Genomic DNA, 144,179 nt, shown 5'->3' with positions numbered 1-144,179 from the left:
TATTCATGGTGGTTGGATGAGTTCACTGGAGGCAGACCCTATGTGGACTTACAGTGAATATGTAGGTGGGGTTCTATTCATAAGTGAGGCATCAACAATGTCAGGATCTGAAGTCATCTTTCTGGAATATGGTGAGTCCAATCTTCTTTTATGCTCTTTCCTATCAGTCTTCAGTGGAACAAGGAATATATTCTACAGCTTGTGTTTTGGAACACAACGTGTTGACCCAACAACTGCTGCTTGTATCCAAGGGTGCAGAGCTTGGAATTGGCCAACATACAGCAGAAGCTTCACAATCAGAGCCTAAACATATGACTAAAATTCATCCCTCATCCTAAGTGATAGTGGGAGGAACCTGGAGCACCGTTGTTTGGTTCATTCATTCAAAAATATTCATTGGTAGACAGATAAATACTAGGCACTGTGGAATTAAAGTTTTGAATTCTCTTGTTAATAAAACGAAAGAAGGAAAGAAGGTAGCAAGGATGGAAAGAAGGGGAGCTGGAGAGAAACAGATGGGAAGGAGCATGGGGGGAGGGCACGGGAGGGAAAGAAGGCAGGAGAATAATTTTTGTGGTTTTCACATTTGATAGGGAGGAAACAGTGGAGACAATGAATAAGGAAGTAGGCACCAGAAAGTAACACCAGGAGCAGGCTTATGTGGCAGGTTAGCATTTCAGCTTGCATGGGCATAATATGTACAAGCTGAGAAGCCTACAACCCATCTTTGGGTTTTTACAGTTGTAGAACAGCAATAATGATGTCCGTTTTCAGATGCTTTGAATTCCAAGTGTGAAAAATGATCCCTGTTCTGAATGCAAAGCTATTCTCATTCTAGCATGCAAATTCTCCTCCTTGTCACACTTCAAATGCTGTATGCCTTGGAAGGATGACGCCTGGGCTCCAACCAGGAGACTCAAAGTTCTAATCAGTCCCTGCCACCAGATGTGTAACCTAAGGCAAGTCACTTAATGATCTAGAACCCATTCTCCTAATCTAGAAAATGAGTTGGACCAGGTGATCTTTAAGCTCAACACTTATCTGCTCTCCCATATAACTAAAAGATATATCTCTTCAGTCAGTCTTACCAATATAAATCTCACTCACGATTAGAAAAATGTCCTTGTTATGGTTTATAACTTGAACTAATTTCTGTCACTTTAATGCGATGATCTTAGTTTTGTCCCATTGGTTAGATTATAGCTTGCCACTCCTCACTTCTTGCATGTGTATCTAATGCAAGATGTTTTAAGATCTTCTTCAATGCTTTTCTCATCATGTGCAGAAATTCTATCTTATGAGCTTTTTTCTTTACTTCAAAGTATTGTCTCTGCAGCTGTTCAAGTTGTGCAGTCCCAGCATATTCATATTATGTAAGTGGTTAACATTTGTTGAATGCTTACTATAGTCCAGGCACAAAAGGTCTCATGAGATCATCATAGTAATTCTGAGGGATAGACTATTTGCGTCTTTATCATGCAAGAGAAAAAACAGGTGCACTGAGAAGCTTAGAGATTCCCTGCTTAAACGACTAGTGAAAGCCAACTTGGTTTTGTCTAACTCTTCAGTCCAAACAGGACTTTATCCCCCACTGGTTTAACTCAACAACAACAACAAAAAAGAAGCAATGAAGGAGGGGGAGAAGGTATGAAAGGAAGGCTGGAAGAAGGGAAAAAAAAATCCATAGGAAAAAAAAAACACATTTTTTTTCAGACTAAATGGAAAATGGATAATACTACAATTTACCTGCTTTATTGAAAAGTAGAATTCCAATAAAAAAAAACACTTCTTAATTTTTAACCATTACAATGTTATATTTGGGTCTGCTTAAGCAACAGCAGAATGGAAGCAGCTTTCCAATCTTTTATTCTAAAATCAGACTGTAAGCCCTATGGCAAGGTGAGCTGCATGTGGTCCAAGGTCAAGGACCATCTAAGGCTAACCCAAAGCCTCAAGCCTTAATAGACATAAAAACAAATTTGCAAAGTCCACAACAATAAATAGTGACCCTGAGCATCCGAATAACTTATTCTATTTTCAGGTAAGGTCAGGTCAGGAAGCTCAAATTAGGACAACTAAGAGTCAATAATATTCTTGGCTAGAAAGCCAGTCATTCATCAACAGATTGCATGCCTATGACGTTCTCTGGCTTACCTAAATTCATGACCATTTTTGGGAAAGGTATGATGCCTCACTAAAGCTGCGGCTTTTCTGAGAAAGGCCTGATGCCCACACCAGGAGCTACAGGCAGTTACTGATCTCTGGAGGTGACACTTGTTTCGTAGGGACAGGCCCGTCACACAGAACAGCTGCTATCATATCCGTGGACAATCTGTAGCCTTCTAGGGCATGGACTGAATGCTTCACCGAGGCCATTTCCAAGTCATTGTGACTTCAGGTGTTGTTTCAGGCTAATATCCGAAGTACAAAAATAACTTTATGTAACCACACCGAAGTAGAAAATAACCGTCTTGTACTTGTAAATTCTTTTTGTAGTGATGGTTTCCAGCCCATCCCCCCTCTTTTAACCTATGGACTCAATCTCAACATTCTTATTTCCCACAAACCATTCATGCAGTGACAAAGGAATAGAGCTGCTTTCCATTTTTTAAAGATCTGTTTGCCAGAAATAAGAGGGAAATATTTTCGTTAGCTATGAGGTGTTGTTCTTGTTTTCCCTTGAAATAACCTCTATTGAGCAGGCTAGTCGTCTGATTGCAGTGCCAGCATCCTATATGGTCACTGATTTAAGTCCCAGCTGTTCCACTTTGGTTCCAGCTCCCTGCTAATGGTCTGGGAAAGCAGTAGAGGATGGCCCAAAGCTTGGGATCCTGCACCCATATGGGAAACCCACGTGGAAGGCTGTTGTGGCCACTTGGGATCCCTCTCTGTCTCTGCTTTCGTTTTTCCTCCTTTCTAAAAAAAATAAATCTCTTTAAAAAACACCTCTCTTTAAGCCATTTTAGCCATTTTAAGTATACAGTGCAACAACATTTATGTCCAATAGATCTCTGTAATGACTACTCCACTTTATCTAAGAGTTTGACTGATTTATATATTTCATGTCAATGGAAATGGACTATTTCTTTTCTTTTTTGTTGTTGTTGAATTGATCTATTTTACTTACTATGTCTCTAAGCCTCAGCCATTTTATAACGATTTTTTTCAAGACAGAATAATATTCCACTAATGTGTATGCTTTTATTTTTCCATTCATTGGTTGATGGACACTGAGTTGCTCCAACCTCTCAATTATGAATAACAAGATCCTATTTTCAACTGTCTTGGCTACACACCCAGAAGGGGGACTTCTAGATTATGAAGTAATTCTATTTTTCATGTTTTCGAGAAATCTCCAGACTGTTCTCCATATTGCTGTGCCTTTTATATTCCCACCATTCATGCACTATTTTATAATGAGCTGAATAATAACTAAGCAAATGATACTAGGTAATTTCATTAAATATTCTATCGAATCAATCATCAAACACTATTATCTTTCTGGCACTGATTTATTCTTTGTCCATTGGTGTAAACCACTCTTGTTAGATGCAAAAACGAATCAGTATACAGATGTGCTTTAGTGCAGCAATTCAACACCTTCAGTGCAATACAGTCAACGTAAACAGTTACTTCTGTTCGCCAAAACACATGTATAAGAACATTCGTAGCATCTCTACCGACAACAGGACAAAGCTGGAAACTACCAAAGCCCATCCATGGCACAACAAATGAATAATTAGTGGTATATTTACATGGTAAAATAATGAGCACAGAGGGAAAAAGTGAACTTCTGCTGTACAGCTTGTTGAGTAAATGGAGCCAGTTAAGAAAGAACCCAGGGGATGTGATACCATTGGTAGGAAGTTTGAAAACAGGATTAGCTCTGGAGACAGAGGCCTGTATGACGTCTGTCAGTGGGGCATGGACTAGAACTGTGTTTTAGTGAGATGCAAAATGGGTTGTTCGGGAGATTGTGACGACATCGCCTCTTGGTTTGCACAATAGTTACACGACACACGCATTGATGAAATTCATTAAGTTGTGCAGTTCACTGACATCGGTACATTTCCCTCTGTATTTGTTGTAACTGAAAATCAATCAAAGAAAAAAGATTGCTCTTCACAAGAGCACACATTTCCCTGGATCAAACACTTCTTTTTTGTTTTAGTTTTTAAAGAGAAATAAATTCTCCCACATCAACTAACAAGTGAGTTTGGGGGATGCTAGGGAGAAAATAATACCCGAACATTGTATTGAAGTAAACTTCAAAACAGAGCAGAGAGATGGAGGGGAGAAAGGAAGCAAGTTTAACCCAAGGCACGCGCTGGCAGTAAATTAGAAGAGTAAGCTGATTTGGAGGGTTATTCAGAGTCATGTAATTCACTGTGGTATCCTAAGCATTTGGATGTGTTCATTTTTAAAGCTAAAATTCATCACTCAGTTGTCATTTCCAACAATTACAGAAGGTCCCCACGAGCTGGGCTGAGCTTTGTTTATATGCAGTTGTTGCCTTGCATTGTTAGGCATAAAGTTACATTTGTTTCTGTTCATGCCTCTTGCCACAAAGCAATCCAGTGATGTAAACAGGGGGTGGAAAATCAAGCCATCACTGAAAAAGATTAGCGTTCTGCATAGCTCAGCTCTAAATAGAGTCCCATCAACTCTTCAATATTACAGGAGGCTCTGCCTCATGAAGTCATCCTAATTTATAGCCAGGACTCTCAGTAATAACACGGCCATGTCTAGATTTTGCGATATAAAAGTAACCCATATAATAAATTCTATTTTAATTAGCCTGTGTTTTCCATTGTAAGAGGCCTTGGCTAATAGCATCTATCCTGGCATAGTTAATTAGGTGGCACTAGATCCCTCCAGGATTAGAAATTACATGCAATTAAAGACAGACCCACCTTTTGTGTACTGAGCTGCACAAAGCAGTTATTTCCTACCAACACCCAGTCCAACCACATCATCTATCACCGGAACAATCAGAGCCTCCCACCCAGGATCCCTGATCCTATCTTTGCCTTTACTCCCTTCTCTACGCAATAATGAGGATGGTGTCTTTAAATCCTAAACTACATCATAATCCTTCTTTTCTGAGCCCTATGGCATCTTTCAGTCTCACTCTAAATGAAATCAAGTCTTTATGACAAGGCCTTACCTTCCTGGGCTTCGTTAGCTTCTGTCCATGCCAGCGAGCTGGCCCCGGGGTGAGCCCAACACCCTCATAGATTGCATTGCTTGCTCTCTTACTGCATTCTCACCGCAAGTGTCACTTTTTTTCATAACTTCCTTGCTCTCTGCAAACACTCTTCCAGTTTCTAATTTCTTCACCTTGTCTTACTTTTCTTCATACCATTCAATTAAAACTTTGTTTTTAAAATACGCATGGATTGGTTTACTGTCCCTTTCTCACATCTGGAATATGAGCTCCCCCTAGTGGAGAGTAAGGATTTTGTTTTGTTAAATGGCACATTTGCAGAGCCTAATATAGTGCCTGGTATATGGTGGGTCTTCAATAAACACTTACTGATTAATTAATGAATGACTGAACATGTGATTAAATGATTAAATTAATAATACAATATATGTGCATTTTTAGTTTGGAAATTAGAAAATCATTTCTTTTATGATTATTCATTTATTTACTGAAAAGACAGAGATCTTCCATCTGCTGGTTTACCTTATTGCACTATAATGGCTGCAGTGGCACAGCTGTACCAGGCTGAAGCCAGGAGCCTATGACTCCATCTGCATACCCACGTGGGCAGAAGTAGTACAAAACTTGGGCCATCTTTTCTTCTTCTTCCGGTCCTAGAGGCTTTGGCAGCCGCGGGTTATGGTGTAGACATGGCCAACTCCAAGAACCATATCACACACAACCAGTCCCGAAAGTGGCACAGAAATGACTTCAAGAAGCCCTGATCACAAAGATATGAATCTCTTAAAGGGGAGGACCCCAAGTTCCTGAGAAACACGCACTTTGCCAAGCAGCACAACAAGAAGAGCCTGAAAAAGATGCAGGCCAACAACCCTAAGGTCATGAGTGCACAGGCCGAGGCCATCAAGGCCATGGTCACAACCAAGGAAGTAAGGCCCACCATCCCCAAGGGAGTCAGCCGCAAGCTCCATCAACTCACCTACATTGCCCACTCCAAGCTTGGGAAGCATACTCGTGCCCGCATGGCCAACGGTGTCAGGCTGACCCAGGCAAAGGCCAAGACTGAGCCTCAGAACAAGGGAAAGGTCAAGGTGAAGCCAAGTCCCAGACCAAGCCAAAGCCCCAGCCCAAGCCAAAGCCCCAGCCCAGGCTGCACCTGCAGCACCTGCTCCAGCTCAGCCTTCTCCCAAAGATTCCCAGCCCCCACAAAGGCTCAGTAGTGACAGCCTCTGCCGGCTACTGCAGGGACAAAAGGACTGATGTGACCCCTGGGCTGCTGTCCTCCTGTGTCGTTTGTACAAATAAACCTGAGACGGGAGAAAAAAACCACTTGGGCCATCTTTTGTTACTTTCTAAGTGCATTGCCTGGCAGCTGGATTAGAAACGAAGAATCTGAGACTCAAACTGATGCTCATATGAGATGCCAGCCGTGCAGGCAAGGGCTTATCCCACTGTGCCACAATACTGGCCTCTAGAAAATCATTTCTAAGCTACTTATTGCCTGAGTTATTATGACACCATTATTCTTTTACTAAAGGCATATTCAAATAGATTCATATTCTTATTTTAAGGTATTGACAAATTCAAACAAACTTCAACTTCTGTTCTGGTGACATGACAAATAGGACATACAGTCATAAGCTGCTCATTAGGTCATACTTTTTCTGTCTCTCACTCCAATGTTTTTTGGTGAAGTCTCTCACTCTAATTTTTTTTTTGTTTCTCACTCCAGCACCAAATATAGCTTTTCCAAGGCAAAATTACAGCCAAATTATTGAAAGTGAAAGAAAAGGAGAGAATCTTAAAAATGGTAGAAGTATCAAGTTACATAGAAAGGAAAACCAGTTAGACTAACAGCAGTTTTCTCAGCAGAAGCCTTCTAGACCAGAAGGGAGTGGTAGGATGATATTTTCAAAAAATTTCCAACCAAGAATATTATATCCAGTGAAGCAAAAACATAGGAGTAAAGGAGAGAAAAAAATATTCCTCATTTAACAAGAACTGAGAGAATTAATTATTGACAAATTGCATTACACAAAATTCTGAAGGAAATCCTACATTAGAAATAAACATCTTGAAAACACATTAACAAATTTGCAACAGAGCAAGTACAATTAGTAACCAGTCAGTTAACAGGTGTTAGCACTAATTTATCAATACTATCCTTGAAAGTGAGTGGATTAATTTCCAGAGCTGGAAGGTTTAGGTTGGCTGCATGGACAAAATCCAAGACACATTTATCTGTGGCTAAAGAAAGTCACTTCACAAATAGATACACATAGCCTGAAAGTGGAGGACCAAGAAGAGACAACATCTGGCAAATGGAAACCAAAACCAGGCAGGAGGGAACTCATTTATCAGACAAAATAGACTTTAAATAAAAAGTTACCAGAAGAGACAAAGGAATTGCATACTGATAAAAAGATCAATTTAACCAGAAGAGGTATCATACTTTATATACACTCAACACAAGCCCACCCAGATAAGTTCAGCAAATGCCATTACAACTAATGAGAGAAATAGACTCCCATACAATAGTAAGAGGGTGCTTCCACATCCTATTGCCATCACGACCAGATCACTCAGACAGAAAATCAATACGGCTACACCAGAGATGGACCACATCATGAGCAAATGGATTTTACAGATGTTCAAATGGACATTTCACCCATCAGCTACAGTATACACATTGGTCTCATCAGCATGTGAAACATTTTAGGATAGATCATATATTAGAACAAAAATGAAGCCCAAGTAAATTTAAAAATATTGATATCATACCACATATCCTCTCAGATCACAAAGAAATACTACCAGGAATCAACAATAGAAGCAACAGCACATTTACAAATACATGGAAATTAAACAACATGTTAGTGAACAAACTGGGATGGACATGATTGCAATGTCCCCCAGCATGGGTGGACTGGGTATGGGGTGTGCCAGACTGTACTAGATTCCAGCACCTTCTAGTACTTGCAAGAGCGATGGTGATGCAAGACAGTGTGGACTAGGTCTCAGCACCCACTGAACCACACAAGAGCTGGGTCTGGAGGGTGGGCCAGGCAGGGCAAGGCTGTAGTACCCAATGGTAAGAGCTCAAACAGGTGTGAGCTGGTTGGGCAAGGCCGCTGTTCCTTCCAGGACAAGGGATGGGCCAAATGAGGCTGGGCAGGGACTCACTCATATGCATGAGATCTGCCACAGGGAGATAACCTGATAGAGGATCTTGGAGAACTTCTCTGTTAGGATTCAGTCCCTGCAGGTGAGTGCAAGAATCAAGACTGAAAATAGCCCAGGCCACGACAGGTTACAATACTTGCTGGCATACATGTGGGTCAGGTCTTGTGGGACTGGGGCAGACCAGGTTGGGCCAGTTCATAGCACCCACTGGCAGATATGAGAACCAGGATGGGGTACAGGACAAGCCAGCTTGGGCTGTAACACCAGCCAGTTCACAGTACGGTTGGGACTGGGGGCAGCCCAGGCTGGGCTAAGCTGTAGCATCCATTATTAGCATGAGTGGGACTGGGGGCAGACTGGGCCAGGCCATGCTATAGTACCCACCAGCAAATGCTAAGTGGGACAGGCCTTGCCACACTGGGCCACAGTACCTACCAGGGAACATGAAACCAGAGGGTGGGGCAATCCCACTAGTGGGGAAGAGAGGACTCCATGCACTCACACTCTGACTCATGCACTCACACTCAGACCACTGCTCCTGCTGGTAAGTCAGAGAACTGGGACTGGGGGCAAACCAGGCTAGGCAGGGTTACAACCCCCATTGACCTGCATGTAAGCTGATTAAGGGGAAGGGCCAGGCTAGGCTAAGCAACTATATCTACTGGCACATGCTTGAGCCAGAGTAAGTACAGGTTGGTTGGGCTTTGCCACAGCATCAACTGGCAAGTGCTGAGAATGGGGACAAGTCCTGACAAGCTAGAGTGCAGAACAACCTACAAAGTATGAGATCTGGGACTGGGAATGGGTCTACTAGTGTAACTGTGGGCACCTCTCTGATGGGTCTGCATCTCCCACCAGTAAGCATGAGAATCAGGGCTGGGGCGAGACTGGCTAGACAGGCGGTAGCATCTGCCAGCCAACAGTAATGGGCTGGGCCCAGCGTGGCAATCTAGCAGCTAAAGTCCTTGCCTTGCATGTACTGAGATCTCATATGGGAGCAAGTTCTAGTCCTGATATTTCACTTCCCATTCTGCTCCCTGCTTGTGGCCTGGGAAAGCAGTAGAGGATGGCCTTGGGACCCTGCACCCCCATGGAAGACCCAGAAGAAGCTCCTGGCTTCAGATCAGCTTAATTCCAGTTCTTGTGGCCACTTGGTGAGTGAACCAGTGGATGGAAGATCTTTCTCTCTGTCTTTCCTTCTCTTTGTAAATCTGCTTTTCCAATAAAAATAAATAAATCTTAAAAAACGTGTAGGTTGAACTAGATTGCAACAGCCATCAATGTGCACAAAAGCTGAATGGGATACGGAACAGATTGAACCAGTATGCTGCATGCTCCACTCAGTGTTTGTATACACAGCAACCAGGGCTGGGGCAGGCCTGGTGGGAGCTACTGGGGGTCACTCCAGCTGGGCTCAAGTTTCCACTGGTGTACATGAGGGCTGAGTGTATGGTGTGCAGGGTTGGGCTGAGCCACAGCATCCATTCATTTGTGTAAGAGATGGGGCTGAAGATAGAACTGACGCAGCAACTGCAACACCAGTGTGTGTGTAGGCCGATGTGGGTGACAGACGGAGTAGGACCCTGTACTGGCTAGCACACACAGGAGTCAGGTCTGGGGTCACCTCAGATAAGGTGTCTTTGGGGACCCTTATCCAACTGAACCACTGGACTTAGAACTCCAACCATGGGGAGAACTGCAGGATCTGTGGTCTGAGTGTGAGTGCATGAGTCAGAAACAGGCTACCTCAGTTGCTTAATATGGTGCAGCAGACAGCATGCCCAGATGCACATGGGGGATATGGTAGCCCATTGGAGCCTGCAGAGAACATCTGGTACCATAGCAGAGGATGGAGGGCAGAACAAATTGGACAATTTTCCCAGCCAAGCACTGACAGCAAGTATCTGGGTGAATGGAGACTCTAACGTGGACTATGTCAGCTAATAGACCTTGGCAGATTTCTTTTTCCTTGGAGCAACAAAACCAACGTTAAGACTGGAACAGAACCCTTGGAGTACTCTCCACATTGGACTCTGGGATGACATCTGGTGGCTGTCCTCCATCCCTGGGTACTGATGCAGTTAGTATGCTGCTGCTGGGTGCAGCTTCTTCCAATTCTGTTTCCCCCAGATACAAAAAAAAAAAAAAAAATCAAAATTGGAAAGAATGGTGTCACCGTCTTTTCCCTTCCTCGACCCTTCCTACCCTAAACAAAGGTCCAACTCAACTAAGCAAACATCATTAAAAATAAAATTTAAAAATTAAAAAGAAAAAAAGCAGTAACAACCTCTACTGGCAAAGGTACAAAATTCAAAAAAAAAAGTAAGACTCATACACCGTTGGTTGAATATAAATTGATACAGCTTTCACGTAAATATTAGGAAGTTTATCAAATAATTAAATTACCAGTGGAGCAATTGCACCTTCATGTTTATAACAGCATCATTTACAATAGCCTAGACAAACCGCCTAAGTGACTATCAGTGGGTAAATGGATAAAGAATAAAATGGAATACTATTTGACAATAAAAAGAAGGAAATCCTGCCATTGGCAAAAGCATGTTAAGTAAAATCAGACACACAGAAAAAAAGTACTATGATCTTACTTAAATGTCAAAGAAGAGAGTACAATGGTATTTTCCAGGCGCTAGGCATGGGAAAAACAGAAAGATATTGATCAAAGAACATCAACTTTGATGATCAGATGAGTAAGTTCTGGGGTTTAGAGTACTGTGGAGGGTCAGCATCGTGGGGCAGAGGGTTATACCCACATCCAGTATCAGAGGGCCAGTCTGACTCCTGGCAACTCTGTTTCTGAGCTAGCTTCCTGCAAGAGCATCCCAGCAGGCAGCAGGTGATGGGCTGAGGGTTCCAGTTACCACTTGGGAGATTAAGATGACATTCCAGCTCCTAATGCTGTTCTGGTCCTTCCTTGGCCATTGCAAGCACATCATAGGTAAGCCAGCAGATGGAATATCTCTCTCCCTGACACTCTGTTTTTCAAGCTGATAAAAATAATTTTTTGAAATACTTTGCTAATAAATACAAACCTGAAATATTCACATCATGTACATAAATATGCACAAAATCCTAATTTTGGTAACCATTTGATTAATTTTATTATGATAATCATTACACAATGAATGCCTGAATCAAACCCTCACACTGTATGCCTTACACAATATAATTTTTATTCATCAATTATGCCTTAATGGAGCTATGGTTAGAAAGGAAATTTTATGGTTTCAAAATCTAAATTAAAATTCTGATTAACCTTCCATAAGGAGTTGTGATGTATGTGGCTCTTTTTCCATATGCCATTGCCAAAATAACATTTCTCCGATAATCAGGCTCTGCCTGACTGTTATAGTTCAACTGATGTATGTATTCCCTCTCTCATTGTACAAATATCTACTGAATGTCTGCTGTGCCAAGTTCTGTGCTAGATGCTGGATGGAGACTGCTAAGTGTCCTTGCCATTGGTGGAGCACGGAATATGGAAAGCACTGACTCACAAGCCATCACTGTTTGAACCAGGCGGCAGGTGCTAGGCACAGGCGTGGGGGGGTCACTCCTCTTGCAGCTTCCTGAAGGAAGTCACACTGAATGGAAGCTGCAACTCTGAGTGAGACTGAGCCTGCCTCCCCAAGAGGTAGGCACACACACTCCATACGGAAGAAATAGAATCTATGGGGAAGAGAACCCAGCTCCCTGTGTCAAGCAAAAGCCAGCCAGTGTGGCTGAGACAAGCCAAGTGCAGAGCAGCATGCTGTGAGATGGAGTTCCTGAGAGCAGCGTGTCCAGGAGGGAATACAGATTTAATCCAAGATCGTGGAAAGCCATTGAAAGCTTTCGAGCCGAGCACTTATGGGTATAGAACGATGCTATGTTCTTGAGTAAGGTCTCTGGATACATTGGAGGAGAAAGGTTAGAAGAAGGTTAGCAAAAAGAAAAATAAAGACTATAATTTTAAAAATAAAGAAGTTATTACAGTGAGCCCAGGGAAACAACATTGCATAGACCTTAGAGTCTATTTTAGATCTCCATTCTGTTTTATTGATTTGGGTTTTAATTCCCACATCAGCTTTACACAGGTTGGTAACACTTTGGCTTGTGGTACAGCAAATTTTCTTTACCTCCCAAGTCAAAATTTCCCAAGTATTTCTGCATGTTTTTTCTCCCGTTTAATCTTAGTCAAGTCCCAGTGGGATTCTGATTGGGATTATATGAACTTGACAAATTCATTTAGGAAGAATTAGCATCTCTTTCATCTTAAGCCTTCTCATCACCCCAAAACAAAGTATGTCACTGTATTAATTCCCATCCTTTCTATTCTTTAGTGAAATTATTGCTGCATTAGCTTTCTGTGTACTGTTTCGGTACATTTGAAGCTTATTACTTGATAATTTTTCTTATTGTTGCTGTTGTATTTGGGACCTTTCTTTTACTATTTCCTAATATAACTGAGGTCATAGTTACTCATATTTTCAATGGAATTGAGATAAGGCATTGAGGAGAGTTGAGACAACCATATAACTTTTCCATGAGTCCCTGAATCTCACACCTTAACTCTACCTTTTGAGTTAAAAATCAAGAATTTACAGTTTTTATTATCTGGTTGATTCATGACTGTGTCTGTTAAAATAAAGGAGCCCTGCTTCTGTTGACCTATCTTGGCAGTCTGCAGTGGTAAATTTGTCCAGAAAAAAAAATCGTTTAATGCTTCAAAATGTCGCCCCACTACATTATTTATAGATGGATAGATAAATGAACACTTCTTTATATTAAAGCAGAAATATTAGAAAGTACTTCTTACATTTGTTACCCTGAGCACTACACACTCTCCCGGAGTGATGCCAGACAAACTCTTAGAATTCACTGCAATGTAAGCCCCCTCACCTCCCTCACCCCACAAATGTGACCTGGAATCCTCTAGGATAAATACAAATCATTTTATTTTGTTCTCAGTACTTTGTATTTTCCAAATATATGCCCATGATCCATTTTTGAATTTTACAATCTGAACTAAAAAATCACAAACACAAACGGATTTCAACCAAAGCACAGAAAAAGGGGAGAAGTGCTCAGAAGTGCTTCAAAGGAAGGCATGCATCTGAAAACTGAAATCTGATCATAAGGTCCCGCTAATTCCCAATGCAGTGAGGGACAGACGTAAGGGAAAGAAAGGATGAAAGGGAGAGAAACACAAACAAAGCTCTCAGTGTGGCTCCATGCAGAACTCTTGGAGGATTCTTTGTTGTTCCTGTTCTTCAAAATGTGAACTATTTTTTTCCAAACGGGAAACACAGCCCTCGACAGGCCAGGAGGAGGGACTATGTCGAGTGAGTTGATCGCAGGCTCAAATAACCAGAGTGCAGAAGAGACCTGTCAGTGTCACATCAAAGCCGTGAAGGTAAGAGCTGCAAGATCACAGATGGAGGAAGGAATGTCAAGGGCTGCAGACAGACACGCAGCCTGAACTTCAAAGAGGGAAACGGTACGTGGGATGAAAATGATAGACACATGAGCATGATATTCATTCTGGAAAAAAAATATCGTTTGGATTATGAAAGAATAGTCTTAATCCTTTAAGAGTACTAGCATTTCAGCTTCTAAATCCCTGAAAGAAATAACTCAGGATATCTCTCTTCCCTTTAAGTTGGCATCAGGTGGTATCTGCCTGTGAGTCTTTAAGGAATGATGCCACTACGCTTCAGTGAGCATGTCACAAAGCAATAAGGAAGAGGCTGGGATCCTAAGCCTTCCAGCTCGCAGAAACACACAGGCAGCAGCCAACGCTTCTTCCCCATGCTAGCATTATAATGATGAAGAAGGCATTGTCTTGTCTTTCCAAAACTTTCCAGAGGATGGAAAGATGGTCACTGCTGTTGTAGCTATGATGATACTCAGGGACTTGCGTATCTGAAATAAAACAAACATCTTGACTTTCAAGGCTGTTGGACAAAGGCTTGCAAGAACTTTCTTTGAAGAGGTTGTCCTGAAGGGTAAAGTGGTGTCCTCCTCCAGATGCAAGCCAGTGCCCAACAGCCTTCCTCCTGGGGCAGACTAGGTCCTCCTGAGTGTCAGATTGGGTTGAGCATCCTCTGAGTCCACCTCTTCTGAAGATCACAGTTTCTTATGGTCAGACAGGACCAGGGGAACCCACTGAGGCAACAGGAGGAACTCAGACATATTTTAGTGCAAAAATAAGATCAGAATTTTAACAACCAGAAGACAGAAAACAGCAAATAGAACTTGAATTCCTTCTCCTCAAATGTATACCAAGCAAATTCGTAAGATAAGAGAAGGACTAGATATTGGACAGAAGAATATGAGGAAAAACTGGGCAACAGGCCCTCAAAATTCTCATGCTTAAAAAATAACTGTGTGTGAATACAAATAATAGCACCATCACACTACATTTGCATCCAAGCCATCTCAACCTAAGAGCACTTCAAAGTAATGGGACCATATCATAAAAATGTTTGCTCTCATGTTTCATTGGGAAATACTAATATAATGACCAAGATTATGGACATGAGGCCAGAAGACTCAGAGTCAGCTGTGTCACCCTGGTGAAAGGTTTTTTTCAGCCTGTAGAACAGGAAGAACTATGTCGTAAGATTTTTTTTAAAAGATTTATTTATTTAATGTTATATTGGGACTCTTAATTGACTGGGATGATATTCTACCAGCTCTAACTTTGGACCAGAAATGGTCTCCCCAAGAATCTGTTCAACCCATCTGGACAATAAGTAGCTGGACTCTATGTTTGGTATATGTTTGCAAGGAAAGAATCTTGATTGAATTTGAACTGTAATACTGCACCAAGGTGGAGGAATCCACCAGGGGGGAGGGGCGTGGGGAGGGGTGGGGGGATTCCCAGAGCCTATGAAAATGTCACATAATGCATAATAATTAATAAAAAAGTAAAAAAAAAGATTTATTTATTACAGTCAGATATACAGAGAGGAGGAGAGACAGAGAGCAAGATCTTCCATCCGATGATTCACTCCCGAAGTGAGCCGCAACGGCAGGTGCTGCGCCGATCTGAAGCCAGGAACCAGGAACCTCTTCCGGGTCTCCCACGCGGGTGCAGGGTCCCAAAGCACTGGGCCGTACTTGACTGCTTTCCCAGGCCACAAGCAGGGAGCTGGATGGGAAGTGGAGCTGCCAGGACTAGAACCGGCGCCCATATGGGATCCCGGGGCGTTCAAGGCGAGGACTTTAGCCACTAGGTCACGCCGCCGGGCCCCTATGTCATAAGTTTTGAGGTAAGGTCTCTGTAAGATGACATATCCATATAAAGCCCTGAGCAGACTGCTCAGTAAGCAAGAGTCATTATTGTGTCTTCAATAGAAATTACAATCCTAAAATTTCATCTAGTGGTTTAATATTCTTCATCAGCTTTGAACTATTAAAAGTCCTTATAGATGGTTTAGTTGTTCTTGTTTTATTTAAATAGCCCTCCCTCTACTTGCATACATGGACTGTTAAGGGACTCTGTTCTATTGTATTCAGGGCTGCTTAATATCTTCAGAATATCCTTTCTATATTTTGGGAAACCTTTACATTGTAAGACTCTCATCCCCAAGTGGAAGGTTATGTGTAAATGTTTCAGCCAGATGTGATACAGGCAGTAGGTACATGGATTGTACCCATCAGATGCAGTCATGCCAAATTTCAGTTCATAAAGAAACAGCTGGGGGCATTGGTTCTTCAATAAATAGCAAGCAAGAAGGTAGTGGTGTTTGGTTTTGAAACAAAAAATAGCATAAGCTCAGGTGTAGAGGCCTAGCTGTCACCATTTTGAGCTGCACACAGATGGGGACCACGCTATAGGGTAGCATAGACCTCATAGCAGTTTCTTCTGGAGCACCGGAGGTAGAACCTGTTCCTGGCTCTCTCTGGCTTTCTTAGTGGTTTTTCCCAATAGATCTAGCAAATCCATGACATGCTCAGATTGAGCAGACTGGAATCTTGCATATAATATTGACTCATCGACAATTTCATTGATCCAGTGAGTCACACATTGTCCTTGCCTTCTGAGCATTAGCCATGTATCATCACGGAATATGCTAATGAGGACCTACTGATTGACTTGTCAATATAGTGGGTATAGGACTTAAGACCTGTTTGTACTCTCTGAGTAGTGAGTTTTCATTTGTTCTTGCCTCATCCTTGAATGGGCCACACATTTCTACCATATGGGTGATTTTTACCAAGCAAGGATGGAAAACCTTGTTTCTGCCAAGGACCATTGGGATACTTTAATGTTATTTACAGGCCATACAAAATTATGAGCTTAAAAATTAGCCTGCTGTAGTTTCATTGAATTTCAAGTCCTGTTGTGGTTGTCTGTCAGGGCCTGGCCAAATGATTTTGCAGATCTTACATGACCCCTCAGGCCTGAAAATCCCCACCCTTGTGACATGGAGAAAGTAAGATACCATGAGACTACACATCTCCCTTTTCTGAAGCAATACATGGACTTGAAGACATCTTTTGCCTATTTCTTTTCAGAATTATTTTCTTATAAAAGAGTGATTACATCTAAAAGGAAACAAATGAAAACACATGCTTACCTACATTTACAAATTCCTACATGATAATTAAAGAATAGTTTTAAAAGAAAGAAAAACCAATAAATTAGCCATGTTGTCTACATACATAGGCTGAAAAACTAGTTTACTATTTTGACTGAATTATCTGAACTCACTGTCATATCATCTCAATTCAGTGTTGCTACAAAGCATTATATTTGAAAGGACTTCAAGCTGATGGAACTTTAGAGTCTGTGTATCACTTAAAAGTAATCTAATGACTCAATAGTTCTTCCCACATTCACAAACGCAAAACCTAAAAGAGAAGTTCTCATCGAGCCTGGTGTGGTGGCTCAGCAGCTAAATCCTCGTCTTGCAAGTGCCAGGATCCTATATAGGTGCCAGTTTGTGTCCTGGCTGCTCTACTTCCCATCCAACTTCCTGATTGTGGCCTGGGAAAGCAGTAGAGGATGGCCCAAAGCCTTGGGACCCTGCACCCGTGTGAAAGACCATGAAGAGGTTCCTGATTCCTGGCTTTGGATAAGCTCGGCTCAGCTCTGGCTGTTGAGGCTACTTGGGGAATGAACCAGCAGATGGAAAATCTTCCTCTTGTCTCTCCTTCTTTCTGTAAATCTGCCTTTCCAATAAAAATAAATAATTCTTTTTCTTTTTTTTATTTTTTTTTAAAGATTTTATTTTTATTACAAAGTCAGATATACAGAGAGGAGGAGAGACAGAGAGGAAGATCTTCCATCCGATGATTCACTCCCCAAGTGAGCCGCAACGGGCCGGTGCGCGCCGATCCGAAGCCAGGAACCAGGAACCTCTTCCAGGTCTTCCACGCGAGTGCAGGGTCCCAATGTATTGGGCCGTCCTCGACTGCTTTCCCAGGCCAAAAGCAGGGAGCTGAATGGGAAGTGGAGCTGCCAGGATTAGAACCGGCGCCCATATGGGATCCCGGGGCGTTCAAGGCAAGGACTTTAGCCACTAGGCCACGCCGCCGGGCCCCAAAATAAATAATTCTTAAAAAAAGAATTTCTCATCGAACATATCATTCACATATTATATTATTTTATTTATTTGAAAAATACAGTGACAGAGGGACACAGAAAAAGAGATCTTCCATCTGCTAATTCATTTCCCAAATGCCCACAATACTTAGAGGGCCAAGATAAAGCCGAAAACCCAAGAATTCTATCTGGGAGTCCCATGTGGGTGGCAGGAACACAAGTTCTTAGGCCGTCACCTGCTGTATCCCACAAGTATCAGCAGAAAGATGGACCAGAAGAGAAATCTGAATCAACCCCAGGCACTTCAATATAGGATGCAGGGTCCCAAGTGGCAGCTTAACTCGCTGGTTCATAACTTCCACCCTACCACTTGTATATTTTAAATTTTCTCTATACTTGCTCACACCCCCAAAGTATACAGGTTCTATGGACACCATTCAATAGGAGATTATAGCACTTTGGGAGTGAACTAAGATAATGTACACTTAGTTCTTTAATGAAAATGAATTATCTTCATTTAAAAAATACACAGTACATAATTCATTTATGAGAAACCAAAACTTTGCCTGTTAGGCAATCATTTATATCCATGTTCCCTTTCTGCCTGTGGAAAGGGCAATTTGCAAAACTCAATAGTGCCCCATTGTGGCTATGGGACAACTGACATTTAATCAGAGCTTTGCTATTTTAATTCCTGTTTCATTTTCTACTCTTAGAATACATTCCCTTACTAAAAGAAATTCTCTCTAGTTTTTAAATAGTAACTAATATTTTTTATTTGACAAAAGCAAAGATCCAGTACCATCCGTGAATGAATGTGTTATAGATAAATTTATATTTCTTGGAAACAAAATGCTTTTTGTATGCCCTAACTTGTATGCCTTAACGACTATTCCAAAGGGTGAAGAGAAAATAAAAGCTACTTCTCTCATGTATTGCTATATTTTGCCAAATGTGATATTCCAAGGGTAAGGACATTTACATAACAAAAAGGAACGTTAGAAACATAATAGAAAAATCTATAAAGGGAAAGGGCAAAAATAAACATAAAATATAATGGCATCCTATTCCTAAGCTTCAGCACATTGTTAAATCAATCATATTTTCAGAGAGTTGTGTCTAATTAATTTGTACTTTTTTTGTAATCTTCCTATAATGAAATGTGTATTCTGAGAAGCGAAGTCTCAGAATTTCACGGGGAGGATGTGCCTGGCCCTTCAAACCTACTGACCAATATAATCTCCCCTACATCTGGTTGCTATATGGTTATGATGAATATTTTATTATGCAGTTAGTAGAAACTTTCCTTGTTTAGCTCCCCTCTCCCCCAACATTCCAGTCCTTGATGACGTTTGGGGTCTTTCCTGGGTCTTTCTCAGGCCAACAACTCCAGGACCTGAAATATTTTTTCACAAGACTTTTCTGCTTCCTACTGTCTCTCACCGACAACTGGAGAACCATAATGATTGACACCACCTCTAAGTTTGAACCAAAATGTCAAACGAGAATTATAGGAAAGAATACAATCAAGAATACCTATCCAAATGACTTGCTAAACAAATCTCCATAAAAAGTTCATTTTCCATTAAAATGGGAAAAGCTCACCATCAAAAACAATAACCCAAAACCCACAAAACAACAACAGCAAAAAACAAGTTAGCAGAATCCTAGAGCAAAAAGTTTCAAAAGTAACGATGGTCTAACAGTGTTGCCAACTGCAAATCATCCGGTACTATAGAAATCTCAAAATGCCAAAATAAGGAAAACAGCAAGGAAATCCAACATGCAAAATGGTAACCACAAAGACCATTTCCTGATCAGAGGAATAATTTCAATGGGTTATGATCCAGCAAACTAAGAGCGCCTGTTTAGTCCCACTCAGTAACAATCCTCACTGACATACATTGCTCACAGGATGTCCAGGCTGCCAGAAACCAGAAAAATCACTGAAAGATTCAAGTGATAAGAATGAAGCTGGATCTTCTTTTGAGGGTTTTGGAAGCTGATGAATCTTACAGAAAAACAAATCAAAAACCTATGAAGTTAAAGAAACTGACCTTGAACTATGGGTTCCATTTCCATGAGGTCCTGTTGAACTTGGGTAATGAAACGGGGGTGCTAAACCTACATGATTTATATAGAGTTCCCTGATTATAAATTCCCTCTTCCCATCCCCACTCATGCCCAGAGGCAAACCCAAGACATCAAGATTTCTAGGTCCATTCTGCAGCTGGAATTGTCCTTATCCACTCTCCTCCAGAGGCTGTAGCCCTTCTACAAGGTGTCTGGCTGTATGCTGGGAGTCCCTTGCCTTTACTAGACCCTAGATCGTTCATCCTTATGCTGTAAAAACCACAATGCCTTGATTACTAAAACCAAGGCTACCCAACTTCAGCCCCAGGCCACCTGCTGTGCCAACTCACCTCTCATTTCCCTCTTTTTTTCCTGTTTCACCCTACCCTGGGGACTGCTTCAACTTTCTACAGATCATATTAACAGGTATGCTTAGACATCAGTTTTGCACTTAATCAATCCTACATTACTATTCCGAAGTACTCAAAGCAAGCTACTTTATAAAGGAAAACATTTTACCGTGGACCATGGTTCTGAAGGCACAAGATCCCCACAGCTAGTGGTGGCCTTCTGGTTGCAAGGGTTCAGAGGTAACATAGAGTGCCATTTGACAAGAGACAGGGAGTACACACATCTGTGTGTGTGTGTGTGTGTGTGTGTGTGTGTGTGTGTGATGAGTCTATGTATGTCACACGTTAGTGTGTGTCACAGGTCTCTGTGTGTCATGTGTCTGTGTATCACACATTTCTGTGTGTCATGCGTGTAACACATCTGTGTCACACATCTGGGTGTGTCATACACCTGGGTGTTATGTGTCTGTGTATGTGTTCGGTCTCTGTCCCTCTGTTACAGAACCACAAGGACTCAATAATGAGTGCTCCATCCCCAATGACCTAATTTAATCCTACTAACTTTGAAAAGGCCCCAACTCTAAGCATCACAGTTGGGTTAACTTTCCATGTTCTTAACACTAATTATTGGGATCAATTTCAATACATAAAGACTATATCTAAGCTATAATATTTTAAATATGAACATGTTTGTTGTAAGCATGCGTAATAATGGTTTTTCATAACTACAGAAAAAGCACTTGGGTAAAATTTTTTGTGCTAAACTTTTGTAGAAAAAGTGTAATTATTTCCTTGAGCTACGTGTCTAGTATTGCATTGATGAATTAAAAGGTATGCATATTTCCAGTGTGTTCATTTCAGCCACTGATGACACTCATGGATGTATCTCTTAGGGTATTATTTCTTCCTATTTTAATATTGTTGATGGATGCAATTTTATTCTTTATTACATTTTAAGCATAATAGTGTATAAATCCATAGCATTCCACTCTTCTGAACAGGCACTTACTAGAGATCTGTAAATTAAACCAAAATTAGTCATATTATAGTGCAGGATTAATAGTCATGAAATTTCCCTTGAGTTTTATTCAAGTGTCAACTTGGTACGGAAAATGGCTTTTCAGTGAAGGTCTTACCACTATTGTTCTCAGCTTGCAGATACAGGAGAGGAAAGAAAGCTGGAGGATAACAAATGGGTATATGATATGAAGAGAGGCAGAAAAAAAAACATCTAATAAGAACACAAATAGATGCTTAGCCTGGGCCCGGTGCAGTAGCTTGGTGGCTGGAGTCCTCACCTTGCACATGCTGAGATCCCATATGGGTGCTGGCTCATGTCCTGGGAGCCCCACTTCCCTTCTAGCTACCTGCTTGTGACCTGGGAGGGCAATCAAGAATGGCCCAAAGCCTTATCTCAGAGCATGCCCCACATCCGGGACTCGGGGTGGGCGGGAAACCAGGTGGGGCTTCTCCCTCAATATCCCCCTTTACCTCAGATACAAGATGGAAACAATATGGACATAATAGTATTACCCACTTCCCTATCCCCCTGAACCTTTTTTTTTCCTTTTCTTTCTTTAACTGTAATTAACTATGTAAAGATTGTCAACAACAACACAATAAAATAGATTATAAAAAAAAAAAAAAGAATGGCCCAAAGCCTTGGGACCCTGCATTCACATAGGAGACCCAGAGGAGGCTCCTGCCTCCTGGTTTTGAATCGACTCAGCTCCAGCTGTTGCAGCCATTTGGGGAGTGAACCATTGGATGGAACATCGACTTTCCAATGGAGATGAAGAAATCTTTAAAAAAAATAGAATGATGCTTACATTTATTATTCATTAGGAAATTGAATAAAAAATCACAATGAGATAACACCTTACATCCATTAGGAAGGGCTAAAATTAAAAAAAAAAAAACTGGCCAAATCTAGTGTTGGTGAAGCTATAGAGAAATAAGAACTCTTACACATTGTTGACAGAAATGTAAAACTGTGCTGTCACCTTGAAAAACAGTTTGGCAGTTTCTCAAAATGCCAAGCATAGAGTTGCCATATGATCTAATAACTCTTGGGTATCTACCAAAGAGCAATGAAAACATATGTCTACACAAAAAACTTAAACACAAATGTCCACAGAATCAATATTCATGATAGTACCAAAGTGGAAACAAATGCCCGACCAACCAGTGACATGGTTCATCCACATCATGGTATATCCATAAACTCAGGCATTATGTTTCTGGAAAAGAAAGAAAATACTGGTCTATTCTGCAACATGAACGAACCTTGTAAACATTAGGCCTAGTGAAAGACTCTAATCATAAAAGCCTACACATTGTATGATTCCATTTGTATAAAATGCCCCAAACAGGCAAATCCATAGAGACAGAAAATGGGCTAGTGATTGCCAGTAGAGGCAAGGGGTAGGTAATGTTCAGGGAATGTTAACAAGCAGTGAGATTTCCTTAGGGACAACAAAAATGTTCTAAAATTAGAGCTTCGTGATGGTTTCATAATTCTGTGAATATACTAAACAAGCATGGTATGCTTTATACAACTTCATGAAATTTAAAACATAAACACAATGAAACGTCTTTTTAAATGAGGGAAAGGACCTAAACTCCAAGTGACTTTCCTTGCCATTTGTTGCTGTTGTTTTGTTTTGCTTTACTTTGTTTGGTTTGTTTTTTAGAGAGCGAGGGATCATCTCCTGCATGCTCTAGTTTACTGCCTAGACAGATGGCTGCAGAAATGGGAACTGGGCCAAACAAAGTCAGGCACCAGGAGCATCTTCCAGGTCTCCCATGTGACTGCAAGGGCCCAGGCACTTGAGCCATCTACCATCACCTTCCCAGACACATTGACAGTAAGCTGGATTGAAAGTTGGAGCAGGTAGGACTTAAACTAGTGCCCATATGGGATGCTGGCATGCAGGCAGTGGCTTTATCCCTGATCCCTTGTCTTTCTTCTAAGAATCTGTGTCCTATCAATTACCATTCCTGTGCATATATGATTCTCACTGATTCAAGAATAATTTGGCACTTTCTTCCAAATGAACAGAACTTACAAGTTCAGATCACCTTGGCTTCCCTCACTTCATTCTTAAAATCATTGTTTGCTTCTATATTTATCCATTCTTGGTCTTTACTTCTTGTTTTCTAATCATGCAGCTCCGTTGGAGTATTTGAGCTGCACAGGATTTTACAACCATGTACGTTAGACTTGTTGAGTGTCATAACTTCTTCATATCAGCTGCCTCCTTGCAAAAAAAGCAGGGGGAAGGAGGTTTTCATCCTTTTATGATGCATTTAGAAACCCTTGCTTATACTCAAGGTTTGACTTACCACAAACTTGTGTCTGTGTAATACAAAATTAAATGCAGAATGTTAACTACTGCATCCAGCTGTTACTGAGCCAATGAAGTGAGTATTGTATGGTCTTACAGAAAGAGCATCCTCTCTTTCACTTGTGCTCCTCCATGCCAACTCTGCAACTGGGAAATAGGAGTCATGAAGACATTTTTCAGAAAACCAGTTTTTAAAAAATGGAATTTCAAAAACAAACAGCAATCCTCCTGGCCCCAATGTTAGTTCCCACAGGACTATCCTTTTCTAACCTTGCTGAACCATGTAGCAATCCCATTGTGATTTATGAAACCTGCTTGTGGTTTTTACATATGGGCCCTTCTGCACAGATTGTCATAATATCAATGAGGCACATGCGCAGACCTGGGAGGCGGAGAGCAGAGTATAGCTTGGGCTGTGGTGGCCCAGGGAGCTCTGCCAAGGGCAAGCCACAAATCTCCTGCAGGCAGGACTGAACCTGATCCAGTTGCCCAAAGGGATGGGGAATAACAACTACCTGACTGGAGAGGTTGGGCAGCCTGAGGGAGCAAGCCCCCTTTCTTGTTCTTACCATCCTATTCTCAGAGATACTAAAAATGTGGCTGGCATTAGTTTACTTTTCTCCCCAGTAAACTCTCTCACAGCCCTGTCTTTTATTTTTTATGGCTTATGTGAATGCTTTGATATTTTTCTATTTCTTCTTCCCCTCAAGAACCCATTCTTAAACATGCAACATAATGACAAGAAATACACAGTTATTCAAGACAGCATACAAGCAGTTTACATTTTTCACTTCACTTTGCCCAAAGGGGAGTTATTTTTTTTCCTTTTAAGGTGTTTCCAACTACAAAATTAGGGGAGGAGAGAGGGCAGGCCACACATGAAGAATGTGCACTCTGGTTGACTTGAGTTCACTTTCAAGTTTAGAGCCAGGAAGCTGAAAACCAAAACAAATGGCAATGTATTTGGCTACATGTGGTAGGAAATGACCTTTGCTGTAATCATAAAATAATTTAACGTAAAAAAAACCCTTTAATGATAACTAACAATCTTTTCAATTAATGTTTTTTGTTTTAAACTGGGCTTCTATAGTAATTCCTCAAGAGAGATCCTACTTTGCTAAATAGGCATGGTTGGTGTTGTGGTAGAGGAAAGAGACCACAGACCGTATCCCTGGGCCCTGGGACCAGAGCCTGGTGGTTAAGGTTACAGAGCCTCACATGCAGAAGACTATTGGCAAATAGTTGAAGGGAAAACCATAGCAATCAATAGTATCACAAAGGAAGAACATCAAATGAGGAAGAAAGGGACCCAAGGATGAGCCTCAATGACATCAACAGATGGAGGAAAATCAGAAGAAGCAGTGTCCTAAAGGAAGTGGGAAAGAGGAGTCATCAGTGGGAAAGGACAGAAGCAGAGAGGGTGCCCCAGGGAGGCAAGGTGAGAGGGTTAGAAGAAGGAAAAAGCAGGCAAGCATGCCAAAGGAGCAGGAAGGCTGGGGCAGAGGAGGAGCCGTTGCACCTGTTCTTACACAGGTTACAGGTGATCTTGGCAGAAGCTGCTTCAGGGGTGTGGTGAGAACTGAAATGCACAAGCAGTGCAGGAGAGAATGGGAAGTAAATATTGCATTGATGGACTCTTCAGGACTCCTGAGTGCACATGCTTAGGGCGGCAGTGGGATGACAACGTCAAGTCATGGCAGAAAGGCCATTGGGATCTGATGTTTGAGATGGAAGAGTCTAGAATATATCTGTCCACTGATCAGAATGCTTCAGAAGAGAAAGAGAGGTTGATGTTGTTAGACAAAGATGATAAATTCCCAAAAGCAGAGTATCTGAGTCAACGAGCAGGTGGTAGAAGAGGAGCAGACATAATTTCTGAAATAGAAAAAAAAGGGTGAAGCAATAAATGCAGATGTCTCACAGATATTGCTGTGAAAAGAGAGTGTTCCTGCAGGGTTGATTCCCTTTTTTAAAGGAAATATGAACCTGGAATCACAGCTGAGAAAAGAGGGTGTGTGTGTGTGTGTGTGTGTGTGTGTGTACGCATACACGTATGCACATACAGAGGTTTGGAGGGAAACAAGTGATATTGATGACTTGAGGATAAAGAAGCAGGGCAAGAACTTTATGAAGGCTGGGAGCAAGCGCTAGAGGACAGGAGGACAGCGGCAACAGGCAGTGTGTAGGCTCTTGAGGCCTCTTGCCCTGACTTTAATGGAAAAGTCAGAACATTTCATGTTCTCAGGCTACCTTCAGCAGCTGCAGCGCACATGAGGACTTCGCCAGGTAGTGGGGCTTAGCCATTGTCAGATTACAGTGGGATGATTACAATGGAGCAAAAGTGAGTCAAGAAGATAAAGACGTGTGGTCATAGAAACCATTCCAAGAAAAGAGCAGAAAAGCAAAGATTTGGGACAGGATTGCAGGTTGGCTGGTAATACAAGCAAGCAAACAAACTGCTAAAAAAAAAAACAAAAGCCACTGAGATTGAAGTCTGTGATGATTTTTTTTACAATTGTGGAGTTGGGGCATAAAATCTTAGTATTTTTAAAAATTAGAGCAGGAGAGGACCAGCACAGTGGCTCAACAGGCTAATCCTCCACCTGCAAGTGCCGGCATCCTATATAAGCAGTGAAGTTTGCCTCAAGACCATGTGGGAGACTCCTGACTCCTGGTCTTCGACAGGCTCAGCTCCAGCCATTGTGGCCATTTGGGGAAATTAGAGCGGGTAAGATAAGAGAACAGGGAGGCAATCAGATAGTACGGTAGAAATTGACTTGTTGAAAATCTTGTAGCAAATGATAAAATTCAAAAATTGAGAATGGAGCTGTGAAATGTTCTTGATTTCCACTTGAAAACTTTTCACTTCCCTGCCCTTAGTTTACAGCCACTATTAGATTTAATTCCTTTCAGGTGTTTAGGTCTCAACTAAAATGACTGAATTACCACCATCTCCCCCCTCCCATTGCTTCTGCCACTCTCCACACATCACCTTCAGACAAGCAATCCCTCCTCTCACCATTATGGTATGGTATTGGTTTGTTTGTGTGCTTCTGATCCGAATCTCTTACTAAAAGTAAACAATATAGAAGGAAATATTGCTCTTCCAGGTTGCTGTGGTATCCTCAGCAGCAGATTCCTGGCTCCTCATAGATATTATGTAAATGACATGTGACTGAATAGAAGCAGGCATGACTTCAGGAGACAATGTGCCCCAGCTTCCAGCCTCCATGGCAGAATCAAGCTTAGAATATCATCTTGCCGAATGAGAGCCTCCCTTTCTGCTAGACGCAACTGCCTATGACATGGTGGAGTGTGGCTTGTTCCTTCTGGAGCTCACAGATTTAATCCCCATCATCAATTTTCAAGAGAGGAGAGATTTAACCTGACCATGTTTAAAGGTAAAGTTTTCGGGTCCTGAGCAGGAATAGAGGTCATCAAGCATGGTGAAGAGAGACCCAAAGACGGAGACACACAGGCACACTCCTTGCGCATACTGATGTCATTGCATTTCTGAGCTCTTTGTTCTGTTGATTTATTCACATATTCTTTTGTCCACATCATGCTGCCCGGACTCTTGTAACTTCAGTTAGTCTCAAGTCAATTTGTCAGTTCTCTCACTTTGCTCTTTTCTTTTGTTATTATACTGGCTATTCTGAGTTCTGAGACTGCATACACTCCACACACAGTCAGTTTGCCAACAGTCACAAACTAACTCACTGGAATTTTGATGGGATGAAAAATGGTTTGGGGCCTTTTTAAGGTGATAATTCTTTCATCAGTAGGAGTGCTAATACTATACATACTTCAAAGTCTAGTCAGTACTATTTGGCAGATTAGTGGAAAACAGAGATTGAATCCCAAACCCAGTTAGAGAAAGAAAGATTAACATATGAAACAACTAGAAAACAAAAAATAATGTAAATCTTAGTATTACCTAGGTGATAAAACTAGATAATAAATTACAAGCTCGGTGAAGAAAGGGCTTTAATCAACGTGTTTTTTATACAATTGCATCCAGTTTCAAGGCCATCACCAAAACTCTTGCCTTAAAAATCCTTAGCTTATGTTTGAGTCCATGGAGGATTACATTTTTTACTATTGAATGTCATTACCACATGTGCTAGAGGAATAGGACTCATGCACAGGCTCTATTTTCAGGCAATAACCGCCTAGATAATGCCCTTGGAATCTTACTGCTTGGATAGCACAAAAGAGTTGTTGTTGCTGTTGGTAATAGAAACTTTTTTTTCCCTTAAAACTAGTTGCTTTTATTTTCTACAGGTTTACCCGGGAACACACCGAGGAAAACTAAGAGTTGCCCTAGAGAGTGGGTTTGGAGGAATTCGTCAGTGCTTTTTTTCACCAGAATTTGGATTCTAAGAATACACTTAGTTATTTCAGGCAATTTTCCAAGAAGGAAAGGAGAAAGAAACATGAGCAGGAGAAAGTAAGTATTCGGATAATTATTTTTTTTCTATGAATCTTGATGCTTGAGGCTCCCACTTCACTTCAGTAAGAATCTGCTTTTGAACCTATTGGACAAAATAACGTCTAAAATCCCACATACCAACTGAGAGTTCTGAAAGGACATTCTGTTGCTATAATGTAAAGACAGCATGACTCCTACAAAACTGAAATCTTCTTTTAAATCTTCAAAAATGCCAAGTATACCCATGGTATTAACTTTAATATCAGAGCAAGATAAAGACACTAATTGATTTAGAAAGTCATCCACCTGCTTCTTGAAGAGAATCTTATTCTAGTGTCTTGGTTTTAGTAGGAGGCAAAAAAAAAACCCAAAACCTATTTGAATGAAAAAACCATTGGCCACACATCCAGTTAGCATAAGAATCACACAATCAAACCTCATTGAGCTTAGCTGAAGGTACTTTCTATGGACTATTTACTGAGATTCTTAAGGTATTCCTAACAGTAATAACGGTGAGTGGTCAGCAGTTATATATTGAATTTTTAGTAGGTATATTGAACAATCACAGGTAATAAAATATGTTTAAATTTTGCTTGACTAATTTTTATCCCAGAACAATCTGATATTTAGTAACCCTAGTTTTTACACACATACTGAGACAAAAATTTTCCAACTGTTTTTTATTTCATAACTGTGCCACTAGCTGAACCTGGCCATTGGTGTTGGGGCTTTTGTGAAATGCAGTGTGTTTGCACTTCTGTTCACCTGTAACCTACCTAGCAATCTCATCCTCTATTCACTGTGTATTTTCATTCTCACCAATCTGTTAATGAAGTGGTTATGTTCCACTTTCGTCATAATTAGGGTTCACTTAGTTCAAGTGCTTTGTAATTAATCTTTTATGCTAATTAGTCCTTTATACATTAATGCTTCGCCAAACACGGGAAAGCAAAACATTTTTAAATTAAACATCCTCCACCTGGGATGGGGTAACAGAACAATGCTCTGTTGAAAAACTGGCTCTCAGATTTGTGTTTGGAAAGCAGGAGACACCACCCACCTGAGCCAAACCTTGGACCCATTTTTCTTAACATAAAAAGATCCCTCATTAGCTATTTTAAGGCTAAAACATTAAAACAGATAGAAAAAGATTTTTTAATTTTTATCTCTATGTCTAGTTGAGATTTCTTTGTTAGAGTCTTAAGGTGGCTTGTGGAGCCAAAGCAAATGCTGGTACCTGCCCTGATACCCACAGGGAAGAGGCCCACTTGATTTTCTGTGGCTGGGTGTGCAGCTTCACTACCCTGCCTGTTTCCTAATTTCTAAAATACGGCTCTTCCTTGGGAGTCATTTGAGAGACAAAAAGGAATTTGTGTCATCAGAATGTCTTAGGACTGTTCCCCTGAGAGGTGAAGTGCTCAACGTATATGATGAACATTGTAGTTATCATCATCAATACTCGCCAAGACCACAGTCACAGCCTGGCAAAGCTACTCAAGCAACGTGGAGAACAACTTGGTTCCTATTCCTTGGGATTCTGTACCCTTTCCTCTCTGCCCTGTGCCAAGAACATTCTGGGTCCGGGGGCACCACCAAGTACCTGCAGGAAAGCTCCAGGGAGGACATCGGGCAGTGCTGAACCATGAAGGTATTCCATGACCACAGTGTACTGCTGGAGAAGCCCTTTCTACTGCCCCACCATGGGAGAGCGCCAGGCATGGCACTGCTGGGGTTGGTCCCCTGACTAGGGAGCCACTAGCCCAGGGCCGCAGCACTGGTTCTGCTGTGTCTTTGTGTTGTGCCTGCACACAACACCATGTGTTTCTGGCTTCCCCTGGAGGAGAGCACTATGGTTTGAATGCATCCTCTCAAAACCCGCACATTCCAAACCAACAACAGTGAGATGTGAGATTTTGAGAGGTGATGCCATGAAATATGACAGCAAAAAGGCTCTCAAATGCCAACATCTTGATCTTGAAATTCCCAGCCTCGAAGACTGAAATCAAAACTTTAAAATATATATAGATACTCATTCTGTGATATTCCCTGTCCTTCCCAATAATTCCCTGGAATTCCCTGGCAGAGGAATTATTGGGTCAGAGACTCCAACCTTTCTTTTATTTGTCTTGTGGTATAGCCTGCCAAATTGCTTTCTGAAAAGATTGCAGCAATTTCCACGACCTGCTATGAATAGCACATGAGAATTCTGGTCTCCAACATTATTAATATTGACTATCTTCTTTAGAAACAAATCTGTGTCAAACCAGCAGACTACAAAGAGCATTTCAATATCATTTGATTTCTGTGTTTCTAACTTTTTCATAAAGTATTCTGGAATTCTTTTCTCATCCATATTGTATTTGTGATGCTAATGTTCATTGTTTCTTTTTGACTGCTTCTAGACCTTTTATGCAGTTTTTAGTCACATCCCCTCTCAGAATTTGTCCTTTCAGACAAAAGTTACAGTCATTGTCATGCTGTTGGGGGCACAAGGGCCATCCTCCCACATCACCGTCATTCCAGCCACCTTGCCCCAGCTGCCGCTGTCACAAGACAAACTTTCCCAAGTGCTAGTCTGCAGTTTCTTCCTACATTACGCTGAAAACCTACCGACAAGCGTGTTGATCTGTGTGACCCAGACTTGATGGGCGTTCTTGGGATCCCTTGTACAAAGACACAGGCCCCTTTTGTATTATGTGAAAAGCACTCCAGCCCTTCATTTATGCATGTGACTGGGAATTTGATTTCCCTCTGGTTACGTACATTCTATCGCTTCCCACCAAAGTCTGGTGCCCATTTGCTTCCCAATCCCACAGATTCACAAACTAATGTTTATAACGTGCATGTCACAATAAATATTACAATAAACATGTTATAAAAAGTATCAGAATCTGATTGCTCAATGTCATAAACAAAACAAGGCACATAACCTTTATCATTAATAACAACTTTAATAGCAATTCATGAACTATATGGTATCCATGAATTTTATGTCATTGTAGCCACAATTGTCAAGAAAATTCTTATTGTCATTTTACAAATGAAGACACTGAATGTTCCAGTCAAATGTTTGAGATTAAAGAGTTAAAAAATGTGAAAACAGGTCTCCTGACCTACACCCAAAATTTTTTCTATTGAAACTTGTTTCCTATTTTGAATCCAATTTTCTACTCGTAACACCATTTTTTTTTTAAGATTTATTTTATTTTCACTACAAAGTCAGATATACTGAGAGGAGGAGAGATAGGAAGTGGAGCTGCCGGGATTAGAACCAGCAGCCATGTAACACCATTTTTTAAAAAAAGTTTTTATCAGGTTTGGGCCTTGGGTTTGGGGGCAAGTGCCGCTCCTCACAGTGTGACGGCTGTGGGGGGTGCCCCTGCTGGGTCAGACCCAATGCTGGGGGCTCACACCAGGGACACTGCCGCAGCGCAGTGAACGAGTCCTTGGCCTCACCCAGGACCCAAGAGAGCTATTTCCTCAGGGTAGGTGCGCCATGAGGGAACTTGGGAACTGGGTTGGGGTTCCTAGCTCTGCCCAACTGCTAGTGTCTTGCGGCTGGGTGAGTTTGGGAGGGGTTCGGGCCTTGGGTTTGGGGGCAAGCGCCGCTCCTCACAGTGTGGCAGCTGTGGGGGGTGCCCCTGCCGGGTCGGACCCAATGCTGGGGGCTCACGCCAGGGACACTGCTGCAGGGCAGTGAACGAGTCCTCGGCCTCACCCAGGGCGGCCAGCGCATCCTGTGGTGCCAGGCTTTGCCTGCTGGCCACCCAGTGGCCTGCTCTGGGGTTTTTTTAAGATATGTTCACTGCCTGGGGACACCCATGACTAAGTCCAATTTTAGTGTAGGTGAGTAGTGAATCTTGGGTGATTCCCAGTGACAGGGACATGGAAGGTTTAGGCATGCGTGGGGACTGAAACCTGGTGGTTTGGAGGGAAGTACCCAGGAGACAATTACGGTTAGTCAGACACACCAACCCAATTCGGAATACAGAAATGGCCTGTTTGCCTAGAACATCACTGATTGTCACACACCAGCCCACACCAATACTATGGATGGAGGCCTCTTTGGCAGTGATGGGTACCATTACCCAACTGTTTGGTGGAGTGGTGGAGCGGTCACATTTGGCAGGGTCAAGACTATATCCAGCATGCGAGAGAACTTGGTCTGGGGGTAGACTCTATGGGGTTGTGTGGGCCCAACCCTGTGGAAATACAAGTTCCCCTAGTTGGATACCCTAACAGGGTTGAGGTTCCCACCAAGGGGTGCGTGTGCTGGAATGGGGGCTGCGTTCTATCTAGGAAACAGTTGCAGTCACCCGAGGCACTAGTGTGGGCTGCACCAGGCCACTTCAGACCCCAACACCATCTGGTGTCATGGAGAACCAGGGTAGATGTGGGACTGACTAGGCTGGGTCTCAACCCCCTACTGAGCCATGTGTGAGCTGTATGTGGGTATGGACGAGCCATGGCTGGGCTGAAACATCCAACAACAAGAACCAGAATGGGGTGAAAGCCAGCCAGGAAAAGCCACTGTTCCTGCTAGGACAGGAGGTGAACTGAGTAGGGTCTGGTTGCGACAAAACCAGCACACATTATGGAATGCCAGGGTGAGGTTGCCTGTACTGGATTTGACTGCAGCACCCAACCAGCACACGTGAGATCTAGGAAGGGAGGGACAGAGCTGGCAGGGGGATTAAGGGGATGGTCCCCTCGCGTGGGCTGGGATGGGGACAGACCAGACTAAGCAAGGCTGCAACACCTGTGTGCTGAATGTGGACTAGATCAGGGAAAAGCTAGGCTGGGCTGCAAGCATAAATTAGAGTGGGTGAGGGATGTTTGGGCTTGCCCGCAGCATCAGCTGGCAGAAGCTGGCACTGGGGACTAATTCTGTCAAGTCAAATCACAGAACCACCTAAAGAGTGTATAAACCAGGACTGAGAGAGACCTGGGAGGGAAAAAGTGGGTTCCCCCTTCCCGGGTCACTAGTCCTGCAGGAGGGCATGAAAACTAGGACGGGGGCTGAGGTGGCTAGACAGAGAGGCACTCAACAACATCCGTGAGGGCTGGATGGTTGAGTTGGTTAGATGGAACTAAGCTTTAATACCCATTGACAGGTACAAGAGCCAAATGGGATGGGGGACAGACTGGTCTACTGCTACACATACTGGCAAACCAGGGTAGGGGGTGGGCCTGGTGGGGGTTATTGTGGGTCGCCCCGACTAGGCTGCAGCTCCCACTGGTTGATGTAAGGGCCGAGTATGTGCTGGGCAGAACCAGACTGGACTGCAACACCCATTGGTTCCAGTGCAATTCGGGACTGAAAACAGAACCAACCCAGCAATTGCAACCACCAGCTGATCGGGGTGATGGACTGTGCCAGGCCCTGTGCTTGCTAGAACATACAAGAATCTGGTCTGGGAATACCTCAAGGTTTCTTTGGAGATCTCCCCAATCGAACTGCTGGACTCAGAACTCTAACCAAGAAAAGACAGAAGACAGAACAGGTCAATCATTTATCTCAGCTATATGTTGGTGGCGAAATATGGGGCAAACGGAGACTTTATGATGGACCATATCAATCAGTGGACGACCTCATCGAGTGAAACTAGCAGCAATTCATAACTGGAGAACTATTAACACCACTTGAGCAAATATCTCAGAGCATGCCCCACATCCGGGACTTGGGATGGGCGGGAAACCGGGTGGGGCTTCTCCCTCAATATCCCCCTTTACCTCAGATACATGATGAAAACAATATGGAAATAATAGTCTTACCCACTTCCCTATACCCCCTGAACCTTTTTTTTTAACCGCAATTAACTATGTAAAGATTGCCAACAACAATATAATAAAATAAAAAAAAGAAGAAAAGAAAAAAAGTTTTTATCCTGAAGTAATTTTAGATTTGCAAGTTATAAAAATGTTAGTCCTCCCTTTTTGTATACTTCTCCTTCAGCTTCTCCAAATCGTAACATTTCACATAATTGCAGTCCAATTTCCAAAACAGAAAGCTTACACTGATACACCACCATTTTCTAATCTGTAGACTTTGCTTAGTCCCCAATTTTCCCATTAACATCCATTTTCTACTCCAGGATCAAATCTAAGACAGCACACAGCATTTAGTTGTGGTACCTCAGCCGGTTTCTTTAATCTGGGACTAGTGTGTGTGTGTTTGTTTTTATTGAGTATCACACAATTGGAAAGCATCAGCTGGGTCATTTGCAGACTATCCCTTTTTGGATTTTCTGATATTTCCTAACATCAAAGTTAATTATGCATTTCTGGCAAGAATGTCACAAAGGCGACACTGAGTCCTTCTCAGAGCATCTTCCTGGGTAGTCCAGGCCCTCGAACTGTAGTCGCTGGGTTCCAATGTCTTCACTCACAAAATGTCTGTCTGACCTATTTGACACCTATTTTCCCGGGAGATACTTTGAGACTGCATAAACAGCCTGTGCATTCTCAAGTTCGTACACACTGCTGTGTTGTTTGTTAAATAATGTTGTCTGCTTCATCGTTCTTCTCTTACTAGTTGGAGTTCTTCTGGAGGAAAGGGCTTTCACTTCTCTCCACTTATCTAATAGTTTGATAATTTAGTTACGTCAGTGGGTGCCCAAAATTATCATATTGTCTTCTTATTAGTGATATGGTTATTTACCTTGCATTTCACCACATGTGGCTGTAAAAGAGCCTCTTCAAATTGGCCCCTGCATCCCTGATATATGACTATCATTTTCTGAGCCTTTCCTTGTTTATTGGTCTCTAACATTCCATGCATATCTTGTACCTTGCCAATTTCAGACCTAGGATCAGCTATTTTCCAATGAGTTCTAGTTCTGTTAATTGAAAAAAAAATCAGAAAAAGGAATCTCATTCTTTTATGTGAACACTGGGAGTAGGCTTTGTCACTTCTGGGACTCTGCAGCAAACAGAGCTAGGATGGGGTGTGTGTGTGTGTGGGCATACACAAACCGCACACCACCCCAAACTCTAAATAGAGATAGGGTGCTCTATCTTTATTAATTTTTCTCCTTTAATATATTTTTTCTTGTTGAATTTTATTGGCTAATATTTCTAGTACCATGTCAAATAATTGTAGATATTAGTGATGTATATAGTGGATACCCTTTTTGAGATCCTGATCTTAACAGTAATGCTTGCAGAATCTCCCCATCGAGTACTAAAGCAGAGTATAGGACAAAGTTACACATAAACCCACACATACTTTACTAAAGTCTCCATTAATTTTTTTTTGAGTATGGTTTACCAGCAAACAGTCTACATTCAGACAACAAGGTACGCAAAGACCGACAAAGGCAAACAGACACTAACCAAATACGCCAGGCTTAAGTGTAAAAATCTTGGTCAGAAAGAACCATAGTCATCTAATTTTGTATTTTTAAGAAGTTTTTATTTTTCAACACTAATGACAAGATCAGGAGAATATAAAGGTGCCCAGGATTCTGATTAGGCTTCATAGAAGGTTGAAAATAACAAATAACTTTTAAAAAATTGTAGCTTTATATGCAGATTAAAATTTAAAGGGTGACACTAAAAGTTTGATAATGCAATCCTTAGACCCCCAAAACAAAGTGTGGTAAGGAAAGGACAGCAGAGCTAACTTCATGTATCTAACAGAAGAAAGAAGCACAAAGGTAATAAGTAAGAAATACACAAAAGGCACATAAATCAAGTCAACTGTATCAATAATTACGATCAATATATTCAAGTTAATAAGATGTACAGATGAATACATTGGAATTGTTTAAGTGCAAATTTTTGAAAATTGAACGTAATGTAAAAGATTATCAATGCAAACAGGGGTTCAGCATAAAGACCTAGTGTGGCTGAATGCATTTATTGGTCCCATGTTCTCATTGCTCTCCTAGCCATGGTCTTCCCATCACCTCTCCATGGACAGCCCTGTTCCCGGCCCTTTGACTTGGGTTTAGCCATGGAGCTTACTTTGGCCAATGGAGAGGGTGTGAAATGACAGTGTGCTAAATATAAAACTGAGCCTTCACATATTTCCTCTTGCCCTCTTACAACCTTGTCAATGCCATGACAGGAGCTTCCCCCAGACAGCTACGGCCCCAGCAGCACAGACCTCCCAACCCCCAATCAACATAGGGTGAACTGAACTTCCACAGCCAGCCCACAAGGCCCACGGTGAGGAGTGGAGCTGCACAGCTCACCCCAGCCTGGCTTGCATCAGCACAGCACAGCTGACCAGTGTGCTGTGAACCCATCTTTTATTTTACACTCCATGTGCTTACTCAGCATAATAAAGAGCTATAAGGCCCATAATCTCCTGCCCACCCTCTGAGCCCTTGTTTTGTAGAAGGTCACTCTGTAGTTCACTCATCTGCTAAATCAGCTGCCCTCTGTAATGCCAGGATCCACCGGAGAGCCTCCAGTTCCTGGTATCAACTTTTGGGTCTCCTAATCTCTTTTATGTTGCTGTAATCACAGTGATTTGTCCACATTTTTTTTCTAGTGGCCTAGAATATTGTGGGTGTTATCTAACACGTGATACTGTGCTTCCAGCTTATTTGTTTTGTAGAAGCATTTGGGAGCTTTCTTAATCTCTTTTGTTTGTAATAGGATGAGGAAAATGATTTACTCATCTTATTCTCGCTACTGGGTTTACCTTTAGCCACATCACCAATGACTCCTATCTAAGTTTGCCCTCTGATATATCCATAAGACTCCCTCCTTTGTAGTAGTAAAGGCTTTTTTTAAGTTGCTCAGTAGAATATCATTGGACCACCAGTATTTTCAACCATTTGTTAGTTGTCCATGCTTCATTAGGTTCCTAAAGGAGCCTATCTTTTGAAAGACACATTTTTTGGAGATGACTTCTTTGTTTCTGATACATTGTGATGATATGAATTTCACAAAGCCTAATAATGTTGAGAAATTTCCCATTCACATGGCATAAAACGTGCACTTGACAGTTGGGACTTGTACCATGGCTGAGCCTCTACCTACAGTTTCATCATCCCATTTAGGCAGCAATCCATGTCCCTGTGGCCCAGGAAAGCAGTGGAGACTTATTTAAGTCCTTAGACCACTGTCCTGACATGGGATACCTAGAAGAAGCTCCTGGCTTCAGATTGGCCCAGCTCTGGCCCTTGCAGCTGCAGCCATTTGTGGAGGGAACCAGCAGATGGAAGATCTCTGTCTTTTTCTCTCTGTAAATCTGCCTTTCAAATAAAAATTAATCTTTCTTTAAAAAAATATGTACTTAACAGTCATATTCAGCAGTGTCAGGATAACAAGCTTCTGCCAAAGTGCAGGGAGAAAGGACTCTCCAAACTTTGAGAGAGGAGTTCAAGGCACATCATATTTCCATGAAAAATTGATGAAGTCTCAGACATGATGTAGCCTCAGCCATTTCACCAAGCCCGTGAAATGAAAGACATAATTCTTGTTTCATACCTGCATCAGGAATCTCTGGAAAGGCCACCTCATGACTTAGACTCTCAAACCGCCAGCATACATTTTTAAAAGTCACATAAAAGAGATGAAGAATGCATTGATCTCTCTGCGTTCTATCTCCAGAGTGAAAAAATACAGAAGGGAGGCACTATTGTAAAGAGCCATCAAGTTCCCTATTTATGAGAACATAAAAAAAAATTTTAGTAGAGAATATTGTAAGAGACATTTGAGTTTTGTGCAGCACACTGTGCAAGACTAGGAGTCTAAATGCACGTAATGACAAATAGTTACTTAGGAAACAACTTTATAAGCAAAACAGAATCTCAAGCAATAATGGCAGGAAAAAACTAAACATCATAATTTTGTTCTCAACTATAAAGGACCTAGGTCAATTCATGCCAAGTAGCAAGCTCAAGGCCACTGACCAGAGAGGGTTTTTTTTGTTTTGTTTTAAGATTTATTTTATTTTCATCACAAAGTCAGATATACAGAGAGGAGGAGAGACAGAGAGGAAGATCTTCCATGCAATGATTCACTCCCCAAGTAGCCACAGCAGCTGGAACTGAGCCGATCTGGAGCCAGGAGCCAGGAGCTTCCTCTGGGTCACCCACACAATTGCAACATTCCAAGGCTTTGGGCCATCCTTGACTGCTTTTTTAAGGGTTCTTTTTCTCTCATTATTTTTATTGTAATCAAACTGTATAACTGGGTGAGTGTGCAACCTAATTAAAATGCCCATTTGTCAGGTAAGATGCCTGTGTCCCACACTTGGGTGCCAGGATAGAATTCCAAGTCCCAGCTCCTGGCTCTAGCATCCTGCAAATGCAGATCCTGGTTAGTAACAATGATAGTGCCAACAATCCTATTGCTATCACTCCACATTAGACCTGGATTCAAGTCCCAGTTCCAGAATTCAGCTTAGCCCAGTTCTGGCTATTTCAACTTTTTTTTTTTTTTTTTTTGTAATAAAAGAAGGTTTCTTTCCTTGTTTTTTTTTTCTTTCTTTTTTTTTTTTTTTTTTTTTTTTTGATTGTTATTTGAAAGGCAGATTTACTCCCCAAATGGCCGCAATGACGGAAGCTAAGCCGGTACCAAGAACTTCTTCCAAGTTTCCCCCATGGGTTCAGGGGCCTAAGGTCCTGGGCCATCCTACATTGCTTCCTCAGGTCATAGGCAGAAAGCTGGACTGGAAGCAGAGTTGCCAAGACACTTTCAGTGCCCATATAGGGCTATAGATACAGATGCAGATATTTTAAAAATAAAAACGTAACAATGCTTGCCATTTTGAGGTGTACAACTCAGAGGCATCAAATACATTTGTAATGCTGTGCAACCAACAGTACTTGAGATTCTCATCCCGATTTGCATTCTCTGAGCTTCTCTCCAATACTCTTCAGATCCTTTTCATTGCCTTTACATTTGATTTTGCCTTACACCCCATAAGGAAACAAATCAGTAATAGAGAAGAGCTTCCAAATTCTGCTATGACACTATTGCTCTGGAGCCACACAGTCTTGGGTTCAAGCCCCAAATCTTCCTCTTCTGGTTTGGTATACTTGGAAAAGTGACTTCCTCTCTCTGACCCTCAGACATTTTATTTTATTTTATTTTATTTATTTTATTTTATTTTATCTTACTTTACTTTATTTTATGGTAGAACATAGCTAATAGCAACCTCTTATAAGCACTAAATGCAAGGATGTATAGCAAGGACTTATTATCATTCATCCCCTAAAATGGTATTTGAAAGATAGCAACTGGGACCAAGCACCATGACTCAACTGATTAATCCTCCACCTCTAAGTGCCAGGTTCTTGTCTCAGCTGCCCCACTTCCCATCCAGCTCCCTGCTTGTAGCCTGGGAATGCAGCAGAAGACGGCCCAAAGCCTTGGGCCCCTGTACTCACGTGGAAGACCCTGAAAAAGCTCCTTCATCCTGCCTTCAGATGGGCTTAACTTCAGCTGTTGTGGCCATTTGGAGAGTGAACCAGCAAATGAAAGACAATTTTTTCCTATCTCCTCTCCATAAATCTGTCTTTCCAATAAAAATAAATAGATCTTTAAAAAAAAAAGTAAAAAGAAAAACCACAACTGGTATTATGTATGTTAACACTAATTCTTATTAAAGTTATTATTAATTTTTCTCTGGCAGCTCTTTATTTGAACCTGCCATAACTCAAAGATGGGGCAGCCTGATACCCCCACGGCCCCAGTGTCCTCAGCACCTGCGCCAGGAAGAATGAAGGAAAGAACAGGACTGACGATTTGTATAGAAAGAAGGGCAAGCAGGCAACAACACTAACATGAACGGAGCAGCAAGCCCAGGACCACAGGTGAGGCCAAGGAGGCTGCAGGAAGGGGAGGAGGCTCTCCAGTCGGGCTCACTCCCAGCAGGAGGAGGAATGACTCTGAGTTACTTTCAGGAAAAGATGCTCTGCCCACTGCCAGGTACCGGGAGTGCCCAGCACTCCTTCAGAGTCTGGGTTTTCTAATGGCGTGAATGGGGATGCCTATTTTGAGTTTGAACCCTTTGGATTTCATTGATGGCATTTGTACCTCAATAACAGAAAAGATCAGATTTTGCTAATGATGTGAGCTATCCACCAGCAGCTTTTTGAAATATGAGTCAGCTTCGGCTTCCCACGCTTGTGATCTTATGTCCTATTATTAGCTGCATATTCTTCAGTCATCTCATGAAACTAACCAAACTGCAGAAAGGACCAAAAGCAAAACAAAACAAAGAAATAACATGAGCACGCAGGAAAACTCTTTTCCATCCAAAAGTGAGAATTCAGCCGACTAAGCTTGGTGGCTTTGCAGTTTTCTTGAGGTATTTTGATCTAGCTGTTTACCAGTGACTGAGAAAGAAAGAAACCATTTAATTGTCCCTACTTTCGTAGTTTTTAGTGCATATTTTTTATTTTCCCTCTTATCAGTGCTCTTCTTTTACTTTTAAGAATCTCTTGTTGGAGAATTTGCTCACTGAAAATGTATGCTTTGAGTTGGAAAAGAATATTTAGAAATCCCTGCCCTAAAAAAAAAAACAGGCAAGTGGGAGTGGAAATTTGAAAGAGGACCGCCTAATTCAGCCCTGAAACCAGCGAGAGAGGCTCTGTGTGTGTGTGTGTAAAATGTGCTTTTCAAAGTGCAGAGAGGTTGATGGGAATGTTTGATTAGCGCCTCTGAAAAGAAAAGGTGCTTGGACCTCTTCCTGGTTCTTCTTTAGAATAATTTGGATGGGATTTGTGATGCAGAACAGCTTCAGGGGAAAAGGACATCCATTCTGTATGGTGGGAAATCACTGAAAAAAAAACATTGCTTTCTTCAAACAAGGTACGTCTGATAAATTACTGTGCTATGTAGAACATTTCTTTCCATCTATGACTATAAAAACATTAAAATGTGTGTGTCATTGGGGAAGCGACAAGATATGCCTTTCCCCTGGTTCTCAGCGTGTACAAATTTCAGTTTCAAGAGAATTGGAATGGGACCCTGGTAATTGACATTCTTGTAAGCAACTGGTAATTGATGTATTTATTAATTACAAATTGCCCTAAGATATTCCTGGTAGAGCAAGAAAATTGGCTTTTGTAAACCAGTTTCATTCTGGTTAGAATAACTTGCAAAATCTAACATTTTGTAGGAATTTAAAGCCATAAAGTCTCTGTATTATCTTGTGTGCTTTTTTTTTAAACAACTTTGGTTTCCCAACCAGAATATAGTAGTCATAGAGCAACTTTTCATTAAAAAAAAAAAACAACCAAAAAAAAGTGTCTAGCAGTGTGAAAAATGGCTGAACTTTTGGTGAAATTACTTAGCATGGGGACTGACTTCTTTTTATCAGCCTGTGGCAGTGGAATGTGGCTAATTGTGCAACCCCAGGTCTTGTTTACACTTAGCAGTGTTTTCTGAGACTTTGGCTACTGATAAGCCCAAGGAGAGGCTGGCATTCAGTCTATCTCCCTGGCTCAACACTGCAGGGGGAGGCAGGCTATGGAGTGAGTCCCTTAGAAGTATGATTTGTGTCAAACCAATACAAATGTGAAAAAAAAAAAAAAAAGCCGAGAGCTCAGGCTTCACCAGCTAGAATAGGGCAGAATAACTAGACAAGACAGTTTGTTCTGGAAAACCCACACAGCATCTTTGCTATCCCCAAATAAAAGTGTGGAATCCAACAGTTTCTTTGGGTTTATTGTAAAAAGAAAACCAAGCATACTTGGCTAGGAAGCTTGTTCAAAAAAAATGTGTGTGCTGAGAAAATAGCATTTGGCCATTACGTGGGGTTGTAACAAATTTGGAAGTTTTGGTGGTAAAGTTCTAAAGTTGTTTTTTCCTTCTGTCTCTTGAAAGATGAAAACACCCTGTGGCAAGGGTAGGATCAAATGCCGTTTGTAATCTTTTTCTCTGAGTGTGTGTGTGTAAGCTCTCATTTATTGAATTAAAATACCCGCTTTCATAAATAGGTTTAGACAAGGAATTACAAGCCTACAAGGACTGATCTTTAACTGCAGTATGCCGGCTTCCCAGACTACATTGAAGTGTATCAGACATGTCACCACTGAAAAGGGAATGCCTTAGGAGCTTCGGAAATACTTCACCATCAGTCCAGAAACAACATCTATGAATACCATTTAGAAAATCTAATGATCTTTTCCATCAAGTTACTGAATACAGGAAGGATAGTTTCTAAGGAAAATGTATCAGGGCAGAATGGTTTTAAACTAGCAAAATGAGGATGAAAAAAAAAAAGCTGGTACGGTTCCTGTCTGTGCTTGCACAGAATGTGTGAGATATGGGGGAGCCCAGTGTGCAGTGTGCTGAGCCAGAAACCCTAAACTGCAACACCTGCTCTGCTGCCCTCTGGCTGTGTGACCTTGGGAAAGGTGTGGGATATTGTCTGCTTTTGGTTACCCCCTTTGGAAAACAGAAGCAATGCCTGTGTATGCTCCCTTCCAGGGGGTCCAGAGACTCAAGGTTAATTCACACCTTCAAAAAGGCTTGAAAGGTGAAAACTTCTATAAAAACGTAACATTGTTCTCCACAGCTACTTGCAGAAAGATCATACTAGGAGTCCATCGTTGGCCCCCCAGGATGTTTGAGCTGCTTCTCTCCCTAGTCTCTCCGAGAGGTGTGAGCCGGGGGATCAGCTGCATAAATCTAACACTAGAAGGACATCGAAGCCCCTAGACAGTTATTGTATATCTTTGTACCCCCATGTAAGATGGGCAGAGGTTAAACAACAACCTAATCTCTAAGTCTCCCCCTGTCCCCTCCTGTCCTGATCCTAATCCTATAGTTCTATACGCCAGGACCTAGCCAATGGTCAATTACATTGCTAAGACTCTGGATTAAGAACACGAAAGTCTAAAAACTCTACTACAGACTAAGTATCTTTGAATACTTATGTTTATCTCACTAGAGACTTATCAGACACCAAAATGAAGTTAAACATCCATTAAGACATGCATAGAGATATATTAAAAGATATCCATAGTGTACTGGAGGACATGACAGTCCAAGTTGTGTGACCTCCTTCAGCTCTCTGGGAGTATTTCTGTGACCATCTGCGGAACATCAACTGAGTTGAAGGTCCATCATGTGAGGTTAAGGTCAAATAGCCCTCCAACAATATGGGTCTTATAGAAGTTGCTCTGCCACTTTGTACATGTATTCACTTTCGTAAGTTACAATTTTCTTATCGGTAAATGGGTCTACTCATAGAGTTATGGCAAAGACCTCTGTCCAGGCCTAGATCACCTCCAGAGTCCAAATGTTAGCCAACCTTTGCCTTATTTTGTGACCGGCATTGGGAAAGCAATTGCTTGAAATCATCTTCAAGCTCTTAGAATTAGTTTGTAGGATGCAGTAGGCAAATTGACTTAAAGTGTTACATGACAGTAAGGTAACTTGTAGAAATCATTTGTTATATTTTCATCAATAGCATCCAAGCTCATCTGTTTATCAGCAAACAATAGACAAGAGAGGCAGATTTGAGAAACTCCAAAGGGTCCCTTCTTGCTATCTTCAAATAGGTCTCCTGTGGGCTGTAGTTGAGCAGGATGAGTGAGAGAAACTGAGCAAGGACAGCAGTGCTCATAGGACTGGGCGATCAGAGAGTGACACAGAGCAGTCTCTATGCCTGCAGAAAAGCAGCCAAGACAGGGGCAGGAGCCCAGGACACTTCAGGTGAGGCATCAGAAGTGACTTTTAGAGGGTCACGGTTATTCAAATTCTAGTTTAAAAGAACACACATACACACCAATGAATCCTTCAGTCTGGGATCATCTAGGTCAGCTCCTGTTTGCATAACCAAAAGTGAAGGGCAGAAAGAGAGAGTCCCACATTCACTACCAAGCAAAGACTATTTCAGTTTTGTTTATTGCATTTCCCTATGGTTAGTTACCTCATGCATAAAACAAACAGTTGTGGAGCCTGGCTTCAGAATTTGCTTTTAATTGGCTAGGAGATTTCTGCTCAGTAGACAGTCAACCTTAAAGAAGCCTGAGAGATTTTCTTACGCCCAGGCTACCTGAGAAATACAAAGTGTAGACATGGGATGAAGCTCTGAGCTGGGTCACCTGTAAACACTATCCATCATGTGGCCACCTGCAAAAGGCAAATTCCCCACACAGAAGCTGCAACTGGGCTGCCATCAATCCATGGCCGCATTCCAGTGCTTATTACCCTGAGGGACAAAAACCAACTGATGTATGCAGATGGGGCAGGAGCACCAGGAAGGACAACCTCCCCTGACCCTCAGCCCCCTGGGAGGGGCATCTCCCCCAGAGGTTCTTTTCCCCTCTATGGGGTTCAGGGAGCAGCTTCTCCCGGTCACCGCCCCCCCTTAGACTCAGAGGACTCCTGGCAATCACCTTCCCTGGTGAGGGTCCCTGCACCAACAAAACACTAGTAAAAATGTTTCAAATTCCTTCACCGAGTTAGAGAGAGGCTAAAATGCTGTGCGAACATGTGGTAAAAATTCATAAAAACTGCCCTGCAGGCTATAATAAGAAGAGGCTCACTTTCTGCATTCTTTCTTCTCAAATTCAAAAAGAAAAAAAATTTATTCCTTCAGGGGGATCCTATGTATAGTTTCCAAGGGATCAGGTCCCTGGCATCTTAATGCTAAGTGAATTCCCTCCTCTGGGTCTCTTTGTGTCCCAGACACAGAAAACATGTTCTGGACATAAAGGCACAAGTCAACTTGCCCAGACTGGCTTTGCTTGTACAATACAATAAGCAACTCTGGGCTCCAGCAGGTGAAAGGAGTTATGGGAGACAGAGAGAATAGCATTCAGCAACAGCCACCACAAACATTTATTGGGCCACCCCCTGTGTGCCACCTACAATTCCACATGCTTGGGCACAATCGCTCATTCCTGTATATGCAATACCAGGTCAGACTTCAAAATGACTGTCAAAGTTTAATGTTTAATCTCCCACCTCCAAGCTGGCTTTCTGCAATGGGGAAGGGCACATGACTGAACCCTCCTTCTTTCTCTGTCTTGTTCCTTTGTCTCTCTTCTGCTTGACTGCTAACAGCAGTTTCCTCTTTGCCAGGGTGACGTGGGTACAAGGAAGCATGGTAGAAGGGACAGAGAGGCCTGGGAAGACTGGCACACTGTGACTGTGTTGGGCTCATTTCTCTCATTCCTACTGGGCACTTCCATGGGCCCTTCACCAAGAACGCTTCCCCCGTGATTCCCTGGATGCCATGGAATAAATCTTCCCTGCCTAAAGGCTTACAGTTCCTGCTGCCACCAGAACAAGTGGTCATCTATGTCCAGTCTGTTCAGCCTGACTCCGATCTGATGCCCGCTGGGGCAGAACACACACGTGTTAGCTTGCTTGACACAGACCTCTCTCCTCAGCTGTACACCACACAATCATGAATCAGACATTAGTCCTCTGTGTCCCCAAGCCCAAGGGATGCCACCTCCCAGTAACTTCATAAAGGGTTACCAGGCATCCAAGTTGGCTTCCAAGTGAAGCAATGGAGAACAAAAACTCCCAGACAGTTCGAAAGGAGGTAAAGGATGAGAGAAGAAGCTAGAGATCAACAACCAATGATTTCTTTCCAAAGAGTTGCTAACATTTTTCTTCCTCCTCCCGAAAAGCAGATGGGGAGTTGGTGGTCTCCCTACTTTAGGCAATAGCAAAAGTTCAAGGAGACCACATGGACAGAAGCTTGCACTGGCAGCCTTGAGGCTAAGACAAAGGATCATCCCATTTAATCAAGTCAATTGTAATCCACTCAATGTTTATTTAGATGGGCATGTTATGCCTGGTTAAACTTAAAAATATACCTGTTGCATCATTTTACTCTAAATAACATTTGTGAGGGAAAGAAAACTCTGTGCATTGAGACCCAGATATGACTCTAAAATGTCTTGACTTTAGAACCAAGACAGATTTGTTACTCAGTGTAGGTATTTTACAGTGGTTGTCTTAACTGTTGTCAACCAAGTACTTCCAAAAGTTTAGGATAGAAACATCAAGATAAAAAGAAAGATCCAACTGTCCAACAGAAGTTGGAGTGTGTGGTATGAGGTACTGGGTGTGGTTATATGTTTGAGATTGGGTAGAATTTTGATTCTGCAACACATTCATTCTACAACTTTGGACAGTTTACTCAAGATTTCTAATCCTCCATTTCACATTGAGAAATAGTATAGCTTACACGATAGGATTAGCATGGTGATTGGATAAGATGACATATGCAGTTCGTAGTATATAGTAAGCATTCAATAAGTGGTAGTTTTTTTTAACCTATTCATTTGAGAGAGAGAACAAAAGAGGGAGGGAGTGAAAGAGAACAAAGAGGCACAGTTTGACAGAGAAAGATACATTCCTCCCCAGAGGCACACGACGGCCATGACTGGGATCCAAGAGTCAGAACTCAATCCAGGTCTCCAACATAGGTGGCAGAAACCAAATCACTTGACCTGTCATTGCTGCCTTGCAGGATCTGCATTAGCTGGAAGAAGGAATTGGGAATGAGAGGTAGATATCTAACCCTAGCACTCCAATATGGGATCCAGGTATCCTAACTGCAGCCTTGTACTCCTGGACCCATGCCTGCCCTCGTGGTTCTTAGTGGAGTGGGCTCCACACTGCTAGACATTTCCAGTGAGCAGAGCAAAGGGGCCAGCACCATCTTGGGTAACGGGTCATTCTGTTACTGAGCCAAAATCATCAGGAGGGAACTGACAGAGTGCTGAGGGATCCTGCAGAGCTGCGGATGAGCCCAGGTGGGGCCCTCGAGGCCGGATGGCACTCTTGGGAACATTTGGTCTCCTGCTTCGAAATGACTGTTTCTGCTGGTGCCCGGCGATTTCCGGGATTGAATCACCCACAGCCCTCAATTCCAGCGCTGTGGTCACTGCCCTCCTCCACACCCTCCATGCTTCCCCCTCAAGCCTCTGGCTGCTGGGATTCAAGAATGTGCTCTGACCTATGCCTGCCTCTCAGCAGCTTGGGGACAGCTGAGAGGAACCTGTCATCTGAGAGGAACCCATTCTTTACTGGGAGACTGATGGGGAGGCGGAGAGCTTACAGACATGCCTTCTGCTTCCTTTTCATCTCCGCTGCAAAGTGGGGGCAGACTCAGAACTGAAGGCAGGGACCCAAGATCAGGGGCTGGGAATCCTTCAGGGATCCCCAGGTGAGTGAACGCAATGCTCAGCTCATGCATGTGCACAGCAGGCAACCTCCTTGTAACCACAAACCTCAAAGGCCGAAGGGGAGAGCGTTCAAGGAGTCAGGGCTGATTCACATTGGCCCACACCAAAGGCCAAGCAGCTTCAGATGAGAAACCTGCTTCTGAATTCCCCCAGGCTTTCTCAAAGCACATACAGTTTCCATAGGAACTTAAAGGAGCATCCCTAGCCCATCTCATCCTTTTCAAGGTTCTCCCCTTCCTCTAGATTTACGGCTATTTGTGCCCTTCCCTTAGCCAGAGTAAATAGCTCCTGGAGGGACTGCTCCTGCGCTGATTTGGGGGCATGCTGCAAACTAGTATTTTTTCCCACCGGCAATAGAAGACCTAAACTACCACTTCAGAAATGTAATTACTGTTTGCAGGCTCACAAGAAATCACTATTGGTGGAAGCCTTTGTGGATGTGGTAAGCATTACCATATGTCAGGTTCTTAATGAGGTACAAAATGATGGCTTGAAACACACGCACCAAAAAAGGCTTTCCCTTTCTGGTCTTCTGGCGTGTAGAACTGTGCCACATGGATCTGTGTACCTAATGGCATTGGCAGATACCAGCCATTGGACACACAGCTGAGCTCCTGAAAGTCTTTGAGTGGATACCTTTGCATTTGGATTTTTCTGATTATATGTAGTGATCAAAAATTATCCTAAAGGAATAAGCCCAAGAAGTTTGTATTCTGGTCATCAAAAAAAAAAAATCTATAGATATATGTACAGGACATTCTTAAGTTGTAATATGAGTAAGCCTAAGTACCCTGAGGAAAAATACTATTCTCATCAGTTTGTCAATGCTGGCACCACTGGCATGCCAAGCAGGCCAATTCCCTGTCGTGGGGCTAGTCTGAGCAAAGCTGCAGGTTTGGCAGTGGACCTGGCATCTAGCTTCTGCATGCTGGCACATCCACATCCCCCCTGCCCAAGCTGTGACAGTCCCAATGTCTCTAAATATCATCAAATGGCCTCTGGTTGTGAATTTCTGTCATCAACACGTGAGGCAGCTCCATGGTGACATCCCAGCAGCCTCAAGATCACCCATTGCCATTTGTCATCCCCATAGTATCCCAGATCTTCTTGGTAGCTGCCCAACCTCCCAGGATTCCATGCCACACCCCTCCCCAAAGTGTGGCTTCAGAGTGAGTCAGCCTCTCTAGGGACCCCTGATTTGATGCCACCAGAAGACAATCACATGTGTCCTTTTTATTTTAACTGTTTTCATTGTACTACTCATCATTTTAGAGGGGCAAAAAGGACCAAATTAAAACAACAAACATGGATAGAGCTTTAATCAAAGTTGAAGGAACAGGAAGTGTCTCAAGTTGGCTGGAGGGAAAAGACCCAGCAACATCTCTCTCATGCACAGGAGACTCGGGCTAGCTGGAGTTGCTTCACGCTGGAAATGGGACCTGGGAAGCAGCCAGGAATGAAGGCGTGGGCCACCCTACTTCATCTAGGGCCATGCACTTCATCTTTTTCCATGTCTTTCTGCCCTTGTCTTGTATATCTTATTCAGGCCCCCAAACAGCCTGTAGGTTGGTACTCCCAGTTTTCAAAACTCAGGAGTCCCAAGACTAAAATCCCAACAAGATCTCCACAGGCCTAGGCCACCTTTTCTTGTCAGATCAAAGGTTCTGGTCAGATGAAGTACTTTGCTTTCAGCAAGTATCCTCGCTGCATCTGACCACAGTGGCTGAGCTGTTCACTCCAGAGATCCTGGGAGAGTGAAGTTAGAGAGATGACCAGACTTTGAGAAGCAGAGAGCACTATGTAAATGAAGAGTGGAATTTTTGTTTTCTGTGAATAGTAGCTGATAATCATGGAAGAGTTTGCAATGTCTGTCCTGTAGAAATTTAGTGTAGCAGAGAGAACACAAGAGTAAGATGGATAAATGCCAGCTGTGTGACTTCACAGCTCTGTGTCATTTCACCACTCTGCAATGCTTACCTCGCCAAGGACCACTCAACTGGTGAGGTTGCTGCTGACACTGGTGCAAGCCTCTGTTGTTTTCTGTGTATGGATAAGCACTTCTGAGTTAGGTAGCAGTTAGGAATCATCTTGTGACTGTAAGCCAAATGAAAGGGCCATTTCTCATTGCACATAACAGATCACTAGAGGTGGACCCAGCCTCCAGGTATAAGACATCAAGGCAGCAACTCTATTTCTCTTTGACTCGCTTGACTATCCATCTTCTTCTGAAATAGTGTGTCCCCAACAGGCTGCCAGCAGACCTGAAACATTGACTCCCTCATCTGTTTCCAAAAGAGACAATCCCTTCCCTGAGATGCTCAGCATTCGCATCCTTCCTTTGTGTCTCTCTGCTGCAACTGAGAACACAACAAACCTGAAGAATTGGTAACAGTCTCCTGAATAGGGTACTGTGTTGGTGGGCCCAGACCTGAGGCCCTGCCTTATGTAATCACCAGCGAGGGCAATTGCTAACCAGCCTCACCTCAGAATTAGGATCCATCCCCGGAGTTGGAGTGGGGCCGCTTCCACTATGATCATGGCTGCACGTACTGCCTTTACCATCTCTGGGTTTTTCCAGGAAGAAACAAGGGTGAGAATGGAGACTGAGTGTAGGCTGTCAGCAATGCCCACTCCATGCAGGCAGCTCAGAGAACATCTTTAAGTGGCCTGTGCATTCCCAGGAGTCAATATATAAAAGCATAATTTCCCCTGCCCTTCTTACCTTTTTGGCTCACATTTTTTGTTGGCATTTCATTACAATAAAATAAGAAAAAAATAAGAATTTGAGAGAAAAGAAAAATCAGGAAAGAGAGAAAAAGTGGCTTTCCTTTATGGCTCTCTCTGCTTCAGACTCCTGGGGGATGATGAGTGACTTCAAGGAGACCAATGGTGTCATGGTGGCAGCCTAGCAGAATGTGATCTGTATGAAGTCACATGGACAGATCAAGACTCCCCATCCCCCACCTTGTGAAGGACCCAACCAGTGTCAATCTACTATTCAAATCTGCAGATCAACCCTTGAATACTGACAAGTGGCTAAGGCAGAGACAGAGACAGTTTCATTGCAGTGTGGCTGCTGCCCTTTGAGCCTGTCTGTCCTTATGGGATTTCTGGCATTTTAGAAACACAGCCCTAGCCTCCCATTGCTGCTAAATGCTTCCAGATGTCCACCTCATGGAGGGAATACAGTTGGGTGCTCCCCCATCCAGCATCACAGATCAAACACCAACAACATTAACTCAACCCTACACATACATCAGGGTGGAATTTTTCCAAGTGAGTGGCTCAAGGAAGCCCCCATGGGGCTTAATAAACATGATGAATTCAAAAATAATTCTGAAGTCATCCATGGCTCCCTATTGCCTGAAGGACCAATTGTACATTCTTTAGCCATGGTGGTCACAGCCAACACGACCACTGCTTTCCTCTCTAACAGCCCAATTCCTCTCCCAGTCCCTGAAGCTTCTCATCCCTGTGTCCTGTTCTTTCCTCTTCACTCACTGTTTTCCAACCTACTGGTTAAATTAATTCAAAGTCATTCTAGTCTCCAAGACCTGGGTGTATCTGCCCGGTCACTCTTTTTGATTTCATAAAAGTTGTAACAGCAGAGGCTCTCAATCCTGGCTACACAGTTGTATCTTCTGGAGAGTTCTGAAACAATATTGATACCAACTTAGACAAACTTAATCAGAATGTGAATGAGGCAAGTACACTTGTTTCTTGTGAAACAGAAATGATCGGAGGAGAAATGTAGGGCCTGTGGATTGGGAATGCCTGGTGCTAAGCCAGTGTTCCTAATTCCTGCAGGCCTCCAATATTTTACCTTTAAGTGAAGACAAGAAATAAACAAATTTGTCAGATTGTTGAGAAGGCTAGACGAGTTAGCATGTAACTAGTACTTAGTACAAATTCAAGAAACACTAATTACAGCGAATGGATATCAGTCCTCTATCTAAAAGATGCTGGTTGGACCTGCATTTTCTTCCTCTGCCTAGCACATAGTATATGCACAATGTATTTAAATGATCAATGGATGCAGGAAGGAAGATGAACTTTGACATAAGGAAGTTGAGGTAATAGAGGAAATGGCCCATGAACTGAAGCTTGAATGATGCACAACCTTGTGCTAGGCAGGTGGAAGATGGTAACATATTTAGGGGAAAACAGTAATATGAGCATGACCCAAGGATAGGACACGCAAAGGCCCAGGGATGTTGCTCCAGAGGAAAGGATCATGGGGGAGGATGAAACGCAGTGGTGTTAGAAGGTTGCTAAGTTATGTCGTCGTGCAAAGCATTGGTAATGATGCCTCACTGAGGAAGCTGGACTTCACTTGATAGAGAATGAGTGATTGTGGAGAATTCTGAGCAGGTGAATGCACAGGCAGACTGCACTGTGGGAAGTTAATCCTTTCCAAACAGAGGAAAGAAATGGCTTAGGAAGCTGTGACAGCTCCCTATTTGAAATTCACACTGTCTACATTTAGTCTTCCCATTGGTCACATCTTACAATAGTCTCTGACCTCCAAATGATTTATGCTCATCAAATCACCACTATATACATCAAAACAGAAGAGACAGTAGTGGTAATAGGGTTACTACCTAGGTGTCCCTGCTAAGCTGGAGAGGTTTTTTTTCATAGTCTTATGTTGATTCACACTTCATTCATTTCTGATTTATAAACATATGTGCACAGGATAAAAATATAAGTAGAACAAAATGGAAAGATTGCCTTGTGTCTCTGATGACCACTTACCTGATTCCCTCTCCCATATCAAATCAGGTATTGGCTTCCCAGCGAGTCTTCTCTAGGCATTAAGCATACATACTCTCTTCATCTTTTTTTAATTGAGATCTAATTGATATCTTTTCAACTGTACATATGGAAGCTCAGAGCCTGGTTCATTCCATATGGGCTCCCAATAGCCAGGGCTGGGTCAGGCTGAAGACGGGAGCCAGGAACTTAATCCATGTTTCCCACATGGTGTCAGGGACCCAACAACGTCAGCTGTCACCTGTTGCACTCTAGTCTGCATTAACAGGAAGCTAGAATCAGGCCCTGGACATTGGACTTAAACCCAGTCCCTCCCATATGGGACCTAAATGTCTTCATCTCACAAATTTTGAAATGATGAGTAATTTGGCCTCTGTTCTGTAAATTTCAGACATTCTGATAGACAGCCTAGGAATAGTGTTTTTTGGTTTTTTTGTTATTTTGTTTTTGTTTTTGTTTTTCTAATCCAAACAAGACACAATCTTCAGATCATCATATACACATCAGGGAATAAAAGACGGGCCGGAAAGACCAGGAGTCATGGAACCTGGACTTTACCCCAGGTATCTTTCTTGAATATAACTCTCATCCTACTCTAGACCTCAACATTCTCTATCTTTAAAATGGGAATTATGGGGCTAACATTGTGGTATAGAGGGTTAAGGTACCACCTGCACTACCAGAATCCCATATGGAGTCCTGACTGCTCCACTTCCAATCCAGCTCCCTGCTAATGCAATTGGGAAAGCAGTAGAAGATGGCCCAAACACTTGGGCTCCTCACACCCATGTAGGAGACCCAGATGAACTATTGAGCTCCTGGCTTTGGCCAGACCCTGGCCAGTATAGCCATCTGGGGGTGGGGGGGAGTGAACCAGTAGATAGAAGATATTGCCTCTTTCTGTCACTCTGCCTTTCAAATAAGAAAATCATTTTTTTTTAGCATGGGAATTATGATGCATGCCCCTGCTCCTGAAAAAGTTACTATGAAGAACCAGGTCATATTTACTCCTTTTCCTCAGTGAATATGTTGCTGCACTCATTATTAAAAGCCCTACTGCAGGATCTAGAAACTGAGCAGTGAACAAAATACAGAGACACCTCACACTCTAGGAACATACATGAAGCTACCCTATGTAAGTAACAATAAAGAACCCCATCAGTATGATGTGATGTCATTATTTATTTATCACCAATGTATTCCTTGCGAACTCTGGGCAACAAGCAAGCTGACTAAATTGCCCGTACTCCTGTACTTGCACTAGTGTGTATCTTTATTTCACAACCAGGCTTTATTGCCTCACCAGAATTGCATATTCAGCACTCTTAATGTTACATCTCACGGCACAGTCCATAGATCTGCGGATCGGAGTCACACTCTGCAGAAGTCCCTATTGTTTGGTTTTTGTTAGAACCCTGGTGAGCCCAGGACCTGCCTAGGCACCCTACCGCTCTGTGACTTTGAACTGGCTGCAGGGACTACTTAACCTTGCTGGTGGCAGGGCTCATGTCCAGCCTCCAGAATGCTGAGAGATTTGAATTTATTCATGCTCACATTTCCATTTTAAGTGTATGAGTAAGTGAACCAAGCAAAAACTGTCTTACCAGCCCACGACTGGACATACCACGATGTGGGAATATGAATGCCAGCTACAGGTCACACAGCAGTGGACATCAGGGGACAGGAAATAGAACAGTGGGAAACATCTGCCCAGAGGAGTGTTTTGTTACCACTGTTTAAAATTGTTAATGCAGAAGGATAATAAAAATCAGGCCATTTTAGGTCTTTGGATCCTCTATAGCATTCTTTTTTTGCTTGTGCCCAAATCAGATCCCCCCACCCCACACCTATTCTTATGTACATTCTAATCCTACTCACTGCCTCTACCATGGTAACTATATTTGAGCCTTTGTTTCTTTATCTGTTCAATAGAAATCATAGAGCTTCCCATGCTTACAAGACAATACAGAGCTTACAGTATTTGCTCAATGACTGGTAGCAAAGCAAACCTCTGAGGGGCTCTACACAGGATCCAGAGAAGAGGGGGAAACCCTGACAGGTGGCTCAACAGCATTTCCATAACATTTGCGCCTTCCAACCTCCCAGCTCTGCAGGATGGGGTCGCCTCACTTCCAAACCTCAGGCCCCGTTTCTACATGTACAGAGTGTTCCTTCGGGACTAAACTGCCTGCTATAACCTCTCTGCTTTTATTCCTGTGACAAACAAGTTCTTTGGTCCTCAGAAATGTCTAGCCTTTTGACAAATCTCCCACTACCAACACCTATTGGATTAGAATCACTGTAACAAGATTCCCAAGTGATTAAGATTTCTGAAATTCTGCTCCAGTTCGCTACCTCTCCAGTCTGACTACACTCCGGAACTTCCTGAGGAGTTTTAAAAACCGAATGCCCAGACCTGCAACCCACTGCCAAGAGTCACAGTTAGTTGGTCTGGGGTGCAGCCTAGGCACCCTGTGTTTTTAAACCTCTTGGTCTGAGAACCATGCCTTTCTTTTTTTTTTATCTTTTTAAATATATATATATATTCTTTATATAGTTATATATATATATATATAATCTTTATATAGTTGATGAGGGAACAAAGGGTCAAGGGTTATAGAAAAGTGGGTAAGACCGTTGTTTTCACATTTGCGTGTGTGTGTGTGTGTGTGTGTGTGTGTGTGTGTGTGTATCTGTAGTAAGGAGGGAGACAAAGGGAGAAGCCCCACCCAACCTCCCACCCCATCCCTGGGTCCCCAGCATGGGGCATGCTCTGAGGGCACTGCTCAAGTGGTTTCTATAGTTCCACAGTTCTGAATTGCTGCCAATCTGGTCATTCCAAGCATGATGAAATCTCTCCAGAATCCACAGGCTGACATAGTCCACCTTAGGGTCCTCTGTTGTGGTACCAGGTTCCTCCGCAGGCTCCGATGGACCGCCATTTCCTCCATGTGCACTTGAATATATTGTCTACTGTTCCGTCTGAGCCTCAGAGGAGACAGCTCCAACACAAGCACTCCATGGTCAGACCATAGAACCTGCTGTTTTCTCTTCATGAATGGGGTTCTGGGATTAGCAGTTCAGTTGGAGGGATCCTCAAGGAAACTTGGTCTGAGGTGATCCCAGACTTGATTCTTGTGTATGAACACTGGTACAGGGTCTGGCACAGTTTGTCGCCCCAATCAGCTTATGCCTATACTGGTGGCTGCAATTGCTGGAACCACGCCTTTCTAAGCTTCCCCAACCTTCTTCAACTTCCTCTTGTGCTTCCCTGGAGGGCAGATAAGGGGACAATCTGCTCCTCTACCCATGTATGTTTTCCTACTTCACTTAGACTCTAAGTCTTACAAGTGAGAACTCTTCTGTAACTTGGTTTTTATCGCCTCCTTCCTAACAAAACATAATCATAGACTGGAGTGTCATAAATATTTACTGAACAAGGAGATATTCCTTTGTAATGTAAAAATGCTCCCACAATACCATAAGTGGGGCTTTCATCATAATTTGAGGACCAGAGAGATATGGTCTCAAAACCATGGAGGCATTTCCTCCTTCACTCTAGGAGTGAATCTCATAAAACTTTGGAGGCTAGAAAGAATTGCAGAATGGTGGCTACTTGAGAGTAGATGCGCTGGGCATCAGTGAGCCTGGTCACGGCCATCTCCCCGAGCTGTGGTAGAAAGGCGTGGCACACTTACATCCCATTCAGCACTCAGGGCTGAAATATGAGTATGTGACTGCTTTCTTCTCTCCAGGGTGCAACTGGGAGCTTTATGGGACCCACTGTTCTCACGATGAAGGCATCTGTCATTGAAATGTTCCTTGGTAAGTACTTTTATGTGTGTATCTGGATACTCTGAACATTTTCCTAAGGTCCTAAAAATTCAGCCAAAGAACAGTTTTAAAACAAAACAGAGCATATTAATACCACAGTGCACCTTTTCATGATAAACTTAGTAGAAAGCAGTTTAAGTGAGATGTTAGATATAAGATCATATTCAGAATGCATGCATATATATTAATGAAAGAAATGCATGCCTTATGCATATGGATCTCTATATTATATATTACACAGAAGCATATTTGCATATACATCTTTGCAACCAGCGAATATTTTAAAGAGATCATATTTGCAGATTTTCAATGTAGGGATCTTCTTGTATTTTCTATTTCTTTTTTTTTTTTAAATCTATCCCTGATAAGGCTTTTCCTGTACACTTTTGTTTTTAATATGTTGTGTGCATTTGAAAGGCAGAATGATCAAGAGACAGAGAGAAACCGATCTTTCATTTGCTGGTTCACTCCCCAGTTGGCAGCAATAACCAGGGCTGTACCAGGCCAAAGACGGGAACCAGGAACTCAATCTGAGTCTGCAACACGGGTGGTAGGATCGGAGTCCTTTCCTGCTTTCCCAAGTGCATTAGCAGGGCCCTGTATCATTAGCAGAAAATCTGAGCCTCGAACCTGTGTTCCTAGGGAAAGTAGCAGCTTCACCACACTGCACCACAGCCCCAGCCCCTGTCTGCACAGTTAACAACCTATGGTTTTAAGAGTTGAAACCCTTCAAACCAATCTGTGATGACCAGAGAATGCAGTGTTGGAAAAGTCTTCCTAGGAGCCGCAGGCTCACTGTAAGAGAGAAAGTGCTTATAGCCTTTGGCCAAGCCCCAGGGTACTCTGAGAACCTGACTCCAGCGCAGGAGGCCCCTGAAGTCATGGAGAAAACAGTTCCCACAGAAGGGCATGAATCCTTTCAGAGTCAGCCATTAGTGTGCCAAGGTGCTATAACCAAACATCCACACCACCAAAACTCAGTTCTCTCTCAGGGTTGCAGACCAGAAGTACGAAGTCCAGGTGTTGCCTGGGAGCTGCCCAGAGCTGGCAGGAAACCATCTGCTTCCTGCCACCCACTCCTTCCCATGGTCTGCTGGGCTCTCTGGAGGTGACTGGGACGTAGATGTTTTGCTCTAACCTCTGCCTTCCCTGGCCTCCTCCCTGGGTGTGTGTATCCCCACGTCTACTCTTTCCATGATATCAGTCATACTGGATTAGGGGCCCTACCCTCCTCCAACATGACCTCATCCTTACAACCAATTACCCCTGCAGGGAGCCTATTTCCAAAGGAGCCATGGCTTTAACCTATGAACTTGCAGGTGGAGGGACATAATAGAAAAGTCCCTTGGTAGAGTGAGAATGTTCAAGTCTGTCCAGAGGGAGGTTCTAGGGCAGAACCCAGGACCAGAAAGGGAAAATGTCACACAGCGAGAAGACACGGGGGTGGGGGTTGGGGGGCGAGAGGGGAGGGTGAGTCGCAGCAGGACTGGAGGAGCACTGGACTGTGGGTCAGAACAGGCTGAGATTCTAATCCTGACATACCTTCCACTTGCTGGAAGGGCCTTCTGCAAGTCACGTGACTGAGCATGGCTCTGCCTAATCCATGAACCTGGCAGGTGATCCACCCTCACCCAGTTCTCTTCCCAGGGGCACTGTCCCTCGACCCTGTCAGGGGGTCATGAGAAGCTCTGAGGAGGGGAGCAGGGTACCTGGAGCCAGGAGTGCTCCCCGCACCATGACCTCTGTCCTCCACCCTCTTCCCGTCGCCAGTACTTGGCAGGCCTGGTTTGTTTTTAGCAAACAAGACAGGAGTGGCCGAAGAAGCACAGAACCCTGGGTGGCACCTTGCTCTCTTAACAGGCTACTTCCCTCCTCTGACCTTTAGGTTAGTACGTCTCTCAGGTAAAGATGGACGAAAAAAGCAAGGGGTGAAGAATAGGAAGTATTTAGTAAAACAAATAAATAAGTAAGCCCACTCCACATTCTGCCACATTCCCCAGCATCACAGAACCAGAAAGGAGAAGGTTTGTTTTGTCTCCTGTCCTTTGGCGAAATTCTCCCAGCTCCTCATTCAAATACCAAGAAATGAAAGTCAAAAGGGAGATTCCTACATGTTAGCATAACGAAAGCCATGCAGGACAAGCGCACAGCTAATCTGTTACTCAAGAGTGAACACTAAAAGCTTCCATGTAGCCCTAGAAATCCCAGCCAGAGAAATTAGGAAAGGAAAAGACAGAGGCCAGCAGTTAGTCTGGGGGTTAAAATGCCTGACTCCTGTATCAGAGGCCCCAGGTTCAAGTCCTAGCTCCGTCTCCTGATTCCAGGATGTGGCACACACATGTAATAAGATATTATTCTAGCTAGAAAAGAAGGAAATCATGCTATTTGCAACATGAATGAAACTGGATGGTGTATCATCTCATTTATACACAGAATCTAGAAAAAGTTGGCCAGCATTGCAGTACAGTAGGTTAAGCCCATGATAGTAGCATGCCATTTGAGAACATGAGTTTAAGTCTCAGACGCTCGGCTTCTGATCCCTGCATAATGCCAGGGTCTGGATGGTGAGGGGAGGGGCAGTGCTTGGTCAGTTCTAAGAGGATTATTCTCCAGGCATCTAATGCAGAGCAGAGTGGCTACGGGTCATAGTATTCTGTTATTGAGAGTTTGCTGAAGGTAGATCTGAACAGTTCTCACCACAGAAAGTCCGTGAGTGATGGTTGTGTCAATCCACTGCAAACAGTCGTTTCATAGTGTGTGTGTGAACATACAAACACGTACACACATACTGAACCTGGCAATGAACTTCTCTTTCCCTACATCATTGCCCATCTCCATGCCTTCAAACATACTGCTTCCTTTTCTGGAACGCCTTTTTTTTCCCTCACAAACCCTGCTGGCTCTCCAGGAGACTTCCCCCTGCAACCCTGGACCAAGCCATCCCTGTATTTTCTCGGTGCCCAATGTCTATTCTCATTACAGGCTCATCATGCTTGCCTCATCGTTGTCTTGCTCCCCTGGAGTGGTGAACTTATAAAGGGCAGGGACTGCGTCTCACGCACTCCTCTCTCCCCAGCTGAGCACGTTACCACAGGCACTTATTAACATTCTTAAATGAATAATCATATATATAGCTTTGCTGGATTTTTCAGGTACAAGGGCCATTTAGTAATCCCCAAAAACTCTAAATTAACATCACTGAGTGTTTAATTCAGCTATATCAGAGTTAGCTTGCATGTTTTAGATATGTGAAGCGTGTGATAGGGCAGAGGTCCATGCTGCTGCTTTCACTGAAGTACCATGTATAACCACTTACGGGGAGCCAGTGGAACAAATCTCACTGAAGTACCATGTATAACCACTTACGGGGAGCCAGTGGAACAAAGAGGCTAAGACTAGGGCCATTGTAGTGACTCAACAGGCTAATCCCCCACCTGCAGTGCCAGCATCTTTTTGAAGTCAGCTTTCAGGAAGGCATCTTGAATACTACCTGTGCCAGTATAGTGAGGGACTTTGATAAGATCACATGAGAAGTTTGTGGAATAGATTCAGGCATTTCCAAAAAAAAAAAAAATGTTCTAGACTCATAAAAAGTAGTTGAGAAGCACTTACTGATTAGACCATTGATTCGATGTTCATGTCTTTTCTTGAAAGTAGATGGATTCTGGTTGTAATTCACCACTGGATGGAAAACACGATCATAGATTAGTCATACCAAATATTTTATAAGGTGTTTCATTATGATAAATCTATATAATTTCAGTATGGCCAAGGTAAAAATAATTATCTTGCTTTTTCCACCTATAAAGAAATGTAACCGCAAAACATGTATGATATATAAAAAAATCATGTAAGCAGGGAAAATATAACAGAAACAGAAACATAAAATAAACAGAAATCATGATTCCACTGTGATCAACTTAACGGCAAATTTGTCCCACAATTTCTTTGTATACATTTTATTTCTTTAGAATAATTCCTAAGGTTACAGCTAAGCATTTCTCAGGTAATTAAAAAATCTTCTACACACCATTTGTAATAAATGTTTAGAATTTCACTATTATGGGGACATTTCCAATATTTCATTATTTCCAGATTGCCATTAGAAATGCTATCATCAGTATTTTTTTTACATGAATCTTCAGGATATTTTCCTGTGCGTATATATATATATATATTTTTTTTTTTGATGAAGGCTATAAATATTGCTAAGGTTCTCAAAACATGTTGTGAATAGTTTCCAACAATGGCTCCACCTGCTTAAACTGCACCTACAAGGCATTACCAGTCCCAAATCCCTGCCAGCATTAAGCATAATTGTGTGTTCCATTCTTTCTGTTAGGACACTGAGAAATCTTTGTTCCACATTAGCTTGCATTTTTACCACTAATGAACTAGAGCATTATTTCCAGGTAATTCATTTGCATTTTTCCTACCTGTAAATTATGAGTCTGATGATTTTAAGTTTAGTTTTAAAAATAATTGTATCTTAACTAATTGTCACATAGATAACGAAGAGAGAAAATGGAGAGAGTTTTTTTTTTCATTTGAAAAAAAATCTCAACACTCACTCTGTCCTGGAATTATAAGCACTGATGGAGAAAGAAGAGGCCTGATGTCATCCACAAACAGAACCCTGGATTTTAAATGACTGGGAAGCATCGCTTCAGAGTTGATAACCCCTGCTGGCCTTAAAACTGTGGATTCTAGACTAACATCATCAACATTTCTACATCCTCATGGCCTAGACCATGAGCTTCTGCAAGCAAAGAGACTGGTTTTTAGATCAGTCCCTGATTTGCACTTCATGGTGAACATCAGGTCATCCACCCCAGTGCTCTGCGATACTTGTTAGGAAACTAAACACTAGGCTTACTTTGTTTGCTTCTTACCAAGCAGTGTGTCATTTCTAGTGTCACCAGAGAGATCTTGCTGTTGAGCAGGGAAGCCTTGCTTCAGGACACAACACCTTTGCAGACCTTACTAAGCCACCTTCCCTTCCATGAGTGGTTTCTGGGGAGCTCTAATGGGCAAACACTCAAGCTAAGGGGACATACCATTGAAAAAGGTGGCCTTGTTAAACATGCCCATAAAACTGAATCCAAGGCTGCATACTTTCAGTCTGGCGCACTCTGGGCAACCAAACACAAGTGATGGGGTGGTCTTACCGAAATATTCATACTCCTAATGATAGGCCTTACAAACCACTGGCCATAGACACATAGATCCAAAAGGACAGTGTCTGGTTTTCCCCCAAGATTTGATCCCCAAATTAATTATTTCACTTATCACCATGCACTTATTTTTTTTTCAGTTTACTTGTTTGGTAATTATTTTTTTAAATATTCTAGGATTATGCTTATTTTTGCACATAAAAAGAAACTTTGTGATCCTTGTACCAAGTTAAATGACACAAAAACTACTATAAAAATTAGACCTGCAAGACACATACCCACTCAAACCCCAGAAGTAAACAACATCTAAAAAATGTCTGTCTTCGTTCTACGTGGCTAGACTTGTGGGTCTCACTTGGGTCTCTTTCATGTTCCTGTTCTTCCAGGACATACTATGTCAACTGCCCAGGCCTCAGCTAGGGCCAGGAGTCAAGAGTGAGAGAGACAGAGTGGCCACGTCACTGGCACAGCTCTCGACATTGGGGGCTGTGCTAACAAACTGCTGTAGACTGGGAGGCTTACAAAAATGTAGAGATTTGTTCTCACAGTTCCAGGATCTGGGAAGGCCAAGGTCAAAGGGCCTGTTCCTGGTTCACAGACAGGCAATTCTCTGTGTGTCCTTACACAATGGAAGACAGCTATCTGGGCTCAATTAATAAAACTACTAACTTCATTTGTGAGATCTCTGCCCTCATCACCTAGTCACCTGTCAAAAGCCCCACAACCTACACCTTCACCTTGGAGGTTGGGATTTTAACCTGTGAGTCTGGAAGGACACAGACATTCAGCTAGAGCAGTCAGATAAAGAAAAGTGTTCTTAAATACTTCATGGCTTTCCTACTTTTCCTGAACAGACAGGTGCCAATTCAAGAACTTTTAAGCCTATACTAAATTGAGCATTTATGTCCTCTTTTTAATGACTTACTTATTTGAAAGGCAAAATTGTGGAGAGAAAAATCTTCCATGTACTAGTTCATTCCCCAAATAGCTGCAGTGGCAGGGGCTGATACAGGACAAAGTCAGGAGCTAGAATTCCATCCAGGTTTCCCAGGTGGGTAAAGGGGCCAGGCACTTGGGATATCTTTTGCTATTTCCCAAGCACATTAGCAGGGAGCTGGATCAGAAGTAGAGCTCTTGACAATCCTCTTGACAATGCACTCATATGGGATGTGCAGATGGTGGGTTATGCTGCATGCTCCAACACTAGCCCCCAATCCTGTTTGATTGCCCTACATCCACATGCTCAGCGTTCAGAGTCCCAGCTCCTCCAGGAAAGCAGGTTTCTCAGGAAATACCTAAATTAAAGGTCAGATAAAGCAGTGCCACCTTTGAGTGAGTGAAATGGAAAAATGCCTGGAGAGGAAGAGAGAATAAAGGAGTTGCTAACTTTATTTTTACTAGATTAGTTTTTTACTTATTTATTTATTTGTTTGTTCCATGATATGGTTCTATAGGCTCTGGGATTTCCCTTCCCCTCCCCCTTCCCAGATCTCTGCCCCCCTTAGGTTCCCCCATGTCATTACAATAGTTTAGTCCTTCTCAATCAGTCATAAGTACATCATAGTGCTGTTTAAATGTATCCTGACATTGTAGGCATGGACATTAGCAAAGAGTCCAGCATCCTATTGTCAGGATACATTCAACAATTTCACTGGGAGTCCATATTTGATTTGGAAGTAGAGACGCACACTACATTGTATCTTCACATCTGTACATGACAGTCTCTACTACACAGTAAATACGCATTCCCTTAAATGAAAAGCCATAAAACAAAATCAACAACAGAGAGAAAAGTAGAAAATTTACAACTTGAAGTTAAATAACATGCTACTGAATGACAATGTGTCGCTGAAGAAATAGAAAAGAAAACCAAAGACCTTCCTGAAGCAAATGATGCTATTGCATGACCTATGAGTTGGTGAGGAAATGAATAAGAAAAACAAAGGAGTTTGGATGAATGAAAATAAAAACAGAAATATCAAACCCTCTGAGATGTAGAAAAAAACAGTGTTAAAAGGACTATTGATCTTGCATTTTGCATGAAAGTTGCATTAAATCAGAGAACATGTGATTTACAAAGAGCTTCAGAAACTCAACAACAGCAAAACAAACAACCCTGTGAAGAAATGGGTAAAGGAAACAAACAGATATTTTTCAAAACAACAGATTCAAATGGCTAATAGACATGAAAAAATGCTCAGGCTCCCTAGCTGTCAGAGAAATACAAATTAAAACCACATTGAGGTACCACCTAACTCCAGTGAGATTCAGAACTCCACTAACAACACCTGCTGGCGTGGATGTGCGGAGAAAGACACCCTCCTTCACTGCTGGTGGAAGTGCAGGCTAGTACAGCCACTATGAAAGTCAGTGAGGAAAGTGCTAACAGAACTGAAAATTGACCTGCCATACAACCCAGCTATCCCACATCCTAGAATATATCCAAAGGAAATGAAATCTAAGAAAGGGATCTATAATTCTGTATTTATAGCAGCACAATCTATAATAACAAAGACATGGAAACAACTCAGATGCCCATCCACAGAGGAGTGGATAAAGAAACTGTGGTATAGCTACTCCATGGAATATTACTCAGCTATTAAAAAGAATGAAATTCTACCATTTGCAACCAAATGGCCCCAACTAGAGACCATTATGTTCAGTGAAACAAGCCAATCCCAAAAGGAGTCGCTAACATATTGCAAGTAAAAAGTTGCTACAGGACACTTTCATTACTATATCAAAGTTTTTAAAAGTTGTACATATCAAACAAGAAATTCCATTTGGAAATTTACTTTAAAGAAATAACAGATATGTGCAAAATGAAGTTATTTTGCACAATCACCTGAGTTAACAGTATCCAGAGAATGCAATGCTTTATAGGCAGTTAAAACTATTATGAAAAAAACATTTAATGAAAAAGTGTTGGAATACACCCTTAAGTAAAAAGAAGGGAGAAAACATTGTGAACACTGTAAGAGTGGTCCAATATTTGTTTCAAAGGATCCATATGGGTGAGCCTCATGGAACAGGGTTCAAGCAACTGCCTGGGGTACTCACATCCCATATCAGGGTGTCTGGTACAAGCCGGAGATACCCTGTGTTTTCCAATCCAGCTTCCTGCTAAAGCACTTGCGAGGGAACAGACAATGATACAGGTACTTGAGCTCCTACATGGGAGACCCAAAGTTCCAGGTTCCTGGTCTCAGCTTGGGCCACACCTGACTACTGTGGTCATTTGGAGAATTAATCAGCAGATAAATTTTTTTCTCTTTGTCACACTTCCTTTCAAATAAACAATACATAAAAATCTCTTTTTAAGAAAGGATCCATGTGTCCTATACATATCTGGAAAAAATCTAGAAAATAATTTACACTTGCATTGTTTTTTTTTTCTGGTTTCATATTCTGTACATAGAACATGTATTACTTTTTAATAAGGGGAAAAGTAATCAGCATTACTTTTTAAAAAATTTTATTTATTTTACTTGGAAGAATTTATAGAGAGAGGGAGCAAGAAAGGGAGTATCTCCATCTGTTGGCCCGCTCCCCAAACTGCTGCAATAGCTAGAGTTGGGCTGTTCCCAAAGCAGAAGCCAGGAGCCTCCTCTGGGTCTCCCACATGGGTTCAGGAACCTAAAAACTTGGGCCATCCTCTGCTGCCCTCCCATGCCACCAGCAGGGAGCTGTATAAAAAATGAAACACCCTGGACATAAACCAGTGCCCATGTAGGATGCTGGCATTGCAGGTGGAGGTTTAGCCTGATATACTACCACACCATTTCCAATCACTATTGTTTAAAAAATTCAAGGTTTGATTTCATAATATGCACTTAAAGAGGAACTGATAGTATGACTTGAAATTCAAAGCATCAAGACTTCCCCACTCACTTCTTGATACGCCTCCTGAAAACAGCTCTGTCCAAATATTCTCCAGTGATATTTCCTGGGTCTGAGGACACGGCTCAACAACCTATACTTGGCCTTGTTGCATACAGACCAGAGTCGCTCAAAGAGACCACCAGAGGACACTTGGGTCACCCCTGTGATGGGGCTCCCCACTTCGTCCCTTCCTCTGTCTTTCCAACCAGTTTCTCATCTGAGGTCCAATCCATCCATGTGGTGTTGTCTCTCTCTCTTTCTCCTTCTCTCTCTTTCTCTCTCCCTCCCTGAAGTTCTCTGTTTGGAAAGTGATCATTTGCAAATCAACTATGGGATAGAGGAGAGGGCACAAAGAGGTATAGGATGCTGTTTCTGTCAGCACCAAAATTAGTGCCTTTCTCCAAACTGACCTTTCCTATCTTGGAAAATGGAGATTGTAGGGTAGATGCAGTGAAACCTCAAGACAGCATGGGGCCAACATTGTGACGCAGTAGGTGAAGTCCCCACCTGCAAGGCTTGTATCCCATATTGGAAACATTCTGGGTCCCAGCTGCTCTGCCTAATATCCAGCTTTCCTGTTAACTCCATGGGAAATCAGTAGAAAACCACCCAAGTACTTGGGGCCCTGCTACCACATGGGAGACCCAAGTGGAATTCCTAGCTTCTGGTTTCAGCTTGGGACCCTGTATCCATGTGGGTGACCCAGAAGAAGTTTCAGGCTCCTGGCTTCAGATTCTCTCAGACCTGGCCACTGTGGCCTTTTGGAGAGTTAACCAGCGGATAGAAGATCATCTTCTTTGTTTCTCATTCTCTCTGTAAATCTGCTCTAATAAAAATAAAATAAATTTTTAAAAAAGAAAGACCCTTTCAGCAGGGCTATTAATAGTATACAGACTCTATGTGTGACCTATCCAACCTTAATAAAAAGAGAAAATTTTTCCATTAATAACAATACTTCACATGCAATCAAAGCAGAAATAAGGGTCAGAGGAGAGAAAACATTTAGACAAAATAAACTGACTGGATTTTTTTTATTTCCTTCATGTAGTTTTATTGGTGACTGGAATACATTCAAATAAAGAAATTGCAAAGAAGATTAAAAGGCCCAAGTTCAGTAAGTACAGTTCTAATTCCTCATTGTTTATCAGGCTATATCTTCCACATGGAGAGTTATTATGCTTATTTTAGATAATACAGAAGGTGGGTTTTTGTTTTGTCTTATTTTGGTTTGTGTCTCCGTCTCAACTGTTTGCACTCTAGCGATGAGCCTTCCTCATCAATAACCGTATTCTGAGAAGTATTTGAGAAAGGAGTCCTCATCTCAGGGGAAGGATGTGTGGTTCCACAGCACCAGCAAAGCTCAAATGCTAAGACCAGACAACACTGTGTCCTTGCTGCCAGGCAGGAGTAGGCATATCCCTGCCTTTGAAATTTTGTCTCAATCCGCAAGCTTGCAGTTTTGGTCTTATCAATGTCCAGTTAACCTGTCTCACATTCCAGAATTCAGATCAGAAGGCAAACTTCACAGAGATGGTTAAGGGATTTCACACCCAACAGTAGAAAAACGAAAAATAAGTTTCATCCTTGGGTGATATATCAGTTAAGATGACATATATAACCCCAAAATCATAGCCAACACAGAACTTTCTTTTCCTCTACTACAAACATACGCAGTCAGGATTTTAGCGGATGATTCAGTCTTGACGAACTCAGACTGTGCCTGGTAATTCTGCCATTCTCCGTGTATCTCCCAACTCATTGCCAAAAACAGCTGCTGCGGCCCCGTCCATCACATTCACATTTCGGTCAGTAGGAAGGAATGAACAAGAACACACAGACCCAGAAAGTTGAATATATCACTTCTACTTAAATACTGCTTAACCAATAGAATAGGACAGTGGAAATGGCCTCATCTCACATATCCACATGCCTCCTGTTAAGTGCAAATTCTATCAGTGATGAAGAAGAATTGCAAAATAATAATACAGGACACAGATGGAAAATCTTACACCCAAATATTGTGAGCACACCGGGGTATCTGGATCTAAATTTGTAGACTTCACAGAGGTTAAGGTATGTTTATAAAAGATTGCAAAAGAAAGGACTGAGACACAACCAATGTCCTATGCCCTATGCCTGAAACTTTCTTTATAGCTGTCAAGTTTAGATGCCTTAAAATAAGCAACATTAATAATTTGAAATAAAAGAACTGGGTTTGCTTTCTATAACCACCCTTTTTTTCCCTCTGCTGCTTCAAACCTTCCGTGTGGGATTTCCTGTTGAAATGAGACCAAGAGGGCAGTCACCCACAGCCTCCTCGGCTGGAACATTCAAAAGGAATCGGTTGTTTATTTATTCCTGTCAGGAACAAGAGCCAAAAGACTCAGCCCTGAGGCAGATGTGTGTTCAAAACAGTGATTGGGTTAATATGGAGACAATGCACACCCAAGTACAAATTCCTTTGGGCTGTTTCCAGGATCTTCATGAACTCATGTACAAAATCATGAAAGGTCCCATGATTACCATGACAACAGTTCTCAGTGACTAGGGAAGGCTGTGCTAAATGACCCAAGGGCAACCCTCTCTGAGATCTCAGATGGATTGCATTTCTGATATGCTAAATTCTAGCCTTAGCCTCAAAGATCTCCCTAGTGATGCAGTGCATTCAAATCAATAAACACATGAGGTCTTTTCTGTAATTAGAAACTCTGGCACAATCATTAGCTAAGAGAGAGAGAGAGAGAAATATAAAGGCATTAGGTTATTCCCAAATGATGGCGCTATCTGATGCAGCTATCGGGTTCTCCACCTCAGGAGTGTTTCCAAATTATCATCTACACTTTGAAGAAAAAGTGATTGTCTTATTTTCCTATTCCATAGTATCAGTTCACTTTTAGGGCAAGTGGGCACATCATTCCTGTGACAGATTTTGTTGGATGCCAGCCAAGTGGTAGGCACTATGTTGGACATCCCTTTTGCCCTTACGAAGCTCATCAGCTAGGGCAGAGGCAATTCTGATGTTGGTGCACGTGTTAGGACCAGAGGAACTAGGGATATTCCAAGAGTGAGGAAAAGCATCTGTGCCTTTGCCAGGGTTTCCTGGAAGCAGTGACCCCACTGATATCTGAAAGCCAGCTAGGGACTGGTCAAAGATGTTGGGGGAAAAGTTACAGGCAGAATGGACATACACTCAAGACCTGAAGAGTAGAAAGAACCAGAAGGTAGCTCAGTATGGCTGAAACACAGTACAGAAAGTCAGTGTGTTGGGGAAAAGGAGAGAGTCGGCAAGCAGAAGATTGTGAAGGTGTTTATTACTGTGTTCGAGAATTCAGCCTTTAGCTTTGTGCAGGCTATTGTGGTTGCAGTTAGCAGAAATACAAAATCAGGACATAGGGTAACTTAAATAACCAAAGTCAGGGAGGAGAGTAGCTGAAACCCCCCCACCAAAATTGCTCCCTGTTGCTAAAGTGGTAGGATTCAACTGTGCCCACTTCAGGCTGACAGGGGTGTGCAGCTCTGATGAAAGAAGTGTTCTCAGAGTAAAATAACACGGTTAGGACTGTTTCCATTTCTCCAAGAAATGCAATAATTTTTTAACCCCAAAAAGGGAGCCCCCTTCGTGTCAACATATGGAGAAGACTTCCAGCACCATTTATTAGTGAGTAGGCACTGTAGGAGTAGCAGCCAGTTACAGCATTACAGGTATAGATAGCCTACCATTTCTGCACAGAACTCCACACAAATTTATGCAGTGAAGTGGAAAGCAGAACAATTGCAACTTGGGTTTTGCTGAGAGAGAAATCAGACAGACCTTGTGATTGTCTCCTGTGTACCTGGGACCCCTGAGCTCATTCTAAAAGCAACTGTTTTCAGGCCCAAGCTTCAGAAGGCTGCAGACTTCACACTGCAAAGTCAAAAGTTGGCTTTCTGGGCCCAGCACAATGGCTCACAATCCTTGCCTTACAAGTTCCAGGATCCCTTTTGGGTGCCAGCTTGTATCCCAGCTGCTCCACTACCCATCCAGCTCTCTGCTTGTAGTCTGGGAAGGCCGTGGAAAATGACCCAAAGCTATGGGACCCTGAACCTGCATGGGAGACTCAGAAGAAGCTCCTGTCTCCTGTCTTCAGATTGGCTCAACTCTGATCATTGCAGTCATTTGGGGAGTAAATCAAAGGATAGAAGATCTTTCTGGGGCACAGTGCTATAGCTTAATAGCTAAATCCTTACCTTGCATCTGCTGGGATCCCATATGGGTGCTGGTTTGTATCCCAGCTGCTCCACTTCCCATCCAACTCCCTGCTTGTGTCTGGGAAAGCAGGGCAAGATGGCCTAAAACCTTGGGACCCTGCACCCATGTGGAAGATCCAGAAGAAGCTCTCGGCACCTGGCTTCAGCTTGGCTCAGCTCCAGCCATTGTGGCCACTTGGGGAGTGAACCACCAGCTGGAAGATCCTTCTCTCTATATATCTGCCTTTCTAAATAAATAAGTAAATAAATAAATAAATAATCTTTTAAAAATCTTTCTGTCTCTCTTCTCCATAAATCTGATCTGCCTTGCCAATAAATAAACCAATTAATTAATCTCTCTTAAAAAAAAAAAAGGCAGCCTCTACCACTGGTGAGAATCACTCCCCAGGAGCTGATATGGAGCACTGGGCCACTCCTCTTCACTAAACGAAGAAAGCTCAATCTTGGGGACCTCAAAATCTCCCCTGCAGGAGGTAACTGAGGAGTTTTAAACAGATAGCAAAATTATGAAAGCAGGGCTCCAAAGAAATCTTTGCCTTTAGTATGTGAGTGGTCTGGTGAGTGGTTCTCCAAGTGTGGCTCCTGGGATGGCGCTACCAGCATCTTTGGGGACCTTGTTTCCCAGCCACCCCAAGCTGCCTGGGCCCAGCAAACTCTGTCCTAACAAGCTCTCGGGGTGATTCTGATGCTTCAAAGTGTAAGAACCAGTAGATGAGGGGAGGCTGCTGGGGACTGCAGGAGGGAGCGTCTTACTCAGATCCCGATCCCAGCCACCATGTGCTCATGGTGAGCTGGGCCCAGGCCCACCTGGATTCGGGGACTACTTCCTTTCGGATGAGTACACCGAGGTGGGGGGAGTCTCTGGGACTGGGTGGGTCCGGGGCCCACCCATCGCCCTCATTGGGCGGTGGACGGGATTGGGGTGGGGCGCAACCTTGGGCCTGCGGGTTTAAACTTCAGCAGCCAGGAGGCTGCTGGGGGCTGCAGGAGGGAGCGTCTTGCTCAGATCCCAATCCCAGCCACCATGTGCTCATGGTGAGCGCCTGGCAGGGGAGCTCTGGGGTATTGGTTGTCCAAATCGCTGCTTTGGTAGCTCCAGGCTGACTCCACTGTTTCTGGGATCTGAGTCAATCCTAAAGATTCCCAATGCCAGTAACTCTTCCTTTGAAGAACTTCTAATCACTTAACAATTCTGAGCTGTGAACACCTATCATGCAAAAGATAAGCTCAGGCTTGTCTAGCAGGATATTGTTTTGCCTGACATGATGACGGTTCAGGAGACTGGTCACATTAGGCAGGTCCATAATATCAACTAGCACTTTAGAACCTTATCCTGGGGTGGATTCTGTGCAGGATGTGTGGGCCACACCCTGTAGAAAGTTTAGCCCCACTAGTAAACCTAAAAGTTTGGGAGGTTATGGACTAAGCTAGGCGTGACCAAGGAGCCTGCCATCAATCACAGGTAAAGGGACCCACGACAGACTGGACTGGGCAAGGCAGCAGCACCCAAATGTGCATCCTGAATAGGGTGTGGGGTGGGCCGGGCTGCAACATTCACCAGCTCATACAAGGCCAAATGGAAGGCCAGAGTACACCGGGCACTGGCCTAAAACCCATTGGCATGTATGAGAACTGGGTGTGGGAGTGGATCAAGTGGAGGAACTTGGGAAACTCCCCTGGCGAGTCATAGCTCTCGCTGGTGAACACGTGGTCCAGATCTGGGGGTCGGACAAGCAGGGCACAGTAAATTGGTAATGGACAAGTACAAGAGCCAAATGGGATGGGGGACAGACTGGTCTACTGCTACACATACTGGCAAACCAGGGTAGGGGGTGGGCCTGGTGGGGGTTATTGTGGGTCGCCCCGACTAGGCTGCAGCTCCCACTGGTTGTTGTAAGGGCCGAGTATGTGCTGGGCAGAACCAGACTGGACTGCAACACCCATTGGTTCCAGTGCAACTCGGGACTGAAAACAGAACCAACCCAGCAATTGCAACCACCAGCTGATCGGGGTGATGGACTGTGCCAGGCCCTGTGCTTGCTAGAACATACAAGAATCTGGTCTGGGAATACCTCAAGGTTTCTTTGGAGATCTCCCCAATCGAACTGCTGGACTCAGAACTCTAACCAAGAAAAGACAGAAGACAGAACGGGTCAATCATTCATCTCAGCTATATGTTGGCAGCGAAATATGGGGCAAACGGAGACTTTATGATGGACCATATCAATCAGTGGACGACTTCATCAAGCAAAACTGGCAGCGATTCATAACTGGAGAACTATTAACACCACTTGAGCAAATATCTCAGAGCATGCCCCACATCCGGGACTTGGGATGGGCGGGAAACCGGGTGGGGCTTCTCCCTCAATATTCCCCTTTACCTCAGATACACGATGGAAACAATATGGACATAATAGTATTACCCACTTCCCTATACCCCCTGAACCTTTTTTTGTTAACCATAATTAACTATGTAAAGATTGTCAACAACTATACAATAAAATAAAATAAATTTTTAAAAAGATAAATAAATAAAAAAAAAAGAACCAGTAGATGAAAGACACAATCTGGCTCAGAGCTGCTTGCAGATGTAAAGGTTCTGCCTTTGCTCTGCCTGTGGTACCCCAAGGCCCTCTTCGGCATTGCTTAGCTCCATTGTGAATCCTTTGGGCTGAGAAAGTAATACTTAAGAGCATCTTCAAAATAATCCAGCATGGAGGCAGTTGTTTTTAATATTTATTCAATTTCTTTCATCTACTTGGGAAGCAAAGATACCAACAGAGAATATTGGTTTACTCCCCAAACACTCACAGCAGCCAGAGCTGGGCCAGGCCAAAACCAGGAATCCAGTACCCTAAGCAGGTCTTCCATGTGGGTTGCAGCAAGTTGGAAAGAAGCATAATAGTTGGGAAGTGAACTGGTATTCCAACGTGGGATGCAAGCAATTCAAGCAACAGCTTAATTCACCACACCACAATGCCTGCTCCAGAAAAAAAACTTGAGCGAAGTGGGTGGATCCTTACTGCTCTACTCCCCAAACCCATCCATGATAGTTCGTGCCAAGTTAATATTTTGCTTTCACATGTACTGCTGTGTTTTACTCAAAATGCAACTGGATAATTTATTCCACTATAATGCTGATATTATTTAGATCCAATGAAGCCTGTTCTGCCAATTTCCTGAAGTGGGGGGTGTATTTCCATAATTAGTGGCACCTCCCCCCATCCACACTTGAGCCTCTGGGGGGTTTATGTGGTACAGAAGAATCAGAGGTCCCCTGTGAGGCTCCACGTCCAAATGTGTGCCCTCTCTGAAAGGAGGGAAACCCTGCTCTGCCCTGGATGAGGAGGGGTCTTGGCACAGGTGGGGCAGCCCCACACCAAAGCAAACCACCCACCCCCTCCTGTCTTGGACAATCATCTTCACTTCATCACCCTTTGACTTGAAAGACCCACTTTCCTCAAAGGAGGAGGAGAATAAGCAGAAAAATAATAGATTCATCTACCATATGGTCCACAATGAAGAAACATGGCTGCATTTTTCTTGTTTGCTTACAGCTACAAATGGTGACCAGATGGTTCAAGTGAGTTGATCACATGCTTATCCTTAGGTAATCACACTACTTGGTTAACTTGATGGTTAACTTTGTGGCCATGTAGGTTACATGCTCATAGAATACTTGATCTTCAACTGAACTTCAGCTGAATCTCTCAGCCCACCCTATAATAAACATGCTTGATGTTTATTATACATCAACATCCACATAGTTGATGTTCACCAAAGAATCTAGAACAATCTTTGCCTAAAATATGCCCATAATAGAGGAAAACTCTGAAACTGTAAAATCTCATTGACAGTTTTTTTTTTAAATATTCATTTCATTCTTACTGGAAAGGCAGTTATGGAGAGGAGAGACAGAAAGATCTTCCATGTGTTGATTCACTCCCCCAAAATGCGGCAAAGGCCAGAGCTGAGCCAATCCGAAGCCAGGAGCTTCTTCCAGGTTTCCCACTTGGTTGCAGGGTTCCAAGGTTTTGGGCCGTCATCTACTGCTTCACAGGCCATAATCAGGAAGCTTAATGAGAAGTAGAGCAGTCAAGACACAAACAAATGCCCATATGGGGTCCCAGTACTTGCAGGTGGAGGATTAGCTTACTGAGCCACCATGTGGGCTCCTCATCAATAGCTTTTCTACACATGAAGAAATCCCAGAAAAGCTCCAGAAGCAATGGCCTTTGTCTAAAGTGGCTTCAAGCAAGACAGCATCAAACAGATAAAAGCCCTAATGGCTGGCTCCACACAATGTTGCTGGCTACCTGTCCCACAATGTCTCTGACTTCAGTAAGCATTGTATATTGTATGAGACAAAGTAAACAGGACAAAGGGCAACCTTTATACACCCAACCACTTCCCCCAACACACAAAATTAGATTTCTCCTGTACTCCATCGAGTATCAACCACATATTGTTTTATAGTTTGCTAAGACTGAAAGCACCATGAAGATGTAATTAGTGCTCATTGGGTAATTATTGGATAGCTGGACAAATGAACACCAGGAAAAACCACTATAAAATTAAGGAAAATGTGGTAAATGCTATATGAGAAAAAACAAGGAGTCTAACATAGATTAGCTGCACAAGAGGACATTCAAGACAATAGCATGAAAAGTAAGTTGAATTTTATAGGCAAAGGTAAGTGGGAAGGCTTCCAGGTGGCCCAAGTCCAGTATCTCAGGAAACAAGAGGAGGAGGCCAGAAGCAGTGGGTGGCATGGTTGGGGCTAAGTGTTGGACAGTAACAGGTCATGCAGCTGGAAACAGGTTAGAAGCCACCCAGTGATGCCAATCTGAGATGCTTTTTTTTCTTCTCACCATTTCTTGGAGGCTGAGGACTCCTGGGAGTTTTAATAGCAAATGTACATGATGAAGACAACAATCAGCAAAAATAAATGAGGAGACATTTTCCATAGGCAGTGAAGTCATATTCTGAAACATTTCCATTATATCAAAGTCTGTTGAAATAGACCTACCTTAGGGTGAAATGTACAACCTTGTAATTCCCATATTTCTCTCCAATAACTTAACCTTAATACCCTGTAACTCATGGAAAAAATTTTTGCAATCAACCTTGAAAGGATGGATAATTCCAGGATGCATTGCATCGGGCATGAGGAGGTCATAATTTTGGGAGTTGGTTAGTTAATGCACTCGACCCTGATGACAAGAAACATAGCTCAGTGGTTGTAGGATTTCCTCTAACGTGTGCACAGCTTCTTGAGTTAGCTCAGTGTGGCAACTTGTAAGTATTACCCAGTGTTTGCTCATTTCTCAAACACCTGGAACCAGAGCCACTGTGTTCACACAGACTGGTATGCACACCCTTTCTCAGATCATGGAAAAGGAAGCAGATTAACTTTCTAACTTTCCTTCTGAAGCATAGATAACAAAGAAGTCACATCGACTCTTGTGAATGGCAATTTGCAGAAATAACAGTGAGAAAAATACAGGAAAAATTGTATCAGAAGAGTACTCTTGCATGGGTTTGGGATAAACACACATGTACACACACACACACACACACCATCTGACAAGTATATTCCACACTCACCTACTATCGACTGTCAGCCATCACATTGGTTAGCTGTTCATCACTATAATAAAACACCTGAGACAGATGAATATTACTTATAAAGAAGAAAGAGAGGTTTATTTTAGCTCATGGTTCTAGGATTCAAAGTGCAAACAGTGTAACCCAGGCTTTAACAAATGTTCCCCTGAACTACATCACATCACGGCAAGAGTGCACATGTGTTGTTGTGTCTGTGTGGTCTCTTCCCCTTATAAAAGCCACCAGAATTCAATCATGGGGGCTCCACCCTAGTGACCTAATCTGATTGAATCACTTCCCAAAGGCTCCACCTTTAAACCCCCACAGTCTGATTACATTTCCACCCTCTTAGTAACATCACTTTAGGACTTTGGTTTGAACTCCCACATGAAATCAAGGAGACAAATCATATTTCAACTATAACTAATTCCAAAAAAAAAAAGTCCCATTAGATTAGAGACACAAACATTTAACTCATTCTCTTTCACTATACAACAGACAAGGAGGTGGAGCTGGCAACACTCAAGATTTATAGCCAAAAGGCTTGAATTCAAGTTGTGAGTCTGCCACTTAGTTGAGCTTGAGCAAACCAACTTCTCTGGAAAACGGGGCCAGATTATCTTTTAGAGTTTTAAGGAGCAAATGAAAGAACATGTATTAAGGACCTAGGTAAACCAAAATATGTTGAAGAGATACAAATTTCTGTGGCTGCCCAAAAGCTGTGTTGTCATCGAGTTGCAGAGTGAGTCACCTTCCAACATTCAATCACTACTACATACTACATCCCTGTTCTTCCGTGGTGGACTAAGGCATTCTGGTAAAACTTGCGAAAACATAGATCAGAAGGACCAATCTTTATACACTTTTTGAAGTGTTTCACGCTTGAGCTTGGAGTTACTTGTTGAGATCAGCTACTTTTACTAGACTTGTCTTTAGGAAACAGTTTCATTGCATATCCTTTGTTTTTCTCCAACTGTTGCTTGTACATATTCTTTCCAAATCTTTTATCAACCATAAAGGCAAATATTTATTTCAATGCCCTCCCCCACAAACCTACACATTTTCATGACAAGTTCTGGTTTAGGTTTATGTATGATACGGCATTGAATTCAGACACACAGAGATTCAAACCCAGCCTCCTCACTGGCCAACACAATGACTCCATAATCCAGCGTCATCCATCATCAGCCTGGCCCCCAGGGTTTCTCAGACATTAGATTAAACATGTACAAACCCCAAACCTACACCACTAAAATGTCCAAATGCCTCCCAGTGATTTTGAAGAATCTGACCTTTCCTTTCCCACAACTTTCTCTACACGTCACCCCATGTTGTCAAGGCCCTACTGTCCTGTCATGCCTTGTAATTCAGCTCCTTCACTGGCCCCTGTAAGCAATTCCCCTTATGCGACATTTTGTCATCTTTAGGACCCTTCACTATAGATCGTCAAGGATCAACAGACGGAGTCACCTCATGGCTTGTCAAGACATTCCTCCTGACTAGAATATCTGTAGTCCTGCAGGGTCCTGGTGAAAGCAATTGTTGCTGTATTAGTCTGATGGGACTTTGGATTCTAGATCCCTACTGATGTGATCCCTGTCAACATCACAGAGCTCATGATGTGCCTCCCTCCCCCTCAGTGCAACACTGGCCTCCTTTATGTTCTTCCAACGGCCAAGTCCATTTTCACCTCAAAGTTTTGCCCTCACTTTTCCTTTTGCCTAGGTCCTTCTTCTAAGCCTTTGCTTGCTAACATTGTACCATTATCCATGAAACAGTCATATGAAATTGAACAATAGTATTAGGACAAATCCTTTAAAGCCTTGTAGACCCTCTTAAGGAGCCTGGACTTTTTTCACTTAGAAGTGGTTACCTTATTTAAATAATTAAAAATTAAAAATATAGTTGCACTTAGAACCAGAAACCACGAAATTTCAGATCCATGAACATTTAAAATATGGAACGCTTCACGAATTTGCGTGTCATCCTTGCACAGGGGCCATGCTAATCATTTCTGTGTCATTCCAATTTTAGTATATGTGCTGCCGAAATGAGTACTGGACTTTTTTTATATTTCAAGAGCACTAGGAATTCAGTAAGTGGTACTAAGTAGAATAACAAAATCTGATACTGTTTGTCAAAGTATCATACTAGCTTCTCAATGGAGAAAGGACTGGAGCCAAAGAAAGACTAGGAGATATAAAGTGTAGAAGAAAAAAATTGAGACAGAAAGGTACCTGTTAATATACATTGAAATGTTTGTGACTTGGACCAAGAGAGATGTACAGGGAAATGAGATTTAGAAATAAAACCAGCAGGGGTTTCTAGTGGATTGGGTTAATCTACCCATTCATGGACCAGACATTCTAATAAATGGCAGTGAGCAAAACAGACAGGTATCCCTGGTCTCTTGAAGTTTATATTCTGATTGCTGAATGTGTATGGAACTGGGCCTTTAAATAGTAGTAAAAAATAGATGAAATTGCTTCCACCTATGAAAAATTATGTAAGCCAAGGGTACAGGACTACAAGCATTTAGAACATACCAGGGACTGCGCTGACAGGCCCAGAAGTTCTGCAGCAAGGGCCAGGAAAAAGCCTTAAGAATTTTTAAATTTTCTGTAAAGCCAACATAAGGTATTAATGGCTTTTAAACAAACCTTTAATGTGACCAGAGGCTAGTTAAGCAAAAGGGAAGTAAATGATTTGTAAAAAAAATCATTATAAACAAAAAGTTACCATGGCCTGTCCATTGAATGTCAGGATCGAGGACACATTTGTACTCAAATACATGGTCTTTTTTTATATTTTATTAAGTGATTTTTTTAGTATTACTCTCTTAAATTAAGATTTTCAGTGAATACCAAAGTCCAACAAAATCAAGTTAGTATTCAATTTCCCATTCATAAGTGCATTCATAAAAATCCTTCAATAAAAAATGCATGATAATTGTCCTTCAATAAGAGCCACATGGCAAACTTACAAAGGGGTCAATCTAACTGATAAAGAAATTTGTTTTCCAGAATCCAGGTGGCTTACCTGGGATTGCTGAATCCCAGAAGAATGGCAAAATGAGGATGACAGAGTTTTGATTTGGTCAGATGCATAATTGGCATATCATGTTACACACACACCTCCAACAACCCAACCAGGGGAACCAAGCCTCCTTTGAACATTTGCAGTTCTGCATCTAAGATTGCACCTCATGAATAGCAACTCATGAAAATAGTAACAGTACAGTTTTGTGTCATGAGATGAGACCTTTTGCCAGCGACCCTGGGACAGCCATTCAGCCGACACAGAAACTTTGCTGACCTGCACTGAGGGGACTCTTCCAGGGCCAGCATTAGGTGATTCTCTTTTCCCTGATAGTGGTTCCATGAACCTCCGTGGGCGGGGGGTGGGAACAGCAGAACCTGAGGCTGTGCTAGTGTGAGCTGACATGAAGTCAACCAAGAGAAGGTAGAGAAGCCCTGCAGAGTCCCACATCCCACACAGGAGCAGTGACGGCTCCAGGGCAGAAGCAGAACACAGTGCAGAACACAAACAGTTCATGCAAACACATCGGCTCCCCCAGCTCTCCAGGACTTCAAGTCAAGCTTTCCTTCACTGCCACAGTCACTGCTCTCTAAGGAATGGACAAGACGTTGGTCTTGTTTCCCCCAAAGACTCCTGGGATTACAGGTGGGCTCCCACCTGAGGTTCGCCATAGGGAGGCCTGCCTTCTCCTGTGTACCTGGGCGTGTGTCCACTGTCTCCTTTCACCACAAAGAATGATGCTTCTTGAGCTGCCTTAGCTTTGGCTGATCCTCCCGATGAGAGATGGAGATAGGAAGATGAGTCTAAACCACAAAAGACAAAAGGAAAACCTAAGCACTAAGCACTGAATATTCCAAAATGCTCAGGGGAAGTTCTTTGGGCTTTAAGTAGATGGAAGAAGATTTTTCAATGGTTTCAGGAAAACAGGCTACTTCAGCCATACCAGGGTGAATGCTGTGAAGAAGCCATGGTTTCCCTATATTTCAAAAAGAGCTGCCAGAGAGATGCAATAGACTTCATGCTGCCTGGATGTAGACACTGCATTTCCCAGTGCTTGGCGTAATTACTTTGCAAAATTTAATTAGTTCCCACTCTCCAGTTGAATTTTCTGTAAAAACCTAACAAATAGTTGACCTTTAGCCACACTTTCCAGTTGCTCCTTGTTTTCCCAAAGTGCATGAGCAATTGTGCCTGATTTCACACACACACACACACACACACACACACGGGACAAATTAATGACTTAATCCATCAATTGTGCCAACCCAGTAGGGTACAGATAAAATAGATCTTACTTAAGGTATTTTTCAGTCCTTTATTATTTTTTTTAGAAAGTCAATACTACAAAAAGAAAACAAACAAAAAACAAACACCCATTACAAAAAAGGGGAGGGGATTGGTGAGCAGGAAACAAATTAATACCATGTGATATTTTCTCTTGTCGTTTAAACCAACTATTCATTGGAAACCTCCTGCTTGTTCTTGTGTGCATCCTGAAGTTTATTCATGCAGTAATCTTCCAGAGATAGCCTTTCATTCAACTCCAAAGATTTTATTGGCCTTTCAGGAAATCCAAAATCTCAAAGTGCTAAAGTCACATCAAGATGTAATCCCAGCTCCTAGAGCCTGTCACCTCCCAGTTTGAAGCACTGAAACCCACAAAGACACCTCTCTTTACCTCTAAGGGAGGTGACACATTTGGCAATGGGGGAGGAACAGCAGAAGGCAGGCCAATTCAGCACATTCATTTACTCCCAGGCTCAAGCAATTAACTACCTTGAGAGCCAAAAATGAAGGCTTTAAAGAACTACTGAGACTAGAAACAGTGCACACAGCCTTGCCTAACAGAGTTCACAAGAATGAAAGACAAAGTAACAATAGCCTTGGGGACGAGGCAACCTTCGGGTGGGGAGAATGAAACCACAAAGCTGTTCTAAGCACAGTACTCCACTTCTTCACGTAGACCACAATTTGCCAAAAACCTGTGATCAGACTCAGCCCCACGGCTCCCAGGAGCAGGAGGAGCCCCACACCGGTCCAGCCCTGAGTGGCAAAGAGGGTCTGAAAGGGTGTTTAAGAGCCTGAGTCTTCAGTTTCCTCTGCCTGAGTGAAATACAGCTCTGTTCAGCCCAGATACTTCAGGGTTAAACAAAGAATGTGCTTTTTGGATACAGCTGGAAGCTATTAGCAACTTTGAGGCCATCTCAGTAACCGAGTTAGAGGGTGGGTGGCCTGGCAGGGCTCCTGGATCCAGGCGTGTAATCACAGACTCTTAGCACGGGATGGGGTTTTATTTCCACCTCCCTCCCCACGTAGAAATCCCCTCTCATGTACACTTCCACCAGCAGTCATTCACGGCTTCACAAGGCAGCCCATTCCTTCAAGGGCAACTGCAATTCCTAGAAAGTTCCTCTTGGCAAAATTCACCTCTATAGAAAGTTTAAACCTTTGAAGTTCTAGGTCAGCCCTCCAGGGTCATAGCACACAGCAGTCCTACTTAGAAATTCAGCCATCATTTGCCTCCAAAGTCTTACTTACCTCCTTATGGCCAAGTGACCCATTTCTGCCAACTCAAACTGATGGTCCCCAGACTCCTCTGGAGCCCCTGCTCGCGCTCGCGCTCGCTCTCTCTCTCTCTCTCTCTCTCTCTCTCTCTCTCTTTCTCTTTTTCTTCATGTATTTATGTGTTTTGATTACTCATCAGGACCAGAGCTGGACCAGGCAGAATCCCAGAGCCAGAAAATTGATTCAGGTCTCCAATGCAGGTAGTAGGAACCAAGTTAGTGCGCACTAATACGAGTGTGCATTAATAGGGAGCTGGAACCAGGAGCAAACCCAGAACTCAAACCCAAGCACTGCAACAGGGGACCCAGATATTCCAAGAGGCACCTCCTTGCTCATTCTTTGGACTGTTCACATTTCAGAGACCTTTCTGGAGAGTGGAGCCCAGCTCTGAACACACTACCAACTTGAAGGGCACCAGGAGAGTGTTGTCAAAGAGACCTCTTCACTCGGGAGTTTTTGAATGAAAATCTTGGAAGGGATGCTGCAGCACTACCCCACTTGGACACCGTCACCAGGGCACCTGCTCCACCTCATCCCAGGCAAAGCTCAGTTGCAGAAGAGCCATCCTGTGCAGTGCGGATGAAGCCCAGAGGGAGGGAGGCCAGTGAATGCACTGCCCCTGCCTGCGCAGCTTTCCGCCGGTGGTGGGGCAGGAGAGAAAAGTTCACTCCCCAGAGTGACCCCAGATCTGGACCTAGGGGATCCCCTCGGACCAAAAGATTTTTCACCCTATGTCCCTGTGTCTAAAGTCTCTCTGCTGTACCCCACATCCTGCCCAACCCAGCATACACACCCTCCTGCCTCCTGTTCCTGGTCTTGTCAATTCACTCCCTCCCACCAGCCCGGAGGCCAACCTCTCTACACCCACAGTCCTCTTGCTCGCCCTTTCTGGAACGCCTTTCCTTCCACCCACAAGTTGTCTGAGTTCTTTCTTTTTTCCCTGGACCAATTATAGAGCACCAGAACAGCCAGTCCTCTCCTGCTAGTCCCCGTGGCAGTTCATTTCCCAGAATTCACTTCTTCAATTAACTGACCGTCTGCAAAAGCACAGGAATTAGCCTTTTGTTTTTGCTCTCAGCAGGTTAAATGCCATGCCTGGCCTCTACTGTTCATTTGGTCTGAGGAATGTCCTCATTAGGGCTTGGCTTTCGTTAGGTGGGCAAGATGCGGGGTCAGCTCGAGCCCTGCCTTTTACAGATTAAGTAAATGGACAATCGAGTCATGACCTAATGGAGTCACTTCATATAGAAGCTGATACGGCAAGGTGTAATTTTGATCTTATCTTGTATTCCCAGCTGTGCCTCAGATCAACTGTGATGTCAAAGCTGGCAAGATAATCAATCCTGAGTTCATTGTGAAATGCCCTGCTGGCTGCCAAGACCCCAAATACCACGTTTATGGCACTGACATCTATGCATCCTACTCCAGCGTGTGTGGGGCAGCAGTGCACAGGTGGGTAGCTCTGAGCTGCTTAATAACTTGCAATCAAGGTGCTGGCAGGGAGCAGCCCATGCAGAGTCTCTGTTTAGCGAGCAAAACCATACAAATTTAACTAAGCAGGTTGCACTGTGTTGCACAACCCCACCCCAAAGGGGTGACCCAGAAGCTGTGCATGAGAAAAGATGAAAGACTTCTCATTACATTGTAATAGGGAGGGAAATATTACCCTTCTGTGTTCACCATGAGGAAACCAAAGTGATTAGTGATGCAAAGCTGAGCGAGGAAACAGTAGGGATGTGGCCAAGGAAGGCCGTGGAGTTTGCAGGAAGGACCATGTCTCAGAGCTATGATGATGGCCTGGAGACAAAGGAAAGATGAGAGGGAGGGGTGACAGGTGGCACCACCTGACCAGTGGCTGGTCTGGGATCCTGGAAAGAGCAGGAGCTGTGGTGTGCTTCGGATTTAGTCACTGCCTAAATGAGGAGAGGCAAAAGTAACCTTCACAGAATCGTAAGACTTATTTGGTCCATGTTTGTGGTAAAAACATCAAGAAATGCATATTTACTTAATAGTTTTGCTAATAAGGCTGCGGTGTATATGCAAAGCACTTGACTTCTATCACATGGTTATTACTTAATCCTCAAATCTATGCTCTATCTACTACTGTTATGCACATGTATTGTTTGAGATTATTTATTGGAAAGGCACGGTAACAGAGTAAGAGGGGAACACAAACAGGCAGATCTTCTATCTGTTGGTTTACTTTTTAAATGGCCGCAACAGCCAGATCTGGGTCAAGCTGAAGCCAGGAGCCAGAAACTCTTTCCTGGTCTCCCATTTAGACAGGAACTTGGGTCATCTTCCATTACTTTCCCAGACACATTAGCAGGAAACTGGATGAGAAATAGAACAGCTGAGATTTGAACCAAGAATCTGATATGGGATGCTAGATGTCACAAGTGGTGATTTAAGTTGTGCTACAATGCCAGCCCCATTGTGCTCATCTCAATAAAAACAGGATGAGTAGCCTCTGTATACCCTCCAACTCAAGTACAGCTGACTGGACCATCTGTCCTCCTAACTTCTGCCTTCCACGCTTCCTAGGAAGAACAGAGCTGTAACAGCGAATCTGACCTCACCAAAACCATGATCAAAATCATCAGTAGTCATGACAGGCATCTAGTACAGTGGTTAAGATGCTCCTTGGGATGTCTGCATCCCACTGGAGTGCGTGGCTGCAATCCCCAGCTCCCTCCCAACGCTAGATCCATGCTCATAGACACTGTGAGAGCAGCAAAGATGGTTCAAGTACTATTAGACCTGCCACCCACACAGGAGACTCAGGTTGAGTACTGTGCTTTGGCCTGACCCAGCCCTGGCTGTTGCAGGCATTTAAGCAATGAAACAACAGATGAAAGCTTTCTCTCTAACAAAATAGGGGGAAGATATTTTTAAGTGGCAGCTGATCCATTACATTCTGATTCTCTCCCTCTAGCACTGTCTCGATTGTTAAAGGCATCCCCATTTGCTAGAAGAGGAACTGAGGTGTAAGAAAGTAAATCACATTGCTAGTGAATTGCATGGCGAGGATTCAAATTCATGGCCCTCACTTCCAGCTTGGATTGTAGATGCCAGAGCTGGGAAAAGCTTTCTGATGGGTGACTGCACCTTTGGGTGAAGATGAGGAGGGCTCGGGCAGGGTAGGGGCTCTGGGAAGACAGCGGGATGGAGTGTAGGAAGTTGGTGTGAACAATCTAGTTGAGAGTGGAGGGGCAGAGAATAAGAGCTGCAGTATTTCAGTAAACAAGATTGGAGGCTTGAGCAACTGAGTGCCACTGTGGTTTCCTGAGCTAGTGACTAATAGAGTTAGAGGAACTATTTGGACAGAAGGGTCTCTTTCCGGGAGGAGGAAGATTAGAAGTCTTAAGGGAAAACAGATAGGAATTTTGGATGCTATCAGCCTGCTTTTCACAAAGCTTGTTTTCAGAAGACAGAATTTAAGAGAAGAACATGAGTTAAAAGTGCATTGGGGACCTACACTCGCTGTCCTGCCAGAATTCCCCACTGTCAGATCTGACAGACCAGAGAGAACATATTTTGGTTTAGAGCTTTGGATTAATTTGAATTAAAGGATTTAATATTCACATACAGTATCAAGCTCAGATATCTTATTACAAGCAATTTCCTCTATTCCTTCCAGCCAAAGGGATAACAAACATGTAAGAGGCATCCTGTTTGGGCTCAGTCCTATCCTAACCCTTGTATTTTCAAACGCTGGGAGAGGAGAGAGGTTGCTCTGAGTTGGAGCAATGAAGAGGCCGTCTTACCGTGGAGCATGTCTCCTGCTGACCACTGCCCTCTGAGCCCTGGCCATTCAGCACTATCCAATCTCCCAGGCCCTGTTTACCCCAGTCCCAAGGTGCTGGGGCCAGGGAGGGGATAGACACCCAGGCCCTGCTCAGCGCCACTCAAGGCATCTGGAGAAGGCCAAGAAAGTGGTTCTGGTTTTCCACTTTCAGAGAGTACGTGTATTTGCGAATGGCCTGAGTCTGAGTGAGGATGTAAATGAGGCCATGTTCGTGCAAATTCCAGAAATCTGCAGTGGTTCTGAGCTCCAGCCTGCCTCATAAATGGAGTCACGGCCCCTTTCAGGCTCTTCTGCGGTGTCTCCCACCGTGGTGGACTCTGCCTGGCCTGGAGACAGCCATATTTGCCAGGTTAGCCCATGGGACGCTGTAGCTTCCCTCTGCCCCCCTAGGCAGACTCATGAGAACACACTAGTTTAGCACAGACCTGGCTCAGTATCTGATTTTCAGTCATGCATAAGCTTCATCCACGATCACCAGCCCAGGTCAGCCTGAGTGTCTCCCCAGGTCCCGTCCCTATAAACAGCCTGAAGGAAGCGCTCAGGGTTGGGGGGCCCTTCCCTCCCTCTGCGTGGCTCTGACTCTTCAGTGGCAGCTGAGATGCAAATGCGTTCATCCTCACAATGCACCTCATGGGACAATGCAGCCCAAACCTGAGGGTGCAGTGCTTTTTCTGGGGGAAAGAAAGGGATAAAACTTCTTTCCAGTTTGCTAGATGAATTACAAGAGAACACAGGGTCATGTTTTTGTTTTAATCATTAGAATGCGAACTAGCAGTGTGCTGCTAATTGTTAAACAACAGCTCTACAAGGGGGCATGGTGCCTAGCTTGCCAATGTCTGTGGTATAAACATCCCTGCATGGTTGATTTCAAGCTATCAGTGTCAACAGCTCACACATTCCTGGTAGCTTAAGCATTGTGCCCTACAGGCTGGTACAAGTGGCACCTACATACCACAGGGACTAAAAAAAATAACTGCCCCACGGGAAGGAAGAAAGGAAGGAAGGAAGGAAAAGAAAGAAAGAGAAAACAAATCTCTATTTTAACTAAGAACTAAAGTTGCCTGCTGAAATTTTTAGGAAATAGAATAAAGCCAGAATTGAAATTGTAAGAACAAGACTCTGAGAGGGGTGGGTGTGCTCGCTAGAGTCAGAATCTTGCCGGGGAGATACGCTGAGGGTAGGGGGAGAAGTGTAGGAAACAGCTCCAGCTGCAAAGTTGCACAGGCACAGTCAGGCACCATGGGAGCCAGGTTCTCCCAAGGGAGAGAGCAATGCAACAGGAGCATGTCCGTGGGAATGCTGTGCTTTGTCCAGGGGAGGGAGACCAGCCTGATGGCTGTGGGGAGAAACAAAGTGACCAGAGAGAAGAGAGGCTGTTAAGACTTGAGGGAGTTGTCCAGATGTGGGGATACAATGCAATATGCATCTCTGCTTCCAAATCAAAGATGAACTCCCAATGAAACTGTTGGAAATGTGTAGACAATGAGATGCTGGACTGTCTGATGTTGTCTGTATCAGCAATGTCAGGGCACCCTTAAATGACATACTGATTGATGTATAACTCCTTATGAAGGTCTATACTACTGTAGCAACATGGGGAAAATCTGTTGGTGGGTGGGAATTTGGAGGGGAATCCCAGTCTATACAAAATTGCACCACAGGATTCAAAAATTCAAAATAAAAATTTAACAACAACAAAAGACTTGAGGGAGTAATGGGGAGTTGGCGTCAATGGACGGAGAGGTGCCTGAGCTCTTGAACTCTGAGAAGTAACCCTTCGCAAAAGCAAAGAACCCAGGAGTTGAGGTTAGACACAGGTTTGAAACCCTTTGACAATGAGGATTCTCTCAGCGCACGCACGCACACATCTGTGGGCATGGTGTGTGTGAGTGGTGTGTGTGTGTGTGGTGTATGTGGGGTATATGTGTGGTGTGTGTGGTATGTACGTGTGTGTGGTATGTGCATGGTGTGTGTGAGTAGTATGTGTGTGTAGTGTATGTGGAGTGTGTATGTGTGGTATGTGTGTGCATATGGTGTGGTGTGGTGTGTGTGGTGTGTGGTATGTGTATGCGGTATGTGTATGTGGTGTGTGGTTGTGTGTTGTGTGGGGTGTGTGGGGTGTATTTGTGTGTCATATGTGGTATTGCATGGTGTGTGTGTGGTATGTGTAAATATGTGTGAGTGTTATGTGTGGTGTGGTGTGTGAGTAGTGTGTGGTGTGTGTGGTGTGATGTGTGTGATGTAGTAGCGTGTGGTGTGGTGTGGTGTGGTGTGGTGTGGTGTGGTGTGGTGTGTGTGGTGTGGTGTGTGTGGTGTGGTGTGTGTAGGAGGTGGGGTGTGTGAGTAGTGTGTGTGATGTGTGTGGTGTGGTGTGTGTGGTATGTGTGGTGTGTGGTGTGGTGTGTGCGTGAGTAGTGTGTGTGATGTGTGTGGTGTGGTGTGTGTGGTATGTGTGGTGTGTGGTGTGGTGTGTGCGTGAGTAGTGTGTGGTGGGTGTGGTGTGGTGTGGTGTGTATGTGTGTGGTGTGTGTGTGTGGTGTGTGTGTGTGTGTGTGTGTGTGTGATGGCCCAGAGGGCGAGCACACATGAGAAGTATCCCCGGGTCCTGGGGGCTCTCCCTGTGTTGTCATTGGCTGTCCTCTGGGTCACTAGGAAAGTCAAATGCTGTGACTTGCTGACTCACCGTAAAGGTGGAAGGGCAGGAAACAAACTTTCCTGAAGAGAAGGAGGGGCGTTGATGGAAACATCAGACATTTTCTTTTCAATCCCGTGGTGCCATAAATTAGAAATCTCAAGGGACCGCATCAGGCTCTGGGGCAGGGAATAAGAAAGTGCTGTGTGGGAGCCAAGTGGGAAAATTTGTCTAACACAGAAGGGAAGGCAGGGACGGATCAGTCCCTTCCACATCAGGACCAAAAAATTGGAAAAAGCCCAGAAATTAAGAAAACAGTTTCCAGTGTTTGGGGTTTTGTTTTTAATACATTTAATTTAGCTGTACACCTTCTCTACAAAAAAAAAGTTACTTTTTATAATTTCATAGCACCCGGTGAAATAACAGCGTTAATTCTGTGATGTCACAGAACCAAACTGGAAAATACCAGGAAAGAGGTTTTACTGGGGGGCCCAGTGCAGTAGCCTAGCGGCAAAAGTCCTTGCCTTATATGCGCCAGGATCCCACATGGATGCCGATTTGTATCCCGGTGACCCTGCTTCCCATCCAGCTCCCTGCTTGTGGCCTGGGAAAGCAGTCGAGGACAGCCCAAAGCTTTGGGACCCTGCACCCGTGAGGGAGACCTGGAAGAAGCTCCAGGCTCCTGGCTTCAGATCAGTGCAGCACTGGCTGTTGTGGCCACTTGGGGAGCGAATCGACAGATGGAAGATCCTCCTCTCTGTCTCTCCTCTTCTCTATTTATCTGAATTTCCAATAAAAATAAATAATAATAAATCAAATAAATATTTAAAAAAAAAAAAGAACCACTGGGGATGAGGAAACCAGAAAAGACAAAATTTGAGGCAACAGAGCAATCTGGTGCTAGAAGAGAACACGTGACTTGAGAGGTCAGATGCAGGCCACGTGCAGCAGAGGCACCATCCGTGGAGGTTGGATTAGTGGTCAAGGTCTGCTTGTTCTTGTTCTTGCTCTTTTCCTAAGTCTACATAAAGTTGGAGGCTGGCTTAATAGACCGATGGTCATGCCAAACGGGATTTCTGTTCTTCATTCAAACATTCATTTCTTTCTCTTTATAGCGGAGTGCTCAATAATTCGGGAGGAAAAATACTTGTTCGGAAAGTTGCTGGACAATCTGGTTATAAAGGGAGTTATTCCAATGGTGTCCAATCCCTCTCCCTTCCACGATGGAGAGAATCCTTCGTCATCTCAGGTATGGCTACCACACTGTCAAACGCTGCTAACCTTGACCCCTGAGGACCCCTTGCTCCCCAAGGGGCCCCTTCCTTATGCTCACTCCACAAGAATCGGAAGCATTAGTTCTAATAATTAGGATCATGAAACAATGTGTTAGAATTTCGTGATAAATCACTATCAAGTCAATTTTGGAAATATTAAAAAGCTTCAATTGCTAAGTACCCTGTGGCTAATCTGTAAGTACAATGAAAATTTTAATGAAATGCATTATATTTCATAATCAAGGTTGTAGAACTAGTTGTTTAGCCAGACCAACTGTGCCTCCTTTCTGGAAAATTGTCCCTTGAGATTTCTGTCAGATGAATAAATTTTAACGCAAGCTCAGAGAACTGGACTAGAATTTTATTTTGAAATTTAAAATTTTAATTTAATTATTTCACTTTTATGTAAATAGTTTTACTTAAAAAATGAAGGAAACCATACTTAATTCCAATTATTTATCATTAATTTAATTATTTATCATTAATTAATTTATTAATTTAAATAAATTAATATAATTTATTTAATATAAATTTAATTTAATTATTTCACCCCTTAATCGGCTTCCCCTTTCTAAGGCAATAGAACAAATAATTACTTTCACTTTTCCATGTCAATGAACTAATGACTACTGTGATTTCACAGTGAAAACTATCTTTGTTGTACCATGATCCATCCTCCCACTTTTTAAATTTTGATGAATTTTTGAAGCTCAACATTTGATTTTTAATTTTTGAATTTACAAAAGAAATCAGAACAAAAGTATAATTCAGACCCATACCCCTTTCACTGCTGTTAATGTTCAGTTTGCTTTATCCATTAGCTGTCTATACGTCATTAGGACCCATGAGGAAAAGCAGCCACAGGAACCACGTCCCTTTAACCTGAATTATTTCAGCACGCATCACATGAGAACTAAAGCATTTCCTAAATGACAACACCATTGCCACACCTGAATAAACACTGGTGCAGAACTGTACCTCAAAAACAAGTATTTTTCAAGTGTGTTCAATTATTTCTGAAGTATTATTATTAATATAGAGCCTCAAGTAGTCTTCATAATATTTCCTTTTCTCCTCTCACTTCCTTCCTCTTTTCTATTCCTTCCTTCTCGTTTCCTTCCTCCTTTTCTTTTCTCTTTTTTTTTTTTCGATCCACCTACAATCCCAACAAAATTATGCATTGCATCTAGTTATCACATGCACGTAGTAGCTCTTAGCCTGGAACTATCTCCCATTACAGTCATTTTTTTGGTCACAAAATCCTTGTGCACAGTCTGGACTTCAGACAAATCCTCCTCTTTCCTTGGGTTCAGATTAAATATTCTGGCACAGATTGGTAGTAGCATAGCACAGCCACTGTGTTACACCGCCACAGCCATTCCAAGAGACACACAATGCCAGCTTGTCCAGTTCTTGGTGATGCCAAGGTTTACTTGGATAACGCACCATAGCTCTTCATGGCAAAGATACCTTCTATAACTAATAATATAATTTTATATTGTATTAGAGGTAATAATGAATAATACAAGGTGTCTTTGTATTGGGTGAAGTTTGTTCCTGCAGCAAATAAACCCGATGGTATGAACGTCACGGCTGCTCCTAGTATCGCTTTAGCACAGCCACCCCTTCAGAAGACATGTGATTGGCTGCAGGACTCACCGCAGACACCAAAATCCACAGATGCTCAAATTCCTTGTATAGAATGGTATTGCATGTGCGTAGAATGGAAACGCGCAACATCCTGCATACTTTAAATCATTTTGAATTATAATGCCTAATACAGGGTAACTGCTAAGTAAATAGTTGCTAAATTGTATTGTCCCAGGGATAAGAACAAGAAAATGAAAGCCTGCACAATTCAGCCTGCATGGTACAGATGCAATTCCCCCCCAAATATTTCCTAAGCAAGATGGTTGCATTCACAGGTGCAGAACACGTGCATATGGAGGTCTGTCATTGCAGTCAGACTGCAATAACACAATGACCATTTTTCTAATCCTGCCTTTTCTTCCACATTTATTAGGTAGTATTCTTACATCAAGAAGAATTTTCCACTCTTCACCTGTTATTTTTAAGTGGGCTATAGACTCAAAGACCGGTTTTCAAAATGCCATCTGACCATGTATCCATTGTCATCATCATCCTTTCTGATGCTCAGATTTCCCGAGACTGGCCAGTGGAAGCCCTTCCAGCTGCTGGAGGGTCTACAGTATCATTTAAGCACTACGTCAGATCCCATGCTCCTTTCAGACTTATCCCACAGACCTGAACCACTCACTTTTTCCTAAGGAGAGTCTACAAAATTTTTAAGTAGATGCAGACAAAGTTTTCTGGTTTCCCAACAACACTAAGTGCCATGAGACTCTGTGAGAAAGAGCTACTTCTAAAATGCCGATTGAGGCAAGGAAGAGGGAAAGGTCCCAGGATATGGTGTATCTTGTGATCTGGATGATTGCCTGGGGTCTGCTGCCGTTAACACATCCTATACTCCCAGTCCGTTTCGTGGTTTCTACAGCAGGGTTTATAAGGAGTCTACAAACAGACCTTTTAGGACGCCTCAGCTTGAGCAATCCCTGTTCCTTTCCTGCTAAGTCACACACACCTGTGGTTCAAATTAAACCAGTTTCAGTCTCCATTTTGTAACAAATGATTCCGAGCAGGAATCATAGAAAATGCTAGTGCCCAAAATACAGGTACGTTGGGAGACAGAGAAACGTAACGACCACACGGTGCCTGCCAAGTACCTCCTAGCTAAACAAGAGCACTTCAACCTGCAGTATTTAGCCTGTCATCCAAGATTTCTGAGATTTAGAAATAAACTGATTTCCATGAAAATATAGATTTTAGCGCTTTTTTTTTTTTAATGAAAATCAACCTGCTGAGATGTTTCCCTATAAATCTCAACTTCCTTCTCCCTTCATTGCATGTAACTGTATCTAACCCAAAACACTTTCACCTCTGGTCACTAAACATTCACACTTCTGTGCCAGTTAGGGAACCCTCCTCCTATGGCGGAGTTAGGGGAGCGCACTTGACTGCAACCTATAACTATCAACTCACTGGGGTCAAGGAGCAAGGTTCACGGTCAACACCTTGAACTGGATCCAGCCAGAATCCCCCTCTGAAGACCCAGATGCTTCTGTGACCTTTCTCTGGGTTTCATTTTCTAATTTTTTCAGGTCACAGTGAGCCCATTACCGAACTTACCAAGAATCATTAACTTACTTCGGCAGGGCGGCTGTGGAGAGCCATGTGCATTTGTGATCAGCATGGTCTCTGGCTAGCCCATTGATCCACATTTCCAAAAACTGCCTGCATGCTTTTTTTTTCTGAATGAAAACAGAAGTCCTCAGTCTCAGATGTGAGAAAAATGACAAAGAGAGGCGAACATTATGGCCACCTCACTTTCCCAGGGCCTCGGTCATGGTCTGTACTCGGAATAGGTCTGCGTGGATGGGGGACCTGGGAATGCCAAGTTCCATTCGGCAGGTGATTCAAATGAGGTGAAGTCACGCAAATAAACCCAGATATTTTCCCCCATGTTCACATGAGGCAGCATTTATAGGTCATACAGGATGCAATTTCACCTCTCCAAGGAGCTCTGCAATACCTCTGAAATATTTCCAAATCTTCTCAGTGTAGTGGGTAGGGCCACAGCTCTCCTTATACTTTTTAAGTGGAAAAATGAGTCACGGAAGATAAGGCCATTCAGCAACAGTCACATCCAACCCGACACCTGCATCGCCTCACTCCTAATCACAGACACTCTGTTCTTTGTTCGTCACAGCCTCACAACCCCTTGTGCCACCAGGAGGTTGGGCAAAACTGCACTCTTGACTCTGCTCCACCCCTGGGAACTCCACGCTCTACTTGTCCCTGTCTCCACCACAAGTCCCATCCTGCTGATGTGGTGCCCCCGGGGGAGAGCTGAGATGTTCGCACTGTAGGCAAACTCAGTCATGCTTTGGTGTCTGCAAGCTTTTGGCTTCAAGCCTTGTACAGTTATCCAAGTCCGTTCATGTTCAGGTCCATCCTATAGAACAGCACTGTAGTGGCACAGAACTTATACATATTCCTCTCACACATTGAAACCATTTCTACATTTCTTGCAGTATCTACTACAAGGCTAAGTCCTAGGAAAATCATCGTAATGCTGTATTCCTCAGGGTGGAGGGTGGCAATAGAAAATCTATGTTCAGTACAGATGCATTTTTCCCAAATATTTGCCATCAGCAGTTGGCTGAATTCATAGACGTGTAACTCACAGACACAGAGCACCTACTGCGTCAGATACAGGTGATTCTCTCCCAAGGGGGTGTGGCTTGGAAGAGCCAGGCATTAAGAGATTTCTTTCTGCAACACGTATTTCTTGAGCACCTGCTACACTCCAGACACTGCTTAAAGCCAGGAGAATTCAGTGCTTCCCAAGTCAGAAAAATTACTTTTTTTTTTCAGATGCTTCCTACTGATTGCTTTCAGGTTAATTGCAGAACAACGCTCCTACAGTGCAATTTCAGGCATCACCTCACGGTCACAGAAAGACACGGTGGCCTGCTCAGGCCATTTTCAGTCATCGGAGGCTTAGTACCTGCGAATGCAAGGCCTGATCACTTTGCTTCACTGCCTCTCTTGTTTCCCTGACATACATTTTCCTCTTCCTTACCCGACATCCAAGCAGTCTCTCCCCAGGAGGATAGCACGCAGTTCGTTTTCAAGGCTGATCTGTATCCACCTGCTTTCAGGTTTCTCGATTGCCATGGAACTGAATGACTCCCATAGGATCTGGTAAAGTGAGAAGTAGCCATCTAGGCACACACATTGCCAGCCTGAGACCAGAGCATGCTGTCACCTCAAAGGAGAGCATCCAGAATGTTTCCGGTTCACCTGCAGTTACATGCCAAGCCACATGTATAAGCTCCCATGTCACAAATTCATGAACGAAAGAAGGATTACCAGCGTTCAATAGCTCTGGATCGTGGTGGTTGTATTGATGGCATTCTAATATTCATAAAGCGCAGGCCAGACAGGAAAACAAAAAGCCAACTTGCCTTCCTTAGTAGAATCACAACTCAGAACCAGGGAGACTGACTGCTTTTGTAGAACTTTAGAGAGATCAATTGGAAGAGTCAACCTGTCAGTACGGAACCATCTAAAATTCCTGTGACAAAAATAAATCTCTTCTCTCTCTCTCTCTCTCTCTTTTTTTTTACAGAAAGTAAGCCTCAAAAGGGTGTAACCTACCCATCAGCTCTTACATATTCAGCCTCCAAAAGCCCAGCTGCCAAAGCAGGCAAGTGTCCTCGTGTGATTTAATCTAAACCTTCTGCGTTCACAAACATGCAATATTGTGTTTTGGGAGATGATGTCGAAATCAGCATCTTAACCGGTTGAGCTCCACTGACTTTCGCAGTGTTTTAACAGATGCCAAGAACACGAGCACAGAAACCGATGGGATCAGGTGGCAGGGACATAGGTGGGAAGGCTTTCATTTTTTTTTCTTCATAATTCTAAGATTGTTTTTGTTTGTGTCATTTTTCATTCAGAATGACTGTCGCCTTGCATTCGCTCGTATTGTTACTTTAGATGACACAAGATTCTTTCTGGGAGTGTTTCCTGGCAACTCAGAGGAAAAGGGCTGTAACTACTTAGGTATGAAATGAAGGCAGGCAAAGGAAATGGTGTGGCTTATGTGATAACAGCGAGAAGCTAATCCTAATCACCCAGGCCCAAAATGCACAGTTTATAGGATTATGTCAACCTGACTTCCATTTGAGCCACAAGTGGTATACAGGTAGCTTTCAAGCCAAAAAAACAAACGACAACAACAAAAAAAAACCTTTTTGCAGGATTCTGTGTTAAATCAATAATTGCACTATACATTATTGTGTCTTTGGGGTGTTTTGATTTTCCACACAAAGAGAAGCTTTATAATGGGATTTTGCATTTGCTTCCAGAAACTATTGATGTACTTCAGATGAATGTGGCTTAAGAAAGTGATGGAAGCTAGCATTTACTGAGCCTTGGCTGAGTTGCCAGGCACTGTTTCAAGCGCTTTACCTGTTCATTGCTTTTAATCACCCCCAGGCTACTCTTGGTTTATCCTATTCTTAACGCCTAATTTACAGGTTGAAGTCAAGTCAGCACAGATAAACTAAGTAACTCACCAAGCCGCCAGAAATAGAGCTGAGAAGCCAACCTGGACAGCTTAGCCCCAGAAAGCCCCGTCTAAATCTTTATCCTAGGTTTTCCTTATGCTAAGAACCTTGCCTGTGGAGTCCCAGTTTGGGGAACTTTGCCTCATAAATAGGGACATCTTGTTTTTTCCTTTAGTAACTATGCTAACTGTATCTTTCCTGGCTTTTTAATTAATGAATTGCTCTAGACTTGTCTGCTTAATTGTAAGGATACAAGTGCTGCCACCCACCAAACCCCCAAAACAGCCAAAAAAATGTTAAAGAAAAACAAAGCAAAAGTCATCACACTACTTGACTTTTAAAAAAAAAACACGGGCCGGCGGCGTGACCTAGTGGCTAAAGTCCTCACCTTGAATGCGCCAGGATCCCATTTGGGTGCCGGTTCTAATCCCGGCAGCTCCACTTCCCATCCAGCTCCCTGCTTGTGGCCTGGGAAAGCAGTCCAGGACGGTCCAAAGCCTTGGGACCCTGCACCCGTGTGGGAGACCTGGAAGAGGTTCCAGGTTCCCGGCTTCGGATCAGTGCGCACCGGCCCGTTGTGGCTCAATTGGGGAGTGAATCATCGGACAGAAGATCTTCCTCTCTGTCTCTCCTCCTCTCTGTATATCTGACTTTGTAATAAAAATAAATCTTTAAAAAAAAACACACAACAAAGCTATAGTGATTAAAAGTGCATGATATTAGCATGAAGCACGTACCCAGGACTATGGAATGAAACAGAAAGCCTAGAAGTAGAAGAAATGTACAGCCATCTGATCTTTGATGAAGTTACTGAATTACATATTGGTGAAAGAATAGTCTCTTTGATAAATTGGGGGTGGGAAAATTGCATTTCCACATGCAGGATAGTAAAACTGAACCCAATCTCCCACCATGACTCACTATTTACAAACATGAACTCAAATTCAATTAAAGACTTACTGTTATCTTTAAATAAACAAATATAATTTTCTTTTAAAAAGACAAATATAAGATCTGAAACTATGAATTAATAGGAGGAATAGGAAATATACAAGGGCATTGTAATGCATAAGGATTTTTGTCTTACCTGTCTCCCCCCCCCAAAAAAAATAAAAAGCAAAACTAGACAAGTGGGATTTCAACAAATTAAAAAGTTTATATACAGCCAAAGAATCAATCAACAAAGTAAAAAAAAATCCACAGAACAGGAGAAAATATTTTCAAGCTACAAATATGACAAAGAATTAAAAACCAGAACACATAAGGAACTCACACAACTCAAGAGCAATAAATAAAGTACAATAGATTAAAATAGACATTGTCCCACAGAGAATGTAAGAATAAGCAATGGATAAATAAAGAAAATGCACAATATCACTGACCATCAGGGAAATGCACATGAAAACCACAAGACATCACCTCACTCTGGTTAGGTTGGCTATTCCCAAAAACACAAAACATAACTGGGGCTGCAGAGTATATGGCTAAGAGGGAACCCCTGCATTCTTCAGTGGGAAAGCTGAATTAGTACAGACCTTGCGGAAAAGAGCGTGGAAGTTCCCCCAAAACATTGCCAACAAAACTATTACATGATACAGAAATCCCAGTCCTGGGTTTATCTACAAAGCAATGAAATCAGTTTCTCAAAAGAGATATACACACTCCCTTAGTCATCACAGCACAGTTCACAGCAAGCAAGCGTACATCCACCAAGTACGGGACATAGCACAGTGGGATGCTATTCAGACATCAAAAAAAAAAATGAACTTCCATAATTTGTAATAACATAGATAACATTAGAGGTGATTGCGTTAAGTGGAACAAGCCAGGTATACAATGATCAGCACGGCATGATCTCACTTCCATGGAGTCAGGAGTCGATCTTAGAGAAGTTGAAAGGGAAGAGAATGGTGGTTCAGTGCCTGGAGAAGGTGGGGAAGAGGAGAGGAAGGGAAGGGGACAGGGAGGGGTAGTAACATGTACTAAGTACAGTTAGAGGAAAGAAGTTCTGGTCTTCTGCACAGTAAGGTGTGTCAGGTAACAATAATGCCCTGTGTATCTTAAAAGCTAGAATTCCAAATGTTTTCAACATAAAAAAATAGTAAATATTTGAGAAGATACATTTATCAATTGAACATCACACAATGTGTACAGGTAGCAAAGTACCACATAGTATCTTATAAATACATATAATTTTCTTTACCAGTTACAAATTTTAAAAATATATATTTTAAAAGAACCCTAATTGCAAGGATATAGCTATTCCCTTCCGCCACCCACAAGCTGGCAGCAGGTGGTAATGTTTCATGGCCCATTTCTGTGGTGTCATCCGCCTTCTGTAGCTGTGGACACAGGGAAGAACAGCTGACAGAAGTCTCCTTAGGTGGCAGGTGTCTGTGGTTTCATCTGGCCCGGAAGCCAGAGCTAATATCCCAGTTTCTGAGTACTTGTCGCATGTGGCTGGCTGTCTTGACTTAAGGGGTTGGTGTTCAACTTCATTTTAGACCCTTCATGTTCTGCAGAAATCTGGGTCCCCACCCCTTTCTCCAAGCCAGCTTCCTGATCCCTGGGTACAACAACCTCCTGGGCAGCTCTTTCCCACGGAGCCATGGGAAGTGCTGAGGCTCCCTTTGGCACTCTCTGGGGTCTGAGAACAGGGATGGGATGAAGTGCTTCCTCTTGCATCTCGCCTTATTTCTTAACCTAAGGCCTACAGACCCGATTTACTGTAGCTGCACCTGCAACCCTTACAGCCATGGGGCTGGGACAGTCCCCATACTCCAAAAGACTTAGAAAAAAAGAAAAAAAAAAGGCTCAGAAAAAAAGAGGGAGGGAGGAAGAGAAAAAGAAAGGAAGGAAGGAAGAAAAGAAAGAAACAAAAGAAGGAAAGGAGAAAGGAAGGAAAAAATGAAGGAAGGAAGGAAGAAAGCAGGAAAGAAAGAAAGAAATGAAGGAAGGAAAAGAAAGAAAAAAGAACAGGGAAAAGGCCCAATGTACTAGTTTTGGAATGCTGACGTCCCATATATTGGAAGGCTAATTAAGAGTCTGCTTCTGATCCAGCTGCTCACTAATGCACCTGGGAAGGCAACAGGACATCATCCAAGTGCTCACCTCTGACCCTCGTGGTGGTGTTCCTGGCTCCTGGCTTCACCCTAGTCAGCCCAGCCATGAAAGTCATTTGGACAGTGAGCCAAAGGTCAGAAGATTTCTTTTTCTTTTTTTCTTTTTCTTTTTTTTTCTTTTTCTCTTCTTTTTCTTTTTTTAATCGGAAAGGCAGATGTACAGAGAGGAGGAGAGACAGAAAAGTAGATCATCCATGGTTCACCCCACAAGCTACCGCAAAGGCTGGAACTGAACCAATCCGAAGCCAGGAGCCAAGGGTTTCTTCCAGGTCTCCCACGTGGGTACAGGGTCCAAAGGCTAAGGGCAATCCTTGACTGCTTTCCCAGGCTACAAGCAGGGAGCTGGATGGGAAGCGGGGCTGCCAGGATTAGAACCAGTGCCCAATTGGAATCCCAATGCATTCAAGACTAGTACTTTAGTCACTAGGCTATCATGCCGGGCCCAGGTCAGAAGATATCAATGTCTTTCCCTCTCCTTTTCTCTGCCTTTTAGATAAAAACAAAAACAAAACCCAAACAAGCTCTGCTCCTACAATGCGAGCAGAAGCATCTGTGTACCCGTGACACAGAAGAGCAGTGGTAGGAGAGCCTTGTCTCCCCTCTTTTGGGGGCCCCTGCCGCTGCAGTGTTGTTGAATGACTATCTGGCACCTCCCACCTTTGCTTCTTAGTGGGGGTGGGCAGGGAGGAGACAAGGCCCAGGGGAGGGGAATGAATTTCTTCCTATCCTGAACGCTGCACCCCCAGGCTGCCTCCATCCCATCTGCTTGCCTTCCGCTCACTGGCCTTGAGCAAGGTGGCTCTGGTGTTTGTTTTGCTACCTGTACTGGTTGCACAGGAATGGCCCCAGTTGTGGCAAATTCACCGGCATTCCTTCTGCTTTAGAAAGGTGCACTTAGGCCCTTCTGACTTCAGCTTTTGGCTGGAATCTGGGTAACAGGAAGCCTCCCATGCCATCTCCTGTAACCATGGCCATCTCTCTAATAGGTGTTTCTGCGTGCCAGACACCTGTGCGACAACAATCCTGAGACTGGGGCCAAGTGTCTTCCCTCCTTGCAACTAAGGAAGCTGCTGTTACAGAAGCTGCGCTCAGACAAGCTTAGGCACTTGCCCAGGAGCATAGTTCTACCAGCCCACACAAAATCCAAACTCTGAGTTTCTCACTTTGCAATTAGGGTTGAGGCCAGAGAAACTGATGTGGTCGAGATGAGGTGGGGCAGGAGTGATGGCCAAATGACAATTGGAATTATAGGGTCAATTCCATTTCTTTTGAGGACCTCCATAGGAGAGATCATTTCCAGAACTTCTCTGTCCTAAGTACCACGGCCAAGTTTAACACCAGCTACACCCAACAAGGACTTGTGCTAGTTGCCTAAACCTTGGCATCCAAGAGAATACATGGTCTAGGGCACTTTTCCCACAATCTGCTTTTACTTCAATTCATTCACTGTTGATGTCTTTGTCCTGCTTACACCTCAACCTCCCATGACAGTGCCACTAGATGTTACCGTCAACTTCTTAGTACCAGATCATGCATGGTCTTCACAGCCAGAAACCCAAAGCTCACTCATTCATTCTCCATATATTAAGCATCTCCTGCATGAGCTAAGTATACCAACATACCATACCACACCACTTCTGATCCAGCTCCCTGCTAATGCACCCAAGAAAACAGCACCTGACCCAAGTACTAGGGCTCCTCCCATCTATGTGGGAAACTCAGCAGGGTTTGCTGGCTCCTGGCTTCAGCTGGTCCAGCCCCCCAGCCATTGATCTATTTGAAGAGTGAATTGGCAAGAAAGATCAGCTTCTCCTTTTCTCTCTGGAACTCTGACTTTAAAATAAATACATCTTTCTTTACAAAAGAAAGTCACAAGCTCTCTAAAGAGTAAAAGTTGGCCCATCTGAGTCGAAGATGCCAGTGAGAACCATCAGAGGGGCCCTTCAGTGCTGCTTTTCTTTAAATGACAAATTCCCATAGAAATTGAGGGTAGTGGGAGAGAAAGCAATGCAAGAACCAGCAATTATTCGGCCCTCAGCCTGTAGTTACCAAATTTGTCTTCATCTAAGAACGTGAGTTAGCAGGTAAATCATGTTAGGATGACCCCAAAAAGCATAACAACCTTCTTCCAGGAAATGTTCTCATTGGAAAAACTGAAGCATCTCAGTCCGCCGTGTGGGCTCCCGCTGAGGACAGATCTGAAGCCAGCCATTGCAAGGCTGTTCCCCCAGGAAATTAGCAACCATTGAGCATAGGCTGCTATTTGGCTAGCACCTTGGCTGTGGAGAGCTAAAGCAAAACAGGGAAATGTTGATTTGTAGAAATTAACCAAAAAACTGAGAAAGCACATTTCTGGTGCCACAGCGAGAGAAGGGAAAGCGCATCTTTATTAGTGGCTATGGAGCAAGACCAACAGGAAACTCCTCCCGCTTCCCCTGGGCCGTGTGCTAAGTGCCTGCCCTGGAAGCAAGTCAAGCCCAAGTTTGTTGCAACAAGGTGGACTTCTCAAGAACCTCTCGCTGCCTGGCCACAGCAAGGCCATTCTTCACCCTCTCTTGAGATCAGATGGCTTTGATGAGCTCTCAGGATTCTTGGGCCATGTCTAATAGAATCTCTTCAGGACTCTAAAAGCTGCTCATGACTTACTTTCCAGAATATTCCTCTTGTGTGAAAAACAACATGTGGATCCATACCTTGACTCTTGTTTCCTGTTACCTATGTAAGCTTCAAAAGGTTTTCCGACCTCTCAGAAAAACCATTTCTTATCTTCAAACTAAGAATGTGTGATCAACATTAAATGTGAGGGGCTGGCATGGTGGCATAACAGGTAAAGTTTCCACATGTTACGCCAGCATCCTATATGAGTACCAGTTAGTGTCCCAGCTGGTCTGCTTCCAATCCAGCTCCCTGCTAATGATCTGGGAGAAGCACAAAAAGATGAACCAAGTACTTGGGTCACTGCCATCCATTCACTTTAGATGAAGCTCCTGGCTTCAACCTGGTCCAGCTCTGGCTATTGCAGCCATGTGGAGGTGGGGGTGAACCAGTAGATTAAAGATCTCTTTCTCCCTAACTCTTCCAAGTAAATCGATATTAAAAATAATATTAAAAGTGAATGCTAATGCAAATTATCTGGCACACAGTAGATGCCAAATGCATATGAGATATCTTGCCCTGCCCCCCGCCATGTAGAACTTGTAACAGGGAAAAAAATGTAATGATAGAACCACATCCTATCTCAATCTTCTACTGCCCATGCATCATGCCAAATTGTCTTCCGTCTCCTTCACTTCACCTTATCTTGACCCACTGAGAGCACTGGGAGGATGGATAAACAGGCAAGGTCATAAATGACAGCTTCAGCTGTTTGTTTAGTGCCTATCATGAACCAAGCACCAAGAGGGTCCCTTCTATGCACGACATCCAATTCCAGCAGCAGCCTACCAAGTAGGTGTGGCTATCTGCTCTATACAGCCGAGGGAGCCAGGCTCGGAAAGCTTGAATGACAACATTGGGGAGGGTGGAGGAGCCAGTTACGATCCTCAAATCAGAATTCCAAAACCTGCCCACCCACCCCTCCATGGATCAGAAACTCTAAGTAGAGACCCAGAATCTGCATTTTTACCACCACTGTGAGATGATAAGCCAAGGATAGGGAACTCTAAGCACACAACACCTGTGGCTGTTGAGAAGGTGGCCATTTGCAGCTGTCCTTGACCATTTCCAACAGTAATCCTTGGATGTCAAAAGCATAAGAGAACTTTAAAAGTGCCTCTTTTTAAAGATTTATTTATCTTGTATTGGAAAGTCAGATATACAGAGAGGAGAGACAGAGAGGAAGAGCTCCCATCTGCTGATTCACTCCCCAAGCCACCGCAAATGCCAGAGTGGAGCTGACCCAAAGCCAGGAGCCTGAAGCTTCTTGCAGGTCTCCCATGCAGGTGCAGGGTCCCAAGACTTTGGGCTGTCCTTGACTGATTTCCCAGGCCACAAGCAGGGAGTTGGATGGTAAGTGGGGCAGTCGGGATGTGAATCAGCGCCCATATGGGATCCCTGCACATGCAAGGCAAGGACTATAGCCACTAGGCTACTGCGCCAGGCCCAAGAAGTGCTTTTCCAGGAAAGTCTTTGAGGAAAAAAAATCAGATTTCCACATTATCTGAAATTGTATAAAGAAGCCATTTTACTGGATGTGTTTCAATTGCTCATAAAGAACTTGGTTCCAGGAAGAATTCACCTCGGCTCACATCAAAAACACTATACTGAGTGAAGAACTCGGAGCAACCAAAGCCAGTGAAGGGATTTCCTCTGTGCTGGGCAAGGCAGTTCTCACCCATGCAGGAGAGTAAGCAAAACCAGCAGGCCAAGCAATCCCCCAAAGTCCAGAGAAACGGGCTTTAGGACAAGTCTGTTTTCTAAGCACTTAGCGCAGACTGCCCTCAGGATATTTAACCACTCTTTTAGCAAATCCATTCTACTGAAGACAGACTGGAGTGTCAGAAGCTAGGCAATTAGACAATGGTGTCAGAAAACAATAACTCATAGTTTCCAATATATCTGTACTTCTTAAAAGTTTACCTTTTTATTGAAAGGTATCAAGATATACTTAGGCAAGATCTTTACAGATCAGATCAGTGTATATTTTCCTAATAATACCATATTTGTAAGATTGAAAATACCATACATAATAAGCTTAAGGTGGGAAAAATGTTCACTTGCAACTGTCACAATGAGCAATTTCTAATTAAAATGTCCTATCAGTACATATGTATGTGAAGATCAGTATATATGTATGTGTTTCTCTCCAAATTTATATTTAATATCTTCTCCCTGTATGAAGGAGATCAATCTTAGGCCTCTGGCTTCCAAAAGTCATCAGTGCCTCCTGGCATTTCAGAGCAAATCAGGCACTCCTGAGAATTTCAGAACCTCCCTGGGACTTGTTAGAAAAGCCAAATCCCTTCAAAGGCATGAGAAAGATGGTCCAAACACTCCAAGAACTCTACCCGACCTTGAGTGCTCTGGCATAGCCCACAGGCAGATTCAAGGGTAATCAACTACTAACAAGAAGCAGGGTGAATGAAAGGTCTGTTTTCTGCCTTGGCCAGCTCATGCCTGCAAGGTTAACCTGAGTGACTGAACTCCAACCCCAGCTCCAGAGTCTCTGTTCCCTGAGCTGCTCTCCCAAGTCGTTGCAGGAGTGGCAGGGCTGGGTGTGGAAGCATGCAGCTGCCAGTGCTGGGGGCTCCCCAGCATGCCTTTTGCATCCAGCTCCTCCAGGGTACAGCTCCAATGCCATTCCTCAGGCGGCCACATAATGTCACAGAGGAAGCAGGGTGGTCCCCAGGAAGAGAGCGATTCCTTCTTATCTCTGATGCTGTCCCCTTGGGCTGCTGTCCTGTGAACCAACAAGGCATCACCCTGAAGTAGAGGGATGCTGAAAGGGGGTTAAAAATGCTCTCCCTCGCTAAAGACACCCACCTCCAGCCCCTGGAACTTCAGCATGTTTCCTTGTAGTGGCAAAGGAACTGGGGATGAAAAGCCAGACTAATGTGACTAAATTAAAAATCTGGACACGGGGATTACCTGGGTGGGCCCTAAATGCAGTCAACTGCATCCTTATAAAAGGGAGGAGGCAGATCTCACACCCCCCAGGTAAGGTCGGTACCTTACCTGGGCAGGTAAAGGTGAGTAGAGGAAGAATTGAGAATGCTGACCTTGCAGGTCAGGAGCACCCACAGCCAGCAGACACAGAGCAGATGCTGCCCTACAGCCTCCTGAGGGCACCTCAGGGTACTCAGCACAGCTAACACCTTGAGTCTTAACCCAGTACACTGCTTTTGGCATTCTAGCCACGAGACAGTACCTCTGTGTGGCTTGGAAGCTCCCAGTGTGTGGTAATTTGTCATAGCAGCCCTGGAAACTAACACAGATGCACAGGGGGCAGCTTGTACCCCGAGTGGGGCCCAGCATGACATGTGGTAATGAGTAGTGGTTCTAGCCCAGGGTTGGGGTGCCATGTCCCCTCAGGAACCTCAGTGTGTCTCCCTCTGCTTAAGACAAACCCCCATGTGCTCAGTGGTGGCCATTTATGCCCTTGCCCTAAACCTTCAGTCCTACTCTCTGGGTACCCGGAGCACAGCCTGAACCTCCACTGACAGAAAGGCAACTGCAGCTCTGCAGGACATTGCAGAAGGACTCTAATCTTCTCGCGTGGATGAGGAGAGATGCTCACACGGACTGCTCAGATCCTGAGCCACAGGTGCCTGCAACACCAGCATTCCACATGGGCAACAGATTGAGTCCCGGCTGCTCCACTTCCAACCCAGCTTCTTGCTAATGTGCCTGGGAAGGCAGCAGCAGCAAGCAGCCCAAGCACTTGGGCCCCTGTCACCTGTGAGAGAGAACTGGATGGATTTCCAGGCTCCTAACTTCAGCCTGGCTGAGCCCTGGATAGCACAGCCATTTAGGGAGTGTGGCGTTTGAAAGATCTCTCATTCATTCATTCATTCTCTCTCTCTCTCTCTCCCCTTGCTCTAAGTCTGATTTTCAAATAAATCCATCTTTTTAAAAGGAAACTAGATAACCTTTATCTTAGTTCTGTTTGTCCATTTCAGAGACCAGGAAACTGAGAGCTAGATGACCTGTTGATCATGAACCAACAGGAAAGTCACAGGGGAGGCCCTGAAGGTGCCCTCCATTTGGAGGCTAGTGCCAATTCAAACAGGAAAAAGAAATAAAAATGTGTCACAAACCATTGCTCGTAATGTGGTGCCCAATAAATTAATTTGGCAATTAATCATGCTCTATCTTACCTATTTGGTTGTAGTTTCTGAACTTTCATTTAAAATATTATTTAATCTTGGTTGCTTACTGATTTATTTCTCTGCAATTGTGTATTCCTTTAGGCAGGAATTACAGGCTATTTGGACTTTACCTCCCTTCAGCCAGCATGGCTCTTGTTCAGTAAAAGTTTATGGTTTCTGACCCCATATCAGCCTGCAAGCCTTGCAAGCCTTGCCATATAATTCTATATTCTTACAGATGAGATGACAAAAGCCTTTCATTTGCCATTTCTTCCAGGGACAACCACACAGCCAATCACCCTGATGCCAACTCTGGCCACCACCGTAGCTGAGGACACCCACACGAACTTGCCAAGGCCATCCCCACCCGCAGCCTTTGCTGCCAGCAGTCCAAGACCACAGCCTGTGGGACACAGAAGCCGGCAGACGGGTCAGTAGGTAGAACGCATCACTGCATGCTAAAAGTGTGGAGATGCAGGTGTAGAGTAGCCACTGTCTGAATCGCTCATGTTGCTGCCATGTGCAGAGTGGGCTGGAACTCCCCGGACCTTGGCCCAGAGATATGTGGCTGTGTCCTCCCAGATTCAAGGAATGGTAGCCTTCTAAAAGGTAGGACTGCTTGTTGCATACATTTGAAGGGAGGAATTTGGGTGCAACTTTACTGTTGCAGGGTTCACATTTCTCCAAAGGACCCGCAGAAGGGATGGTAGATTTTGATGTAAGCATCACTGTCTTTGGGATTCTGTTGTTGTTTTCAGTGACAAATTACATGCACCTGCAAGTCTTCAACTATTAGAACCAAACCAAAGCAAAACAATTTCTTTAGTAAAACTCAGAGGGCTGAAACTGTTGTCCATTTTCTGATTTTCTTGCCTGATCGTGTTTTAGACTTTATCAAATCCCAGGTGACAGAATTCATCTTGGCACCCTAACAAACAGGGCCTTACAAGCACATGGAATAATCCACTCTCAGGTTTCTGCCTTGGCTTCAATCAGCACCAGCCTGGGCTAATAAGCAGCTATCTCATTTCAAAGATTTTTCTGGCAAGTGGAACAGGAAATTCTGCAGCTGGGCACCACCACCGTTCCAGCAATTTTTTTTTCCTGAAAACTTCCTACCTGGTGCCACTTTAGCCTCGCAGTGGGGAGTGTTAAGGGCTTGTTCCGATCAGCCTCCCACTTGCAGCTTTCAGCTGTTGACTGCCACGTAGACTCACCCTTGTCACCTTTCGTGGGGACTCTGGGTGTTTTTCCCACCCAGTTTCTTATTGACCACATGGAAATTAGCACTTTCCTAAGCACCTTAACATAATTCACTTAAGGAATCCTTCGCAAGAATCTTGTGACATAGACTCCTGTCTTCTCCATCACTGGAATACCCCCACGGTAGGGATGAGGAAACCAGGAAGGGGAGACCATGAGGAAACTGGGCCCCAGCCACACAGTTAGGAAGTGACCCTGCAGCTGGGCTCCCCGACTCCCCTGCCATCAACCAGCACACCCCAGTCCCAGGGGAGCACATCATCACATGGATGCAGTGGCAATGTCTGAGGCCTGCCCAACTTCTTCCGCAATTAAGAACAAATAGCAAAGTGGCCATAGGCTGCAGATTGTACACCAGGCCCAAGGCAGGCTCCAAATTTTACAAATCTTACTCAAGAATTCTACGAAATGGGGATAGGAAAGACAATGCCATTTTTATGGATGACTCTTGAGATGAAATAAGAAAGATCTTGGGACGTTTTGAAGAACAAAGGCTTCCCAAGACCCTTTCCTTGTGTAATGCAGGCTGATGCTAAGAGAGTCATCTAAGTGCTGATGGTGACAGAGAAACACCAAGAAAGGATTCTGGGTGACCAAGGTGGACCCGGCTCCTGTTGCCACGAGTTTTGTTATTTTTCCATCTCAGGTGTTTGACTTTTAGTTCCTTGATTCTTTTCAAAAAGAGGTTTGAGTATACAAGGAGCTGTTTTCTTCTTAGAGGATGTCAAGCCTTACATAAAACTTATAAATAAATATATGGCATATTTATTTGGCTACCCTGAGACCTTGGAAATCCCATTGCAAGTTGGACTGTACTCTGGAAAAACATCAAGCAACTTGAAGTAGTGGCTTCCAAGCTGGAAAAGCTGCATTATTCCTGGCTTGGGGACAGGGGCTTGGGCACACAGCCTCTCTTGCCCCATCGGTGTTGATTCTTTACCTTGTCCACACCCGCTTGCAAGCCGACCAGACACGGCTAGCCACATAGCACAAGCGCTCCGTGTGGTGTGCCCTGTAACTGTTTAGGAAGGTGCCAAATTGGAGAGAATGGGAGAACTCTTCAAAACTTGCATCACCTACACAGGAGGCTTTCTGTAGCCAGGGAGTGAACGTTGATGCTCAAACACATCGTCTTTTGAAAACAAGTTTGATGCTTTTGATGCAGTTGAGATATTTTTCATACACAGCTCATCCATGGAAAACATATAACCCAATGGTTTTTATTGTATTTAAAGTTATACAGTCATCACCACAATCAATTCTGGGACATTTTCACTACCTAACAGGAACCCCACATCTACCCTAAAATGTCACATACCATTCCCCCTAACTGTCCCTACGGCATTTACTTTGATTTGTGCCAATCTTAACATCTAAAGACAGATATTTCTAATATTTCTAATATTTTAGTCAACTAAATGAAATAGCATTTAGATCACTCCTTTTTTTTTCTCTGAGTAAGCTGAAAATATTCAGCCAGTTAAGAGAGAATTCTGCTGCTGCTGGCAGACAAGGGAGTTGCTGTTGTTGCAATCCCAAAGTTTTTCAGTCACATATTTGACTGTAGTCATTAGATTCTAGAAGTGCTTGTGGATATAGCAGACAAGCTAAATATATTATTCACTCACCAAATATGTATTAATGCCTACTGTGGATCAGGCACTGTTCTAGGAGCTAGGGCTTCCTCAGTGAATGTGTCCCACCAGGATGTCAGTAGCAGCTCACGTAGCCTAGGACTCTGGGCAGGAGCCACCTGTGTGGCCAAGAACCAGAAAACACAGAGCTATATCCTAAGATCAGAGGAGCAGCCTGAAGAGCCGGGGGTCCTAGGTGGGAATTCTGGGGAAAATGTCAAATCCCTCCAAGCCCAGATCTAGAATGAGCTGGATTTCTCATGAGCATGTGAGGACTAATGGTTACCCCACCACTGTTTCCTGTGTTAGGTTCATTACAACAAGTGCCATGGTGGCCTCAACTGTCTAGCGTTGTGTGTGTCCATAAACAAAGGTAGGCCAGAGATGAAAGAACGCCGCCTGGTGGGAAGGCATGACAATGGCTGTGGTCGTTCCTCTCACCGGCCTAGGGAAGTGAAAGGGGAAGGAGCTGTAAACCTTGGGCCAGGAAGAGAGACCAGAACCCACTGCTGCCAGTTCTTTCCATGGGCAACTGCCCTTCTCCACAACATTTCTCTCCTCTGTAAAAGTTCATTTTCCTAAGGTACCTAGAAAATAATTTTGGTAAAATATAGTCTTGCAAATATCAGAAAGATAAACACTTCCAGAAAAAAATAAGAACAGGTCATGACCAGGTAAGCCATAATAGAACTCCAAAAGGCCAACAGACATATAAATCAAAACATAAATATTCAAAATCACTGAGAATTAAGTAAGTGCGAATTAAACAAGATGTCATCTCGCACCAATTCACATGAGATATTAACGATACGCAGTTTGGGTGAGAACGTGAAGCTAGAACACCCATGCGAGTCTCCTCTAAGGTAATGACCAACCAACAGTGACGAGAGCATGGACACAGATGCTATTCAGAATAGACAAATAAATGGAGATGATTTAATTACCCCTCATTAGAAGAACAGTTGAAGAATTTGCCACATAGCTATTAAAATGTCGCTGATGACTTTACACCCTTAACTCATGTAAGAAAACTGGCCCCGTGGCAGACTGCTGTGTATGAAAACTTGTGCACAGAAAAGAAGTGTATCTTTATCTTCCAAGGGTTATACTAGTAATTGCTGGAAAAACCAGATGATTTCCTGCTATGCCTAATACATGAAGGTTTTATGATGAGTCTGTGTTATCATCATAGTTTGAAAACAAACTATTTTCAGGTTCTCTCAGATAATCGGCACGGAAAAAAAGGAGTCACAGGTGCCTGCGGATGGAGCCAGTTCTGAGACCAACCTCCCTCCTTCCTTCCCTGACACTTGGGTCCTGCCCTCAGCGGGCTCTTACAGGGCTTTCCTGCCTCCCAAAGGAGCTCTGCCTTCGAATTCCACTCTCTTCCTTTGTAAAACCTTGCTTCAGAGAAATTGTCCAACACATAACGAATGTTGAAGTGCCTAGTTCTCTCCGAGTAATTGGGGATAACCCATGGTGCACCTCCAGAAACAACAGCCGATGCCATTTGCATCCTACACCGTGCTAACACAGTTGAAGAAAAGTGCTAAATGTCAAGTGACGTTTCTATTGAGGAATTACTTTAACCTCCCCATGAGTGGCCCAGTCGAGGAGAACTTATTGTAAGAATAATGAAGCGTGCAAGAACACAGCACTCTTGTGAAATGCAAGGGTTTGTGAAATGTGGGCTCCGTGTTTTCAGCTGAGTCCTACTTTTCTCCCCCTCTTCAATGCCTCTGCCAGGACAGGTTCAGACTGCCCGAGGTCAGGCTTTAGCTTGGTTCTGTCCTTGGCAATGTCATGTGAGACTGGATCATGGAAAGAATGATCTAGATTTAAATTCATGCTCTGATCAGTCAAATGTGATTACAGATTTCTGGTCCTCTACCGCCTCCACAAGCAGCCAAACCAGCGCCGGTGCCAACACAGGTAAGCGCTACCCTGCCGCTTCAGCTGTGGAAAGTTAAGCTGGTTTCCATGTGACTCAGGTTTTCCACATCATTACCATTTGATTCCTGTTTGGACGGAGAGCAGCAGACCAGTGAGGGCAATGGGAGGCACTGCTTAGGGTCCCAACTTGTCGGAAAAGTAGGGTTGTCTACTGAGTAAGGAAACCCTTTCCCGCTCTGCCCTCTCTGGAAGGCTGTGGCAGAAATTCCTAAGGATGAAGTAACCAGGCTCTTTACGAGCTGAAAAGGGGCACTTTCAGGGGTTCATGCCTGGGGAACCGGGGGAAAGAGAGGGGAAGGGCACTTGTACAACATGGCACAAAGATATGCATTCTGTCTGCTCTAGGAAGCTGCCTCTGGATTCAGCATTCCTGCACTGTGTCTGTCCCTTACTGGTTTGGTTCAAGAACTGAGAACACAGCAAATGATATTCTCTGCAATACCTTTTTAAAAATTATTTTTTATTTCAGATGTAGAGTTACAGAGAGTAGGAGAGTCAGAGATCTTCCATCCATTGGTTCGCTCCCCTAATAGCAACAATGACCAGAGCTGAGCTGATCTGAAGCTAAGCACTTCCTCCAAGTTTCCCAAGTGGGCTCATGGGTCCAAGGCCTTGAGCCATCCTACACTGCTTTCCCAGGCCATAGACAAGGAACTGGATCAAAAATGGAGCAGTCTATACATGAATTGGAGCCCATATGGGATGCCAGCACCACAGGTGGAGGCTTTGCCCACTACGCCACAGTGCCAGCCTCTCTTTGTAATACTCTTGAGACCCACAGGGATTAGGGCAAAAACTGAATAATGCTGAATGTTTTCCACAAACCTCTGATCAAGCCTAGCCCATGAACTGATGCACTTAGTAGAGCTATGCCTTTCCCTTTGAAGCTACAGTGCACTATGGTCCAAGGCAGGGACCCGTGACAGAGAGATGTCCAGGCCTTCCTCCTATGGGGTGACGCTTGTCTGCCCTCCACATGTAAAGATTCCTGGGAATTGTAAGATTGGAGCAGCGCCTCCATGAGGTTCTTTGGTCAAGGCTGATGCATTGTCATCCAGGACAAAAGCTCTTAATCAGAATATCAGCCAGAATGGGGACTCCTGAACCATCTTGGCCCTCGGCAGGCCCGTGGGACTGTTCAGGAGGGTGTGTTCTCCCGTCTTGTCCTCTTGCTTAGGATCTCTGCATCTCCCAAGCATAGTGCCAACCGCTGAGAGTTCAGCTGACCTCCAAGGAAAACCTGAACTAGGGTCATTTCCGCCAGGGGTAAGGAAGAGAAGGTGGCTGGGTGTCAGTCAACACGTCAGCTGATTGTGTGTAATCCCTTCAGGCAGCCCAAGGCAGGATTATGTGGGAGCTGCCTTCCAGCAACCCATGGGAGCAGATGCCAGCCTGGGTAAGCTGCCCACCCCTTCTCTATTCCCACGCCCCCCATCCCACCAACACCCACTCTTGACCTCCGTCTTCAGTGCAGCTGCAGGTCACTGGTGTTTGGAGACATACAAATCTATCTTAACCCAGAGAAAACACCTCTTGGGATTGTCTGCTCTATCACGTGTCAAAGAGGAAAGTCCCGGTCAATCCAGATGCCCAAGGGTTCTCATCACTCATCACCCTCAAGATCTAGCCCCCCAACACACTCACCCATCCAAGCAGCCTGACCTCGGGGATGAAGCATGAATATCCAGACACCCCATGTGAAGTAAACACCATTGCAGGGGAAAGGAGTGCGGGTTAGCAATAAGGCATTTGACACGATCCTTATGGCCTGATCACTCTGCCATATTTATTCCATGTCACTTCCTGTTTCTAACCTTTTCTCCCTCCAGTACCTTAACTCTGACAGCAGCTGCCTCATTCTCCTTCACGCTCCCAATAATTTGCCCTCTTACTAACCCACACAGATGTTTCCGGTCCCTTCTATTCTCAAATCCTACCCATTTCTGCTGCTCTTATCTTCCTTACCATCATCCCTCCAAGTGTTCTGAGTACCCCACAACCTTCCAAAACCCTGGCCTTGGAGGGCCCTCTTATCGCAGGCTGCTCAGGCACAGCCAACCCCACCATGGCGCCTCCTTAGAGGGAGGGAATCATTCACACACACTGGTGAAAGCAGGTAAGAACATCTGGGCTCTTGGACATCCTTCATCAAATTCTCATGTCACACATGGTCATTCACATCAGGCAAGTGGCACAGCTACTCAACCAGAAGAGCATCAGGTAAGGAAATTCAATTACCCACCCACCACAAATCCCTTGTGGAATGTCCGACAGAGGATTTTACTCTGTCTCCAATAACTTCACACGGCAGAGACTTTTCCAGCATTTTCATTTGGCAGATGGTGTGGTTAAATGTAACCATCTAGATTCTCTGCCTGATTTGCCAAAACCAATGGCTCTCCAAATGTGTGACAGAGGCCATGTTTTCAGGAAGTCTGGGACTTCCTCTTTCTGACTTCATCTGTATCAGGATAGACTTTCTATACTTTCACAAAAGCAGCACATCACAACACACTGACTGAAGCAGTTAGCATCAGAATCTAGCTGTCTGCATTGTGACAATGAAGAAAGCTATTCCTAGGAGTCCTAAGAAAATGGCCATTTGTCATTAAAAAGCTGCATTTATGATAAAAAATATATAACAGGCCTAGTTTTCTTGGATATTTAAATGTGTTGCAAGTTAATATTCTGTTGCAAATGCAGTTTTCATTTCTAATTGATAAAAGTTACTAGCGATAACTCACCCAAAGCAAAGTTCTTGGGATCTTCAATAACTTTTAAAGAATACAAAGAGGCTGAGACTCTAAGAGTTTGTCAAGCTCAAGTGCTTTCTAAATATAACAGAAGTAGACTTCCCATCCCCTGGATGCCTCATCTTCCCCAGGGTTAGTTCCTCCGATCCCTCCAACAGGTCCTGATAACGTGGCTCCATACCCTGTAATTACTCATCTTCTCCTAGCTTGCAGCAACACAGTCTCCAGGATTTGTTCGCTGAGAGTTCTATAGAAGCGGTCACTCCAATCCCTTGTGTGTACAACCGAGTCTTTGAACAGAAATTGAAATATCACACATATCTCTGCTACATGCTCCCGTTGTGTGGTATAATTTCCCCAAATCTTAATTCTGTCATTTAATATGTTACCTGCAAAACTGATGCATATGCCACCTGTCTTCATTCCAATCACTATAAAATGTCACATGTACCTTATGGTCCCGTGTTTAGGTCAGCCCATTAACAAACTCAAGCAGCTACACGGGACGTGATGATGTTGTCATTGGGCTCAATATGTCACCCCCCGTCTCAGGATACATATGTAATTCTTGTCACTCATTCTACTGTACCTTCTGCCAACATGGAACTTCACGTATCCCCAATGTAAGCTACCACTCTCATTACAATGGAAGTTTTATTGTAAAGATATATTTATTCAGGCTACTATGTGTCACAGATTGTGCTGTGTGTTGGAACATTCCAGAATCCTGTGGCTAAAAATTTGCCTTCACAGGTCCCACATGCTCCTCCTCAGTACCGCCCCTCCCTCCTATGCTCCAGGCTTTCCACCATCAGATCCCTAGCCCCACCAGCGCCCTAGGAGCTGGGGCAGGCTGATCCTGCTGCATTCACAGAGGGAGGAGACAGTGGCAGAGTCCTGACAGTTCAGATGAAGCCTCAGTGACTTTTCTGAACCATCCTTCTGCCGTTTGGCTCCATGACATCATAGGCTGTCCTGTGGATCAAATAAACTTAACTGTCCTAGAAACCTAACACTGGAGATAACATTGTTCCCAAGAGTCAAGGTTACCAGGTCTCAAACGGAAACCAACTCATAAACAAAGCCAACACTGTAGCTTTGCTGGAGCTGTAGCATGAAGAGGGTCTGAAAGTTCTGAACTGAGGCAGAACTTTGGACTCCCAAAGGCCATTAAGTTAATGGCATGAAGAGACTCTAAACGTAATCCAAAGATGGTGGTGAGAGGTAGGTTGTTGTTCTTCGGTCAGGTCATTAGGGGCATCCCATCACAAGGTGGTTTTCACCTGAGGGTTGTCATAAAACCTGAACCTGTGCCTCCCGGCTCACCACGTGACCCGTCCCCTGCACGCTGTCCACCACTGCCCTTCCCCACACTCCGAGAGGCCAAAGAAGTCACCTGATCTTGAACTTGCCCCTCCAAGACTGAAAGATAAATAAGCTGTTTTATAGAGTTAGTTGCTTCAGCTATTTCATTGTAATAATAACAAGTGACTAATGCAGCAAGCATGAAGACTAGTGCCCAGCTCCACAGATGGTCCTCCGTCTTGTCTGAAAGTCCTGGTGTGCTTGGTCATAAGGCGACACCTGCAGCACACCTGCAGTGCCATCTAGGGGCCCCTGGAAGCACAGGAAGAGGGAGTTTTCCCAGATGAAAACATCCAGGCCTTGTGGTCGGGACCCAGGCCTAGGAGAGGAGGCCAGGAAACTCCCCCAACTGCAGAGGTCTGTGCCTGCCAGGCTGCCATTTCTGCTAAAAACTGCTCCCCTGCAGAGCCACCAGGGAAAGACCTAGATGTTAAAGAGCCAAATACATTTCTGTCCCCCAAACTCCAGACCCCTGGGCCAGGCACTGCATCTTCCCCTTGGGTCTTAGGCAGGTGAGTTGCAGATGCTCAAAAGAACAGCAGGAGCTGTGACTGGCGCCAAACATTGCCAGAACATTAGCAGCAGGAATGGTTCCAAAGTAGCCACAGTAGGTGGCCCACAGGTGTCATGCCAAGCTTCATACTTCAGGGCTCTAGTCACAGGCCCTGGGATGCCAAGGGGACAATGTGGCTGGCTAAATGCAGCCACCTCTGGAGCCTGCCTGTCTGGGCTCAAGTTCAGCTCAGCCACTTCCTGTAAGCCAGTTTCCTCACCTGTATAACGAGGTGGCAGCTTGTACAACTCACAGGGTTATTGTGACCAACACTCGTCAAGGCTTTAGTCAGTTCCTGACATGGAGCAAGCTCTCAGGGAAACATTCATGGTCTCTATATGTTCAATTGAAATTGTTTACAATTAGTACTTGTCTTACAACTGAGTGTATCTGAAATAACCAAAGATTGTCACAAAACTAATTATGTTTTGCAAAGAGAAGCATAATTTCCAGGGTGGCTATACACATTCATCTCCACCAGGTGCCCTGCATTTGAGGCAGGGGAGGACACGTCTTAAGGCTGTCCCCTCCCCAGGAAAAAACTGGAGGTGGATTAAGGAGAAGATGGGTGGGCTCCTAAGCCCCCAGCTAGGGTTTGGTAGACCCTAACTGGACCCTAACTTTTTACCCCATCCCAGGCTGCTCCCCTTGGATGCCAGGATGCAAATACCCACCCAACCTTCTCATTCCTACCAAGTCCAAAAATCACCACGCCTCAGCTGTCCAAATATTTTTCAGCCCTTTGCTTTTGGATCCATGTCATTGGATTCAAACTTGTCCCAAACAAAATGAAGGTGGCAGTCATGAAAGGGCAGGGTTTCAGGAAAGGAGAGAGTTGTGGACACTCCTGGCTGCTGGTGGGATGCTCAGGGTATGGAGCACCCCACAATAACTTTCCTGCCGATGAGCGATGCTGGGGCAAACAACTGAGCAAGTCAGCAACATAGTGTGCTAAGGAATAAAGAAAAGTGCATGTATTTATCAGTAGGTGGCGATAAAGTAGTGAAGACTAAGTAGCTATTTTCAAAGGCAGCAAGTTTCCTGGAGGGGGCAAGCCTTGCTCCAGGTCACACCCCCAATTCACGGCTGAGTCAGATTAAAGTCACCTTTCAAGCAGAGTATGCAAGAACATACAGTATCTTTCAGAATAGCCTGGCAACTTAATCAGTATAGAAAACTATCACTTCTTTCATGTGTGTGAATGACCCCGGCCAGCAGCAAAAAAGCTAATAGCCTTTAAGCAATGAAACACTTGTTCACATTAGCCATCTTCTGTGAGAAAAGGAAGGAGGCAGGAAGAGACCAAGAGAAGGAGATTCTCTGGACTGTCTGTGCTCCCTCCAGGACTTTCCAGGTATAATCTCTCTTCCCCCACCCCTCCAAAACAGGTCACGGACTTCACCAACACCACTTTGTAGGGGAGGACAGTTAGCACCCTCCTGCCTTTGGAATCCCAGGGCCACTTGTCCATGGAGGTATTTCAGCACCAACCAGCCCCTTGCAGCTTTGTATTCGATGACAATGGAGATGTTCTCACGCCTTAGGATCCCTATTATTCCAGGACTCTTAGTACACAGTAAAAGAAAGAAGGCAAAGAGATTTACGCCTTTGGCTTTAAGAGCTTTGAAAGATAACAAGGGGTGGGGAGGGAAGGACCACACAGACGTCCCGTTGTTCCTTTACTGGACATTTTGGTTGGGAAACCTTATCTTCTGCAGAGTTCACTTGGGAGCTTCCGCTGTGTGGTTTGAGGAACACGTCTGTCCCTTCCTCATTTTGAAAGGAGAAGACGTGGCCTTGTGGAAACCTAGATCCAGCCTCCCAGGCAAGGCTAGATCAAGATACATCAAAGTCCAGAACTAGCAGAGTCCGAAAATCCAACTGGTGGCACAAATTCAGCCGTGGCAGCCTTTCCAGTGGTGTGGGGCAGGACTCTAAGGAGGACACTTCAAAATGTCTGTAAGGGAACCTGAGGTGGGAAGCAACCGCTGAACAGAGAGAAGGAAATGCAATGACAAGAGCCGGAAGGGCCTCCCAAATGGCCCCTCACTCCATCCGACCCCACAGTTTGACTTCCCCCTATTTCCGCTTCCTTCTTGGCAAAATGCAATTCAGCTTTTCCTGCCACTTGAATGGTTGCTCTTGGTGTGAGGCGAATGCCACGCCAAGGGTCCTTGCCTTGGCTTCACCCATCCCTCCCAGGCTGCCCCGAGCAGCTCCTGGCTGAGAAATCCTGCCCCACACCCTTTGGGAAGTATGAAACGACTGCTGCTTGCTGACCTTTAAGAGGAAGATTAAACCATGTGCCTTGCAAACTGAAAAAAGAATTAGGAGAAAGTTCACCGCAGGCTAAGAGTGAGCAGAGACCCCAACCCTCTCCTCCACGCTGGGACTCCCAGGAAGTTCCGGGCATCTGTCTGTGAATCCCTTCCGCCCAATCAAACCTACAGGGATTTTCATTTATTGTTGTTGTTTCCTTAGAAAGTGTATTTGTGAACTTGGCACCTCCTGGAATGGGTGTGAGGACCCACGTGCATGGTGGCCACACACACGGCTGGCATTTATCTCGCCCACAGCCTCTCAAAGCATGAAGCATTTTGCATTTTAACCTCCAGTTTTGAAGTCCTGAGTGGTGGGCTGAGTGTTAAACCCTCTTATTTGTGCTACGTTTATCCAATTTGTCTCCTCCAGTCAACATCCAGCCCCCATCCAGCTGTTCTCTTCCTGTCTTATTCATCTTTGTTCCTTGAGTTTGTTGTCAAAGACTGCACAGTGTAGATTTACCTAATGAGCAAAACACATTTCCTGACCTCAAGATTCTCTGAATTTTACAGAGGAAATTTCAGACTCGCAAAGTGTTTACTGCTTTCAGATAAGGAAACTATGGCTCAGATAGAATAAATTCATGGAAGCAGAAGACAGGCTCCTGAAGGCCCAGCAGAACCTTTGGTAGGCTGTCAGGTAGCATTCTTTCTGTTCTCAGGATGAGGGTACAGTGTGGAGAAGTTAGCCAGTTAAACCAAGCCCCCGAGCTGGGTGTGAATATCCACTATGTCCCCTTCTCCGGGGGGAGGCCAGATGCTTCCTGTGCTTGTAAGTCACCAAAAGTTTTACTGCTCTTTCCAGGATTTGTTCCAAAAGAAGAATTCAGCACACAATCTTTGGAGCCAGTATCCCTGGGAGATCCAAGTAAGTTAATCGACAACTAGAGACCTATGGTAGTTTTGACATCTGATCTACTCTCTACCCACTCACTCCCACCCAAAACCTCTTCTCTCCTGCCATGGATCCATTTATCTCCTCTCTTCTGTCACTTTGTTCTAAGGGGAAAGGAAAGAGTTTGAAGGATTTAACCTCTCTGGGTGACAGAACGGGAGACTATTTTAAACGTCACTATGGTAACAGGGTAAAGAACGGATGCAATGGGGCAACAAGAGTGGATAAAGCAGAGGCCGGCCAGTTAGCAGGGACAGTAGCCCTGCGAAGGTGATAATGGCCAGAACTTAGAAATTGGAAGTAGAAATAGCAATGGGTAGATTCAAAAGCTCCAGAGAAGGCGAAATCCACAGGGTTATGGTGGAGGTAGATGCTTTTGGTAACTAGGGAAACGGCCTGCCACAGGAACTCTGGAGATGGAGTGGGCGGTAGTTCTTGATGTCTGTCATCTTCAGTGAGACACTCGGTCAGGTCGACAAATGTCTACCAGATCTGACATTCCGAGGAACTTCCCAATCAGAAATGCAAAGTGGGACGCTGGTGAGCTGGGGTTCACAACCGAGGCTATGAAAGCAGAACTGAAGGCCCAGAGAAACAAAGGAAGGAAGAAATGGGGCTGAAGCAGCAGCCAGCTGAGGTTAACACGGATGAGAGACCAAAGGAACAACCCTGCAACAAACTCGGAGTGGGGGCAGCCCCTAGAATGTCACTGCCCACCAGCCACCAGTGAGCTTTCAACCAATCGGCAGCCCCTGAAGACCTTTTGCAATTTTTTTTTGAAGATCTATTTTTATTAGAAAGGTAAATATAGAGAGAGAAGGAGAGAGAAAGCTGTTCCTTCTGCTGAATCACTCCCCAGGTGACCACAATGGGTGGAGCTGAGCTCCAGGTCTCCCATGCAAGTGTGGAGTCCCCAGGACTTGGGCCATCACTGATGGATCTTCCAGGCCCCAAGCAGGGAGCTGGATGGGAAGTAGAGCCACTGGGACATGAACCAGCACCCATATGGGATCCTGGCGCATGCAAGGTGCAAGGATTTAGCCACTAGGCTATAGTGCCAGGCCTGACCTTTGGAATCTTGATAGTACCCCCTTTCTGCCTCACACCCCATGGGCCAGGCAGCCTCTAGGCTGGCTACTCCCAAGTGTGGTCTGACAGCCAACAGCAGCAGCAACAGCAGGTACAGGAGCTTGTCAGAAACACATGCTCAGAGTCTCTGCCCAGACCCTACTGATTCTGCAGGGTGATCGACCGCAAGTGATGCCTTTGCGCACTAACATGGGAGAGGCAGCACCCACCGTGCCGTCCAGGCATGGTTATGGTTAAAGCTGCACAATGTGTATACCTGACTTGCACCCAGGCTTAGGAAACACAGACTCAAGACACTGGAGACACTGCAACACGAACTTACAAAACTGCGTAAAGCTGAAGAAGAAGCACAAAGCAATTAAAATGGGTAATGATTCCTTTTGTCCTTGCCCTGCTCCCTCGGTCCTCAGCAACCACAGCAGGTCACACACACAGCACAGTTCACAAACCAGTCCCATCTATTTGGCTTTGCCTCAAGCTGCAGAGCCACAGGCTTCCACCTCAATGAGAGAGCCCCCGGGTGCCAGTCAGCACGTGCCTTGAGCCAGAAGCTTGGTGTTCAAGAGTTCTGGGAAGGAGAAAACAGAGGGGTTCCTCAGATCAGCCACGAGGCCAGGGAGTGAAGGGGGCCAAATAAAGGAACTTCAACTACTTAAGACATAGCCATATAAGGAGCGTGTCAACCCCAAACACAGTTCAAGAGGCAAGCAAGATCAAAACGATCTGCAAGGAACAAAATAAATACTATAGAAATCAGGCATTGCTTATTTTGGGGGATGGGGGAGGGAGGAGCCAGACGCCTAGCAATGGAGACACTGATTGAGATGTCTGTATCCTGTGTCAGAATACTGGATTTGATACCCAACTCCAGTTCCTGACTCAGCTTCCTGCTAATGAGACAGCCATGATACAACAAGCAGCTAGGAGATCAGATGAGATCCCAGCCCGAACCATCAAGTTACTGGGGGAGTGAACCAGCCGATGAGCAAAAGAAAATCCTCTCCCCTCTTACTCCACTAAACATTATTCCATAGAAAAAGTGTTTTTTGTTTTGAAAGATGCATTGAACTAATCTGCTGTCCTCTGGAAGGAAATCCCCCTTAAGGAGTCTTTACCACATCAGACTTTGCCATGTGCACGCATCACCTGGAGAACTCTTTAAAAGGGGTCTGATTCTGTAGAATTGGGTGAAGCCATTTCCAGCAAGCCCTGGGCGGTCGTGGGCGGCATGTCCTGAAGAACACTACTGCCACCTGCTGACACTGCTTCACATTGCAAGGTCAGACCTAGCAAAATATGAACTAGCCCTGCTTGGGGAACCACATTTCGATTTTTAAAACTTTGTCAACTCCTTCTCATTTTTTTTTTCAGTTACAGTTGCCCTTGGCGTCGAGAGCTTCCCCTGGCCACAAGAGGGATCGGTCCCCGTGGCAGTGATATGGCATATAGACAAGGACAGAGTTGTGCTTTGAGAACTATGGGTTTGTCTAGGATGCTGCTCCTGGCCCTGGGTCCTGTTGGATACTCCAGTCACACATTCCTACCCGGACACACTTGTTCTCTCTCCACAGAACTCTGTTTTCAAACATTTGCATCTCTCAAATTGCAATTATGTGTAATTCAGTTTTTTAAAAAAATGTATTAATCAAAGATGTGCACAGCTCCCAACAGAACATCTCGGTCAGCCTTGTGTAAACAATTCTAACAAACTGAGATGATATCATTTCCTTTGAGAGCAAATAAAACATCCTTTTGGTTAGCTTGGAAACTTTCTGCTCATTCCTGTTAATATTTAAAGGGTTAGAAATACCACCACCTTCACTACCTACGTCGTAACTTTCAAGGCCCTAGGTCAGAACCATGGTCCTAGACTTTATCACAAATAAAATCATGGCAGACAGCTACAGACAAGGGCTGATGGGGATGCTCGTATAAGAACACGATTTCTTTGGTTGCCTTGCCCACGGCAGTAAAGAGAAAAAAACTGCCATCAAATTCTTATGCTACAGTCCTTGCCCTTCCTTCTTCCCTGCACGTGGTTCTGAAAGGTTACGGTGACCATCCAAGGCCAGCTCTCAAGAGTCGCTCTTGGTGGATTGCCATCTGCACACGGGAAACCATTGTGAGGATCTTCTCGGGCCTGCCTAGGGCGCCACCGTTTCTGAAGTCTGTTAGGTGGTTGATAACACAGAATCCTAAAACAGTTACAGAAATGAGTCCCAGCACAAGCATCCAGGAGGCGGGCACTCTAGGACACGCTCAGGATATAAATCAATGAAAACTACTACCTCATCTTCATTTTCATCTCATTGCCGTCTCAGGGGCCCCTGGAGAATACAGTGGGAAATACTAAGGGTCACGGAGTCTTTTCTCACTCCCTCAGACTGCCGGGTTGACTTGTCGTTTTTAATCGACGGGAGCTCCAGCCTTGGCAGACGCCGATTCCGAATACAGAAGCAGTTCCTGGCTGACATTGCGCAAGCCCTTGACATTGGCCCTGCAGGTCCACTGATGGGCATTGTTCAGTACGGGTAAGTGCAGCTGCCAACTAATGACACATGTTTCACTGTATGCTACAAACAATACTAATGTGTCCTAGAGCACAAATTCATCCTCCTCCCTTCTAGAAATGTAAGTTTAAAAGGAAATTGGGGGACCCAGCACAATAGCGTAATGGTTAAAGTCCTCACCTTGCATGCAACTGCATCCCATATGGGCACCGGTTCTGATCCCGGCAGCCCTGCTTCCCATCCAGCTCCCTGCTTGTGGCCTGGGAAAGCAGTCCAGGATGGCCCAAAAGATTTGAGACCCTGCACCCGTGTAGGAGACCTGGAAGAAGCTCCAGGATCCTGGCTTCAGATTGGCTCAGCTCCAGCCATTGCGGCCGCTTGCAGAGTGAATCATTGGATGGAGGATCTTCCTCTCTGTCTCTCCTCCTCTCTGTATATCTGACTTTCCAATAAAAATAAATAACTCTTAAAAATAAATAAATAGAAAAAAAGAAATTGGGGGCCCAGTGCTGTAGCCTAGTGGTAAAGTCCTTGGCTTGTATGCATCAGGATCCCATATGGGCACCAGTTCTAATCCCGGCAGCCCTGCTTCCCATCCAGCTTCCTGCCTGTAGCCTGGGAAAGCAGTCAAGGACGACCCAGGGCTTTGGGACCCTGTGCCCATGTAGGAGACCCAGAAGAGGCTCCGGGCTCCTGGTTTCAGATCAGCTCAGGTCCAGCTGTTGCAGCCACTTGGGGAGTGAATCAGCAGACAGAAGAACTTCTCTCTGTCTCTCTTCCTCTCTATATATCTGATTTCCAATAAAAATAAAAATAAATCTTAAAAAAAGGAAATCAGGGCAGTCCAGATGCTGTTTGAGACTGAGACTTCCTGAGAGGAAGGACAGCTTAGCAAGCTCATGAGGGATGGCGTTTGCACTCAGGCTTGGCGTGGCTGGAAGTTGGGAGAACCGCTAAACCAGGAAGCTCAGCCGCTGCCCCTCTGCATGGCCCTGGGCTGGCCCTGCACCTCTTCAGCGACAGTCTCCCCCCGCTGGAGACAGACTCTCTGAGCATCAGTATTTCCTTAGGGACTGTACCCTGGGCTGCAGCCTGTGCGTCTGTAGCGAAGGCGTCGTGCAGGCACAGCGTCCGACATGCTGCTCTCTCTCTCCTCCTAACACCCTTTGACCTCTGCACTAGCCCCGGAAAAGGTCACCAGTGTGAACTTTTATTCGGAATGTGTGGGGAGGCATGAGTCAGCTCGACAATCAAGTGACTACCCCGACATGGGCTCAGCTATTCCGTTGAGGGTAGAAATTATGGGCTCATGCTGACATTCAATCTCAACCTTTTCATCTCTTATTTAAAATCATAAGGCAATCTTGCTTCAGATAAAAATAGGTTTCTCCCCTAAAACAGATATGCAGAGATTGACAGATGATAACCAGAAAAGCCTGGGCGAATCTCAGATGCAGGCACCGCATCTCCAAGAGCTCTTCCGGCCAAGAACCACGGAGGGTGGGGTAATTATTGCCCCTCGCACAGAAGGCTGCTGGACCCCACAGGGTGCCTTGTGCCCACCCCCCACCCCAGCTCTGCCTCTTGGGCCTTGGAAGCGAAGCAATGTCTGCATTGTTCCCTTTTGCTCAGAGCTATACTCATCATTTTATGGCTTCTCCTAGAACTGACCCAGGCTTCCCCCCGCCCCCCAAGGCAGCATTTTAGCATAGGTTGTTATACGGAAGATGCCTGAGGATTTTTGAGTTGCCAAGAGAAACAACAATATTTTCTTTTCCCTAAGAACCTATAACATTTGTGTCTTTGGAATTGAATACAAACTCTACATCTGCACTACCCTCTGTGCCTGTGAGGGAAGATTATGTAAATCACCACATCTTATATAGTCAAAAATAGCTAGTTACCCCAAGCACTACCTTTCAATGTCAAACTATCTAATGGAGATGTTTTTGGTTCAAAGCTTAGTGTGTTATCTTGCACTTAAAATTCGGTTTTGTTTTTGTTCATTTAAGATCTATTTATCTGAGGGGCAGAGTGAGAAGCGAGGGATCTTCCATCTGCTCACTCACTCCCCAAATGGATACAACAGCCGAGAGCCAAGAATACCACTCGGGTCTCCCATGTAGGCGCAGGGCCCCAGGTTGCCTGCGCCATTTTGTGTAGCTTTCCTCGGGACTGTAACAAGAAACTAGATAGGAAGTAGAGCAACCAGGACTTGAACTGATCCTCCTATGGGGAGCCAACATCGCAAGCAGCTATTAAGTCTGCTGCACCACAATGCTGGCTCCAACACTTTTGCTTTACAAACTTGTGTCTACCACAGTTTGTAGTTCAATATGAACATAGGTGGGAAATACGTCAAAGAAAAGTGAAGTGAGAATATCTTGGATTAAAGAACAAATGGGGGACCTGCCATGATAGCCTATGGGCTAATCCTCACCTTGCATGCAGCTGCATCCCATATGGGTGCTGGTTTGTGTCCCAGTTGCTCCACTTCCCATCCAGCTCCCTGTTTGTGGCCTGGGAAAGCAGTCCAGAATGGCCCAAACTCTTGGGACCCTGCTCCTGCATGAGATACCTAGAAGAAGCTCCTGGCTTCAGATTGGCTCAGCTTCGGCCATTGCAGTCACTTGGGGAGTGAATCAGCAGAAGGAAAATCTTTCTCTCTCTCCTCTCTTTAAATCTGCTTTCCAATAAAAATAAATCTTAAAAAGGGGGGGGGGGAGAAGGAACACAACTAGACTTGTTTCTCTTTGCAGTTTGTCCCCAGAGTTCATGGGCTGGAGTCTTCATCCCAGTGTGTGCTGGGATGTGGGGTTGGACACTGGGTGGTTAAGTCGAGAAGCTCCGATCTTGGGAATGGACCAGAGTCCTGGCAGCAGAACAAATTAGCAAGCACAAGAGAGTGTTTCTTTTCAAAGCAGGTTTCATCCCCTCTTGTTCTCCTGCCAGGGGATGACACCGCACAGAGGACAGGGCCAGCCATGGCCCTTGGATGTGCCAGCCCCCAGGACTGTCAGAACCTGACTGTTTTATCAAGTATCCATGCTGTGCTACTGTCTCGCAGCCCCACAAGACAAAGACACCCTTAAAAATATTTTTTCTCCCATTTCCTGATGCAATCAGCATTGGTAAGAAAGGATTTCCCTCCGTGTTTTGTGACTGTCCTTTCTCACACACATCCCTCGCCGGCTGCCCTTTATCCATACCAGGCCCTGTAACTGTGGCGCTCTGATGAGAAACGAGTGTCCTTCCCTTTATGTGATGCGCACATAAGCTAACCCATCATCTTCAGCCTGCCCGGGCACCAGGACTGAACGGAAAGCACAATGATCACTGATGGGCGATCTGAATGCTGGCCTTGGTCCCACTGGGTGACCTTAAGCAAGTCACTTAACACCTGCGTGTGGGTGCGGCCACCTGTGCAGGCGGGGGTCAGCCACATGATTTATGAGGGCTCTGCCGGCCTCGGCCTTCTGTGATTCAGCAGCTGGTTCCCTATTCAGAAGGCGTGCGGCAAGTCAATGGCAACCCCCCACATACTACCAGCTGCTTTCCATCCAGCCCCGCGGGCCCAAGGATGCAATATGACCCATGATGAAGTGAGAGCTTGCCTTGTGGCTGTCCATCCACCTAGGGGGCATGCAACAATCAAAGTAAATGGGACAACGATGCCAAGAAGGGATCCAGGATACTTTTGATGGGTTACTGGGTGGCTCCCTTGTCCTGTCTGGCTCCAGTGTTTGGGTGCACACAGAAAGCAGAAGGGGAGGGAGAACTCAACCAAAAGTGGGCACTGAGCTGAGGCCCCCGTTTCTAGAAAACGAAAACGTGGGAATCTGGCTCCCTCCGCAGCATCCGAGTCCTCTCAGACACTGATGGTTTCTGCTCCCAGTAAGAACCTTCTCAGAATTACAGAGCTCCAAGGCCACTGAGGGCACCTGCTTCTACCTCTTCACAGGGTGCACCCCATCAGGGCACGCATGCCAATGAGAGAGTGAGAAGGCCCAGGCACGGGCCCCCTATCTCAGAATCTCTCCTGTGCTCCGACTTCTCACCTCCATGGCCACCATGACTGCTCCACACAGCTCCCCTAGCAGGTCCCTGCCCTTGGTTTTCCTTAAGACAACTGGACTGGATTTAGACCTTCAAGTTTTGAATTTAAAAGTCTCATAGCAAAAGCAAGGCGAATGGGAAATAAGAAACAGCACCGCAAGGAGTATCAAGATTGCCCTAAACACATACTCATCCTGGGTCCTGCTTGAGGATCCTCTGGGAACAAGAAACAGGAGAGCCACTTGGGAGAGCCCGGGTGAAGGACGCTTACCGGTCTGGTCAAGGAGTTCGGTAGGACTGACGGGCATGTGTCATCCACACACCCTCCATCCCTGCACACACAGCTTCCTCTCCTGCTCCGCAATTCCATTCTTTTCTCAGCAAACCAACACCCTCCACCAGGCCTGCGCTTGCTGCTCCCACATCACGGCACCTTGCGCTAACTTCCTACCATTGGCTGAGCCGAGAGGAAGGGCAAGCCGCTGTGGTCTCACCTGGGCTCCAGCTCCATCCTCCTCACCTGCAGGGGCTCAGGCCCCAATGGTTTCCACCTGTGAGCTGCCAGCACGTTCCTACCACAGTCATCTCCCACCTCCAATAGAGGCAGCTCTTGATAAACTCAGAGACGCCAAGAGGCCTCCCCCCAGGACACAACAGCAAAAGACACAACCGTGGAATGAAGGCGAACGTTAATCCTGGGTTAATCCCTGAAATGTCAAACAAAATTGACTTCATAGCGAAGAAGCTGCTCAACTGTCAAGACAGCTGCCAATAATTGACCAGGTTCAAGATTAAGACATCACGCTTGAACAAAAGGCTAGGACTCAAGGCTGTCTTGCACAGGCAGTTCTCAGTTAAAATTCTCCAATACCTAGGCTCATGATTGTCCTTAACACCAACAGGGACATGAAAAGGCTAAATGAGAGACTAGGCAGATGGAGTAGCTGTTTGGTAAGCTCAAGCCAGCAGGATGGAAGTGACCTCGATCCGCAGGCACCCGGTGCCTCCCAGTCCTTGGTGTGTCTACACTGGGCTTCCATTTCAGTCTAAGTGGAACTGAAGTGTGAGTGTTCTCTTGTACTTTGCAATCAATCCTAGGATATCAAAACTAGAAAGTGGCTTTGGAACAAAGGAACAGTTGGGCCTGTATTTTTTTTTAATGAAAGAGACTTTGCTCGTGGACCTCTGGCAGGGACCTCTTGAGGTCAGCACAGCACAGCAGCTCCTTCAGCATCTCACGTCCTAGCCCGCCCAACCTGGACAGAGATTAGTCATGGTGCCCGCAGCTCCATAGTTCATCACACCTGAAAACAACAGGGGGGCTGTCCTGAGCCTCCCAGAGCTCAGCTGAGCCACAAAGCACAGGACAGTCGGGGGGGAGGGCAAGCAGCCAGGGGTCCCCAAAGTGGTCTGTGACCAAAATCGGAGATCAAATGACTAAAATTAAAACTAAGGACCTAAGACAGGAAAATTGTCCCAGCTCATCTGGACATCCAAATTTAATCACAGCTCCTTAAAACTGGAAACTCTGAGTTTGGCATTTGGCATGAAATGCCATTTCCTATATGAGAGTCCCTTGGTTCAAGTTCTGGTTTCACTTGCAGCTGCAGCCTCCTGCTAATGTGTGCCCTTGGAGGCAACAGATGATGGATCCAAACAGGTGGCACATTGCCACCATGTGGGAAACGTGGAATATGTTTTAGGCTCCTGTCTCTGGGCCAGCCCAGGCCTGGCTGGGTAGGCATTTGAGCAGTGAACCAGCAGACTGATACCTCTCTCTCTGCCTTTGAGATAACTAGCATGTTTTAACCTGGAAAACCTATCCCAGTTATTGTCGAGACTTGGGGGTGGGGCGGCGCGGACGGTGAGGGGGTGCAGAGTGTGAAAGGACATCACTGACTGTGGAGATGGGAGGAAGGAACTGTGACCCAGCCAGCCAGGCAGGCAGCCTCAAAAGCTGGGGGAAAGAAAGGGATTCTCTCCAAACGGAACTTTGAAAGCAGCATGGCCCTGCAGGTGCCTCGATTTTAACCCGTGGAGACCGCATTGGACTCAATCTCCTGAGCTGGGATCTAAAACAGCACCGGTGTGTGGCTGAAGCCACTAAGTTTAGAGGGGTTGTGGCCCAGGAGGTAGGAGTTACAACACCCATGGAAGGACTCCAGGGCTGAACGAGCTCTGTCTTCACGTCAGGATTCCCTGACGCTTTCAAAGGGCTGGTACTCCATCACATGCCAGACCCATTAAACCAGGACCAGGCAAGGGACCGGAGCCCCCACGGTGTCCTCTCCTGTAAGTCCAGACTCACCTGCTCCCCTGGGGGGAAACACAGCTCGGCTACCCGTGCACTAAGTGATGCTGCCTGTTGTAGACACAGGCCCCAACTGCAACTCACAACCCCTCAGGGACAGTGACTTTTCAAGAACTGACAGGATTCCAGGATAGCTGCCTGCCACCTGCCTGTCAGCCCCTGTGAGGACCCCACAGTTGCACCTCTCTCGTCGCTGAGAGCCAGGCAGCCCAGTCTCGCAAACCCCAGTCACTAGGAACACAGTCTCAAGGCCAGGTGTGATTACAATCTGTACAAAAATTGTAAGCTTTGTCTGGTCCTTACCTTTCCTTCTCTTGGAGGAACACACACGAAACAGTGCGTTTGACTTCCTGCCGCCACTGCCCTGGAGCCCCTGGAGCTCCCGGCGCGCCCTGATCTCTCCCTGGAGAAGCCCAGGAGAGTCAGCGCAGAGCCCTCATTAAGCCCCTCGTGCCACTCAGTCCTCAGCGCAGTGTAACGAGGACCACTGAGGAGGCCAGGTGCCTCTAGTCTTCATCCTTAACTAGTCACTAGTCTAGTGACTCCCTCGTGCAACCAGAGAAGGCTCAAACATGCCCCCGGGGCTCTGCTATCCTCGGCTGTGCCATGACCCTGTCCCCAAGTGGCCAGTCCAGCAGTGTGCAGAAGACCCAGCCCCTTCGCTTTTCTTGGCATTTTTTTGTCCTTGTTTCTGACTTCTTGTTTATTCTCCTCCCTCTTAGTACTGGCAGCCTCACAGCAGGTTTTCTTGAGGCTAAGACATGGCCACACACATTGTCATCTGGGAGATCGCTAGCAACGCAGAACCTCACACTTCACTCTGGTCCTGCAGCCCCAGAATCTCCAGTTCACAAGCCCCCCCTGGGTGAGAAGGTGCTTCTGTCTCATGGCATCTCTCTTTCCCAGCACTCACAGCTGTGCAGCTGGTGGGCCAGGAGGCTCAGTGAAACCGCTTTCATCAGCGGATTGCACATCCACGCTTCCTTTAGCAAGAAAAGGCTAATGTAGGTTAATTTTAGACTCTTTGGTGGATGGGTGGAATACTATTGCTAATTCCCAACAACACTCATCCAAAACAGTGGAATGTTTATCGGACATTGCTCCTCCTGCTCCGGTGCTGGGACAGATGGAAAAGACCAGTATCCAGGATTCCTTGTTCCAAGTCCCCACTGGGCTGGCCAGAAGGAGGACATGAAGGCAGAATCATTTGCAACCTCAGCCAGGCACGGCCTGTGGGGACAAGTCTGCCACCATACCTGCAGCTGCCAGCAAGTCCCCTGGAATGGGCTCCTGTCCTCATGGATACACTGCATCGCACTAAGTCCACAGGTCCTCACATTTTTCACCAGTTTGAAAAAAAGAAAACAGACTATTTGTAACCTAAGATGTTGTGCTATTGGAAGAAATGGTTTTGAAAGCTTTTTGCTGGAGGGAATATGATTAGTTCATGTTTCTGTAATGGCATATAAATCCTGTGCAGTGGTCCACTCCATGTGTCTGAAAGTGGCCAGGGGGCCCCGTGAGCTCTGGGACTTTAACAGAAGTAGACCTTGAAGGCTGAAAGGGCCTTTGAGGTCTTTCAGAGTTCACCACTTGCAAAACTTTTCTGAGAAGAAGGGTTGGATTCTTGGCTTAAAAAAAAAAAAAGCAATTTGCAGGTCTCAGTGAGTTTCTTGCAAGGAGAGGTCTGAGCATGCACAAGTACCCCAGGTGAGTTTTATCATCAGCCAGCTCTGGAAACACTGCTGTCCTCCCAGGCTACACCTGGGCGGATCCTTGACGGGTCTTGTTCTTAAATATTTACCCAATAGCTATTTCCTATTACACAAATCATCCCTCTCCACGCACAGCCAACTCCCTGCAATTTCTCTTCATCAGTCTTAGCTCTTCTTCCAAGTAGAGAACAATTTTGTATGTTCTCTTTGAGCTATAAACCTGTTTATTTGCATATTTTCAAATGAAATTTTTAATATTGCTGAGAAAACTTTTTTCTTTAAAGAGGACTTGTAATAAATTTATGGATAAAAAGCGGCTTTTACATGTATGTACATATAGGCAGTGGCATACCTCTTTGAACTTTTGAAATAGTCTACATGTTTGAAAAGCAATGGGCTAAGGTGCCAGGTTGCCAACTTTCACATATCCTGAGACATACACATGACCCAGATACTCTGGTCTTACCACCTGCCACAGTCTACCGTTCGATGATTTGTCAGTCTTCCTGGGATGTAATTCAGGTGCAATTTCACGAGCAGGTTTGCTTTTTTCCTTTGAGAGGCAGACAGAAAGCTCTCGTTCTGCTGACTCCTCCCCTAAATGTTCACCACGGCCAGGGCTAGTTAGGACAAAGCCAAATGTTGAGAATTGAACCTAGATCTCCCCCAACTTAGACAACAGGGACCAAGTTATTTGAACCATTCCTGCTGCCTCCCAGGTTTTGCCTTGGTGGGAAGTTGGATTCGGGAGATGGAAAGGAGAATTCAAACCCAGATATTCTGATGTGAAACACAGATACCTTACCCACCAAGGCCAAACACTGCCATCACAGATTTACTGAATGCCTGCCGTGGACAAAAGCACTGTGCCATTTGCAAGAGACACAAATTTAATTCATTTAAGTGACTTGATGGCAATTGCCTATAAGACCCTTGGTGGATCTGCTCCCTGCCTTTGCCCCAATCATCATTTTAGCAGCAGAAGAGGATTTCTGAGGTCTTTGGATCCACCCTTTCAATTCATTTAAATAAGCAAAAAAGAAAATAGGATAGAGATTATGATCTTGGAACCTCACAATAGAGTCAGGGAAGCACTATTTTCTAAATTAAAGCACCTATTCCTTATATGCGTGAATAGTTCCTCTATACGCCTCCAAATCTGGATTCACCTTCATCCGTGCTGTAAGAGCCAAAGCCCGAGCCGTGTGGAGCTCAGAGACAGTGCTTGGCTTTGCAGGAGATGAATCAAGGAAGGCTATCTGGAAGGATATCTGACTTGCTTTCTTGTGTTTATTTAATTCTAGGATTACCCAGGACCCCCCTGAGTGCTAAACACTGGTGAAGCTAGGAAGCCTGTTCTCAAGTTTCTTATAGTCAATTCTCATGATTGTGGATTCTCTGTTTGCAAATCCACTTCCTGGCTAAAATTCCCATTTATTTATAACAACAAATGTGTGACTCAGAGCATTTTGCAGCCATGTTCAGTCATGTTCACAGGTGGGAAAAATTTCCACTCCTCCAATGCACCTGTGAGCAACAATAAGGACGCAAGGTAACACTCTGTCTTCTGGTTCCGCTCTTTGTGGGTGTCCTTTCACAGTCTGTTTTTCTCACTTCTGCACTTTTCTTTGGTGACCTGGCTCCCAAATTTAGTGCTGCAATGCTGCCTAGTGTTCCAAAGTACGAAAAGGCATTGCTGTTGGCTTCCAGAGAAAATAAAGTGTTAGATAAGCTTTGCTCAGACAGCAGTAGTGGAGCTGATAGTCATGACTTCAAAGTTAATGAATCAATAATTTGGTACATTCAGAAGAGGGAAAGGAAATTTATTGTCTGTACTTAATTATGCTCCAGAAAGTGCTAAAATAACCTCTGTAGTATGTGACAGAAAGGGCATATGGGAAAGAGCTACAGAAAAAAAAATTATGGGCAACTGATTTAAAAAAAAAAAAACTAACATGAAGCATCATGGTAAGACTAAAAAGCCAAAGACATTTATTGGCACACTGCTGTAGGTGAGAAAAATGTTAAATGTTCTCAGCTAATGTTTTATTGCAAATACCACAGGAAATTATTTATAAGAAATTTAAGTTTAGTGTCTTGCATGGAAAACAAGATTATCTACTGCTCTGTCCATGAAAATCTCGTGACTGCTGACTCATAGGAACCAAAGCATGTATTTCCACTAAGCAGTACTACAATTTTCCTGTGTTCCTGGTGACCTTATAGAGCACAACTTGCCAAGAATAACAAGACTCGGCTGCTTATGTAGCATAAGAAAGAGCAAGTCATCCTCGCTTGCTCCACGCAATGTTCCACATTAAGACAGACCCCATGCTGATCAACGTTAAGAATAGGCACCCCTATCAGAGTGCCACTTCAGTTTCCAGCCACTGCACTTCTAGAGCAATTCCCTGTGAATGCACTTGGGAAAGCAGCAGAACAAAGCACCTGTGGGCCCCTGCTGCCCAAATGGGAGACCAGGAGACAGTCTCAGGCTCCTGGTTTTGACCTGGCCCAATTCCCGTCACTACAGCCATGTGGGGAGTGAGTAAGTGGATGGAAGACCTCTCCGAATCCATTCTACCTTTAAAATAAAGTAAGTCTTATTTTTTTAAAAAAGGATATTATTGCTCAAGTGATCTGGCAGCAAGGAGCAGCATAATCTCTGGCCATCCCCCTTCTCTGTGGTCATGGGAGGGAAGGCAGGGTCTTCTCCCATCACCCCATCCCATCCCACCCAGAGACCTACATCGGTCTGCAATCCCCTCACCCACATAACAAGCATTTAAAACTAAAACATTTTTTTAAAAAGAACATTATGATAATAGCTCAGTTAATATACTTTTTTCCCTGTGAAGTCTTTTGAAAGGGCATTTTATATTTTTGCTTTCAAATCGCTCATGAGCAACATTTACCTTATGACTATCTATGATTTCCTGACACAGAAAGTCTAGCAAAGTGAGAAAATTTAGCTCATAAATTATTTTCAAATGTAATGAAAATTCTGCACATTTGAAAAAATGTATACAATTAAGGAAATGGGTATGATTTTGTTTTGTAGATAATCACATTTTTTGTTCATCTTATTTGCAATGCTTTGAGACAGAGGGGTGGTGTACAGAAACACAGATCTATCTTCCCCAAACACCTGCAGCTGTCAGGGCTGGGACAGGCTAATGCCAGAAGCAATGGGTCCGGTCCAAGTCTCTGACATGGGTGGGAGTCCCACCTGGTACTTCCCAGGATGTGCATCAGCAGGAAGCTTGAGCAGAAGCGGAGCCACAAGTTGAGCAAGGCACTCCAGGGGTGTCCCTGGAAGCATCCTAATCACTGCACCAAATACCCACCCCATATTTACTATTGCCAATATCAACTTTGCAATTGTTAGTTCCATAACCTATTCATTAGGCTTTGGGAAAGTTCATAAATCTCATAAATCTTGATCATTAGGGGAAGATGTCAACTTGGCTGGAAACTGAAGCTTAAGAAGTTTGGGGCCTTCTTCAGGAAAGAACATAAAATCACAAAAGTAGAACACTCAGAGGAAATTAAAACTGCCTCTGCACACAGAATCCTATACAATAGCCCCGTGGAGGCCGCCCTGGGACAGGAAAACCAGGCAGGAAATACAGCAGTCATTTGGAAGAGAACAGTCTGGACTGGACAGGGACATGGAATGGATAAAAAAGAAGAGAGATTTTAATAATAGGTCTAATACCAAATGGTATTCGGTGAATCAAGAATTCATGCTACTAGAAGAGGTGGTTAGCCACCAGTTGGGATGCCCAGATTCCATATTGGAGTGTCTGGGTTCAAATCTCAGTTGCAACCCCAGCTCCTTCTTCCTATTCCAGCTTCCTATCGATGCAGACCCTGGGAGGTAGCAGGAGCACTCAGCAGTTGGGTCCCTCCCATCCACATGGGAAGCTGGATGAGGTCCTGCCTTCCACCTTTGGTCTAGTCCAGCTCTAGCCATTTCAGGCACTTGGGAAGTGATCCAGTGATGGGACAGACTCTCTCTCAAAGACTTCACTTTGGAAATGTGAAATCCAACTTGACCTTAGGAGAGCCATGTGAAATCCGACTTGACCCCAGGAGAGCTATGTCAGCTATCAGGAGAGAGGACCAACTAGTGTCCACAGGACAGCTGCTGCCCAGGAATGACTGATGAACCCAAGGAGATGATGAGATCTTGGGAAGAGATGCACGATGCATGTTGATGAACACTAACAGGTAGAAGCAGAGATTACAGAGAGAGAGTGAAGATTAACTAGGCAAGACGCTGTAGCCTCAGAAACCTGAGTTGGGCACAGAGGTTGTTGCTGGAGGCTGCATTGGGGCAAAGGTGTAGCTGGAGCCTGGAGGGTGGGCACAGTTAGACCTTTGCAGGTAAGGGGAAAGGTGAGCAAAGGCACAAAGCTCTCAGCCTGAAAAATAGTGGGCAGCTCATTTTGACTGGCATCTTGGATGCCCCCAACAAGACAGGGAGAAAAAGAGAGAACAGCATTAACATGAGAGGTTGGAATGCAATGATAGATGCTTTGAAAGTCAAAATATAAAGTTTGAAAATGACAGCCTTCAATGATTTGTGAGAAGAGGAATTTTGTATTCGGGAACCCAGTCTAAATGTGAGGAAGATTCCTCTATCAGATACGCAGAAAACTGGCACTTCACAAAAGAAGGGGTCTGAATTGGTTGAGGGAGGGTGTTGCCATAGAAACACAGAGGGAATGAAAGTGAGTGAATGCCTACAGAAAACTGCCAGGGCCTGATGGATGAGGACTGGCAGGCACTGGGACAGAGAGCGGGTGCTCTTCAAACCTGGGTGCTGGAGGCAAATTTGTTTTCACTGACATTGTTCTGTATGACTATAAACCCAGAGGCTGCCCTTGGGGCACAGCAGGGTAAGCCACGCGTGTAACGCCAGCATTCCATATCCGAGTACTGGTTTGAGTCCTAGCTGCTCTGCTTCCAGTCTAGTTCCCTGCTAATGGGACTGGCAAGCAGCAGTACTTGAGCTCCTGTCACCCACATGGAAGACCAGTGGAGTTCCTGGCTTCTGGCTTCAGCCTGGCCCAACCCTGGCTGCTGTCTGTGGCCATCTGGGGAGAGAACCGGCACAGGGAAGATCTCGCTGTTTGTCTGACCCTCTTCTTGTCATCAGGCCTTGCAAATAAATAATAAATCTTTTTATTTTATGTAAACCCATAAGCTCTCAAATCAGAGGGAAAGACCAGGGCAACCCACTGTGTTCCTTTACTGTGCGGCACTGTGTGGCTCCTGAGACAGTAGCCTCAGTGGGAAAGAACTTTACACTGTACTGGTATGATCATGTCCAAATTCACAGATGTCCCCAAACTGCTGGCTGCTTTGTTGTTGTTTGCTTGCTTCTGTTTAATCCTAACCACAGAACTTGGTTTCCATCCGGTGACGTTTTGTCCGGTTGGGATTTTGCCCCAGTGCCTCCTCTTGTTTGAACTTACTTTCAAATAAGTCATCTTTCTCTGAAGATGACTGACACCCAGTTTACAGCATCAACATTTAGATTAGTGCACATTCAGGGTATAACAGAGATCACCTTGAGATGGGTAAGAAAGTTAGAAAATAGGTAAAGAGTATCTCTCTCTCTGACTCTGATGACTGACTCCCTGGTGGCTGTGGTGTCTGACCAGTCCCCAGGGGTTCACTAACAATCCACCTACCCTGGAGTAGTAGTAGTAGTAGTAGTAGTAGTAGTAGTAGTAGTAGTCAGCTACCCTGGAGTTTCCCCTGAATCTGCCCAAAGCTACTGTACTGCTTCCTAGATCCACTTCTGCCCTTACAGAAAGTCTGAGTTGAAAGGGCTCCTTCCCCCATCTTAAGGACTTGCAGCCTAGACTAGTCACACAATTTCTTTTACAGAAATGATTTGGTGTAATAGCTAAGACTGAGACACCTATATCCTGTCTCGGAGTACCTGGTCAAGTCTCAGCTCTGCTTCTGATTCCAGCTTCCTGCTAATGCACAACCTGATTGGCAAGAGATGATGGCTTGAGTACTTTGGTCCCTGTCATTCATGCAGGAAACCCAGACTGGGTTCAGGCTTTGGCCTGATCTATTTGGGGAATAAACCAGCAGGTGGAACATCTCTCTCTTGCCCTCTCTCCCAAATAAACAAATAAACAATTACAAATCTATTTTTAAGAGACGAAGACCTTCAAGACAGCATTACATGTAGCTCAGCACTTTCTGAGTACATGGGACCCTTTGTGGCTGCACAGGTCACACACTGAGCACAGGGCTTCAGGGATGGCATCTCAGTGTGTAGCGCCATTTGCTCCTGGCTGTGGGTGCACACGCACCACCCAAAAGAGGGCCAAGATCTCTCTGCACCCTTCCACTTGATCATAAAAGTTTATCTATACCCTCTGCTCAGTGGTTACCAAGGCTCTTGTCATGGCTAGCCCAAGGAGAGGCATCTCTAGAGGATTCTCATTTTGTCTGCCAACAGTATTCACTCCAACTCCTCTCCAGCTCAACGTTTTCAGCCTTTAGCACCACAGACTATGACATTGAGGGTGAGATTTGAGTGGTTCGTCTCAGTTATGGGAAGCACAAGATGAGAAAGGAAGCCTTTCCCATAACACCACTTCCAGCAATTACAATGCTAAGGTCACCCAGGAAGTGGCTGACCCCTGAAATTTTCTTCCGTAGAGAAGAGGGCAACCTAGGGACACTACAGCATTCAATAGGCAAGATCCTTATTTTTACAAAATGCTACTTGACCACAGTCTTGTTCCCTGGCAATACGGATGTTATGAGAAGGACCTTTTTATCCAGATGAGGAAACTGAAAGCAAGAGGGGTTAAGGAGGAGCTAGGTGTCACCATCACACAGCCAAGATCTGACACCGTGGGAAGTAGAGCTCACACTTCTGAGTCCAGGAATAGCCTGCTTTGATCCCATGTGCACCAAGCAGAAGCCCAGCCTTCCTGTCCTGCCACTATACCCAGTGGGACAAGTCAGAACTTCACTCCCGCTTCCATTTTATTCATTTATGCAAAAAATCAACCATGATTCCTGCTATCTTGCCAAGAAGATCACTTTCCAGCGAATTTTTCCTGCCTGTTCTGATTTTCAGAGACAACCCTGCGACCCAGTTTAACCTCAAGACTCACATGAATTCCCAGGATCTGAAGGCAGCCATAGAGAAAATGGCCCAGAGAGGAGGTCTTTCCAATGTTGGTAAGTGGTCAACATTCAGATGATTCTCTTTTGCTACCACGCTCTTGCTCTGTGTTTTCTACACAGAAAGAGGCTGACTCTAGGGCCACAGTCATTCCAGTTTATCCAGGAGAAGCTAGGGCTTTCGGTGCTAAAACTAGGACAGTTCTATCAAACTGGGACAGCTGGTCTTTTTGGTCAACTGAAATGCAGTCTGAAGTCTGCATTTGGAGAAGGCACAACAGGAGGCTTTAAATAAACAAAGCATATCGTTGTCAGGAGAGTTTGGTCCCAAGACCTAGAACAAGCTCCACAAGGCCTCACAGCCAGTAGGTGATGAGGACTACAGAACAGAGGCTTTCAGTTCCTACTGGGTGTAGCTCTTCCCTGGCCAGCCAACTCTGTACTCCTGGCCTGACTTCAGGGAATATGTACCACTGACCACGCATGGCAACCCTCCACACCCAATGACTCCTGTGGCACTGGGCTCCCCCAGGCAGCTTGACTTGGCGTCAAGGCTGCTGAAGCCGCACATTAGCTCCTCTCACTCCATGTTTTTGGAAACAACATTAGGAACTTGGTGTGGGCCCAGCATCAAGGCAGAAAAGTAGCCATGCAACGCCTTGAACATTTTTCTTACCTACTTGCTAGTCCCTAAAAGCTATTTCCAAAGTAAGAGAGAATGAGAAGTTAACGACCTAAAATGAAGCTGGAGAGGGAAATAAACAGTAAGGAGTGTGACTGCGTATCATTGTGATGTGTGCTTATTGCTACAGAATTATACACCTACAAATAAAGTGTTTTTTGAAACAAGAAACAAACTGGGGAAGCAATGCGTGTATTTCTTCACTTCCACAGGCACTTCTGTGGCCTGTTCCTGTATTTGTAATTGGTGCAATCACCCCGAGCGTGAGCTTTCTCTTTCTTGCAGGCCGAGCCATCTCCTTTGTGACCAAGAACTTCTTTTCCAAAGTCAATGGAAACAGAGGCAGTGCTCCCAATGTGGCAGTGGTGCTGGTGGATGGCTGGCCTACAGACAAAGTGGAGGAGGTTTCCAGACTTGCAAGAGAATCAGGAATCAACATCTTCTTCATCACCATTGAAGGTGCTGTTGAAAATGAGAAGCACTATGTGGTGGAGCCCAACTTTGCCAATAAGGTGTGTTACTGTCCGGAGACCCGCTCAACATAAACATGCCCCGCACTTTGAGAAGTACAACAGCCATCCCTCTTCTCTTAGGAGGCTTTCTCTCAGAAATCCCATAATTCCTCCCAGAGCCAGTTTCAGTTTTCATCTCTTGAGCTCTGCAGCCACCTCTTCCTTGCAAACTGACATCCTGTCAGCACTTTAACTCGTACATACAACAAGCCAAGTTCATCTTTCCCACAAACAGCTCCCTTCTCTCAGACCCCTCCCAGAGTGTCATCCCTGACTTTCTTGTCCACTGCTATATCACATCTCTCATCTCCCCCTGCTTTCTCATGCCCAGTACCACCTTCCTAGTTCCAGCTGGTACTCTATATCCGGTCTGTCTTTGCATTGGTCTATTTTCTGTTACTATAACAAAATCCCTGAGGCTGGGTCATGTGGAAAGAGTCCATTTAATTTTTAGTCTTGGAGGTTCAGGAACATGGTGTTGGTATCTGTTCAACTCTACTGAGAGTCTGGCGGACAGTGGCACCATAAGTGCAACCCACTTACAGCACTCATTCCTGCAGCAATTAACCCACTCTGTGAAACCAGCATTAGTCCCTTACAAGGGCAATGTTCCCAAAGAGCAGCTTAGCTTGCTCTAAGCTCCACTTCTTAAATCTGCCACTAGCTCTCCTCATTGCCACACCAAAGACTGAGGCTCCAACACATGCATCTTTGGGAAACAAGTTACAGTCAAATCACATCAGTTCCTAGGTACCCCCAGTTTAGTTCAGATTTCACTATGAGTTCTAATGAAGAGTCCCTCTATCCTATGGAGTCTTTCTTCCAAATGCATTACTATTACTCATTGCCCTTGAGGCATTCTGGAGTTTGGTCCCAACCTGCCTGCCTAGCAACATCTACTGTGGTTCACGCTCAGGTTCTGTGTGCCAGCCAACTGGTCTCCTGTCCATGTCTAACACTGTGGTTGCCTTCTCCATCACTTTTCTCTGACTGCCTTGCGGGCCTTTCTCTCCATCTATTGGATTCAGCACTCAGTTCACACACCACCCACTCCATGGAAAATTCTGAGAGCCCTATTTAGATTTCTATAAATCTACAAAAAATTTTCCTAGGAAAGTCTTAAGCCAGCTCTTGTTTTAGAATCAGGTTTTAATTATACAAATTCATCTGTAGTCTTCAGATCTAACTCTGTGACCCCCCTCAAGAGGCAGGGGCCAGAAAGAAACGCCCCAGCTTATGAATACTGGCCCAGTCACTTCCAGGGTAGAACCAGCCAACTTGCTCCATGTTCATTTGCTACTGCCTTGAGTTTTTTCTGGAACAAACTTGGGGACATGTAAATAAACATTCAGTCCCCTAGTGGCAGGGTTAGCTGGAGGACACAGTGTGGGTTTTGAAGACAGACAAACATACGTTTTAGTCTCAGGGACTTTAGATGTCCGTCCCTTCACAGCTGGCCCTCAGTTTGTGCCTTCATGCCAGAGGGTTGCAATTCCATTTTCTAGGATTAGGATGGGGACTAATAAGGGGATCTCTCTGAGAGCACTGAGTGTGACCCAAGACATGTGACCATTCAGCTTCCATGAGACCCCTACCCCTGGGTACAGTACTACTCTGAAAATATTTCTTACTCATTTATTTTTCCAGTCAGGACAAAAGCTTGCTTTGATTTCCCTCATGCACTGGTGCCCACTAGTGCCAACCTCATGGCTGGCTATGGTACCAATGACCTGAGGGATCTGGGGAGACATCAATATAAATGGAATCAGTGATTTTCTGTAATTGTGCTAGGGGGAGCTTGCCTGCCACTAAGACAGGACCACAACCAAGACGGTGAGAACAAATGAGAGGAGTTTGCTTCTCCACGAGGGCCTGGCTGGGTGAGCGGAAATGGAGACAGTGCAGTAGCAGAACTAGCATGGAAAACAGGAGTTTGGATGCTTCCTCAACTGCTACAGTGACAGCAGTGATCTGACCATGACCTAACAAGTGCCTCTCCTCTTTGCCTTCTAGGCTGTGTGCAGAACAAACGGTTTCTACACATTCAATGTGCAGAGCTGGTTCGGCCTCCGCAAGACTGTGCAGCCCCTGCTGAAGCGGGTCTGTGACACTGACCGCCTGGCCTGCAGCAAGACGTGCTTCAACTCAGCCGACATTGGCTTCGTCATCGACGGCTCCAGCAGCGTAGGGACAGGCAACTTCCGCACGGTTCTTCAGTTTGTAGCCAACCTCAGCAAGGAGTTTGAGATTTCCGAGACAGACACGCGCATCGGGGCTGTGCAGTACACCTACGAGCAGCGGCTGGAGTTTGGGTTTGACAAATACAGCACCAAGTCTGACATCCTCAATGCCATCAAGAGGGTGGGCTATTGGAGCGGTGGCACCAGCACAGGGGCTGCCATCAACTACGCCCTTGAGCAGCTCTTCAAGAAATCCAAGCCCAACAAGAGAAAGTTGATGATCCTCATCACTGACGGACGGTCCTACGATGATGTCCGGATACCAGCCATGGCTGCCCATTACAAGGGTAAGTGGGCCCTGCCCAGCAGCCTGGGGGCCGGGGCTTATCTCTGGGGTTTGGGGAGGAGGCAGCAGTGAGATGAGGATGGGACTGTCTCCTTTATGCACTGGTTTAGTCTGTACCTTCTCAAAAGGTTCAAAACCATAGGGAAAATATTTGAGATAAACATGTAGGCCCCTCAGAGTAGCAAGGCAAGAGCAAGGAGGGGGAAGCCAGGTAATTGGGATTTCTCCAAGAATCAAAGGTCTGGAGTGGGCCTTTGACCTCGTTTGCATCCCAGCTCTATTTCTGACTCCAATTTCCTGCTAATGTGCACCCTAGCAGGTAGCAGGTGATGGATGACTCAAGTTGTTTGAAGTCCAACCCCTCTAATGTGGGAAATCCAGATGGAGCTAACTTGCTCTTGGGAATTCCCAGGGTGAAGAATGAATAAGTGGTGAGACTCCCTCTCTTCTGCCTTGCAAATCAATAAATACAAAATTTTAAAGCACCTCAAGTTCCACAGATGGCTGGGACCATGAACCCTTCTTTTCTTTATGTCTCAAACATGAGGATGAGACATGAAAATGACATTTGAGTCTTTACCTTTCTCTGTTTAAAACACCAAACTCCCTCCTTATGGAAGATGCTGGACTGTGTTAGCATATAGACAACCAAATTGTGAGTCCTTTTAAAGAGAAAAAACATTTAAAAAAAAGGTTTTGCTTTTGTAAGTAATTGTTAGCCAGAATTGAGGGAATTGGGGAAATTTCAAAGACACTTTGATTTAAGATATTTTTAAAGGTATTTCCATATAAAAATTTCTAGGAGGGCAACAGAAAAGTTTAAAAATATGAACATGGAAGAAAATATTTTAGAAAACTTTTGGAAAATCAGTCACAGCTGTGTTTTTATTGCAGACCCTACATATAATCACTGCTATTGAAAACAGTGCCATAAATCAACATGAAAATACAAACAACCTAGAAAGAGCCCCAGAATAACAGTGAGAGTAATAAGGAAAGTAAACTGAGTGACCAGTGAGACCTATGGACATGCCCTAGCTTACAACACTCAGTGCCATGCTTAGTTGTTTTTCCTTCTGTGCCTACATTTAACTTGGGTTCTTTCGCAGATTTTCTGTATTCTTCAAAGCTGCTTAAAACCATCCTAAAGCAAACCTTCATGAATCAGCTTAACTGGCTTCTGGAAACCAAAGTAACCAGACACCAGGCTTAGGCAAAGTCTTCCCAGGCAGTGAACTTCCCTTGGCAGCATCTAAGGGGCATCCTCACCATGGTGGGATGGTGGGAGACTGTGTGTCTGAAGTTACAAAGCCCCTTGGCCTCATGTCAGCAGCATGAAGATGCTGGCTGAAAGGCCCAGGGAGAGTAGGCAGGGTCAGATGGGCTCTCCTGCTGTCTCCACACACCTGACCCTGCTCAGGTCCAGCCCCACCTTCATGTGCTTTTCTAGATATCTGTCCCCTGGGTGTCTTGTGCAGTGTATACTTGGCCTACACAGCAGAACAAGTGAAGGGTGATGGTAGACCCTAGGAGCACCCTACTCAGGGTATCCTGTCCTGGTGCAAACTGCATGGATGCAAATTCCTATCTGGCCTAACTTGGATTCGTCTGAAAACATCCCAAGCACAATATGGGCATATCCAAGTCCAGGCTGGGTGACTGGTCACAGTTGCCAGTAGCAGGTTGTCTGCACCAAGGGTGGATTGAAGGATAAAAAGCCAGGTTTCTAGCATTGTCCTGTAGTCTTCGCTGAGAGCATTCTGTCCATATGTGAGCAGAAAAGAGAGCCTCATAGGCCTCAGTCCGACCCTGCAGCAAGCTGCTCTAGCTGCCACTAAGCAGCATTTTAAGGCCCACAGCTACCTCCTCACCTCCCTACCAGTCAAGACAATATTCACAGAAAAGAATCTGCAGAGGTGAGAAAAGCAACTGGCAGTGTATGTTGAGCTTAACGGATAACAACTGAAAAAGTAGCTTAGGCCAGAGCTATGTGAGGTAAGATCCCAGGGCATCCAGAGGGCACTTGAAAGAGAAGTGGGTAGAGGGACAGGCTATGTGGCAAAGTAAGTTGAGCTTGTGCCTATGGTGCAGGCATTCCGTATGGGCACTGGTTCATACCCCAGCTATTCCACTTCCCATCCAGCTCCCTGCTGATGGCCTGGGAAAGCAGTGAAGAATGGCTCAAGTTCTTGGGCCCTTGAACTCATGTGGGAGATCCAGAAGAGGCTCCTGGTTTTCTGGCTTCAAAATGGTTCAGCTGTAGCTGATGCAGCCATTTGGAGAGTGAACCAGTGGATGGAAGATCTCTCTCCCCTCTCTGTGTTACTTTGCCTTTCAAATAAAAATAACATTTTTTAAAAAACAGTGAGGAAGGCCTCTTAGAAAACACAGCCAGACACTATTTCATGGACATTTGGCTCACCCACTGGAGCCACCTTTGAGGTTGTGTGGGAATAGGATTTTGTAGAGTAAGGTCAAATTCTCATCGACCAGCTACCCCCTCCCCAGTCAACAGCCATCGCAACAGGCAGTCTTCCTGTCCACTCACCAAGTATGGGTGCCTCATCTCTGAGTTCTGGGCTCTCCTCTCTGGGCTGCCTCACTGCCTGTGGCAACCCAGCACTTGCAATCTCACTACATTCTTTCCATCTGCATCTAACCATGCTCAAGTCCCTCTTTTGCTGAAAATTTGGAAAATCTGTTTGACCACGTGGTCTGCCTGTTCTCCCTTTCACAGACACACGTAGCACTGGCTACTTACCCCACCCCACACCTTCATTTCTTTTCCACATGAAATTCATGTGGTTTGTTTGGCATCTCTTGACCTGAAGCTGTTCTCACCATGTTGCCAATATCTCAGCTTGGTTTTTTTCTAAGAGGAGAACATCTTCATTTTCATCTTAAATGATTCCCTGATAACATTCAGCACCCTTGGTCTTCCCCTCCTGATCCTGCAACTCTCCACTGGGCTTCTCTCTGAGACTTTGCTCAGGATTCCCTGCACTGGGGAGGACATTGGAGTCTATTGGATTGCAAAGTCACCCTCAAGCCTAACATTATTCAAGTCCCCTACTTCACTGAAGGGAGTTTGACCCTGCCTTTGAAGTAGTTAAGACTCAGATTGTAGTTAGCTTTGAACACAAGCAGAACACGCATGTACCGTGTGGTTTGACCTACATGGCACCAAAAGTTTCACTTATACAAAAATAGCTCCACCTCCACTACTCCCGCACATGAACCACTTTCCATGCATCTACTCCATTTTGACTGAGAGGTTCCCTCCTCCCCGCGAGACTATAAACTTTGGAGACAGCAACTACATTAAATTTTGCTACTGTTGGCACAGATGCTGTAACGTATTTATTTATTGAATGAATACATGACTCTATTTAGTCTTACTTCTAGAAATCTAGAGGCCTACGTGGGGTAGAGGATTGTTCCATTGTATTTGGCATATTTCTGATTTTGGATCAGGTGTGCCAGCAGAGCAACAGGCAGGCAATGATCCATCAACACTGCCTCTTCTCGGGGACATCTGCTTCATGCCATCTTTGTCCCCACAGGAGTGATCACCTACGCAATTGGTGTGGCGTGGGCAGCACAGGACGAGCTGGAAATCATTGCCACTTACCCTGCCAGGGACCACTCCTTTTTTGTGGATGAGTTTGACAACCTCTACAAATTCGTGCCTCAGATCATCCAGAACATTTGTACAGAGTTCAACTCACAACCACGGAACTGAAATCACAGCAGGCAAAGCACCAGCAAACACTGCTTGACGGACTGACTCTGGACAGTGCCCATGGCTGTGTGTAGGGCACACAGGGTGGTAAGGCTTGGGTGGGACCTGCGGGAACAGACGTATTGTTACTAATTTTTGCCATCATGGTTTTTCATGCTTCAAAATTTGGAATTAGAAAGATGACCATCAATTTGTGGAACAGGCCAACCTAGTGCACCATTTTGAGGGAATTGAGTATTTCAAAATACACGTACAGAATAGAGCATAGCACCTATGTGGGGTGTAGATGGAGCCTTTGTGAGGGTTTTCTTAATTTCTCATTAAAACTCTGTAAATCTCAACATGCTTCCTTTTTGTCATGACAACAAACATAATAGTTGCTTAATAAAATGTTGACAAGGATTTCAAGCACTCATTCTGCCTGTGTCATCTGTGGTACCCATAGGGATTATAGCAGGCCACCCTCTGCTCTTTTTGACCCAAGGTGACTATAGTCCCATGAAGGTGCAGGGAAACTGGCAACAAAAATGGTACAGCTACTCCTGACCAGTCTCCTCTCGCTATGACTTCAGCCGCTGAATTCCTGCAACAGTTTGCTTTGGGGAAAGTTGCCTGCCAAGCACCCCATTGACCTCGCATAAAAGTGATGCATTACGACTACTCATTAGAAACTTGGGAGAATAGAATGCTGGTTCCCAAGCCACATCCAAATACCCCTAAACCCTGAACCTATAGCATTGGGTCCTGGATCCTAACAGGTTCTAAGAGTTCTCCAGTGATTGTTGCCAGCTACCAGGATTGAGGACCATCCAATCCGATGGAGTTTAGCATTCCAGCTGTTTCCTGGAGAGTCCTGGATCCATTCAGTTTAGCAGCTTTCCTGTGGACTAGTTGCAGTCATTGATAGCTGCATTAAAAGAAGCTGGGATTTTAATCTTTGTTTAACTTTCTTTTTTTCCACCCAGTTTCTGCCAGGAACTC

The 144,179-nt window shown here is 44.4% G+C and overlaps 1 protein-coding gene, 1 non-coding gene and 1 pseudogene across 2 annotated transcripts; 2 read left to right on the top strand and 1 right to left on the bottom strand.

Annotated features, from left to right (window-relative positions):
• Positions 1-5,810: 5,810 nt before the first annotated feature.
• Positions 5,811-7,876, top strand: LOC101529771 (large ribosomal subunit protein eL29-like; annotated as a pseudogene).
• A 47,888-nt stretch (positions 7,877-55,764) lies between these two features.
• LOC101530025 (vitrin) lies at positions 55,765-143,554 on the top strand. The gene is made up of 14 exons (XM_058668095.1): positions 55,765-55,830; positions 65,944-66,009; positions 81,650-81,806; positions 87,910-88,043; positions 93,281-93,364; positions 104,390-104,581; positions 108,924-108,980; positions 110,332-110,397; positions 116,799-116,861; positions 120,361-120,508; positions 135,690-135,793; positions 136,704-136,930; positions 138,944-139,457; positions 143,020-143,554. The coding sequence occupies exons 1-14, from the start codon at positions 55,779-55,781 to the stop codon at positions 143,196-143,198; spliced, it is 2,043 nt and encodes a 680-aa protein (XP_058524078.1). The 5' UTR covers positions 55,765-55,778; the 3' UTR covers positions 143,199-143,554.
• On the bottom strand, positions 76,702-76,808 carry LOC118760700 (U6 spliceosomal RNA). The gene has a single exon (XR_004996932.2). It is a non-coding gene; the product is annotated as a U6 spliceosomal RNA (small nuclear RNA).
• Positions 143,555-144,179: the final 625 nt, after the last annotated feature.

Source organism: Ochotona princeps, chromosome 8, assembly GCF_030435755.1.
Source record: "Ochotona princeps isolate mOchPri1 chromosome 8, mOchPri1.hap1, whole genome shotgun sequence".
In the NCBI taxonomy this organism is placed as follows: domain Eukaryota; kingdom Metazoa; phylum Chordata; class Mammalia; order Lagomorpha; family Ochotonidae; genus Ochotona; species Ochotona princeps.
This window is presented reverse-complemented; position numbering and strand designations above follow the sequence as displayed.

Excerpts from the sequence above, each read along its gene's own strand:
- LOC101530025 (XM_058668095.1), top strand. The coding sequence starts at position 55,779 with ATGGGACCCACTGTTCTCACGATGAAGGCATCTGTCATTGAAATGTTC. Across the intron at positions 104,582-108,923 it reads ACACAGAAGCCGGCAGACGG|ATTTCTGGTCCTCTACCGCC; the intron begins GTCAGTAGGTAG and ends ATGTGATTACAG. Across the intron at positions 108,981-110,331 it reads CAGCGCCGGTGCCAACACAG|GCAGCCCAAGGCAGGATTAT; the intron begins GTAAGCGCTACC and ends TAATCCCTTCAG.